The 144,179-nt window shown below is 39.7% G+C and overlaps 1 protein-coding gene across 1 annotated transcript; it reads left to right on the top strand.

Annotated features, from left to right (window-relative positions):
- Positions 1-28,604: 28,604 nt before the first annotated feature.
- LOC149473667 (protein NYNRIN-like) lies at positions 28,605-31,346 on the top strand. The gene has a single exon (XM_089674771.1). The coding sequence runs from the start codon at positions 28,605-28,607 to the stop codon at positions 31,344-31,346; it is 2,742 nt and encodes a 913-aa protein (XP_089530897.1).
- The last annotated feature ends 112,833 nt before the right edge of the window (positions 31,347-144,179 follow it).

Here is a 144,179-nt window from a genome sequence, read left to right as displayed (position 1 = left end):
TGTGGCATATGAGATTGAGAGATAATTTATTCAGTCTTGACAAACTCCCAGAATTTTTGTTGTCCATTTGCCAGCAAACATTAAAGTGTCTATTTATAAAAAAAATTGCTTTGTGAATGTCTTGAGATTCATGCAAGCGTAACAAATAGTACCCATAACCTTTGTAATATGTGTGAAATAGTTTGCTTGTTGTGTTTGACAGACCAGAGTAATATTTCCTAACAATGGATCATAAGAGATAGAGATAGAAATAGTTATAAGAACATCTGACCATGAGAGTTAACATTCACCAACAGAGAATATAGCCTATCACTATAGGCCAAGTACATTCAACCAACAGGGGAAATAATGAGGAAGATTCCTGTGCAAACTGCTGTCAAACAAACCTCCAGCTGCAGAGTGAAATAAAATATTTAACAGAGGTATTATTACCGCTCTTAAGTTTTACAGCTTCTGCCTGGTTGTTAGGGAGCAAGTACCCGCCCACTTCTTAACAACCAGTGATACATCCCCACTTGGCACATTTCAGCTGTCAGCCAGGGATTCCTGACTGACAGGTAAATGAAAACGAACAGCGGCGGTAGTGGGGAAAAAAATAATTCATACCAGGTCCTTTAGGTCTGGTATGAATTTTAAGGAGGACCGCATAAAAAAAGGCATGGGGTCCCCCTAAATTCAATACCAGACCGTTTAAGATGGATGGTATTGGCATTGTGATTGATGTTAATCTGCATGCTTGACAATGTGACTGACAGCGTATTTACATCTCTTTTTTTAAAGACTGTGTGCTTGTGGGGACAAGGTACAGTACTTTGCCAGTTAGTATGCCCTCCTTTGTTGAAGGCATGTGGCCTGGTATGGCTCAAAGAAGGCTTCATGGAGGGGGGTTGGAAACCTTTTTTGTTTTTTCTTCACAGGGCTTTCATGAGCTGTCACCTTCAGTAGTGGTAAGAATACCTCAAATTTTGTATATATTTTATTTCACACTGCAGCTGGAGCTTCACTGCCGTTTGCACAGTACTGTTTGCACAGGAATCATTATAGACTGTAAACTATGTTAAGGTTTCCCTCATTATTTCCCCTGCTGGTTAAATGTTCTTAGCCTATAGTGTTAGGCTATTTACTTTATTGATGAATGTTAACTCTCATGGTCGAATGTTCTTATGGCTATTTTTTTGATTATTATTATTATAATTCAGGATTTATATAGTGCCAATAGTTTGTGCAGCGCTTTACAACATGAGGGCAGTCCGTAAAGTTATGATACAATTTAATACATGATGAATCAGAGGGCCCTGCTCGTTACACTCTAAGAGGGAGTGTCAAGTTCTACAAAAGGGAATAGCTGTGGGGGATGAGCTGATGGAGAAAATAAAAATACAATTGTTAGATGGGGGCAGAATAGGCTTCTGTGAAGAGAAGGGTTTTCAGGGATCGTCTAAAAGCAAACAGAGTGGGAGATAGATTGGAATAAGGAATTCCATAGAATGGGAGAGGCTCAGAAAAACTCCTGGAGGCGAGCATGGGAGAAGGTGATGAGGGAGCTAGAGAGCTGGAGGTCTTGGGAATAACTATTAGCTTGGTATTTTGAGACTAGGTTAGTGATGTAGCTGAGTGCCAAGTTGTGAATGGCTTTGTAAGTTGTTGCTAGTACTAGGAGCTTTGTAGTGTCATTGGTTAGGAGTGGGTGTATTTTGCATAGGTTGAGGCAGCAAGATTTTGTGGATTTGGGGCTTGAAAGGTTAGTTCAGAGTCCAGGATTACACCTAGAACCTTGGCATGTGGGAACAGGTTGATAGTTATGCAATCGTATTGTGATACGTGAGGAGACTGAGTGAGCTTAGGAGTAGAGAGATAGATTTGGGTGTCATCAGCGAGATGGTACTAGAAGCCATGGGAGGTTAACAACTGACCCAGGGAGGAGGTGTAGGTTGAAAATAGGAGAGGTCCAAGAACAGAACCTTTGGGGACCCTGACAGAAAAAGGAAGAGGAGAGGAGGAAGAGGAGGAAATAGAACTTTATGCTAAAGGTGTGGTTGGATAAGTAGGATGAAAACCAGTCAAGAGTACAGTCACAGAGACAAAGGCGTGTTTTTTGAGGAGGAGGGGGTGGTACCCTGTATCAAAGGAAACAGAGAGGTCCTGGAGTAGAACTAAAGAATAGTGTCCATGGAATTTAGTCATTAGCAGATCATTTGTGAGTTTTAGGGGAGCAGTTTCTGTAGAGTGTTGAGAGCAAAATCCAGACTAAAGGAGATCAAGAAGGTTATTCTCAGTGAGGTGATTGCTCAGTCAGTTGTAGACTAGATGTTCAAGGAGTTTGGATTAAAAGGGGAGAAAGGAGATATCGTGTAGGTTGTTAAGCTTGGTCCAGTCCAGTGAGGGTGGGGGTGACTAGTGCATGTTTTAGAGAGTTTGGGAAGATGTCAGAAAAGGGGGAGAGATTGAAGATGTGAGTTAGAGTTAGATGTGAGGGAGAGAGCCAGAGGTTGACTGTAGCATGTGCAAGGGAACAAGGTCCAGGGGGCAGGTGGTTATGTGGACGTTAGAAAAAAGTTTAGCAACCTCGTCTATAGTGACAGGGCTTAATGAGGGAAGTAATGATTGTACCTGTGAACATGGAGTGTTAGGTGGGGAAGTATCTGTACAGCAGAGATCTCCTCATGAATTGTATCAATCTTATTTTTGAAGTGATTAGGTATCTCCTGGGCAGTGAGTAAGTTAGTGGGTGGAGGCAGTGAAAGATGAAGTAGAGAGTTGAAGGTAGAGAAGAGTTGACGGGGAGAGGATGAGAAGTTGTTAATGAGAGTGATAAAATATGTCTGCTTGGCAGTGAGGAGGCAGGAATTGCATTTTTGGAAGGCAGATATATATTGGTTGAAATCTTTCCGAGACTTAGTCTTACATCACAGGTGCTTAAGAACACCGCTATGTTTTTTCAGCCTTCTGGTGTCATCTGTTTGCCAAGGTTGCAGGGGTCGGGGCCTGATTCTAAGTGTATAGAGGAGGGCCATTGTGTCCATGGATGACAATGAAGTGTTGTAGACAGAAGCAGCAAGGTTGGGGCAAGACAGGGGTGTGATTTTCTCATAGAGGTGGTCAGTAGGTGGTCAGTAGCAGAGTAGAGAAGCGAAGGATTGAGGTGGCAAAAGTTTCAATGGGTAATTGTTAGGCGATTGGAGGGAGAGGTGAAAGAGAGGAAGAGAGTGAAGCTAATAAGGTAGTGATCAGAGAGAAGGAAAGGATTGTTGGAGGGGTTGCACAGAGTGCATTAGTGGGAGAAAACAAGGTCAAGGCTGTTGCTGTCAGAGTGAGTAGAAGCATGTATCCATTAGTTCAGCTCAAGGAAGGAGGTTAGACTGGGGGGTTTAGAGGTAGCAGGGGTGTTAGTATTAACAGGGATGTTAAAGTCACTGAGAATGTTTGTGGCCATTTCAAAAGAGACAAAGTAGGGTAGCCAGGCAGAGAAGTCATCAAGAAAGGCCAGTAAATCACAGCTATCCTTAGAAAAATGTGAGAGAAAACATGAATGCAATGTGCCTTAAATGAAGAAAGTGACAGAGAGGGAGGTGGGTGAAGCACCTAAAAGGTGCAATGTGGGGATAGAAGGATTCCCACTCCCCGTCCCTTCTGCCTTCTGGGTCTGGGGGAGTGAGTCCAGAGAAGTCCACCATGGGAGACAGCAGCAGGAGAAGCAGTGTCAGATTCACAAAGCCAGGTTTCAGTATTGGCAAGTAGATTAAATGAGTTAGCGATGAAGAGGTTGTGGAGAGAGGTGAGCTTGTTACAGACAGAGCGGGCATTCCAAAGGGTGCAAGAGAAGGGGAGTATGGTCTTGGGGAGAAGAGGAATGGAAACTTAATTGTTTGGATTGCGGCTGCTGCCAGAGAGTGCAAGGTGATTGGTGCTTTGGATACGGTTAAATCATGGAGGCCCAGGGTTTGGGGATATATCTCCAGAGGTTAGAAGAAGCAGAAAGATGAGGAAGATATTATGGGAGTGTGTCAGGAGTGGTAGAAAGAGCATATTACACAGCGGAAAGAGAACTGAAAGAGTAAACAAGGTCAGCTGCGGTCTGATGTTTTTCAAAGTATTTTCCTGCATACTATTGCTTTGTGCAACAGCTGAAGTGCAGAGCCTGAAGCAGGGGTGGACTGACAACTCATGGGGCCCCCGGGCAATAGCGGATCATGGGGCCCCTGTGTCCTTGCCCAAACTCAAAAAATCCTATGAAAAAGGTACCAGGGGCATCTCATGGGGCCCCCTACTGACCCCGGGCCTTTGGGCAGTGCCCGAGTTTCCAAATGGTCAGTCTGCCCCTGGCCTGAAGTGCTCCTACTTAAAGAATTAACCCTCACTAGCAGAACAAACTTTCCACATTAGAATCAAACTTGCAAGAGAGCAAAGATAAGATCAGGACATAATTTAGGTAAAAATAAAGGAGGAAATAAACATCACAATGTGGGCAGAGCTACAGATGGTTTAGCAGCAAGAATATACCAGAAAAACACACAAACACAAGAAAAAAAAATCAGTTTTCAGTTTTTCAGTTTGGGGTGAATATGAAGCAGCAGAAACATACCTGTAGAGGGACAGAGAAGAAATCTTCAGATGAGACATTCAGGTGAGGCAGAGTCTGAAGTGCTCCCACTTAAATAAATAACTCCCACTCATAGAAAGAATCCCAGCAGTAAATGTGCCCCCCCAGGAAATGTGTTTCCCCCACAAATGTGGTTTGGTTTTATACTGTTAGGGGTGAGGGTGTTTGCTTGCCAATTAACTAATCAGGAATTAATAAAGGATGCCTAGCTAGCAGAACAAACTGTCCACATCAAAATCAGTCTTGCATAAGGGCAGAGTTGTAAACATATGATCAGGACATAATTTAGGTAATTCACTAAAGGAGAAAATAAACATCACAATGTGATAGGGCTACATATGGTTAAAGTGGAGCTCCACCCAAAAGGGGAAGTTCCGCTTTAAGGCTTTGTCTCCTGCTCCTCATTAAGGATAGGCATCTTTGGGGAGCGGGTACCCAATTTTGACAAGCACTCGCACCCACTTTTGCTGCGATAGCCTAGGAGATCAAAAGAGGAGGTCCCCCCCCCACAGTGTTCTGCGACATGTGACAGCTCCCAGAAGACTGTGGGACCATTCACAATGCGCAGTGCTGCTCTTGCATGTGGTCACCCGGCTATAAAGCCACAAGCTGTCATAGCCAGGTGCCACACTTAAGATGCCGGCACTGGGGACACAAGATGGCGTGTGAACCTGGCTGCGGTGAGGACACCGCTGGCTCTTAGTTAAAGGGAGTCGCTGTTTTTTAAAAGTCATCAGCTATAGATTTTGTACCTGCTGACGTTTATTTTTTTCACCAGAGACTGGAGCTCCGCTTTAAGCTGCAAAAACATACCAGAGAAATGCACAAACACAAGGAAAGCAATCCGTTTCAGTTTTTCAGTTTTGGATGGATGTGATGCAGCAGGAACATACCTGTGGAGGCACAGAGAAGACATCTTCAGATGAAACATTCAGATGAAGCAGAGCCTGAAGTTCTCCCACTTAAATAAATAACCCCCACTTACAAAAAGAACCACAGCAGAAAATGTGCCCACCAGCAAATGTGTTTCCCCTATAAAGGTGGTTTAATTTTTAACTGTTAAGGGTGGGAATGGTTGCTTGCCAATTAACTATCCAGGAGTTAATAAAGGATGTCTGGCTAGCAGAACAAACTTTCCTCAGAATCAGACTTGCAAGAGGGCAAAGTTGTAAAGATAAGATTGGACATAATTTAGGTAAGACCCTAAAGTAAAAAATAAGCATCACAATGCGATCAGGGTTACAGTTGGTTAAACAGCAACAACATTCCTTTACATTGCAGGGCCCTCATATTCCTTCTGTACTGATATGTGTTGTAATTGTACTGTCTCCCTTATATTGTAAAGCGCTGCGCAAACTGTTGGCGCTATATAAATCCTGTATAACGATAATAAGAATAAGAATACCAAAGAAACACACAAACACAAGGAAAGCAATCCGTTTTCAATTTTGGGTGGATGTGAAGCAGCAGGAAATTCCCAGAGAAACACACAAACACAAGGAAAGCAATCAGTTTTCTGTTGTTAAGTTCACTTCTTCAGTTATGGGTGTATGTGAAGCAGCAGGAACCAGGGGCAGACTGACCATTTGGAAACTCAGGCACTGCCCGAGGGCCCGGGGTCAGTAGGGGGCCCCATGAGATGCCCCTGGTACCTTTTTCATAGGCTTTTTTGAGTTTGGGCAAGGACACAGGGGCCCCATGATCCCCTATTGCCCGCGGGCCCCATGAGTTGTCAGTCCTCCCCGCCAGGAACATATCAGAGAAACACACAAACACAAGGAAAACAATTGGTTATCAGTTTTTAAGTTCAGTTTTTCAGTTATGGGTGTATGTGAAGCAGCAAGAACATACCAGAGAAACATACAAACACAAGGAAAGCATTAATAATAAGGGGTGCTCAAATATCACCCCCTCATATAAATAGATAGGGGGTACATATTTGTCAATGACATCATAGGTATCCCCATGATGACATTGACCAAATATGGTCAAGTCCATATTTGGTTAATGATGTCATGGGGATACTCATGATGTCACTGACCACCCATTACTCATTCATAGGGTGGTGTGATATCTGGATGACCCTTACTGTTAAAGGGGGTTTTGCTGGGGAGACCCTGACTCTTTGTTTACATTTTAGTGGAGGAGACTGTTATTTGGCTTAGTGGAGTGACAGGAACAGGCAACTGTCAGTGGTTAGGCATTGAGTGGCATCAGGCATTGTGACTGATATAGATTTGGTATGCTAGAGGACATGATCATTGATGAATCCCCAGCATTTTTTTTATTTAGTGACTTGTCAAAAACTTTGTGTGTTGATTTAAACTTTACATTTCTTTTTTTGTGAATGAGTAGAGGTAGCATGTACCTCTTACTCTGTTACATTGAGGGGTGGTATCTGTGTGTCCACTTGTTGTTCAAGAGGGCTTCCAGATTCTAATAGGCCCCCACCCACAGATCCCCACAATCACCAGGCCATGGTTGTCAGGAAGAGGCTTGTCCTCTTCAACATGGATGGCAAGGTTCCCTATCATGTTGACAGCATGTGACCTGGTATGTGACCTGGTTTGGTTCCCCTTTCCCTGGCCTGTTGGGCTGCATGATCGTATAAGGGTCTGGTGTGGATTTTTGGGGGAGACTTCAAGTTTTTTTTACATTTTTGTGTGGGGTTCCCCCAAAAAATAGAATTTGGGTGGAACCTCAGCTTTTTTGTTTTTTTTAAGTGGGGCCTCCTTTAAAATTCATATCAGACTACAAAGGTGTGTTGTGGCTTATTGGGGAACCCTTTTTTGTGCAGGGGTCCCATGTAACATCTATATAAAACCCTTGTTTAGGGTTTGGCATTGATGAATTGAATTCCTGGGAGCTATCATTTTGCCAACAATTTAAACACACACAATATAGCTTGTATACATTGCACGGATGCCCCACTTCACAAGCAGGCTAAGGGCATGTTGTTTCAAGGAATGTGTCATTTTTATTTTTTCACTTTAAATGTGACAAAAACCACTGCTCCCCAATTAGAATTTAAAAAAGAAATGCTTTGTTACAGAGCAGTACCCAGCACCCCGTGTAATTTGTTTGACAATCTCTTGCCTATTAGCCTAGAAAATTAATTTGACTGATTTTTGACTCCCGTTAACTTCAATGGAGTTCAAATTCAACATATCAACTTTAGTATTGTTCACCAGTCCTGCCCCAAACTGAACCCATATATGTTCAGCTTATAACTAGCCCCTACATAGTGATATAGGGATCAGTTCAAGAAACCACAGCGCACAGTACTCTTAGAAGTGTCAAATATGAAAATTCTTCAGACGCCCATAGCAGCTGAACAGGGTAAAGTATCAAAGGGTGGGGGGCAGGTATTTATAAAAACTCTACTATTTCAGGTCCTACTTAGCTGCATTTTTTACACAACACCAAAGTAGCTTTAAAGTAAAGGTTTACTGAGGTAAATATGAAGGCTGCTAATCTCAATATCTTTCATATAAATAAATAAATGAATAAAATAAAATATAGATTGTAAAGGCAGAAAGTGAACTTTTTTCCAACTTCCCAGGGGCTACCCTGGAGTACTTAGTCTCAGCAAATCCAGGCCTACAATAATCCACCACTGAGCTTCTCTTCTTACATAAATCAAGACGTTTTCCCTACTTTAATAGCAATAAAACATTATATTTCACATTCATTTGTCCCCATTATCTTTTCCCCTTACTCCCCTTCCATTTTTATCCTTTATTATTTCTAATATGAGCCATCACACCATGCAATAAGGCCATTGCCATTAGGCCTATTTCATAAAGCTAACACACCTGGATAAATATTCTTATTTTTTTTTAAGTGAAAGCTATTTTCAGTTGAGTACAATGGCATTTTAAAATGAAAGTCACATGGCTGGAAATATAGGGGGTTGTTTACTAAAACTGGAGAATGCAAAATCTGGTGCAGCTCTGCATAGAAACCAATCAGCTTCCAGGATTTATTCCTAAAGCTTAATTGAACAAGCTGAAGTTAGAAGTTGGTTTGGTTGGCTACCATGCACAGCTATAGCAGATACTGAATGCTCCAGCTTTAGTAAATCCCCCCCATAGTGTCTTAGGTTTGTGTTAAAACATTGTGAATTTAACTAATTGCCTTTGTCTAGTGTTGTGTATGTTTACTCTGTTCTGCTTGTGTCATTAATGGTGTAATGCCAAAGAAAAAAAATTATTGAAAGTTAATTAGAAATATGCATATAAAGCCTGATGTGTATACGTTTCCTCCCTGAGCAAACATTTGTTAGTCCTACTGTAATACTAATTTCTCTAGTTCAAAATGTCCTTGACAAAAGCCTGAGCCTAATAATTGACATTTTCCTATTCCATGACTGGGACTTGTGAGATAAGTATTTAATGTGATGGGTGTATGGGCTGAGCATGTTTGCGTGCATGTGGTGTGCTGAACATATTGAAATGCAGGCTGCAGGCAGATGGCAACAGGGTGCATGGTGCATGGTGCATTCTTTTGACTATATTGGGGTCAATACTATGTCTGCTCAGTGTATTGAATGCTACAAAAGCTGGGGTGCATACTGTGTAGTGCTAACCATAATAAAGTGCATACTCCAAAGACATGCTGGTAGGAGAATTGGATCCTGTCTAAATTGGCCCTAGTATGTGTATGTATGAATGTGAGTTAGGGACATTAGATTGTACGCCCCTTGAGGGTTAGGGACTGATGTGAATGTACAATATATAAGTGAAGCGCTGCATAAATTAACGACGCTATATAAGTACCTGAAATAAAATAAATAAATACTGCAATCTGCCTGGTGTATTGGTTTGGAATCCTATGTGTAACACAATCCATGCTGTGTAGTGTTGAATGTATTGGAGGATAGCTTGTGGTGTTCTGAGTGTTGTGGGTGCAAGATGTGGTCTGTTGAGTGCATGGTTCAGTGTGTTTAGTTTATTATTGCGAACAGTGAGGACCTCTGAGTGTGTTTGAGTGTATTTGAGGTGTATATTATTGTGTTTCAATTGTAATGCATTGTAGCATATATAATTTGAAAATTATATGAGTTTGAAGTTTCCACCCTGGCTGTCTGTCTGAACAAGCTCATTCACAGCTCACATGAAGAATCTAGGCATCTGTTTAGGTAATTAATATTGTACACCAAGAAGATCCTGTTGGGGCACTCCTGATTTCTAATGGCCACTATAAACCAACATACTTAATAGCTAAAGTCCTCCAAACTTCATGTAGCCTTCAGATTAGCACAACAACAATGCATTAGAGAGCTTCATGGAATGGGTTTCCATGGCCAAGCAGCTGCATCCAAGCCTTACAGCACCAAGTGCAATACAATACTTTGGATGCAGTGGTGTAAAGCACTTGGTGACGTAAGGCTTGGATGCAGCTGCTTGGCCTTGGAAACCCATTCCATGAAGCTCTCGCACTGTTGTGCTAATCTGAAGGCCACACAAAGCTTGGAGGTCTTTAGCTATTGACTTTGCAGACAATTGGTGACTTTTGTGCACTGTCGCTTCAGCATGAGCCGACCCTGCTCTATCATTTTACGTGGCCTAGCACTTCGCAGCTGAGTTGCTGTTGTTCCCAGTTGCTTCCATTTTGTTGTAATACCACTAACAATTGACCGTGAAATATTTAGTAGCAAGGAAATTTAGTGCATGGACTTATTGCAGAGGTGGCAACCTATCACGGTACCATGCTTGAATAGTGTGTATATATATATATATATATATATATATATACTGTATACACTATATATACATTTTTCATCTTTTCCTTCTTAAAATGCCTATGGCAGTATTTTAACTGTTTCTCAGGTTCCTGTAAACACAGTTGTTAGAATAGAAATGAGAACATTTTAACTGCTAAAATAGTTTTCGAAAATGTATCTATAGTTTCCTCTGTAGCCACAGGACATATAAATATGGACATTAGAAAAAAAGGATGTCAAACAGAAAAATAAATTATTTAAGTTTTCTTGACCTTATAGGGCTGTGCAGTAAATCTCAAGAGTATCAGCAAAGTGTGTTACTTCTGCAGTTTTGTTTTTTGCTCTAAATTATTTACAGTCTACAATTTGTTTTGTTACTTAGAAGAAACCATTTTTTTTACTGATGAAATCTCCTCTTATGCTCCATAATGAAGGGGATCATTCAGAGATGCTTTCAGCAGGTCCCTAAGATGTTTTCCAGGAGAGTGCCCATGTGCCACAATCATACAGGAATTGTACAACAAAGTGAAAATCTGGGCTTGGATTTCTAAATAATATATGGACTGTTCTGCTGCAGTGTTCCTCAGTCAAACTGAGAATGACTCTAGCTGTATTAGACCTCTCTTCCAACATATAAATAGTGCAATTATTTGAAGATAAGTATCAGAGCAACACAAGATACTGTTTCTTCTTACTATACCGTCAGAAATGGTCATTTATACTGAAGGGGCGGGTTCATGTTAAGCTTGAATTTTAGATACTAGCCCAGCAATGGGCAAACTACGGCCCGCGGGCCGTATACGGCCCGGCGGACCTTTTAATCCGGCCCGCGGAGCTAGGCTCCCGCTAGGCTCCTCTCACAGTCCGCCCTGAAGATCGGTGTAGCATGAAAATCTGTCTCCTATGAGGATCTGTCCCCCTCGACGTATCTGCGCATGTGCCGGAGATCGCCGATCGGCTGCTAATGCCTGAAACTGGCACATGCGCAGATACGTCGAGGGGGACAGATCCTCATAGGAGACAGAGTTTCATGCTACACCGGAACGGCGCGGGAACACGGCGAGAGGAACGCGTGGAGCAAAGGTAAGTGAATTGACACAGGGGGGACTTGGGGACTTAATATGGGGGATAAATTAATATGGGGGATGAATTACTATATGGGGGATGAATTACTATGGGGGATGAATTACTATATGGGGGATGAATTACTATGGGGGATGAATTACTATATGGGGGATGAATTACTATGGGGGATGAATTACTATATGGGGGATGAATTACTATATGGGGGATGAATTACTATATGGGGAATGAATTACTATATGGGGGATGAATTACTATGGGGGATGAATTACTATATGGGGGATGAATTACTATATGGGGGATGAATTACTATATGGGGGATGAATTACTATGGGGGATGAATTACTATGGGGGATGAATTACTATATGGGGGATGAATTACTATGGGGGATGAATTACTATATGGGGGATGAATTACTATGGGGGATGAATTACTATATGGGGGATGAATTACTATATGGGGGATTAATTACTATGCTTACTATGGGGGAATATTACTATACTTACTATGGATGACACATACACATCATTCATCTACTCTTGGTCCGGCCCCCGGGTCCAATATATGAACCCATTATGTCGAGGGGGACAGATCCTCATAGGAGACAGAGTTTCATGCTACACCGGAACGGCGCGGGAACACGGCGAGAGGAACACGCGGAGCAAAGGTAAGTGAATTGACACAGGGGGGACTTGGGGACTTAATATGGGGGATGAATTAATATGGGGGATGAATTACTATATGGGGGATGAATTACTATGGGGGATGAATTACTATATGGGGGATGAATTACTATATGGGGGATGAATTACTATGGGGGATGAATTACTATATGGGGGGTGAATTACTATGGGGGATGAATTACTATATGGGGGATGAATTACTATGGGGGATGAATTACTATATGGGGATGAATTACTATGGGGGATGAATTACTATATGGGGGATGAATTACTATGGGGGATGAATTACTATATGGGGGATGAATTACTATATGGGGGATGAATTACTATGGGGGATGAATTACTATATGGGGGATGAATTACTATGGGGGATGAATTACTATGGGGGATGAATTACTATATGGGGGATGAATTACTATGGGGGATGAATTACTATATGGGGGATTATTTACTATGCTTACTATGGGGGAATATTACTATACTTACTATGGATGACACATACACATCATTCATCTACTCTTGGTCCGGCCCCCGGGTCCAATATATGAACCCATTGAGGCCCTCAAGTCATAAAGTTTGCCCACCCCTGTACTAGCCAGTATTATTTGAGGTTTATCCTACAGTGTTCTTGCAGTAACACATAAGGATATAATAGTAGTAAGCCTGTCCTATAGAAAGAGTGAGCTTCTCAGGTTTCCTTACTACTACAGTTAAGGTTCGTGCTTGGACCAAGGTTAAATGAAGACTGAAAATTGCATGTTCAGTGTTTAGCTGTTCAGTAGGACCAATCTAAGCATCCTATAATAGTTTGCAGTACATTTTGAACTGTGCTCAGGAGCAATATTGTGGACAATAACAGAGGCATAGATAAGGGAGTGTAGGGGTGTTCAAACTCCCCCAGAACACCCATCGACAGCTCCTGCACAGTAGCTAGGCTAGAAAGCCCAGGTTGCATATCTGTTTGCTTTGAGCCTGTAAATGAGTTGAAGGCTGATTCAATTGAGTACCTATCATAACATGCTCACTATGAAGAGACTAAGCCTCAGATAAGTACTCAATTAAGGTGGTCTACTTTCTATGTCTGGGGGGCGGGCATTATAAACAGAAGTTGTTATTGTACAGCCATAGTCAGATGGGGTACAGAAGAACAATGCAGTTGGACCTCGTTGGTGATTGTAACCCTCTGGCTGGAGGGGAACAGCACTACAGGGTGATGCCAGGTTGTGCTGGAGGCAGGCACTCCAACCTCTGTTGTTGCCATAGATCTGCATTGCCTCTTGGTTGGCTTTTACAACGTTTGTTTCTTGCTGGGTACTGTGCATGTATTCTGCTGTTGGTGACATTACAGCTTGCATATTGCTCTATACCTAGTACATTAATTGAATGGCATGGTTCAGATAGACTACTTAAACTGACCACTGGACTCTCTATGCTGGGCTGTATACAATATAATCATATAATATAACCTTTTTGTGATATAATAATAATAAAAAAGGTTATATTATATGATTATTGCACTTTCTAGGGAGAAAGTATGACTTTTTGAGGGGTTTGAAGTAGAGGAGGTTATATATTTATTTGTATACAATATACTCCTGACTACTGCACTGTTTATTCTATTTTGCACAACAGTTGCTGGTTGCTCAGTATTCACTATGCCATTCACTTATGGCATTGTAATTAAGGCATATTTTGTGGGTACTGTGGAATACGTTACCATGTACAGAATTAGAAGGCTCAAGTTTTAAACCCCTCCCATTGGGTGAAGTTTAAAACTTGCTGCAGCTTGCATATATAATTATTCTCTGAGTACCTTGGGTACACAAACCTGAATCCCCCTCCTCCTCACCCAAAAAAATTATGTATGGCTCTGACCAATAATGTGTTGTACCTTGCTATAAAGTCAACTCTCCCAGCAGCACCTTGTCAGTGTGTTTTGAAGTTAGTGAGGGGCAGATAATCGGGACTGCAGGGAGCGACAGAGCTATTGTACTGTGCTAGCATACTGCCAAAGATGTATATTTCCACTGATACATTGCAGTGAATTGCAGTATGAGGGACTACAGAAACTGGAGTGTTGCTGCCATCTGTATTCACTGTGAATATACCCAACAGTCCTATTACTTTTGTTTTTCCTCATTCATTGAACTTTTTTTCCATAAGGTATATTTTATTTTTGTATAATTTTGATAGTATCTTTTAAATTTTTTGTTGTCAGTGTCAGTAACAGCATGATTGTTGGTTACACAACAAAAACTGCCTTTTGTTAGCAACACATCACTGTATGCCATTGCATCCAGTATAGTCGATAGAGCACTGCAATGATAAGTGCAAGAAATCACCACGTTCAACTATTGCCATAGCTGTTAATGGACTAATGGACCTAGAGAATCACATATTACTATAATGTGCAGAAGGCCTAAAGTGATAGGCAGTGGTTGTTCACATGCAGCTGTTAGGAGAAGAGCAGTAGGGATGAGCTGAGAATTTGGTCCAAACATACAGGGCATCCAGAAAGTGTTCACAGCGCTTAACTTTTGCCACATTTTGTTATGTTACAGCCTTATTCCAAAATGGATTAAATTCATTTTTTTCCCTCAACATTCTACAAACAATACCCCATAATAACAACATGAAAGAAGTTTGTTTTGAAATCTTTGCAATTTATTAAAAATAAAAAATGAAAAAACCACATGTACATAAGTATTCACAGCCTTTGCTCAATACTTTGTTGAATCACCTTTAGCACCAATTACAGCCTTAAGTCATTTTGAGTATGATGCTACAAGCTTGGCACACCTATTTTTGGGCAATTTCTTCCATTCTTCTTTGCAGTACCGCTCAAGCTCCATCAGGTTGGATGGGGATCGTCGGTGCACAGCCATTTTCATCTCTCCAGAGATGTTCAATTGGGTTCAAGTGTGGGCTTTGGCTGGGTCACTCCAGAACATTATCAGAGTTGTCCCATAGCCGCTCCTTTGTTATGTGGGCTGTTTTCTTAGGGTAGTTGTCCTGTTGAAAGATGAACTGTCGCCCCAATCTAAGGTCCAGAGCACTCTGGAACAGATTTTCATCAAGGATGTCTCTGTACATTACTGCATTCATCTTTCCTTCAGTGCTGACTAGTCTCCCAGTTCCTGCCTCTTAAAACATCCCCACAGCATGATGCTGCCACCACCATGCTTCACTGCAAGGATGGTATTGACCAGGTGGTGATTGGTGCTTGGTTTCCTCCAGACATGATGCTTGGCATTCAGGCCAAAGAGTTCAATCTTTGATTCATCAGAGCAGAGAGTTTTGTTTCTCATTGTCTGAGAGTCTCACAGGTGCCTCTTGGCAAACTCCAGGTGGTCTGTCATTTGCATTTTACTGAGGAGTGGCTTCTGTCTGGCCAATCAACCATGCAGGCCTGATTGGTGGAGTGCTGCAGAGATGGTTGTTCTTCTGGAAGGTTCTCCTCTCTCCACAGAAAAACATTGGAGCTCTTTCAGAGTGACCATCATGCTTGATTACTTCCCTGGCTAAGGCCCTTCTACCTTGATCCCTCATTTTTGCCTCCAAAACTGTGATAAGTAGTCAGGGAATTAGATGTACTGGGAACGCCTCTATACATCTGGGTTTCACACATGTGTTATCCCCACACTCAGAATTGTAAGCATGCCCATGCTGTTTGTGAGGAATAACTTGTTGACAACAAAATGACGACTTTTTGGGAACATTTTTTTTAATGTCTTCATTTTCCAAAAAAAGTGACAAAAATTACAACTTCAAAAAATTCACCATGCTTCTTACTAATTACTTTGGACTGTCTACTTTCCAAAAAGGGGTCATTTGGGTGGTATTTGTACTGTCCTGGCAGTCTGAAATAATATACACCAATTTGAGTTATTTTACCCAAAGAAATGTAGCAAAATACATTTTGGCCTACATTTATGAAGAAATATTTTTTATTTGTTTGCAAATTTTTGAAAAAGAAATTAAGAAAAAAAAATCTCTTTTTTTATATAGCAAAAAATAAAAACCCAGTGGTGATAAAACAGCACAAAATAAAAGCTCAATACCTCAATACCAAATCACATTTTCAATCATTGTATGAAAGTATTATAAATATTGAGAGATATCATTAACATACAAAATACTTCATTTATTAATTAAAATGTCAAAAAAACACTCAAAACAAAACAAACCCCACTAAAAACCCTTAAACAATCATGTAGACCTATAGGATTCATATATCATATTTTAAATTTAACAAACGTTTATTGTAACTTCCTACTGAGAGCTCTCTGGAAAACAGGGACAGTAATAGATAGAGATAGGCAGAAGTTAGAAAGGTGGCCACAAAGAATATACATTTCCCAGCATGCTGGATAGCTATGTCAAAGTCCACCATAAACAGTATCTGGTTAGTGTTTGGGTCAAGTAAGGGTCAAAGTTCAAGGTCAGGGTCAGTATAATTGTGCACAGGATTTGTTTTTGTTTTAATTAGTATCAGTGTCAGTTAGTGTCCCTGTCATTGTATTTTAGGTAGGACAAAAAAGTTAAATGCACACTATTGTTTCTGGGCTGTACTATGGGTACAAACAACAGCTAACATACACAAATGTGGTATCTCTGCAATTGTCAGGAGCAGGAGAATCAATATATTTTGGGTTGTTCTTTGCTGGTAGGTTACGGTAGTAACAAGAAATATACATCTATATTTAAAAAAAATGTTTTTTTAACTATTTTGGGCCAGTTTTCCTTTGATAATAAAAAAAATCAGGAAATATCCATTTACCACCAAATGAAAGCCCAATTTGTCCTCATAAAAACAAGGTATAATCCACCTGGATGTAAAAAGTAGATGTGATTATATGTACAGTTTTACTAACACAGGTCAAAGTTGCAAAATTGCTTAGGCATTAGGATTTGTTTACCCTTAGGTGTGAAGGGGTTAAAGATGAAAGCTTAGCAGTTGAAATTAATATACTTTTGTAGCTAGCAAAAACATATATGCAGAAAGTCAGACATTAACAAGTCTGTACACTTTCACCCTCTTCCAGTCCAGGCCATTTTTCAGTTTTCAGCAGTGTCATATTTTGAATGACACTTACTCAGTCATGCAACATTGTACCCAAATAACATTTTTATCATTTTATTTTAAGACAGATAGAGCTTTTATTTTGTACAAAAAATTAAAATATATTTGATCCTTCTAGGTCACAAATTTATTTGTTATATATCTCTTTAGGTAGGGTAGGGAGCATACCACAGGCAGTAATTATAAAAAAGGAAATATGGATTTAGCTTAATACCTCTACCCAAATCACTTTTTCAACCATTGTATAAAAATAAAAAAACTATCGACAGATATCATTAACATACAAAATACTTCATTTATTAATTAAAATTACAAAGAAACACACTCAAAACAAAACAGACCCCACTAAAAACCCTTAAACAATCATATTCCAGGGCCAATATTTTAAATGTTGGTACATAATAAATTCCAATTTGATGGAAAATATTATTGTCACAAGGCACATCTATGGGCAACAAGTGTGCCCCCTCCTATGCCAACTTGTATCTTGGCAATTGGGAGTCCTGCCTGGGGGGGCATCATCTGTGTACCTGTCCATGATCTTGCCCTGGTACAGGTACATGAACGACGTCCTTATATTTTGGACCGGCACTGTGGAGGAGATAGAGGGTTTTGTTGAAAAACTTTCTACGAATCCATATAATCTTCAATTCACAAGTGACTGGCATAAATACAAGATTACATTCTTGGATTTATCCATAGAGATAACACAGCAGCAAACAATAAAGACAACTTTATATCGAAAACTAACAGCAACAAATAGTCTGCTGCATGCAAAGAGCTTTCATCCATGCTCTTTGGTCAAAGGTATTCCGGTAGGTTAATACCTGAAAGCCCAAAGGAATTGCACAGATTTAGTAGACTTCAAAATAGAGGCTAAGGAATTGCGGAACAGATTTTGCAAAAGAGGATATAAGGACAGATGATTCAACCTTGCTTACAAATGAGCTAGAGTGTAATCGGGAAGCCCTTTTGTTTGACCGGATAAAATCTGAGAGTACAGATGCAATTAACAGGACTAAACTATGTTTCCAATATACTGAATTGATAAGTGGGATTGAAGAAATGTGCGCCAGACATTAGTACTTATTATCAGAGGACCCATCAGTTGGAAAGATGGTCTCTGCTAAACCACAATTCATAAGTTGGAAGGCCCTGTCTTTAACCACTTGCCTACCAGGCACTTATACCCCCTTCCTTACCAGGCCAATTTTCAGCTTTCAGCGCTGCCGCACTTTGATTGACAATTGCGCGGTCATGCAACATTGTACCCATATGAAATTTTGATCATTTTTTTCTCACAAATAGAGCTTTCTTTTGGTGGTATTTAATCGCCATTGGGCGCTTTACTTTTTGCGCTATAAATTAAAAAAAGTGCAAAAAATTAAAAAAAAAAAAAAGTTTATTTGTTTCTTTTATAAAATTTTTCAAACAGGTATTTTTTCTCCTTCACTGATTTGCGTTGATGAGGCGGCACTGATGGGCACTGATAGGCGGCACTGATGGGCACTGATAGGCAGCACTAAAGGGCACTGATAGGCAGTACTAATGAGGTGGCACGGATAGGCGGCACTGATAGACAGCACTAATTAGGGATCACGGATAGGCGGCACTGATATGCAGCACTGATAGGCGGCACTGATAGGTGACACTGATGATGGGTACTGATAGACGGCACTGACTGGCATCACTTCTGGGCACTGACTGGCGGCACTGACTGGCACAACCCCTGGGCACTGACTGGTGGCACTGACTGGCAGCACTGCTGGGCTGCACTGGTGGGTGGCACTGGTGGGCAGCACTGGTGGGTGGGCACAGGTGGGTGGCACTGGTGGGCACAGGTGGGTGGCACTGGTGGGCACAGGTGGGTGGGCACAGGTGGGTGGCACTGCTGGGCACATGTAGGTGGCACTTCTGGGCACAGGTAGGTGGCACTGCAGAGTGGCACAGGTGGGTGCACTGCTGGGCACAGGTGGGGGCACTGCTGGGCACAGGTGGGGGCACTGCTGGGAATGGGTGGGCGGGGCTAGTGGGCGCACTGCTGGGCGGAACTTGCGGGTGGCACTGCTGGGCACCGATCATCAGGGCACTGATCATCAGTGCCCTGATGATCGGTGCCGATCCCCGCTCTGACAACTGCCGGTTCTCGGCAGTACTTTCCTAACGATCTGACAGCGTGAGGAAAGTGCAGCCGAGAACCGGCACTTGCATTTCCCTGTGATCAGCGTGTCATTGGACACCGCTGATCACGTGGTAAAAGGCCGGTGGGATCGGCCTTTCACCACATCACGTGATCAGCTGTGTCCGTAGGACACAGCGATCACGGAGATCGCCGGGTGCGCGCCCCCTGGGGTGCGCAGGAGAGCGCGTTCTGGGAGGACGTCATATGACGTCCACTCAGAACTGGCCGGCCGCGGTGAAGCCGTCATTCGGCTATGCGCGGTCGGCAAGAGGTTAAGAGACCTTCTGGTCCCTAGTGATATCACATGGAAACCTCCAATTCACCATAGAAGAATGGGCTTTGCAAAATGTGGCTGATGTGAATATTGTAGGTATATGGTTGAGGGTGACAGATTAGTCTTGTCCACTGGGAGGTGCCTCAGGTTTATTTATTTATTACAGGTACTTATATAGTGCCATCAATTTACACAGCACTTTACATATATATATTGTACATTCACATCAGTCCCTAACCCTCAAGGAGTGTACAATCTAAGGTCACTAACTCACATTCATATATACTAGGGCCAATTTGGACAGGAACCAACTACCCTACCAGCCTATCTTTGGAATGTGGAAGGAAACTGGAGTGCCTGGAGAAAACCCATGCAAGCACAGGGAGAACATGCAATCTCCAGGTATGTGGTGCCATGGTTGGGATTTGAACCAACAACCCTATTACTGACAGGTGGAAGTGCTAACCATTTAGCCACTGTGCTACCCCACCAAAGGGTCACTTGTGACATAATGGGAGTGTTCTATGTTATCACTTGCACCTGCTGATCCTTCTATGTTGGCAAGACCCTCCAATCAATACGCAGATGATTCCAGGACCATATTTATGATATTGAGACTTATCATCTTAGGGCCCCAATAGCACACCATGTGTGTTTGGAATATAATCGTGATCCATCATGCCTCAAATGTTGGGGTGGTGATTATGATAAACTTTTGCTACAGTATGAGACTTGGTGGATATGGGAGTTGGAGGTGGTTAAACCACCAGGTCTCAATGATTATCTAAGCTTTTCGTGTTTTTTTGCTATAATACAATATGAGATTTTTTTTGATAATTATGATTATGATTATTTTTCATGAATAAATGTGAAAAGCATTAAATATTGTTCCTGACAGATATCATTATAGCTGTTAATGTTTAATTTTAATTGGGCTGGTATGGGTTTTTTCTTTGGGGGTGTGGGATATTGGGGGGTATGGGAATGGGGTCTGGCAGGGTTGATAAGAATGTAGTGTTGATAGGTTCTTATAGTTATACAAATTTGTAGTTCCTATGTATTTGGGCAGCACAGTGGCTAAATGGTTAGCACTTCCACCTGGAAGTATAAGGGACATTAGTTAAAATTCCAGCCATGGCACCACCTGCCTGGAGTTTGCATGTTCTCTCTGTGTCTGCATGGGTTTCCTTCCAAAGACATGCTGGTAGGTCAATTGGATCCTGTCTAAATTGGCCCTAGTATGTGTGTTTTATGTATGAATGCAAGTTAGGGACCTTAGATTGTACACCCCTTGAGGATTAGGGACTGATGTGAATGTACAATATATGCAAAGCACTGCATATAATTGACAGTGCTATATTAGTACCATTAATAAATACATTTGCAGTTACAATTTTATCATTGTCATTTATCTGTTTAGGGAAAAATAAGAAGGGAGACATCTTATGTTAGGAAAAGGAACTGCATATACTATTATTCATTATAAAATGATATGCAAATTAATATATATGTTTAAACATGCAATCTTGCCTTAAACACCACCATTGTTTAAAATAATAGAATAGAATAAATATTTGTAGGTGTTTTGGTGCCTTGTGTTGTGGTTGGCCTTTGATCCATATATATGAATATAGGTGCTTTTTCTTTATGTTTTTTCATCTCCGACTTCCACTCCCCACCCTTTCCCTTTCCTGTTTCTTCAGCTCCTCTGTTTCCTGTTTGTGCTTCTAACACGCTGGTGGCCATTTTAGGACCATTTAAGAAGATGGCTCACAATTGTTTGTATTATGCCTCTGATGTAGCTGGGTGGGTCCGGCGAAACCGATCAGGCTGTGCAAGCCATGACAGGTCATATTGTTGGTGCTATATAAGTACTGTATAATATTAATAATAATATTATGACAAGTATCACTTTCATGGCATTTTGGGACATTATGTTCGCTTTGGCTGGATATGGTTAAGTATTAACCCCTTGACACACCGCACAACACGCTCCCAGCACAAAGACCGGGGTGTCACTGAGAGCCCCTGGTCCCGTTCTAACGATCGGGACCCAGGACTCCTGATTGTGGGTCACATGATCACTGTGATAGCCTCTGATTGGCTATTACAGTGATCAGTCACTCTACAGCCCTTGTTTTTTTTATCTATCTATGAATGGAGGAAAGAGATACATCGTATCTCTCTAACTGCTGGCATAGAGGGAAAAAAAATGTTTGTTAAAAAAAAAAAAAGATAAATAAATAAATACATGTTTAAAAATTAAATAAAAAATAAAGAAAAAATACCTAGATCAAGATTTGATCTAGTTCAGTGCCAAGATTAGTGTTTGGGTCAAGGTCAGGGTCAACGTTCAAGGTCAAAAGGTCAGAGTTTTTTTAATTGGTATTAGTGTCAGTTAGTGTCAGTGTGTTTTAGGTAAACAAAATACAAAATGCACACTATTGTTTCTGGTCTGTACTACGGGTACAAACAACAAATAACATACACATATATGGTATCGCTGTGATCGTCAAGAGCTGTAAAATTTATTTTGGGTTGTTCTTTGGTGGTAGGTTATGGTAGTAACAAAACACACACAGCAAAGTTAAAAAAAAGATTTTTTTTTATTTACTATTTTGGACCGGTTTTGCTTTGATAATAAAAAAAAGAAAATATCCATTACCATTTACCACCAAATGAAAGCCCAATTTGTCCTGAAAAAAACAAGGTATCATTCACCTGAATGTACAAAGCAGTTGTGATGATATGTACGGTTTTACTAACACATGTCAACTTTGCAAAATTGTGCTTAGGCATTAAGATTTGTTTTACCCTTAGGTGTGAAGGGCTTAAAAAGCCACGTTTGCTATTTTTTAAAAATATTTTTTATATGCCCATGTTTTACAGTTGGGCTAAAGGAATCAAGCTGATTTGTGACCTAGAAGGATCGAGTGTATTTAATTTTTTTTGTACAAAATAAAAGCTCTATCTGTCTTAAAATAAAATGATAAAAATGTTATTTGGGTACAATGTTGCATGACTGAGTAAGTGTCATTCAAAATATGACACTGCTGAAAACTGAAAAATGTCTTGGACTGGAAGAGAGTGAAAGTGTATAGACTTGTTAATGTCTGACTTTCTGCATATATGTTTTTGCTAGCTACAAAAGTATATTAATTTCAACTGCTATGCTTTCATCTTTAAACCCTTCACACCTAAGGGTAAAACAAATCCTAATGCCTAAGCAATTATGCAACTTTGACCTGTGTTAGTAAAACTATACATATAATCACATCTACTTTTTACATCCAGGTGGATTATACCTTGTTTTTTATGAGGACAAATTGGGCTTTCATTTGGTGTTAAATGGTTATGGATATCTCCTGATTTTTTTTTAATTAGGAATTAATTAGGAAAACTTGCCCAAAATAGTTAAAAAAACCTTTTTTTTAAATGTAGCTGTATATTTCTTGTTACTACCATAACCTACCAGCAAAGAACAACCCAAAATATATTCTCTGTTCCTGAAAATCGTAGTGATACCACATTTGTGTATGTTAGTTTTTGTTTGTACCTGTAGTACAGCCCAGAAACATAAAATGGTACTTTTTTTGTAAGCCACACTGACACTGATACTAATTAAAACAAAAAAATCCTGTCCAAATTATACTGACTCTGACCTTTGACCCTGACCTCAACTGTGACCCTTACTTGACCCAAACACTAACCCTGGCACTGACCTAGATCAAACCTTGATCTAGGTATTTTTTTATTTTCTTTTTAATTTTTATTCATTTTTTTTACACATTGTTGTTTTGTTTGTTTTTTTTCTGCAAGGAGAGAGATATACAATGTATCTCTCTCCTCCATTCAAAGAGAGAAAACATAGGGGCAGGCTTCACAGTGATTAACCATTAGCCGCCCGGCCAATGGCCGTTTGGCGGCTTCAAAAGTGTCTCTGCACTCCGGGTGCACGCCATTTGGCGTGCTCCCACACATGCGCAGTTTGCGCTAATGCAGAGCGGCGCAGCACTGTGATCTGTCACCGGCCGTGCACCTCGGACACGGCTGATGACCGATCCGAGTACCGGCTCACGTTGCTGGTACCATGTGACCTGCTGTGACCAATCACAGCAGGTCACATGACAGTTGTATACAATGGATGGCTTCATTCATGATGCCATCCATTGTATACTAGTGCCTAGCTGTGAATGGTCACAGCTAATCACATGCACATGTCATGTGATTAGCTGTGACCAAAATCACAGCTAAGCACAAAAAAAAAAAAAAAAAGCTGAATGAATCGATTTCATTCAGGTAAATGCTTGCTTACAGCAAAGTAATTCTTTGCTATAAGCAAATTGTGTAAAAAAAAAAAAATACTGATCACTTCCCCAAAGTAGTACAATGTTACTATGGTAACATTGTACTACTTTGGTCATAGTAAAATATGAAAAAAAAAATAAAAAAAAATAAAAAATGTAATAAAAAATAAAATATAATAAAAAAAAAATAATAAAAAAAAAATATATATATATATTTTTTTTCATACTGTCACCAGTCAGTGTCCCTGTTCACTGCCATGCCAGTTATATGAAGACGCTGTACTGCACTGGTGACAGTATGTAAAAAAAAAAATAGTGAAAATAATTTTTTTAATTTTTTCATTTTCCAAAAAATTATGACAAAAAAATACAACTTCAAAAAACTCGCCATGCCTCTTATGAAGTACATCGGACTGTCTACTCTGCAAAAAGGGGTCATTTGGGGATATCTGTACTATTCTGACATTCTTGGACCTCAAGAAATTAGATTGGCTGTCAGTACTTCAGGATTGATCAATTTTCATATATATCCCATAGTTTGTGAACTCTATAACTTTCCTACAAACTAAAAAATACATCCTAATTTGGGTTATTTTCACCAAAGACATGTAGCAGAATACATCTCGGCCTAAATTTATGAAGAACAATTATTTATTTGTAAACTTTTATAACAGAAACAAAGAAAAATGTGTTTTTTTTTCAAAATTTTTGGTCTTTTTTTGTTAATTTAGCAAAAAATAAAAACCCCAGCAGTGATTAAATACCACCAAAAGAAAGCTCTAGTTGTGTGAAGAAAATGATAAAATTTTAGTTTGGGTACAGTGTTGTATGACCGCGCAATTGTCATTCAAAGTGTGAGAGCGCTGAAACCTGAAAAATGGCCTGGGCAGGAAGGTGTAAAATTGCACGGTATTGAAACGGTTAATCACTATGATTGCCAGTCAAAGGCTAGCACAGCGATCAGGTGACCTAGAATTGGGAGTTCCGGGTTTCATTCGTTAGTACGGGAACCGGGGCTCTTGGTGAGACCTTGTGAATGTTCACAGCACAAAGAGAGATAAGCAAATATGCAGCCCCACGGCTAAAATCCCAGTGCGGTGTGGCTGCATATTTGTGTTATGTCAGCGTCAAAGGGTTAATATATGTGTAATGAAAGCAAAAAAAAAAACTGGAATTTTATTTTGAACATGAGCCTTATACAAAAATCAACCATTCGGTACTGTAAATGAACAATGTAGGGCACATTAACAAGAAAAAGATATTCTCTACTAAACACAGATTTTATTACCTGCTAATGAGCAGATCAATTAATTACTAGCATATGGTAGCATTTGCAGTTAATTGCAACCCTGAACCTTTCACAAATGTAAATACTGTTCTTTGATGAAAGCAGCTTTTTATGAAACTATCACAGAAATGTCACAAACAATATTCAACATTTTTGTTCCCAAACTAAGACATAATGCTGCTAAGAAATAAACCAGTAAATAAGCTATTTCATGCCATACTAGTTTATAAGATAACCATATAATATGTGTGATTAACATTAACAGAACAGCTCATTGTAGAACGAAAACAGGTTGTTGTTCCTTAAATAATTCACACATGCATATTAACAACTTCCAGTCCGGACACTTTTACCCCCTTCCTGCCAATTTTCAGCTTTCAGCGCTATCACACTTTGAATGAAAATTGCGCGGTCATGCAACATTGTACCCATATTAATTTTTAGCATTTTTTTGAGACAGATAAAGCTTTATTTTGGCTGTATTTATTCACCACTGAGATTTTTTTTTTTTGCTATATAAATGAAATAGTCCAAAAATTTTGAAAAAAAGTGTTTTTCTTATAATATATTTCATCATAAATCTTGGCCAAAATTTATTCAGTTATCTTTTTAGTAAAAAAAATAACCCAAATTCGTTTATAACCAAAAATTATAATTTATAAAAAATTTTTTTTACATTTTTATTTTATTTTTTTATTATTATTTATGCGTTTTTTTTTACATACTGTCACCCTAGCAGTACAGTGTCAACATGGTGACACTGTACTACTTGTGGGGGTGATGAAGATTTTTTTTTTTTTACACTGATTGCTTTTACACCCATAAAGGCTGTAAAAGCAATAATTTCTCCTTCTCTCTGGCTGCATTCTTGCAGCCATTGAGAACTACTGTGTGAGCTGTGATTGGTCACAGCTTGTCACATGGTACAAGGCTGTTGTGAATAGCCTTGTACCATGTGACCTCTGTGATCATTCACAGATTTCACATGTAGTAAGCAATGATGTCAGAAGTGACATCTTGCTTACTACTCTGCATGTGATCATTGATTGACCCGTAAGACGATCGGTGTTCTACTGTGTCCGTAAGACACAGCGGGCACCGGATTGCGGTGCTGCGCGCTCCCAGGGAGCACGCACAGTCCATAATGGCAGGTGCCGTTTATGAACGGCAACCCGCCCCTGGACTGCCACCGTCAGGCCGTTTATATACAGCGGCCGGACGGCAAGTGGTTAATCAATAGATGTCATATTGTCACGTGTTAAAAGGACTAATCATAACAATTCATAATTTTATATCTAATGTGCAATGAAGCTGTAGTGTCATCATGCAGAAAACTCAAAAGAACAGAAAAATCCAAATATGTGTTTTACTCCAGGATTTTCTGACAAAAATATGGCCTTGCATCTGAACAGGGTGCAAGCACACACCCCCACCTGCCGACTCTCTCTGTGATCGTACACAGCGGGAGTTTGTCAACAGGTTCTGGCCAATGATTCATGTTGATCAGCTGTGTCCAATCACAGCCCAGAGCCCTATGTTGACAGTCAATACAGGGCTCTGTACAGGGGGAATGATCTCTCTGTTTCTTCTGCCTGCAAAGTAGATATTTAGTAAAAAGTAGCACACATTGCACAAATTAACACTTGTTAGGCACACATTTAACCCTTTGATTACCCCGATATGGTAATCCCTTCCCAGCCAGTGTCATTAGTACAGTGACAGTATATAGTATTATCACTGATCACTGTATTATTGTCACTGGTGATGCCTGTGGCAGTAATAAGTTCCCACCCAGTGTCAGTTACTGTCAGATTGCCTGCCACACTATCACAGTCCCACTCTAAGTTGCTGATCACTACCGTTAGTAGTATAAAATATGGTATGTTATATACTGCAGGAGAAAACGTTGTTAGAGTCATCAGATATAAGTGTATATTCCAGCCTTATAGAGTTTTAAGAAGCTTTTTTATTCATACTAAATAAACATTTGAAAGAACAAGAACGTTTTGTCTTTAGTTACACTTTAAATTAATTTTTGCTGTGATATTTGAAACTCATTCATAACAGTTCTGTATACATTATGATCAGGTGATCGCTGTTGACTTATGAGGGGAATCCAATCCTCCATACAACCCCAATTGGAACAAAAGCTTACAAGGTAGGGGGAGGGGATTTAGGGGGAAGTTTGCTTATAGAGGCAGGGGAAGAGGAAACCCTCATAGCCATGCATCAGAAGGCAAGCAGATCAGTGAGACACAAAGAGCCCCTACTTATGCAGAATTACAGCAACAGTTACATGCATTGCAGGTATGCCCCAGAAAGGAAACACAAATAACACCCCAAAAAGAGGGGGAAAGCCTTCAATGTTGACAATTACAAGGCCCCAAAATTTTGGCACCTATTTCTCTGGATAGGTGCGGGCGCCCTCAAGTGTCAGCATTGATTAGGGGCTGTCAACGAACTATGGTTTTAGATACAGGGGCTGCCATTTCCATTCTGCATGACAAAGACCCATTAAAATCAACATGGTCTTCAGGAAAGCAGTTAAATCTCCAGAGCTTTGCGGGGCACACTGTCGAATCAGCTCTGTCTAAACCACTGACAATCCAAATTGGAGAGTTATTAGTAAAACAGCCACTTGCATTAATGTCTTTGCCAAATGAAACCAGCCTCCTGGGGTCAGACTTCTTAATTCCCAATGGATGTATGTTAGACTTGACCAATCTGTTACTATGGCAAGGGGTTCCAAACAATCATTCAAGCACCATAGTGATACCTGATTCACATACAATTGCAGCTATCAAGCGTAACGATTCCACATATGACATCTTACAGATCATAAAAGATCATCCAGACCATGATCTTCTGCAGCCCATGATAGAAAGGCAGCAGGGAGCTTTTGCAACACATAAGCATGACTGTGGAAAGGTAGACACAACAATACACATTAGTGGACCGGATGCAGCTCCACAAAAGCAATACCCCTTTCCACAGGAAGCTATCAGTCACATTCAGGAAACAATAGATTCACTTCTAGACCAAAGGGTCATCAGACCATGTGTATCCACAACAAATGCGCCAATATGGCCAATTCGCAAAAATTCTGACAATTCGTGGAGATTAACAATAGATTACCGCAAGTTAAACAGTGTTACCAACAATTGCGCCCCCACAGTTGCATCTGTCCCCGACGTCTTGAGCATGTTGAATCCAAATCACAAATATTTCACAGTGCTTGATATATCGAATGGTTTTTGGTCACTCCCCTTGTCAGAAGAATGTCAATATAAATTTGCATTTACGTTTTTGGGGAAACAATATACATTCACATGTCTTCCGCAAGGATTTCATAATTCTCCTTCTTTATTTCATGCAACCATGAGAGATATTTTAACTGATTTTTCTTCTCCAAAGAATCTTTTTCAGTACGTTGATGATTTGTTATTAGCCACGAGTGACAAAGAAGAACATTTGCGGCTATTGGAGGAACTACTGCGGATCCTAGAGAAGGCGGGACTGAAGTGTAATCCCATTAAGGCACAATTGTTAAAAGAATCTGTGTCTTTTCTGGGGATTACAGTAACCGCAAACGGTCGTAAGATAGCAACCGAGAAGGTAAAAACCATTCTACAATTACCTCTGCCTGTAAGCATCCCCACTCTGAGATCTTTTCTAGGATTGGTGAATTATTCAAGGGCTTTTATTCCTGAATTTGCTGAAAAGTCTACACCATTATATGATCTGTTGAAAAAGGATACCCAATGGCACTGGACTGAGCAACACACCAATGCAGTGCAGGAGCTCAAAGAAGCATTAGCGCAAGCACCAGCTTTAGCCAATCCAGATTACCAACTGCCCTTTCACATTGAGACTGCAATATCTGATACAGCCATGTCAGCTGTTATGTCACAGGAAATTCATGGGCAACAGAGACACATATCATATGCTTCTAAAATATTATCTCCTGTGGAGATGAAGTACTCTCTATGTGAAAAACACCTCCTTGTTACATTTTGGGCAGTGAAATACTTCACATACATCATAGGGCTCAACCCAGTCATCTTGCATACAACTCACACTCCTACTAAATTTTTACTAACAGACAGAGTGAAGGATGGCAATGTATCCAATGCTAGACTGGCCCATTGGGCTCTGTTGCTCCAAGATCGAGACATCACAGTAAAACACACAAATAATCCTTCCACCAGGGCCCATGGCCTTATTTACCAGGGAGTACCACATGAATGTGATATCACCCCACAGTCATATGCCCATCAATTCTTTAGACCCCTTGCATCAAAGGAAGAAGTCCCAGAAGATGTAGTCCAAATTTTCACAGATGGATCATGTTTTTATGTGGATGGTTCCCCACATGCAGGGTTTGGCATCTTCATTAGTGATCCAAAAGGAAATACACAAATATCCATATGTCGATCATGCCAAGTCAAATCAGCACAATTCGCTGAGATGGCTGCAATCGCGCATGCCCTAGAATTAATAAAAGGAGACAAAGAAATTGTCTTATACTCTGACTCAGCTTGGGTGTGCAATGCTCTCACAGAATTTCTGCCCTTTTGGCACACCCACCAGTACATGTCCTCAGATGGGTCTCCGCTTAAGCATGCATCCCTTTTGAGATACATTACCACATTGGTGCAAAAGCTGCCAGTCAAACCATGGGTATGTAAGGTAAAAGGACATTCCACTAGTGCCCCCTACTGGGAACAAAATGACGTGGCAGATTGCTTGGCCAAACAAGGAGCACAAAGGGGGGAGATCTGGGAAATTCCCTCCACTTTACAAGATCCAGCCTTGTGCCCCAGTGTTTGCGCCTTCACAAAATCCTGCATTGAAGTGCCTGATATTTCAGACATACAAAGGCAGGATGACAACATTAAAGAAATAATTCAGAAACTGAAACATGAGACTCAGGAACTATCTGAAGGGAATACTTTGGCAAAATGCATAAAAAGCCTCACACTGTCAGAAGACCAAAAAGTATTACTGCATCATGGAGAGGAAATAACTTGGGTGGTTCCGGAAAATTACAGAAATGAAATGATTTACTTAGTGCATGACCTGCCTACCGGGGGTCATCAAGGGTCAGGAAAAACATTGGAGAGACTCAAGAACATAGGATGGTGGCCTTCTATGATGACAGATGTGAAACAGTATTGTGACAGTTGTATTGTCTGTGCACAGGTTAATCCCGCACCAAGGAAGATCAATGCCCCTTTAAGAATACGATTGAAAGAAGGGCCCTGGAATGCCTTACAAATGGATTACATGGGACCCTTGCCAGTCACTTCCAAAAACAACAAATACGTTATGGTAGTCACAGATCTGTTCTCTAAATGGGTAGAGATCTTCCCAACCAAAAGTAACACTGCACAGAATACTGCTAAGATTTTGGTGGAACAGGTATTCAGTAGATGGGGGCTCCCGTCATCCATAGAGTCAGATCAGGGGTCCCACTTTACTGGAAAAGTGATGAAAGCGTGCCTAGAGATGTTGGGAGTGGAGCAAAAATTTCACATCCCATATCACCCAGAATCTTCAGGTCAGGTTGAAAGAGCCAATCGGCAGATTAAAACGATGCTAAAGAAATTTGTCCACATCAACAGTAAAAATTGGGATAATCTATTGCCTTTACTGGCCATGGCCATTCGAGCGACACCCTCATCCGCTACCCGGTTGACACCCTTTGAAGTGTTGACAGGCAGGCAGATGAGACTCCCAGAACATCTTTGGCTAGAAATGCATACCCCTACCATAGACAGACTTTCCGTGGATCAATACCTCTTAAAACTAGAAAAGGCGGTAAAGGAGATCCATGTGTTTGCAGCAGCACACATGGGTAAGATGCAAAAGAAAGCAAAGGCGTATTTTGACAAAGGGATTCGAGAATGTACTTGGGCAGTAGGAGATAGAGTCATGTTCTTAGAACTCCGTCCGCTGGACAACTGCTTAAGCCAAAAATGGAAAGGGCCATTTCCCATTATTGACAAATTAAGTCCTTCAGTGTATAAAATCAGAATAGATGAGGGCAAAAAGACAAGAGATAAATGGGTTCATGTGAACCAACTGAAGCTATTCCATGGAGTCAAGGACATCAACTAAAATGTTGCGTTTTCTTTCCTTTTAGAGCCATGAAGTCGATTTGGATTATTCTCATGCTGCTTCCATTCAGACTTACCAAGGAAGAGGAGAATGGACCACTTATTAGCGTAATCGTTGATGAAAATCCGGTCCACTGTCGAGAGGGGGAATCCGTGTTACTGCCAGTGGCAATTAAGGGGACTGAGGGGAAACAAGTGTCCTGGTGGAGTCCCATCAATAATCACCTAGTCTGGGTCAATGGCGTTGCTGGGAATGTTATGGACTACCGGGATAGGATAATGGGTTTTCCTAATGGTTCACTGTTGATTCGTGATACACGGTTAAGTGATGCTGGACAGTGGAAATACTCCTTTGTCATTTCAGTCCCTTTGTCCAGCAACACTCAACTATCCACTCTTCAATATGTCCCAGGAAAAGTTACCTTGTATGTGTCCCCAAAGGCCAAAACCCCTGCTTTTACAACCTTGACAAAAAGCTCAGCTGCAATCCCTTTTTCCGCAGAACTAACATCCTTGGACTGCCCATCACTGGAAGAGGGACCACCTAGTGGCCTAACTGCGACATCAATCCCCGGAACACTCTTTAATAATGTTAAGTTCATTCATGTGCCCGTTGTGCTTAATTTGTCCAAGTGGAACATGGCCGAATTCGGCTCATGTGCCCGGACAAATGTGTCACTATTTTATTCTTCCTTGCTGGTAGATTTGATTGCCTCCCATGCCAGCCGAACTCAGGATCCTTTTGCAGAACCAAATATCTCTCCCCAAAGGGGCATTTTCCGATCGAGAAAGTTAAATGGCTTGGACAGTCTAATTGGGTCCATCCCGGGACTTTTTGGATCGGGTATGTCAATTTGGAACCGAGCCGATTTAGCTGCGATTCGCAGACATATCGGTAATTTTGAACAGAAAGAGGGTCGGCAAGTGCTGAAACCAGTTCTGCAGGGTATTGAGGGGCTGGCAGAGGAAGAAAGGTTTACAGTTTATAATATGAATGACATTGCCCAGTTGTTTGAACGGACTCAGCAGAAAATCAATGAAATCATAACAATAAATAATCAAAGGGCCAGGGAGAACAATATGGGAAAAGAGGTAATATGCACTGCATATGGGAACTTTGTTTTAACGAAAGTCACCAATGTTATAAGAGACATCCAAGTTGGCAAAATCCCTGACATTTTAAGAGATAAAGATCTTACCCAATGGTACTGTACTCACACTAATATTAGTGGAGGAATGAATGTACATCCAGGAGATAGATGCAAACCTTTGCCCGTCTCCACAATTAGGAATCTAGGGTTAGTGACATCACACCCAAATAGAGGTCCATTGGATTGCCTGAAGAGCCAGTCACCGTGTGCCTACCGTGACCTCCTATATATATCCTTCACCATGTCGCTGCCAGTGTTCCATCCTCAAGATGACTACTTCGACAAGATGGCGTCGGTACACTCCCTTGGGTACCTCGAGAATGACGTGTACAAAGAAAGGTTGCACCTCCCCGAAATGTTCATTCACGTCCAAGAGGGATGGAAAGCACCTCACACTGCCTGCTGCACTGTCAAAGAGAATAGGTACCTATGTCGTTGTGATGTGTTTGAAATCGACACTCCGGTCTGTGGTCTGAGCAATGACCAAGATCCCACAACAGAAGAATCCAGGGAGCCTCATTTGCAAAACCCACGCCAAGCCAACCAAGAAACTAGTCCCAGTGAGATGGAAGCCAACTGCCCGGTGAAGTTGACGAAATGGAGAGCACCAAGAACAAAGGTCACCTACAACATGGATGGACTGTATTGTGTTGTTACCAATCATAAGACATTCCTCTATGGGGGTCAGTCATGTCCAATACCCTATCCAAACTTTTGCTTCGTTCCACACGAGTACACTATTATTGGGGAAACCGTAGTAACTCCAATACCACAGCTGAATAAAGATTATGTTGTAGATAGTGCCCCCGATGTCCCAGATCCTACACCATACATACCCTATTTTGATATTAAAATTGATAAACTGTCAGTAAACCTTCACAATCTACTTGCAAGGAAGGATACACATATAATACAAATTAGTAACAATATGGTAAAGACGGGAAAACAGTTAAATGAACTTTTACATGATGGGGATTTTAGCTTAGTTACCACTAGGACCTGGGTGGAGATAGGAATAAAAGGTCTCCTTGTGTTACAGGGTGGGTTACTGTTCATCATGATGGTTATGGTAATATATCTGAGTAGACTTTTAAGATGGCAGAGGGAGAAACTCAAATTGCTAATGGAGATTAGACATAAACAGTTACTTGAATAGCGTGAGTGTGGCCTAGCCTCACTGGCCACAAGGGGGGATCTGTTGACTTATGAGGGGTTTATGTATAATCGTCATCAGCAACTGTAAATAGATATTTTTCTAACTATATAACCAAGTTACAAAGCTGGAAATATCAGCTTGGTTTGATAGCGGTGTGTTGTACATAGACATTGAAACAAGTGATCAAGTTGTAGAGATAGCTTTGTATTGTATTGGAGGAATGTTTGGTGTGTAAACAGGTGCATGCCACAAGGAATGTTCTATTGTGTGAGAGGGGGCAACCACTAAATTAACTACCTTATCTCAGACTTTATGGGGCCCACATAATGATCTAGGCCAGGCCATTTAAATCTCTTTGTTTATATGAGGGCCACTTCAAAGTACCCTCTCTTTAGATATGCAATGGTGATGGCTATCTGGGGAATGCAGGTTTACCAGGCTATGACCTAAGGTTCCCTCCAAACTCTCAATATTGGAGGGAATTTTGATGAGAAAGCCTGGATCCAGACGCCTCGGTGCCATGACCTGGCATATGTAATTTTATCACTAAGAGGGGAGGCTCTGGAATGGGGCTGAGTTATGTAAGCGATATGGGATGGGGAAACTGTCCAATCCTGGATGAGATGTGTCAGATATGGAAGATGGATTGGATAGTTCTACCAATCAGGATGGCCCCATGCAAGTCTATGGGAGATAAGTGTATATCAGGGTAGGTTTGGAGGAAGACAGGAGAGAAGATACACCGATCCTGGGGGCCCCCATGCTACACCATTGGTAAATATCAGGACATTTCTCTGGCACTTATATGTATACATGATTGTTGTATGTGTTGTCTGTCTTGCTGTTTGTGGGTTTAGGGTATGAATAGTATATGCTTTAATTCATTGGGTGAATCATATACATTTTGTTTCTCTTTTTCTTATTGTTAAATAGATAGATTGTGGTATGTTAGTTTAGACCTCCCTACTATTCACCAATAAATTTTGGTTGTTGTGTTAAACCTTTCACTCTTGGTCAAAGAACTCTCATTAAGGTTAATCAAATCATATCAGAGAAATATTATATTTCATATTCCATAGATTTGGTCAACAATCGCATAGCGATCACGTGGTACCCCAGTCTCTCAAAGCTGCTGGCTGGGAACTGTAGTCCAATGTGTCAGTTATGGGGCAGCTCTCTGTGTGCCCCAGGGGCTGTGCCATTGCATATGTGCAAAGCAAAGTATATTTACATTGCTGAGTCTGGCTGTGGTGCCCACTAAAAGTAAAAGTACTGTGGGCAGTCCTAAAGTGGTTAAGGTCAAATCACTAAAGGAAATAAATAATAAATGTGTGCGTTAGATAGTGGTCCAGGCATGCGATATTGAAGGAATGTAAAAATGTTGCCAGTTAGGAGTAATCTGCACCTTTTTGGATCAGTCTATAATCAGTAATGCATAGAAATCCAAATATGAATAAAAATACAGAAACATTGGGGGTGATTTAGAAAAACCAATAAACTGCACTTTGTAGTGATGACCACATAGTAGATATCTTGGACTGTCTACTTTCCAAAAAGGGATCGTTTGGCGGTTATATGTACTGTCCTGGCAATTTAGGGCCTCAAGAAATGGAATAGGACGTCAGAATTGATCAATTTTCATATATATACTGTATATATGTATATACCATAATTTGCAGACTCTATAATGTCCACACAGACTAAATAACATTTGGGTTATTTTTACCAAAGAGATGTAGTAGAATACATTTTGGCTTAATTTATGAAGAAAGATTATTTATTTGCAAATTTCTATAACAAAAACTAAGAAAAACATATCTTTTCAAAATTGTTGTTATTGTTTTTCATTTATACAGCAAAAATTTTTAAAAACAGTGTTGATGAAACACCACCAAACGAAAGCTCTAATCGTGTGAAAATTATATAAATTTAATTTGGGTACAGTGTTGCATGACTACTCAATTGCCAGTTAAGGTAGCACAATGTTGAAAAGCAAAAAAATGGCCAGGTCATGAAGGGGGTAAAACCTTCAGAAGGTCAAGTGGTTAATGCCATTTTATGAAGTATTTATCAAGCATTTTTGGTTTTACACAAAGCAAGGTCCATAAAGACATGGATGAGTGAGTTTGGGGTGGAGGAACTTGACTGACCTGCACAGATTGCGAGCCAGGCCTTCTCGTCCAACATCAGTGCCTGACCTCACAAATGTGCTTATGGAAGAATGGTCAAACATTCCCATATACACACTCCTAAACCTTGTGGACAGCTTTCCCAGAAGAGTTGAAGCTGTTATAGCTGCAAAGGGTGGGTCAACTCAATATTGAACCCTACAGACTAAGACTGGGATGGCATTAAAGTCCATGTGCGTGTAAAGGCAGGCATCCCAATACTTTTGGCAATCTAGTGTATGTGTATATATATATATATTTATTTATTTCAGGTACTTATATAGCATCGTCAATTTACACAGCGCTTTACATATTGTACATTCACATCAGTCCCTAACCCTCAAGGGGTGTACAATCTAAGGTCCCTAACTCACATTCATACATACACATACTAGGGCCAATTTTAGACAGGATCCAATTTACCTACCAGCATGTCTTTGGAGTGTGGGAGGAAACTGGAGTACCCTGAGGAAGCCCACACAGGCACAGGGAGAACATACAAACTCCAGGCAAGTGGTGCCGTGGTTGGGATTCGAACCAACGACCCTAGTACTGCCAGGCAGAAGTGCTAACCATTTAGCCACATATGGCTTTTTTTCTCAGAGAATAGGTGCAGGAACTGCTCCCTTCTGAGTCACTTCTCGTCTCTGCCTAATGGAGAAGCCACATACTTGTAAAGGTCTATAGAGTTATAGTTTAAAAATTTTCTATATACTGTATATATATATATATATATATATATATATATATATATACTGTATATATATATACAGTGAGGAACAGAAGTATTTGAACACCTTGCAATTTTGCAAGTTCACCCACTTAGAAATCATGGAGGGGTCTGAAATTCACATTGGGATGTACATGGGATGCCCAAGGAACTGTAGAACTTGAGGACAACTTCTGAGCAACTTCTACAGTGAGGAACAGAAGTATTTGAACATCCTGCTATTTTGCAAGTTCTCCCACTTAGAAATCATGGAGGGGTCTGAAATTCACATTGTAGGTGCATTCCCACCCCGAGAGATAAAATTTTTAAAACAATTCAGGAAACGTAAGTATTTGAACACCTGAGAAAATCAGTGTTAATATTTGGTACAGAAGCCTTTGTTTGCAATTACAGAGGTCAAACATTTCCTGTAGTTCTTGACCAGGTTTGCACACACTGCAACAGGGATTTTGGCCCACTTCTCCACACAGATCTCTTCTAGATCTGTCAGGTTTCGGGGCTGTCGCTGAGCAACACGGAGTTTCAGCTCCCTCCAAAGATGTTCTATTGGATTTAGGTCTGGAGACTGGCTAGGCCACTCCAGAACCTTGATATGCTTCTTACGGAGCCACTCCTTGGTTATCCTGGCTGTGTGCTTTGGGTCGTTGTCATGTTGGAAGACCCGCCACGACCCATCTTCAATGCTCTGACTGAGGGAAGGAGGTTGTTGCTCAAAATTTCACAATAAATGGCCCCATTCATCCTCTCCTTAATACAGTGCAGTCATCCTGTCCCCTTTGCAGAAAAGCACCCCCAAAGCATGATGTTACCACCCCCATGCTTCACAGTAGGGATGGTGTTCTTGGGATGCAACTCGTCCTTCTTTTTCCTCCAAACACGACGAGTGAAGTTTAGACTAAAAAGTTCTACTTTGGTCTCACCTGACCACATGACTTTCTCCCATGCCTCCTCTGGGTCATCCGGATGGTCATTGGCAAACTTCAGACGGGCCTGGACATGTGATGACTTGAGCAGGGGAACCTTCCGTGCAATGCATGATTTGAAACCATGATGGCATAGTGTTCTACCAACAGTGACTGTCACAAACACTGATGGCGACCTCTAGTGGCCCACTGGCCGGAGTCCCCCAGGGCGCGGAGTCTAAGCCCAGGTCTGCTGGTTCACCAGAGCCCCTGATGGTGGGAATGGACTTGAAGCAACCCCTGAGTGACACCAACCGTGGTAAAGGCAACCGCCAATGGCGTGTAGCGGGTAGGAGCCAGATGTGAAGAGGTGTGACGTGGTCAGGCAAGCCGGGTAGGTAACAGCGAGGCAGATGGTACAGATCGGTAGACAAAGCGTAATTGGGTCACAAGCCGGGTTCGGTAACAGGAGGTCAGACAAAGGGAGCAGGCAGGGGATGGTCAGGGCGAGCCAAAGGTCAGGGCAGGAGAAGACAGCGGTATCAGGTCCAGGCAGGGTCAGCAACAAGGCAATCAGCATACAGGAAGAGCAGGAACACAGGAACAGGGAGAAGACCATCAGGCAACGTGTGTCTGTGCAGGGCTGGTTTAAGTAGCCCGCCCGACGCTGACAGGTGTGCCTGGGTGGGTCCTAGTGCCTGCCCAGCGCCATCATAGGTGACAGGCGCGCCTGGGTCCTAGTGCCCGCCTGGCTGCATGTCTTGTTGGACACCTACGCATGTGCAGACTCATGCATCACGGTGGTCCCTGACATTGCCCCCCCCCCTACGGGCAGCCTCCAGATGCCCAACTGACCTCTTCTTTGTGGGTGGTTACGGTGATACTGCTGGATTAATCTGGGAGCGTGGATGTTTTGGGCAGGTTCCCACGAATTTTCCTCCAAGCCATAGCCCTTCCATTTTATTAAGTATTGTACCCGGCCTCTCCTCCTTCTGTAATCCAAAATTGCCTCCACTTCAAATTCCTCCTCTCCATTAATGTCCAAGGCTACCGGAGGTCTTGACTTACGTTCTGGGAAGGGATCCAGAATTGCTGGTTTTAACAAGGATACATGGAATACTGGATGTATTCGAAAGGACTCAGGCAAAGCTAATTCAAAAGCCACCTCATTGATTTGCCGTTTTACCGAAAAAGGGCCTATAAATTTAGGTGCCAGCTTTTTTGAAGGGCAAGCCATCTTCAAGTTGGTAGTAGCTAACCAGACTTGGTTTCCTGGGCATATAGCCAATTCTCCCTTTCTCCTCCTATCAAATGCTCTTTTGTTATCCTCCTGGGCCTTAGTTACTGCTTCCTGTAGTAATTTGCTGTTAGAGGAAAATAATTTTACAATATCTTGCGCTGCTGGTACTGGGTTTTCCGGAATTAAATCCAGAAGAAAAGTGGGATGGAACCCATAATTGGCATAAAATGGTGATTGTTTCTTGGCGGAGTGCTTTGCATTATTGTAGGCAAACTCAGCTAGAGGTAGGAGTGCCAACCAGTCATCTTGGAGGAAGGATGTATAACACCTGAGGTATTGCTCCAACGTCTGATTGGTCCACTCCGTCTGCCCATTCGTCTGTGGATGATATGCCGAGGAAAATGATAACTTGATTTCCAGCATTTCACACAAGGCTCTCCAAAATTTTGACATGAACTGAACTCCACGATCAGATACTATATTTCTAGGTACCCCATACAATCTTACCACTTCTTTGATGAAAAGCTGTGCAGTCTCAGAAGCTGATGGTATATTTCTGAGTGGCAGAAAGTGGGCCATTTTAGATAAGCGGTCAACCACCATAAATATTGCTGTGTGGCCTTGCAAAGGTGGCAGCTCCACAATGAAATCCATGGACACCATCCTCCATGGTCTGTCAGGTACCGGTAAAGGTCAGAGTAGCCCCCAGGCTTTACTCTGTGTAGGTTTGCTCCTGTTGCAAATGGTGCAGGTCTTCACGTATGTTTCACAGTCTTTGACCATACTTGGCCACCAAAACATGTGCTGGGTCAGTTTCAAAGTCTTGCTGATTCCAAAATGCCCCGCCAGTGGATGGTCATGGCAGTAGCCCAAGACCAGAGTTCGAGCTCCCTCAGGGACCACAATCTGTTCCCCTTTCCATAACAACCCTTCTCGACTTTGTACTGGGATTCCAGATGGGTTGGGGGCCCCCATAGATGCGGCTTGTAGCTTGGACAGGAGCTCGGACTGTAGTAGCAGGAAGTTTCCTGCAGGCAAAATAGTATCAGGCTTCGAAATTTCTTTTGGGTCTTCAAACATTCGTGACAGAGCATCGGGTTCCGTGTTTTTGGAGCCTGGCCGATAAGTTATGTGGAAGGAGAACCTTGAGAAAAACAGTATCCATCGGGCTTGCCGTGGTCTGAGGCGCTTGGCCATTCTTAGGTACTCCAAGTTCTTGTGATCAGTGTAAATCAAAACTGGATGCCGGGCTCCCTCCAGCAGATTCCTCCATTCTTCTAGTGCGATTTTGATTGCTAGAAGTTCTCGATCCCCAATATCGTAATTCTTTTCTGCGGGGGAGAGTATCTGGAGAAGAAGGCTATTTGATTCATGAGGTCTTTGATGCTGTTTCTCTGTGACAGGATAGCCCCTACTGTGCATTCTGATGTGTCTACCTCCAGAATGTAAGGTAGAGATGTTTCCGGGTGACTCAATGAATAATTTTTTCAAGGTCTCGAAGGCCGCCTGTGCTTCTGGAGTCCAATGGAAGCGTAACCCCGATTTAGTAAGCTGAGTGATGGGGGAGACCAAGCCCGAGAAATTCTTAATGAATTTTCTGTAAAAGTTTGCGAATCCCACGAATCGTTGAACTCCCTTCTTGTCTGTGGGAACTGGCCACTCCAGGATTGCGGAGACATTCTGGGAATCCATGGCAACCCCTGAGGTAGAGATGATCAATCCCAAGAATGGATTCTATCTTGCTCGAAGCAGCATTTCTCTGCCTTGGCATACAGGCCGTGCTGCCAAAGCCGCTCCAGCACATTTTTGACATGGTCTCGATGAGTCTCCAAGGACGGGGAGAAGATTAGGATATCGTCAAGGTAGATGATCACGAAGATATAAAAATAGTCCTTGAAGATGTAATTTACAAAGTGTTGCAAAGTTGCTGGGGCATTGCACAATCAGAAAGGCATCACCAGGTACTCGAAATGCCCAAATCAGGTACGAAAGGCCGTCTTTCACTCATCTCCCTCACGAATACGGACCAAATCGTAGGCACCGTGAAGATCCAACTTAGTAAAAATAGAAGCCGCCTTTAACCTTTGAAACAACTCAGGAACCAGAGGAAGAGGAGAACAATTCTTCACAGTAACCTTGTTTAATTCCCGGTAGTCTACACAGGGCCTCAGCGAGTGATCTTTCTTCTCTACAAAGAAGATCCCGCCTCCTGCCGGTGACGTGGACGGGTGGATAAACTCCTTCTTGAGACTCTCCTCAATGTAATCCTTCAGAGCCCCCAACTCTTGTTCTGACAGAGGGAAAATCTGGCCAAAAGGAATCTCTGATCCTGGGAGGAGGTCTATTGGGCAGTCATATGCCCGATGTGGGGGAAGGATGTCTGCTCCTCGTGGGCTGAACACATCAAGATAGGAGTGGTAAGCCGGTGGAATTTTTTGGATCAATTCTTTGTCCATGGTCACACAGCATAGGGACTGGGTGACTCCGGGCGTCTTGAGGCAACAGTATTTTTGGCAGTAAAAGACCTAAACTGAATTTCACCAGTCTTCCAATCAATGTGAGGGTCATGGGCTCGCAGCCAGGGAAGTCCTAAGATTACTGGAAATAGGGGTGACACGATGGCGTCCAAACGAATGAACTCCTGGTGGTGCCCAGCTATTGTAGTGTGGATTGGAGGGGTCTCTTGGTTTACCAACCTGGACTTTATCCAAGACCCATCTGCCAAAAAGATATTCAGGCCTTGCTCCTTGGTCTGCAATGGAATCCGTTGCTGTGCTGCAAAACCAAGATCGACAAAGCAGCTACAGGCCCCCGAATCAATTATGGTTATCGCTGATATGACTCTTCCGGGAAGTTGGAACGAGACAGGCACAGCTAGATGAGTTAAGTTGTTTAGACAGGCAGGAGATACAGCAGATGCAAGAGATGGACATTTACTCATCTTTTCAGGGCATGTATGGACTATATGATCAGCTGCTCCACAGTACAGACATAACCTGTTCAGTCGGTGCCTCTGACGTTCCTCAAAAGACAGAGAGGGCCGCATTAGACCGATCTGCATTGGTTCTGGACCTTCAGCCCCTTCCTGACCTGGATTTCACATTGGGGAAGCAGAGTGAAGCGGAACTCGGGGTAACACCCATGTGGGCCTAGCCACTTGATTAGCCCTTTCTTGTCGGCGTTCCCGAAGCCTACAATCAATTTGGATGGCTGTGTGGATCAATTCCTCCAGGGTGTCTGGAATGCCAACTCTGGCCAGCTCATCTTTGAGTGGTTCAGACAGGCCCAGATGGAATTGGTGGTGCAGTGCTGCGTCGTTCCACTGCGTGTCCCCACTCCAGCGCCTGAATTCAGCCGCATAATCCTCCGCTGCCTGGAGGCCTTGTTGCAGGGAATGCAGGGTCGCCTCAGCAGAGGCAGCTCGCTGTGGATCATCGTAGAGGAGTTCCATAGCCTTGAAAAAGGATGACACAGAATATAAACTGGGATGATGATCATCTAGTAACCGATGGGCCAAGCCTTGGGGTTCTTCCTGTAATAACGAGATGATGAACCCCACTCTTACGGACTCTGGGAAAAAGGTTTGGGGTTGGAGGTCGAAGTACAGCAAGCAGGAGTTCCGGAAGGCACGGAACTTCTTCCGATCCCCATTAAAAAGCTCTGGCGTAGGTACCCGTGGTTCAGGTGGAGGAATGGTGAGTACTGCTCTGGCGGGGAATTCCCCGGATTCCTGGGTCGCAGATGGACCTGCCGTGGTTGCGGATGTGGCTGTTGGTCCGGTAAGCGTCTGGATCCTCCCCTCCAGCTGCGTGTATCCCTTTTGCAGGGTTTTCACCGCCTGGGTGAGTGCCGGCAGATGCTGGCATATTTCGTCCAGCGGGGGAAGGACCTCTTCCTGACTCAGTCATGGCCTGATGGTTCTGTCACGAACACTGATGGCGACCTCCAGTGGCCCACTGGTCGGAGTCCCCCAGGGCGTGGAGTCTAAGCCCAGGTCTGCTGGAGCCCCTGATGGTGGGGATGGACTTGAAGCAGACCAGGACCAGGTCACGACCCCTGAGTGACACTAACCATGGTAAAGGCAACCGCCAATGGCGTGTAGCGGGTAGGAGCCAGATGTGAAGAGGTGTGACGTGGTCAGGCAAGCCGGGTAGGTAACAGCGAGGCAGACGGTACAGATCGGTAGACAAAGCATAATTGGGTCGGGTTCGTTAACAGGAGGTGAGACAAAGGGAGCAGGCAGAGGATGGTCAGGGCGAGCCAAAGGTCAGGGCAGGAGAAGACAGTGGTATCAAGTCCAGGCAGGGTCATCTACAAGGCAATCAGCATACAGGAAGAGCAGGAACACAGGAACAGGGAGAAGACCATCAGGCAACTTGTGTCTGTGCAGGGCTGGTTTAAGTAGCCTGTCCGGCGCTGACAGGCGCGCCTGGGTCCTAGTGCCTGCCCAGCACCGTCATAGGTGACATGCGCGCCTGGCTCCTAGTGCCTGCCTGCCTGCATGTCTTGTCGGACACCTAAGCATGTGCAGACTCATGCGTCACGGTGGTCCCTGACAGTGACCTTTGAAACTGTGGTCCCAGCTCTCTTCATGTCATTGACCAGCTCCACCCTTGTAGTTCTGGGCTGATTCCTCACCTTTCTTATCATCAGTGATACCCCACGAGGTGAGATCTTGCATGGAGCTCCAGTCCGAGGGACACTGACAGTCGTCTTTAGCCTCTTCCATTTTCTAACGATTGCTCCAACAGTTAATCTATTTTCACCAAGCTGCTTGGAAATTGTCCCGTAGCATTTCCAGCCTTGTGGAGGTCCATAATTTTGTCTCTGGTGTCTTTTGACAGCTCTTTGGTCTTGCCCATAGTAGTAGTTGGCGTCTGACTGACTGTGGGGTGGACAGGTGTCTTTAAAGAGCTCAGACAGGTGCTATTAAGTTAGATTGAGTGGAGTAGAGGTGGACCTTTTAAAGGCACAGTAACAGGTCTTTGAGAGCCAGAATTCTTGCTGTTTCTTAGGTGTTCAAATACTTATGTTCAGCAGTGCAAAACAAATAAATTCTTTAAAAATCATACAATATGATTTCCTAAATTTTTTTTTAATTCTGTCTCTCAGAGTGGGAATGCACCTACAATGTGAATTTCAGACCCCTCCATGATTTCTAAGTGGGAGAACTTGTGAATGTGAATTTCAGACCCCTCCATGATTTCTAAGTGGGAGAACTTGCAAAATTGCAGGGTGTTAAAATACTTCTGTTCCTCACTGTACATATTTACACATCATTAGTCTAAAAAAAACTGTCGCATGACGCTAAAAATAGGTATCAGTAATTGGTATGGGTGAATACTTAAAAAAAGTATCAGTACTCAAAAAAAGTATCAGTACTCATACTCAGTCCTAAAAAACTGGTATTGGTGCATCCCTAGATCCACCCCCTTAGCTACCTCCTAGTATCACTCCTTTTAGAGAATACAAAATCAAGTATCAGTTTGTGATGCTATGTAATTTGTATGGAATCTGTTAATGATAAAAAGAAAAGCAGTAAAGTATATCCCCTGCATCCAGCAGCAATATCAACACACACACACCAACAATAGATTTTCCCAGCAACAAAGGACCCCTACAATAAAAGACCACCCCAAGAACAATGGACCCTCAGCAGCAACAACAGATCTCCCAGTATCCAGCCATTAATAGGCTCTCCAGTAGCCAGCAACAAAACACACCTCCCTATAAAGTAGATCCTTTCTGGCAACAGTAGATCCCCCACTAGCAACAATAGACCTCCCCAGCAACAATAGGCTACCACACAAAAAGGGTTCCCTTCCAGCAACAACAGATCTCCCAGTCTCAGCCGATAAGTAGTCTGCCTTTTCTGTGTTGATTTATGATGAAGTTAAGTTATTGGATTTGATTGGTGTTAGGACCATAGACATTCACCAGTGTATATGTAGAATCATTGATTTTGCAGATCAATATGTGATAGTGACCTTGTGGGTCCGCCGTTGCCGAAAAAAATTGGAACTTCAGGGAGTCTCTTATGGTTGTAATGACACTGTTTTTCTTTTTAGGGTTCATTGCCATATATACTGTGGAGAACTGAGGAATGTTGAATTTAGGGATTTTGGATGAGGCAAAGTGGGTCTCCTGTAGGAATACGATGTCAGGTTGAATGGTACTGGATTCTCTTGAAAGCAAGGGCAATTTGAAGGGGGAGTTGAGACCTCAGACATTTAGTGAAGATATAGTAATCATTTTGTTGGTTGTAGATGGTTTGAATTCTGTAGCTGTGGTGATTCAGATGTTGTGGAGAGAAGTGGTTTTCGGCATGGCGGAGGTGATTGACTGCCGGGTGTGTGACTTTGTGAGCCTGGATTTGTTTTTGTCTATTGAGTGTTCAATTGTGTGGAGAGGATTGTTGAGAGGGGCAGTTCTAGCGACTGATGACTGGTAGTTTGGGGTAAGAACAAGGGTAAAAACAGGGGTAAAAAAGACTTGCAAACAACCAAGTAACATGTGTGACAGTATCTGCTACTGTGTAAAGTGGAGGCATGAGAAAGCATGACTCTTTCGAGAGCTCATGCTTGAGACGAACTTGAATGATCAGTATGTTCGATCAGGGGCCGATTGCCAGCTTGTGTGTTAGAGAGTGGTGCCCCGGGAATTGGGCGTGAAGGTAATATGCTTGAGTGGAGGCTATGACCATTCTGCTCCCATCTGTTGCTGCCGGTTGGATGCTGGTTGATGGGAATCTGCTGGTATAATGCTCCACGATTTCAATAGTTCGATGCCTGCTTCTAGGGATTTGATAGTTAAAACTCTGCCTTGGTATTTGACATTTAGTTTCGTAGGGAAGCCCCATTGATATGCGATATTGTGATTCCGTAATGCTTTGGTTATGCTGATGAGCTTCTTACGGTTGGAGAGTTTGGCTTTGGACAGGTCTGCGAACAATTTGATGTTTGCTTGGGCTAGAGGAATGGAGGTCGAATTTCTGGCTGCAATCATTATTTTTTCCTTCACGTGGTAAAAATGTATGCGTGCCAATATGTCTCTGGGGACCATCGCAGGTAGAAATTACGGTTTGGGGATTCAATGTGCTCGATCTATAGCCAATTCTACGTCAGTGAGGGTGGGGATGAGATTTTTCATATAGTGTTGTAAATATGGGACTATGGCGTCTGTGGTGATGGACTCTGGGATCCCACGTAATTTCACCTGGAGCGATCTTCTAGGTCTGCCAGTTTGAGCTTGATTTGTTCGATGTCTGTCGCATGGTCCATGTGTGCATCTATAAGATCGTTATGTGTGGTACACATTTCCCCTAGTTTGTTCTCGATATGGCAGATGCGTTTTTCTTGATTTTGGACCTTATTTGAAATTTGGGATAATGAAGCTGTCAGGTCATTATGTAGTGTTTGTCGCAGGGAAAGGAGCATGTTTTTCATGGAAATCTCCATGATAGGTTGGTCAGAAGCAGGATAGGATTTGATTAAAGATGGAGCATTAGCAAATAGGATAGTAGTTGAGAGAGAAGGTTGATGTCTGTCAGGGGGTGATCCTGTGTCCAGCCTGTGTCTGGATTTTGCCGGGCTGCAGGATGTAGGAGACAGGGGGGAGAGGACTCACTAGGATCTCCTGGGTAAAGCGATCCCTTCAGCCTGGGGTCTGCATGGTATGCAGCCTGGTGGTCTGTGTTCTTTCCTTGCTGCTGTTGCTGGGCAGACGAGCCACTCTGCAGGGGGCCAGCGCCATCTTGGCTGCAGGGAGCGAGTGCCTGGAAGAAGCTGGTCATTTTAGATGGATGACCCGGCACTTTCCTCCTGCAGGTCATAGCCCGTTGGGGTTAATGGCTCTGATGAGCTGTTTATTTTTCCCTGGGGCCGTAGTGTGCCGAAGTCAGGCTGGCGGGCGGACGGAGCTCTCTTCAGTGAGCGTCCATCCCCGGAGCCGGGCGCGCATGCATCCTCTATATTTTATTTTAATTTCTGAAAAAAGAGATAAAAAACACAGTACATATTAGAACAAATGATAGGTAAATTCACCAGACAGATGAAAAAAAAATAAAATATATATATATATATATATATATATATATATATAATATCCATATGCTATATTATATACAAATTACTGTGAATATAAACATAAAAGCAGACCCATGTACCCTTGATGGACTGAGAAACACTGCCTAAAAATCAAAGCTATAGGGTGGTAATATAAGAGGAAAGTTTATGATATCAAAATAGTATCACTACCCCTTTAAATAATTCAATCAACCACATTGGCCAAACATCTTTGTCAAACAGTGCTTTAATACATCAAGATGTGGCCCTAAGCATGCTGAAGCCAACACACAAATCTATAAAGCAACAATATACAGTATCTAGTTATAAGAGTTAATTAACCATTTGCTGACCACCTCATTGCAGATATACTGCTACAGGGTGGCCGCACTTCATGGCCACAAGCGTGTGCATGCGCCACCAGTTCACTGCTTCTGCTGTGATATGTAGCAGCAGAAGCCGGTCAGCGGGTGCTGGCCATTGGATGCAGCCAATTGTCTAGGAGACTGACAGAACTCAGCTCTGCCTATGTAAATAAGGGAGACCTGCGTCCTGTCAGTGGCAATGTGCTGGATTTTATTTCCCTGCAGAGCAGGGAATAGAATCCAGCACATTACCTAGTGAAAACAGAACACACAGTACATACTGTATTACACTTAGCTAAGCACACAGTTAAACCCTTGATTACCCTAGATGGTTAACCCCTTCCCAGCCAGTGTCATTAATTTAGTGTCAGTGCATATTCAGACAAAGTTCCAGTTAGTGTCAGTTCGTGTCCGATTGTCCGCCGCAGTATTGCAGTCTCTCCATAGTTTGTAGACACTATAACCTTTGCGCAAGCCGATCAATATATGGCTATTGGGATTTTTTTTTACCTAATATATCTAGCAGAATACAGTTGTGTTCAAAATAATAGCTGTGTGATGAAAAAAGTGAATAAGGCTCAAAATCCTTCTACTAGCTTTTATTTCCATACACACAAATGCATTGGTAACACTACATATTCTATTCCAAATCAAAACATGAAGAAAAATATATCAAATTTGTGTTGTTATTAGACTGTTCAAAAAAATAGCAGTGTTTGTATTCTTCTTTACAAACTCAAACATTCACTATATAAACTGAAAAATGTTTGAAGATTTTGCTTTCCTTTGAATCACTTAATTAATATTTAGTTGTATAAGCACTGTTTCTGAGAACTGCTGTACATCTGTGTTGCATGGAGTCAACCAACTTCTGGCACCTGTGAACAGGTATTCCAGCCCAGGATGATTGGGCTACATTGCACAGTTCTTCTCTATTTCTTGGTTTTGCCTCAGAAACTGCATTTTTGAAATACTACAGATACAGCAATTAATTGCCTCAGAAGAACAAAATGTGTGGAGAATAGCTTTGTTGTAAAATATACAGTATGTAGTTTTATGTTGTGCATTATGTGTCACCCCACAAGTTTTCTATTGGATTAAGATCCGGGGATTGGGCTGGCCACTCCATAACGTCAATCTTGTTGGTCTGGAACCAAGATGTTGCACGTTTACTGGTGTGTTTGGGGTCGTTGTCTTATTGGAACACCCATTTCAAGGGCATTTCCTCTTCAGCATAAGGCAGCATGACCTCTTCAAGTATTCTGATGTATTCAAGCTGATCCATGATCCCTGGTATGCGATAAATAGGCACAACACCGTAGTATGAGAAACATCCCCATATCATGATGCTTGTGCAACCATGCTTCACTGTCTTCACAGTGTACTGTGGCTTGAATTCAGTGTTTGGGGGTCGTCTGACAAACTGTCTCCAGCCACTAGACCCAAAAAGAACAATCTTAGTCAGCCACAAAATGTTGCGCCATTTCTCTTTAGGCCAGTCAATGTGCTCTTTGGCAAATTGTAACCTCTTCAGCACGTCTTTTTTTCAGCAGTGAGACTTTGCGGGGGCTTCTTGCAGATAGCTTGGCTTCACATAGGTGTCTTCTGATTGTAACAGTACTCACAGGTAACTTTACACCTTCTTTGATCTTCCTGGAGCTGATTGTTGGCTGAGTCCTTGCCATTTTGGCTATTCTTCTATCCATTCTTATGGTAGTTTTTCGCTTTCTTCCATGTCTTTCAGGTTTTGGTTGCCATTGTAAAGCATTTGCGATCATTTTAGCTGAGCAGCCTATCATTTTCTGCACTTCTTTATATGTTTTCCCCTCTCCAATCAACGTTTTAATCAAGGTACGCTGTTCTTCTGAACAATGTCTGGAACGACCCATTTTTCTCAGAATTTCAGAGAGAAATGCACTGTAACCAGCATGTACAACATTTGCTGCCTTCCTTCCTTAAATAAGGGAAATAATTGCCACCTGTTTTTCAAAGAATGAATGACCTCACTAATAGAACTCCACACTGCTATTATTTTGAACATGCCCCTTTCAATTAGTGATTCAATTACACAGAATCAGCAGCATGCATGTCATGATTGTTGGGTCTGTTGGATTTCTATTACTCTACTACACCTGCTAGTAAATTATTTACCATGTAGAAATATCATTTCTACCAAAAACAGTGATTGATCAGGTTAGCAATGTCTGACTGCTATTATTTGAACACAACTGTACATATTGGCCTAAATTTATGAAGCAATTTTATTTTTATTTTTTTTATATTGGATATATTTATATTTAATAGCAAAAAGTAGAAAATATTGTTTTTTTTTTTAAATTAAATTTTTTTTTGTTTGTTTATAGCTAAATTAAAAAAGAAAAACCAGAGATGATCAAATAACACCAAAAGAAAGCTCTGTTTGTGGGAAAAAGATAACATAAATTTCATTTCTGTACACAGCATAGCATGGCAGCACAATTGTCAGTTAAAATAACGCAGTGCCTTATCGCAAAAAAATGGCCTGGTCAGAAAGGGGGTAAGTCTTCCAGAGGTCAGGTGGTTAAACCAGCCAAGAAAAGGAGGCAGGTGAGTGGGGATAAAAAATCAATGGTGTTTGAATATTTATAAACCACATATAAATATATCCATATACTCTACCTGAAATTGTAGCATGTTAGTGGGGGGGTCAGAACAAAAGGAAAGCTCTAGGCCCAAATGGCCCTCCACACTGCAACAAAAACACTACCTCTAGAGTTGGTTCCTTTGTATTACAGATATGGAAAGGGTATTCACTCTAAAAATAAATCATAATATATCTTCAGTAAGAAACCTTGCTAAATATTAACCATAATCATATACCAAGCACTGTTATAGCAGTACAATAAAACGTAATTCAATATTGTCCATAGTTACAGCCAATTACCTGCACATGTGTCACTCAGCATTGCTATAGCAATCCAACCAACTGCCAAGAGATCCAGGATGCAACTGTGCAACCAACATTGCTATAAAAACAATACCCCACAGGTCCTGGCACTTAGCTTAGTCAATCAGGCCACTTAGGCTATTACCACCTAAAAATAGGTTACACTGTTCAACAGGTAAAAAGTTTTGGGCATAAAATTAGCTAATCTTACATAATTTTGGGGTGCTGAAAACGAAAATGACCCTAAAAAATGGTGATTGGCTCTAGTTTCCATGATATATTCACCCATCTAATGACGTAAGCCATTCAAAATTATGATGCAACTTCAACTGCATATTGCGCAATTGATACTGGTGACCAATAGAAAATTGCATGTATACTGAGATGATGCAATATTAGCCTTTAATTGCATCACTTCACTGCATAAAAGCTGCAGTATCTGTAGCTGATTGTAGTTCGACAGCGTCTTTACATTTCGTTTTATGCTTATATAGGCTACTCAGTAATGCCTCGAACTTGTGTGAATAAAGCAGATCATTTCTGCTATATCTGCGGTGAAATAACTTTTATCTCACAAAAAAGGAGGATAACAGGAATGATTAAGAAAGTCTACAACTTGTATTTTGGCTGCAAGATAGGAGACCAGGACAAGAGCTGGGCACCACATATATGCTGCAATTCTTGTGGGACGGCACTGGAGCAATGGTTGAATGGAAAAAAGGCATCTATGCCCTTCGCTGTGCCAATGATTTGGAGAGAGCCAACAGATCATGTTAGTAATTGTTACTTTTGTATGGTGCCTCCAACAAAAAGGCTAAATAAGAAGAAAAAGTTATCTGTGCACTATCCAAATATTCCATCGGCAATACGTCCAGTTCCTCATGGAGAGGGGCTACCAATTCCTAAAGCACCAGAATCCTTCGTGGTTGAGTCAAGTGAGGAAGAACCTGAAGCGTGTAGTCACGTGCAGTTGTAAGAGATAGCCCTTTCCTCGAATACAAGAGAAAAGCCAAGAGAAGCAAAACCGACACAAACTGAAGACAAAACTAGTGAGAATCCTAAGTATTAAAATGATTCAACTTAGCTTATGGCTATAATTTTTCTTGGTAATCCTATGCAATATATTATGCCATTTAGGCTTTGTTATGTAGTCAATATCACTTGCTTTATATTTGTGGAAAGACATCTATCTATATAATTATTGTGCATTATGTAGTCATTACGCCTATAGTAGAAAACTTTCCGTTTACAGAAAAACTAGAGCCAATTGACAAATTTCATTGTTATATTTGAACTCAGAATGTGAAATTCATTAAGAAATGGATCCTTTTGTTTCCAAAACTGGCAAAAAATAAAAATTTGTTGAACAGTGTTATCAGTAGTTCATGAACTTGTGAAAAGAGAGGGCTCTCTTCTGCCTCTCTGCATCCTCCGCCGTCCTCTGAATCGCCAGATCAGTGATGCAGTGACATAATTTCCATTCTGGTGAGAATGGTGCCAGCACACGTAGAAGCCTCAGGGTTGCTAAGCAACCTCACCAGCACTGCTTAGCACAAAGGGGGAAAAAGATTAGATGGGAACATTTGATAGCCCAATATCCCCAAAGGCTATGGAAGAATGAGGAGATGGCATGTCCAGCAGAGGCAGTGTGACGCTAACAGATTCCCCTATTGTGTGAATCCTCACATGCAGGAGCTACATGTGCCAGATGTGCAATACTACCCCCTAGAGCCCAACAGGAAAAAAACCCAAAGAATAAAATGTGCTATCAAGAATAACAAAATTATCAAAAAATATATAAACATGTAATATAATAGATAAGATGAATGGGGGGGAGAGATGAGAGACTCAGAAATCCCACCTTTTCTCCAATGTCAAAACACTTTTCTAAAAAAAAAATCAATGAATCCAACATCATATTGAGTGCTTTACAATAATCTATGAAAAAAATGACATACCATGGGGAGGTAAAACCCTACAGAAAGGCTTTCTAACTAATTTTTTCATTTAAACATAGGGAAAAGTTTGGTTTAACAGTATGAATCCATTTGATTTCTTTTTGCAACAAAATTTTTGTAACTTTTTTGTTTTTATATTCTCTGCCATTTTTATATAATATATGTATGTTTATATATATATGTCTTTATCACTTAGAAATTTATTTTGCATCATATCCCCCTGAAGACGATTCTTAATGAATTATTTATATCTGAGGAGAATATACCTCTCTCTCTATTAGAATGATGCAGTACCAACTGTTAATTGTCAGATGAATTTACATACCATTTGTTCTAATATCTATGGTTTTTTTATGTTTTTTTAAGAAATTAAAATTAAAAGGTTTTCCTTTTTTGTGGTTTTAATGACATTGGTGCCTGTAAAGTCCTATTCTTTTTGCTCCAATCTCTAGAAAGAAAAGCAGCCCTCATTGTGCAAGATATTATCATACAAGTCAAACTTATTAAGCAGCAGGGTTAAAATCACACTCACAGCATAAGTGCACCTCTCCTAGTGCACAGATAAATGATTCCCTTTTCCCATGAGTTTCCCCCTTAAGGAGAAGCTTCAGCTTCAGATACATACCAAAATAGGCAACTTCCAGTTCTGCCAAATGTGATGGTGTCATCTGTCCACACTCTGACAGATTTCATCATCCAATTATGAATGTTTCAAAGGGAAATGGTCACGATGCTCTCCACATTGCTTTTACCCTGCCCTATATTTAACAATGCTAAGCAAACATAACCATTTTGTTGTATACTGACTGTATGAGACACTTAGGGGTTTATTTACTAAAGCTGGAGAGTCCAAAATCAGACTCCCTTCTACATAGAAACCAATCAGCTTCTAACCTCAGCTTGTTTAATGAAGCTTTGGCAATGAAACCTGGAAGCTGATTGGTTTCTATGCAGAAGTGAGTCTGATTTTGCACTCTCCAGCTTTAGTAAATAAACCCCTTAAAGTCCAGTGTAAAGCCATATTGGAGATATCTCTTATTACCTGCAGGCACCATAATGAGGAACAAGGAAACAGAAACTAAAATAGCATTTTAAACAACCAGTATCTATTTTATTGCATCAGGCCCACTTACCACTAGAGGTCAAAGTGGAGGCCATATTGTAGACCAACCAAACCTCAGCTAGCTGCAAACAGAGAAAAAAATGTATGCAAAAATTTAAAACGAAACCAGATTTTTATTTGCCAAATTACGGATTAGCTATTTACAGTCTAAGTCCCACTATATACCATACCTTTGGGTAAGAGATAAAATATAGTGTATAAGTAATATAAAAAATATATATTATTGGGACCTACTGTACTTCTTTAATCAGCTTGAGCCTTGAATCCAATGCCGCTGTTTAAAAACATCCCCAATAACAATAAAACAAAACAACACCAAATAAATATTTAAATATAAATTTATATTAAAATCCTACAGTATATTGCTGCATATCTTCTATTCAAACACTAATATTAAAAACAGAACATATGCGCTAAAGTGCTCACCTGTGCACAATTTCTACAGCATATATTAGACATTCCTCTCAAAACTTTTGCCACAATGTAAGGGCTTCTATACCATCTGAAGAGTATCTTTTGAGATAATTCCCTAAAATTTGCACATTTAGTTTGGGAGTAGTTAAGTTGTATGGCTTTCATCCATTGATCATCGGTAATTGATAATGTCAACTCAACTTCCCATTTACTAAGTTGAGTAACTTTTGCAAATGATAATTTACTCTGTAGTAAGTTATAAAAGAGTGTAATTTCTTTCTTTGAGGGAGTTGTAGTAGTCCAAAAGGACCATGCAGAATCTGGGATCGATATGGACCTGTTCTTGGTTGTATTCAGGATACTTATTACTCTAGCATAGGCTATAAACTCATTATTGGGCAGATAGTGTTTTTTGCAAAGATCCATGAATGAAATCAAATGATCTTGAGGTCCCATATCATCTATATTTATTAAGCCAAATTTCCTCCCGTGACTTAGGTGCAAATCTGTAATTAAAATGGAGAGTGAAATTAATGGTATAGGAATCTGAGAGCATGATACTGAGTTGTCTTTTTGTGCAAGGAAATATTCCCAAGCTCGCAGTGCAGCTGATATTGTCAGATGCTGTCTAAATTCTGAGGTTTTTGTTAGTGCTTTTGAGAGCAAAAGTGCTCCCAGGGGGCCTTTCTTCACCCTATCTTGTTCTATTACACACCAGTGTTTTGAATCTGATAGAATGATCCACTGTTTAAGTTGGTCCAGTATGGCAGCCATATGATAATCTTTCACATCAGGAACTCCCGTACCTCCCAATCGTCTATGTTTAATCAGAACCGCATGTGGGCATATAGCTTTGCTCCCAGTCCAGAGAAATCCAGCCAACATGCTCTGCATTATTTTATAGAATTTGTGGAGGATTAGGATAGGCAGTGCTCTAAAGAAATATAAAACCTTAGGAAGGAGAATCATCTTATAGACTGTCAATCTGCCCCAACCAGGATAGGAAAAAACTGTTTAAGTCTTTCTACATCCTTTGATATGGATCTCAAAAGGGGTTCAAAGTTAGATTTGTATAAATGTGAGAAAGGGTTAGTTAGAGTTATACCTAAATATTTAAGGGATCCTTCAGACCGTGTAAATGGTAGTTTGTTTGCAATACTTTTTTCATTGCATCCGTTATAGCTATGCCTAGTATACTTGACTTAGAACCGTTAATCTTATAATATGACATGGCATTAAACAATTGCAGTGTACCATGTACAGCAGGTAGAGAGAGAGCCAGGGAAGAGTATAATGCTGAAATAGCTGAGTGAAATGTACCCTCAATAACAAATCTTATTAAGACTTGAGACAGGTATCCCCAATGAATTCTGTCAAATACCTTTTCAGCATCTAACAATAACAGAATTGAAGGACTCCTAGAAAATTCTGCTGCATGAATAAGATTTACTACTCTTCGCGTTGCATCTGGTGCTGGTCTACCTGCTATGAAACCTACTTGGTCTTGCTTTATCAATCCTGGCAAAAAATGTGCTAGTCTGTTAGCTATGAGTTTTGCATATATTTTTAAATCTACATTCAGTAGAGATATTGGTCTGAAATTTGGAGCACAATCCGGCTCTTTCCCAGGCTTAGGAAAAGTTATTATTGTCACTTCAAGCATTTCAGATGGAAAGGAAGCTTTGGAAGCAGCAGATGTAAATGATGTAAATACCTTCAGCATATTTGGTGTTAAAATATTTGAGTACACTTTATAATACTCAGCTGAATATCTGTCCGGACCTGGAGATATGTTAAGTGGTAGTGATGTAATAGTTCTCTCTATTTTCTCCTTTGTGAAAAGCACATTTAGAAATTCTAAATCAGAGGAATGAGTTTAGGCAGGGATATGCAGTTTAAGAATTCCAAAATGTGATCCTCAGTTGGTTGTTTCGTGTTGGGGTTATCATTTAAGATGTATAGAGAGCTATAATAGTTGCTGAAAACATCAGCAATTTCTTTTAGATTATATAATTTGGCACCAGTACTGGGATGACATATGAATGGTATGCGTTTAATTATTTACTTTAACTTGGTTGGCTAGTAGTTTACTTGCTTTATTACCGTGTGCGTAATGATTTGTTTTCATAATTCTCATGTTATGTGTATGTTGTGCTATCAAGAAATTATGTAGCTCATGTCTAGCTTGATGTAATTTGTTGCTGATAGACATAGAAGGTGAATCTTTATTCTTACGCTCAGTCAGATATTTCAGCTAAAACTTTTTCTATCTGCTGCTTCCACTGTCTCCATATTACTGCCCCTTTCTTAAGAAGGACCCCTCTGATGATTTTTTGTGAGCATTCCATAAAGTATAAGGATCTATTCCAGAAGTATTATTAATTACGAAGAATTATTGGATTGAGTTCCTAATTTCTGTAGAAATCTCTGGATGCCTAAAAAGATATGTCTCATTCTTCCATCTGTTGGCTCGGGTGAAAGAACCATGAGCTCCCACCGTAATTGAGATTGGAGCATGATCTGACCAAGTAATGGAATTGATTTATGAGCTGGAAATTTTTTGAAGCAGAAATTTATCTGACAGGAACATATCGATTCGTGAATAGGTAAGCTGTATTCGAGAGAAGAATGAAAAATCCTTTTCCGTAGAATGGTGACAATGCCAGACATCAAACAAACTTGTCGACTTGACAAAATTAGATAGTGTTATTCTGTGTTGATTATGGCCAGAAGACTTAGAGCTATCCAATAAATGGTCAGAAACCATGTTAAAGTCTCCACACATGATCACATGGCCTTTTCTCATAGATGTGGACTTTTTCCACAGCTTCTTAAGGAAAGAGAGTTGTCTTGTGTCTGGTGCGTATAAGTTGATCAGGGTATACGTTACATTGTTTATTTCTCATATCAATATAACGTATCACCCTTCTTCATAGCAGGTAGATGAGACATGTTTGAAAGATAGCGTATCTTTAACCACTTTCTGTCCGGCCATTGTATATAAACGGCCGGACGGTGGCATGCGCAGGGGCAGGTGGCCGTTTATTAACAGCCTCCCCACCCCCTGCTTGTGTGCGCTCCCTGGGAGCATGCAGCACCGCGATCCGGTGCTCGCTGTGTTGTACGGGACATCTGTGCGAGGTCTCGATCACTGATTGGCCAATCAGTGAGCACATGAAGAGTAGTAAGCAAGATGTCACTTCTTACTGTGAATGATTACAGAGGTCACATGATACAAGGCTATTCACAACAGCCTTGTACCATGTGACAAGCTGTGACCATTCACAGCTCACACAGTATTTCTCAATGGCTGCAAGAATGCAGCCAGAGAGAAGGAGAAATTATTGCTTTTACAGCCTTTATGGGTGTAAAAGCAATCAGTGTAAAAAAAAAAAAAAAAAACTTCATAACCCCCTACAAGTAGTACAGTGTCACCATGGTGACACTATACTGCTAGGGTGACAGTATGTAAAAAAAAAAAAGAAACATAAATAATAATATATATAAAAATGTAAAAAAAATTATAATTTTTGGTTATAAACTAATTTGTTTTTGTTTTTTTACTAAAAAGATAACTGAATACATTTTGGCCAAGATGTATGAAGAAAGATTATTTATTTTCAAACTTTTATAAGAAATACATGTTTTCAAAAATTTTTGGACATTTTCATTTATATAGCAAAAAAAATTAAAATCCCAGTGGTGAGTAAATACCACCAAAATAAAGCTTTATCTGTCTCAAACAAATGCTAAAAAATTCATATGGATACAGTGTTGCATGACTGCGCAATTGTCATTCAAAGTGTGATAGCGCTGAAAGCTGAAAATTGGCCTGGACAGGAAGGGGGTAAAAGTGTCCGGACTTGAAGTGGTTAATAAAGATGGCTATGCCACTTTTTTTGAGGGAGCATTGGCGAAAAAAGCATGAGAAAATTGACTGTTCAGAAGTTAGGCAGTGAGTGAGTCTCCTGTAGGCATAGGATATTGCATGTTTATTTAAGAGCCTCTGGCCACAGCATATGCCTCTGTTGCGGACTGTTTAGGTCATTCACGTTGAGCGATGTGATCTTGAAAGACATATTTTTTTAGCAGTGAGGTGCCTGATAGGAGATTAGCCAGTAAATGAAAACAACCTGAATACAGATCCCGACTCAATGTGTTGGTCTTCAGTTACCCACAGTGATAAAAAACATTAACATAAAAATGTGTTGAAAAAGAAAACAGAACTCAGTGGAGCCAATTGCGCCACTTAAAAAATTGTTGATTTCTTGTGGAAATCTAAGTGTAGATCTAAGCTCGCTATGTAGTGGAGGGAAGTATAAACTCTTAAGCTTGCCACTCATAGCTACCAGAGCTAAGATGTAGCTAATGTGAACAAATTACAGGACTTGTAATGTATGTGCCCAGGCCTCATTCAGAGGATTGAAGGAGAGAAGCTGGACGGCTTTGGTCTTTTTCACCATTTTGGGCTATAATATTCCACTCCGAGCAGGCGCAAACCTTCATCCATTGCAGATACAACAAATTCTCATTCCCCCTTGGTTATTATCAAATTGGCAGGGTAAATCCACCTATATGGAATGTGATGGTTTCTGAGGGGTGTGGTTATTGTGATCAGGTTGCATCTGCATTGCAGCATGTAGACCGAGAGATCAGGAAGGTGAGTTGATTTCTTTGTGAGTGACATCAACTTTTCTTTTACATGAAAATAGTGGAGTCTTGCAATAGTGTCTCTAGGAAGCTTTGCTGAAATGTGTTTAGGTTTAGGAAGTCTGTGAATATGGTCTATGATCAATTCTTCCAAGAGCGGATCAGGAAGTGACTGCTTCAAAATATTTGTAAAAAAAATATTCAGTTCATACGGTTTGACCATTTCTGGGATTCCATGTATTATAATATTGTTCCTTCTGGAATGATCCTCCAGGTCTGCTACCTTTGCTTTGATGATTGATCATTATGTGCAACCACCATTTCGTTAAATGTATCAGCAAAATCCCCCAACTTGTTCTCTATATGAATGACTCTATCGCTTACTTAAGATACATCAGCTTTAAATTGCTATATCAGCTGTAGCATGTCCATATGTATATTGCTTCTTAAGGAAACCAGCATGTATTTTAATACAGTGTCAATAACAGGCTAATTGCTTGTTGGAAAAGCAGCTATGGCATCTTTCAATTCTAGTGTGTCATCCAGGGAGTTGCACGTGTCACTCACCTCATCTGAATAAAGAGCTTTTTGTACCAATTTTAACCTTGTATTCACAGGGCTATTAGCGCTGGATGAAGCCTGGGAACCCCCATGATATGTATGAGAGTGCTGATTTACAGGCCTACCTTCCCCTTCTTGCTCTCCCTCCATGGATGATCTGCTTGAGTGGGAGCCAGGAGAGCTGCCGGCACCATCTTGGCTGCTGTGATGGCCCAGAGGACGGAGGAAATCCGACAGTTTACCCAGTTTGCCCAGCTCCTTTCTTTTCCTCGTCATGTTGCCCAGGTGTGCCTGTCCTCAAGCATGAAAAATCAGCAGTCAATTTGGCTCTTGTACTGAGGAGGAACTTATAAATATCAATAAGCGATCCTTAGCCACTAGCCCAGATGGTTTTTCCTCTGACTATTACAAACAATATGCAGCCCTTCTAACACCTTGATTATCATCTTTATTCAATCACATCTTACAGGGAGGATTTTTCCCAGAGGAGATGCTATTGGCCAACATGTCTCTGATCCCAAAATCTAATAAGAATCAATCCTTACTTACTAATTATCGTCCGTTTTTCTGTCATAAACATTGATCTTAAAATTGTCAGTAGACTGCTGTCCAACAGATTAGCATCAGTGATATCTACTCTAATTTCCCCATAGCAATCAAAATTCATATCAAACCTTTAAATTACGGACAATATAAGATTAGCTGCCAATGTCACCCAAGATGCCAATTTGAAATCACGCCCTGTTCTCATCAGTTTAGACATTCACAAAGTGCTTGATATCGTTATATGGGAATGCTTAGTTGCCATTTTACAATGCTATGGCTTCCAAAGGGAATCTTTCATGCCTTTAAGGCCATATATACTAATCTCCAAACTAGAATACAAATACAAGGATGCAATTCTACATTTTTCAAAGTTGGCAAGGGGACCCAACAAGGGTGCATCCTTTGCCCTTTATTGTTTGCATTTGCAGTAGCGCCCCTTGCGGCAGCCATTCTTAGACACCCAGATATTTCAGGTTACTCTACATCCACCTCTCAGTATAAACTCAGCATGTATGCTGATGATATGCTATTATTTATCACTCGACCCTCTATTTCTCTTCCAAACCTTCTTGTCAGCACCTGTGGTAGTGAACTCTTGTTGATACTCAACTTGGGGTTTCCCAGGGAGCGGAGTTTAAGCCCCAGCCTGCTTCTTCACCAGAGCCCCTGATGGTGGGGATGAACTTGCAGCAAGCTGGGACCAGGTCTCGGCCCCCAGGTATGCCCAGTTGAGGTTGAGGAGACCGCTTGTGTTAGCTGAGTATAATGGGAGGAGACAAACGGAAATCGATAGGCTAGCCGAGGTCAGGACAGACGGAAAACAAGCAAGGTCAGAGAACGAAGCCAGTGGTCAGTACACAAGTAGTCAATGTAGGATTCAGGCAGTAGCAACACACAGGAGCTCTGACAACTAGGAAGTTGCTCAGGCAAAGTGGCCTAGTCTGAGCATGTCTTATATAGACAGGCAAACAAGGAGGTGGGCCAGGAAGTGATGGAAGGGAAGGAAATAAAACCCAGAGGACAGCAGATGACGCCCATAGATGAGCACAGACAAACACATGAGAAGGGATCAGGAACAGGACTGCAGCAAGGAGGTAAGAACACAAACAAGAAACTGCAGGATAACTTGTGACACTTCTACAGACTCAAAACTACAAGAATTTCCACTCTCTCAGGTCTTACAGTAAATATTTCTAAATCTATAGGGATGCCTATCAATATATTTGACTCACAATTCTATGTATTACGACAGGGCTTGAAATTTCCACTCGCCTGCTTGCCAATGGCGAGTGGAAATTATGGTGGGGGTGAGTGTGTCCCCCAGGGCCATCTTGCTGAGCAGGCTCAGAGCTCAGGCCCGATCTGTCATTGGCACTGGGAGCCATCAGACTGCTCAATAGCTGAGCGCAGTGAAAGCAAAGCAAGGAGTGTGTGCTGTTTTCTCTGCCTCCCCCTAGAGTGCAGTACCTGGATCTGTGAGTGAAGAGTGAACAACGAAGTACTGCAACTTTTTATGGGGGTGTGTGTGTGTGCGTGTGTGTACGTGTGTGTGTTTGTGTGTGTCTGTGTATGCATGTACAATTTTACATGTGTCTGTGTGTATCTGTACATGTGTCTGCATGTAGGTACATGTATGTGTGTACATGTGTCTGTGTGTGTGTACATGTGTCTCTGAGCGTGTGTGTAAATGTTTCTGTGTGTGTGTGTGTATGTACATGTCTGTGTGTGTGTACAGGTGTCTCTGTTTGTGTGTGTTTGTTGGTGGCGAGTAACTCTAAGGCCTGGCTAGTAGCTCAGGACTTGAAATTTTAAGCCCTGTATTACGACACTCTTACTTTTCAATGGTCCATTGAAATCATTCGCATGTAGGGATTGTCTTACAATGGTTTTGCAGTCTTTATTTCTGAAAAAATACACACATTTGATTTCTAAACTCAAACAAACATTTAAACTCTGGAAATCATACCACATCCCCTTTTTAGGTAGAATTGCAGCAGTAAAGATGACCTTCCTTCTAAAAGTAGTATATCTTTTTTGGGCCATTCCCTTTAAGATCACTAAATCTTTTGTCCTTTCATTCCAATGGGATATTAACAACTATATTTTGGTGGATTCCCCCCAATATTTTCCAACACAGTGTTATAGGATTCATCTCACAAAGGAAGTCTGGGAGAACCGAATCTGTGGCATTACTACCTGGCATCCAGATTTTTTCAATTAGCTCAGTGGCATATTTATAAATCTAAAGTGCTGTGGGTAAAATTCGAGTCATACTCCATATCTTCACACTTCCTTTCAGGCCTCCTATGGTCCAGGGGAACCTCATATGCAGATTTGAAGCCTGTCTTTCCATTTCTGGCACTGTTATAAGGATACATTTTTATTGTCCTCTCAGTCTTCTCCACAAGCAGCTCTTTTGGGGGACCCTGCATTCCCCCGGGTTTTTCCAGTACACATAGTTTTGCTTGGTGGATTGACTCTTGTTTACTTTTCCTTAACAAGCTATTGAAGAATTCCACATTCATCCCATTTCAGTTTCTTCAAAACACCTATGGAATTCCAAACAAGGAGATATTTTGTTATCTTCAAATTAAACATTTTTATTGCTCTCACTACAAGATGGATGATATTGCACACCCAACCCTATATGAACAAATATGTCTCAAATCACCTAGAGGAAGGCAAAGGCCTTATCTCAGAGATATAGGCACATCTCTGTAGCCTTAGTTCCCTGGATAAACATATATATATATATATATATATATATATATATAGGAATCTAAATGTTCCGTAGACTTCACTAATGTGAAGTGGGAAGAATGTGTAGGCAACTTAAGGGAATGTACTAGGTTGCTCAATATTCATGAATCGGCCATTAAACTATTTACAAGATGGTATTTAACTCCAGTCGAGCTGCACTCTTTATTCCCTACAGTTAAACAACAAATAACCTGCGCTCCTGTATGTTATACAATTTGTGACCAAAATAATTAGGACAACAAAACAAATAAGTTTGTTTTGAAAAAATGCTGCTGCTCAAAAGTGAATTACACTAACACATAATAATTACTAATAAATATAGCTCATTAAAAAAAAAGTCCATAATATTAAGTGCTTCGTCCTTAGGTGCTCCAATATAATATCATATGCTCAGAAGGAAAAATCCAAAATGAATGTCCCGTGCCGTGAAACAAAATTTCCAGCATGTAGTGCTCAGTGATCCTTGCCCTGTGCGCCCCGCACTTACCAGATATGGTGGACTCCTAGCATTATGGGCTTAAGAGTCAAAAGTGATTATTTCTGGTGGAATGTGCTCACAGATTTTTCCAGAATTCATTAGAGTGCCGGACCCATGGTTGTAATATAAAAGGTGCAATCCATCAATACATTCCGTTTAACAACATGCGGAAAATAAAGGGAAGCAAAAGGAACACTGATAGTGTAATATTGTCATGCCATTTATTTAGCTATGAATAACAGTATATATTACACTCACATTCCATAAATAATAAAATAGCCTTGTAGGTGTAATCTTTGAGTAGCCTCAAACAAAAGTAATACAGCAGCATCAAGATGGCTCCGGACTGCCGCTGATTCTCGTGCGCTCCACTCACCGGTGAGTTGGACAGGAAACAATTCAAATCTATTTCTACATTTAACCCTTTGGGGACTAAAGTATCTAATATTTTCATCCATCTAGTTTTCTTCTGTGATATTGATTTTTTAAACACTTGCCTGCAGGGCACTTATACCCCCTTCCTGCCCAGGCCAGTTTTCAGCTTTCAGCGCTGTCGCACTTTGAATGACAATTGTGCGGTCATCGAACGCTGTACCCATATGAAATTTTTATCATTTTTTTGAGACAGACAGAGCTTTCTTTTAGTGGTATTTAATCACCTCTGGGTTTTTTATTATTTGCTAAACAAACCAAAAACAACTGAAAATTTTAAAAATATATATTTTTTCTAAGTTTCTGTTATAACATTTTGAAAATAAAAGATGTTTCTCCTTCACTGACGTGCACCAATGAGGCTGCACTGATGGGCACTGATAGGTGGCACTTATGTGCACTGATGAGGAGGCACTGGTAGGTGGCACTGATGGGCATTGACAAACATCACTGATGGGCACTGAAAGACAGTACTGATATATGGCACTGGTAGATGGCACTGCTAGGTGGCACTGATTTGGCACTGATAGGTGGCACTGACTGGCACTGTTAGGTGGTGCTGACTGGCACTGTTAGGCGGCACTTATAGACAGCACTGAAGTGCACTGATAGACGGCACTGATTGGAAGCATTGATAGGTGGCACTGACTGGCATTGATAGGCGGCATTGACTGCCAGTGACAGATGGTACTGAAAGGCAGCTCAGATGGGCACTGATATGTGGCTTAGATGTGCGCTGGTAGGCACTGATATGTGGCATTGATGTGTCACTGATCGGCACTGGCAGGTAGCATTGATAAGCACTGACAGGTGGCATTCTTGGACACTGACAGGTGGTACTGATGGGGCTACACTGATTATTAGCGCACACTGATCATTAGTGCCATGATGATCAGTGTACATGTCCCCTCTGAGTAATGCTGATTACCAGCTCTCCTTTCCTCACGAGTTGTCAGCTCGTGAGGAGAGAAATGCTGATAACCGGCATTTCCTTATTTACATGCAATCAGCTGTGATTGGACACAGCTGATCACAAGACAGAGCCAATGTCTTTGGCTCTTTTCATTGATCGGTGATCCGCTGTGTCCCAGGGACACAGCACACCACCGATCGCCGTGCTGCACGTCCCTGGGGGCGTGCACGCGCGGTTAGAGTGGGAGGACATCATATGATGTCCTCCCAGAACGAGAGAACCACCTTGCGCCTTTCATTTCCTTATATGGCGGGCGGGAGGCAGTTAAATCACCCCCTCTCCAGAAGGACTCCACATTATCAATCCCACCGAATTTCTAAAGTGTAGGATCCTTATTATGAAACTTTCTAAAATGATATGATAAACTATGATGTCGAAATCCCTTTTTGATGTTTTTAATATGTTCACTCAAACGCACTCCAAGTTTCCTTGTTCACCCCACATATTGCAATTTCCAAGGACACTCTAAAAGGTAAATCACATGGGTGCTTGCACATGTAATAAATTTCTTGATTTTAAAAAGTTTTCCCTTTGAGTGAGTTCTCCTTGTTCTACTAATTACTGTTCTACATGCTAAATACCTTCCATTCTTTTGTAGGATAAGATCCTCAAAGGAAATTTGCCTAAGGCACCACAATTCATGTATACAAAACCACCTACATTGAGAAACAAATTAGCCAAAAATGTGATATGGACCCACCCCCCCAAAAAAGGTACTTTTTTAGATCAAGTAGGTTTTTTCAGCTGTGGAAGGTGTTAACTGATAATTGTATATAAATTATGAAAAAGAAAAAAAGGGTGAAACAGTACCAAACACAGTAACTCTACACAGGGAAATATAATATTGTTACATTAACTAACTCACCAAAATTCAAGGTGCGGATCACAGTACCAAAAATGCATAAGAAAAAACTGTATGGAGGGAATCCCCCATGGAGAAAGAAGGTACTTTCATGTGACCTAGGTAGTTTTAAATTAAAAAAAAAACTTTATTTATTCACATATAACACATATCCACAAGCATGTACAAAAATTTAAAATAGTCTCCACCCATCACCATCATTAAAATATGACAATATTGACACTTAAAACTAGGAAAGTCTGGGTTAGATGTGTAAGGATGCCAATCCCCAAGATGGTATATCACCAAGCTCACATTCACCACCACAAGAAGTCATCCCATATAACCTGGTAAGGGAGATCACAAGATCACATGCACAGGCTGGGCCAATCACAGCCCATCTGTGTCATGTGAATAGCCATGGCCAATCACAGCTAATCACAACAAAAATACCTGAATAAAGTGATTTCATTCAGTTAAATGCTTGTGTAAAAAAATAATAATTAAAAATTAAAAAATAATTTAAATATACAATAAAAATTGAAAAAAATTATCAAATTATTTTTTTTCGTATTGTCACCAGTCAGTGTCCCTAACAACCGCCACACCAGTTATGTGATGATGCTGTACCACACTGTTGACAGTATTTAAAAAACAATTTGTGAAAATAAATGTTTTAATTTCTTAATTTTCCAAAAAAAATGACAAAAAAATTACAACTTCAAAAAACTTGCCATGCCTCTTATGAAATATGTTGGACTATCTTCTTTGCAAAAATGGGTCATTTGGGGGATACCTTTACTTTTCTGACATTTTTGGGCCTCAAGAAATTAGATTGGCTGTCAGTACTTCATGACTGATCAATTTTCAGATCTATACCATAATTTGTGAACTCTATAACTTTCCCACAGACTAAATAATAAATACTGATTTTGGTTATTTTCACCAAAGAAATGTAGCAGAACACATATTGTCCTAAATTTATGTCAGTACTTCATGATTGATCAATTTTCAGATCTGTGCCATAGTTTGTGAACTCTATAACTTTCCCACAGACTAAATAATAAATACTGATTTGGATTATTTTCACCAAAGAAATGTAGCAGAACACATATTGGCCTAAATTTATGAAGAACAATTATTTATTTGCAAACTTTTATAACAGAAACAATGAAAAACATGTTTGTTTTTTTAAAATATTTGGTCTTTTTTTGTTAATTTAGCAAAGAATAAAAACCCCAGTGGTGATTAAATACCACCAAAAAAAATATCTAGTTGTGTGAACAAAATGATAAAAATTTAGTTTGGGTACAGTGTTGCATGAGCACGCAATTGCCATTCAAAGTGTGAGCATGCTTTAACATGAAAATTGGCCTGGGCAAGAAGGGGGTAAAAGTGCTCTGTATTGAAGTGATTAAATATAGGCACCACATTGGCCTTACATCAATCCAGTAGCACTATGCCAGTTATTAAAGAGTCCCTAAAAATTAGAACCAATGTCTTTGAAATTACAGAGCTCAATTCTTTAAGGAACCGTGGGTGTATGCCATCCAGTCCAGGTGCTTTATACACCTTTCTTCTGTCTAAATATTTCTGTATCATATCAATTGTGAGCCAATGTGGATCATCTAGACTGGTGTCAATACCATGCCCATTATAGACAAGAGCTCCCCCATGCTCCTTTGTATACACAGAGCTGAAGAAGGTATTTAATAAATTTGCCTTCTCTTTGTCCCCAGTCACCCACTCTAGATTATTTTGTAAAGGGCCTACATGCTCGGACTGGACCTTTTTACTATTAATATATTTGAAGAATTGTGGGGGTTTGTCCAGCTATCTTTTGCAATCTGTCGTTCGTTTTCAATTTTTGTAGCCTTTATTTCCTTTTTGAATACTCAATATTTAAATTTTGAAAAAAAATGTATTTTTTGTAATGTTTAAACGATGATAGCATTCCTTCATTTTTATATTTATAAAAAGCTCTTTTCTTATTACCTATGGCTTTTTTAACTGTGGCCGTAAGCCACATAAGTTTGATTTTTACCCTTTTAAACTTGTTGCCCATGGGAATATATTTTGCAGTGTGTTCACGTAGTCTTTTGAAGAACTCCCATTTCTGTGTTGTGTTCATCGATGCCAATATTCCCTCCCAGTCTAAGTCTTGGAGAGCAGCTTTCAGCCTTGGAACATTAGCTCTCTTAAAGTTGAGCATTTTTATTTTCCCATATGTGCTTGATGTTTACAGCTAACAATAAATTAAATCATGTTATGGTCACTGCTACAGAGATGTTCTTTTATATGGACATTCATAATAAGCTCTGCATGGTTTGAGATTACCAAGTCCAGCAGAGCATCATTAGTTGGATCCTTTATGAACTGTACCATAAAATTCTCCTGTAGTAGGTTTATACATTTTGCCCTTTAACTGTTCCTGCAGTATCGTTACTCAGTCAATTTCTGCGTAGTTAAAATCCCCCATTATTATCACTGTCCCATCTCTTGCAGCTATTTTGATCTGTTCAAGGAGCTGAATCTCCACCTCCTCATTAACACTGGAAGGCCTAAAACAAACTCCAACGATTACCTTTGTAGTACGCACCCCCATGTGCAGTTCCACCCATAATGCTTCAGCCTCAGCACACTCTCCATCAACTATGTCCTCTTTCACACTCACTCTGAGATCATTTCTCACATAGAGACAGACACCACCACCTTTCCTTTTTAGCCTGTCTCTCCGAAAGAGAACGTAGCCAGGAATATTAATGGCCCAGTCATGTGAAGAATGAAGCCAAGATTCTACAATACCAATTAAATCATAATTCTCTTCATGCACCAAAGCTTCTAACTCACCTGATTTGGTTGGCAGACTCCTGGCATTGGTGAACAAACACTTTAATTCATTGACACCTTGTGCACTCATATTTTTTTATATTTTTTATTTTCATACAAATGGTACAAATTCTAATGGCTGTTTGTAACATGGGAAACTTCTTATCATCTGCCATAGCCCTCACCCCATCTTTCCCCATTCCACCCACCAATAAGCACTGACCCCTTTCTGACAGGAGGAGGGGCAGTGTGACAGAAGAGAGGGGCATTGTGACAGGAGAGGGGGGCAGTGTAACAGAAGAGTAGGGCACTGTGATGGGGGGCAGGATTGAGCAGTGGGACAGTAGGACAACAGTGTGACAGGTGGGGGGTAGTGGGACAGGAGGGGGCAGTGTGGCAGGGCAGTGGCACAGAAGAGGGGCAGTGGGACATCAGGGGGGTGGCAAAATAAGAGGGCAGTGGTACAGGAGGGTGGCAGTGTGATGGTGGGTCATGGGACAAGAGGGGGGCAGTGGGGCAGAAGAAAGGCAGTAGTACAGGAAGGGGGTCAGTGTAACGGGAGGGGGGCAGTGGGACAGGAGGTGGCAATGTGATGGGGGAAATGGGACAGGAGGGGGCATTGGAATAGAAGTGGGGCAGTGTAATGGGGACAGTGGGACAGGCGGGTGGCCAGTGGGATAGGAAGGAGGCAGTGTGACAGGAGGGGGCATTATGACAGGAGAGGGGGGCAGTGTAACAGAAGAGTAGGGAAGTGTGACAGGAACGGGGCACTGTGATGGGGGGCAGTGTGACAGGAGCAGGGGGGCATTGTGATGGGAGGAGGAAGTGTAACAGTAGGGGGGGCAGTGCTATGGGTGGGGGCTGTGGGAGAGGAGGGGGCAGCAGAAGAGGTGGGGGCAGCAGGACAGGAGGAGGTCAGTGTGACTGGAGGAGGCAGTGGGACATGAGGGGGGCAGTGGGACAGGAGGGGGGTAGTAGGACAGGAGGGGGGCAGTAGAATGGAGGGGTCAGTGTGATGAAGGGCAGTGGTACAGGAGAGGGCAGTGGGATAGAAGGGGGGCAGTGTGACAGGAGGGGGGGGGGCAATGTGACAGGAGACAGTGGGAAAGGAGGTTGGCAGTTTGACAGGGTGGCAGTACGACAGGAGGGGACCAGTGTGATTGGGGTGGTGGAACAGGAGAGGGCAGTGGGACAGGAGGGGGCAGTGTGACAGGAGGGGGGCAGTATGAGAGAGGGGCAATGTGACAGTAGGATATATGGACACACAATGTTGGCTCTATGCTAGGCACTGTCCCTCAGGAGTGGCTTAGGGACAGGGAGCGATTCTCTTACCAGTCAGAAGCAGACCGAGGCAAGAAGCAGGAGCTGGAGTCGGGGGAGGAGCTTGGAGACAGGGCTGGTGGCCCTAGTTGACTGCTTGTCTCTTAATAATGTCAGATATTGCTCATGGCTGCCGGAATCACTTAGCATTAGGCTGGATAGAAGGGGCAGGGGGGGCAACATAAAGAAGAAGCGAGCTCCTTCATTTTTCTCCTGGCTCCTGCAGGACTTTCAGTGTCTGCAGTAACCAGGAGGAGATTGCTTCTTATATATGCCACCCTGTCACCCCCCCCCCAACCAGGTTTAGACAACTGTGACAGGGGAACCGCATGGGCCCCCTGCAGCATGGGGTCGGGCCACAATTGCGACCCCTGCGACTCCTATAGTTACGCCACTGGTAACATGCAATAAAATACATTTTTTTGGGGGGGTGGAGGGTTAACTCCAATTTACACTTAACTTTTGTTGTTAGCCATTTAAAACTTACTGTGGGGGAAAGGGTTAATCACTTTTTCTTGTCTTATGCTACTTTTAATGATTCTGATATATCAGCATTTAATTTCTCCCTCACAGCTAAAGAACTTTGATCTAATCAATACTGAATGTTTATTCTAGCCACTGTTTATTCAAATCTTTAATAGGTCATGACAACCTGAACCGATCTCTCTAACATTAAGCTAGCTACAAGTATTGAACTTTGATTTTTGCAAAATCCAGAAATTAGCTTAGTTTGTTACATATTAACAACTATTAGAATGAGATCATTTTATGGAATATTCCTAGCTAATAATGCTTTGATTGGTTGAACTGATATTGGTTGTAATATTCTGATTGTATGGAGGGACATCCCTCCCTTAGAAACTGTTTGTATTTAATCCCATCACATGCTGCCATTAAATGAGCACACTTAGAGCCTACCTGTCTTCTGGTCTTTATTGTGTTCCCAGAATTCTGAGGAGTCTCCCAGATCATCCGATGGGCAAATTAACCCCTTCCTAGCACTTACTGTATGTCAACTTGGTAGATATGCGTGGATAAAGTCTTTACACTGTTTTGCAAATCATGAAACACTTTTTTTCCTTTTTGTACATGCATGTACATTTTATATGCATTTTGTATAAATACACAATACTCAAAAATATAATGTAATATGTTATTGAGAAAAGCATATAAGCATTTCTTAATCCCTGCAAATATTTTTGAATAATTCATTGGGTGGATTTACTAAAAGTGGAGCATGCAAAATCTGGTGCAGCTATGCATAGAAACCAATCAACTTGTCAAAGTTTAATTGAACAAGCTGAAGTTAGAAGCTGATTGGCTACCATGTACAACTGCACCAGATTTTGCACTATCCATTTTTATTAAATCTCCCCCTTTATCTATTACATACACAAAACCTAATGATACAGGTATTAAAAAAAATGCCTATTTGCCAATGAACAATAGGTTACCCATAAGGGATCAGGAATTACAGCAAAGCAGGCTATGAGAACAAAATCAATTGTTTCATCCAAAGTCTTGCCCAAGGAAACTCTGCATACTGCCTATTTTTCAGCTGACAATAATATTGAGTTTCAAGCTTCATTGACTTGAAAGTAGCCTTAAATTGATATCTGATTGCTTTTATGCCCTCATAGTAGACAGGCAATAAATCAGGTGCACGATTCAGCCTTCATTACATCTACTGTGATGTCCACAAAATCTATTAAAACATTTAACTGAAGTGTAGAAAATACACAAATGTATGTACACCAAACTTAACCACTAAGCAGTAAGAAGCACAATACCAGTAGTAAAAATATTGTATAATCTACTACAAGAAGGTTAGCAATGAAATTGTTTATGATACAGGTATGTACAGCTAAATAATTAATTATGAAAACAAGTCAATGTTTGAAATGTTAATAAATAATATATTTGAATTATATCCAACTACATTTTGTATCTCTTGTTCCACATTAAATTTGGGTTACAGTGTTGTCCATTGTTTTTTTTCATGCAATACCCATTGTACTGATAATGCATACGTCTTTACAAGAAAGTCCCTATAAAGCAGTAGTTAGATTCATTGGATAGAGTAGATTCACAATCTTGATGTAACCTGATGGAAAATCATTATTACATAGTGAGTTAATATACCATTTCTTGTTATATTAGGTTTGTGAGGTTTGTGTCATGCCCTAGCTATCACAGTATGTGCAGATGTTAGAAAATGCCAGAGAAGACTTTTTATTTTGTTCATAGGATCTTGGCAACATGGACAGCAAAGTAATAGGAGAGTTATTAATTCTGTCTCCAACTAAGCCATAGTAAAGGAATAATATTTTGTCCCAGAAAAGGATTATGAGAGGGTAAGGGCTACAGATATGCACATGGTGCCCAGGACCTGTAAACATCTCAAGCAAGTGTTTAAAATAGATGGGTATGTTTTGTGTAGGGTAGTTGGGCATCAATACCATCTGGTTAAGATCTTGTAATTGTGCTCCTTCGCTCTAGAAGATATGGACGTTTTGTAGGCAAAAGTCAGTATCTCATCCCAATCTAACTCATTGGGAAGATTAAGTTCCTGTTGCCATTTGGCCATAAATCATGGAGCATGTGGCAGAGAGGCCCTAAGGAAGACTTGGTATATTTAAAACAAGGTGAGTTTCAGCCTGGTGGACTGTGAGTCAGTTTGTGAGTGGTCTAGTTAAGGCGGTCATGGGTACGTTAGCATCGATAATGTCGAAGTTGTGAATACTCCAAACAGGGTGATGACAGGTGGCCAACAACTGTGATAAAGGAGGCAAGGAACCCTTCTGTAGGGTATGGCAAATTAACGTCTCAGTCCCACTCATTTTAATATGCAAAAACACAAACTTATCTCTAATATATATACATATAATAATAATTACAACAATTACTAGAAATACAAATTTAAAAAGCAGTAGACACGGGAAGGAGCAAACATGAAAAAAACATCTGCAAAATGCTAAATTTCAATTTCTTAAATTTCCAAATTTCTTATACCTTGCCAAACCTAACATTTCTACCATCACTATAGTCATATAAACAAAGCCTTCCACAGACCATGGTACACACATCCTCACACTTACCACTTTCTCCATAAAATTCGAAATATTGTTTTCAGCCAAAAAACTCTCTTTCGCCTAGTTCACAGACAACCATAACACCCTCATTGCCTTTTCACTTAAATTACAGTATATAACCCATGCATCATCATCTCATATGTCACAACATAAACTCCAGTCAATCCTTTAATACATTTTCTGCCACACTTTTCTCGTAAAACCACACCCCAAAATATGCATTATATTTTCAAAACCTCTACACTCATCTTATGGACATGCTTCACTTTCAATTAACCATTACCTCTCTGAAAGGCTCTTGTAGGTAAACAACTCTACTGCCTGTTTACCACATCATACACTATGTATATTCCCCCACAGACTCTCATTCTGTATCTTACTAATCTCCATATTCTCTGTCTTATCTTTAATTTTCATCACTTTCATAAGGCTGGTAAACATAGGCCAAATGTTGTCGGGTTCAACATAAACCAGCTGACATTTGGTCCTTGTGTACAGCAGCCTGTCCAATAGAAGCTGGTCTAAGGACTGACTTTTATTGAACAGGCATGATGGAAAACCAGCATCCAATCAGTACCTGCAGCCAATGGCTGTGAGTGCTGATCAATGTGTTCTGGTGGGGAGTAGTCTCCCTGTTGGAACACAATAGCTCAGTGGGGGAGATCGCTGAACTAACATCATTTAGTTAGTATGGTGACCTCTCAATCTTCTTTTCATTAAGCCTACTGGGTTGAATGAAAAACAAATCTCTGTGTACCTAGAATTATTCTCACACCATATCTCCTTATTCACATTACCTGGATTATACCTCCTCCTAAAAATCTTTCCATAATCATCTTTTACTACTTTCTCTCGCTTTAGTTTTTCCATGTTGGAAGGCTAACAAAAAAAAATGAAAACACATTTTTCCAATTTTTAAAACACCTTATCTGTTTTAGGTAACACAGTATAATAAAAATGTTTACTTTTAGAGATAATGATCAGAGATAATGATCTTAAAAATTCCAAATCTCAAATGTCTCTGCTCACTTTCAGGTACTTCAATCCCCTCACAAGTGTGTCCTTCTCCAACATTTGAAACAGAGGTTCAGCCAATAAAAACAAACACTACAGTGAAGAGAGGACACCCTTTCCCCACAGGTGACCTGATTCACATCTCTATCAACCATCTATTAGCTTTCACTTAACTCAACATTCCCTTATACATATTCTCAATCCACTGGATCATTTTATCTGGCACCTTTCCAACACCTTAAAGTGATGTGAAAAGTTTGCTCTGCTATCCAGGCATCCTTTATTAACTCCTGATTGATTAACTGCCAAGAAAGCACACCCATTCCTAACAGTATAAAGCTAAACCATGTTTATAATGTAAGCAGAAAGCTGGGGGTGCACAATTGTGGGGTTCTTTCTGTAAGTGAGGGTTATTTAAGTGGAAGAACTTCAGGCTCTTCACTTCAGCAATTGCATGAAGTGAAAATACACAGAGAACTACTTTGAAAAACACCAAACAGGGTGGCGCTTGTGAGCAGCGCTTGAAGATGGCCACTTGGCGATTATGGTCCTCCACCACCGGGCACATCTGCGATCACCCTGCCTCCTGGAGAGCCCATCCTGTCCTCTGCCCTCACCCTCTGCTGCCCCACTGCCAGAGATCTGGGGCCTCCCATGCCTCCATAACTAGATCGATGGACCCCTCCGGTCCCACGGCCTACCTGCCGGCACTCCCACCAGAATCCCCGGCCACAATTTTGGAGGCTTCCCCACCACTCCTTTCAGGTGACCTGGATGCTCCCTCTGACCTGGAGAGCCTGCCTGATATCCCTCCAGACCCTCCACAGCCCACCTTGAGGGATGCAGACCTCCTGGCCAGGTTTTAAAACAATGCTGCAGCAAGACTTCACTGGAAAATGTATATTGTATAGGGCACGCTTGTTAGAGCCCAACCTCTGTAGCTGTAGGATAAAGGTGCCAGATGGATATTAGTGATGGATAGATGGGAGCAGTAACACTGAGGCAGCTTTTCTTAGAGTGGAAGCAAGGCTCTAATGCAGTAAAAATGAAAAAGAGAGGAAGGCGGCTCTAAATGCAGTATAGACAATTTATTAGTGAACAATAGATGAATTGCACTTACAAGATAAAAAGTTAAAAAGACTCATCATGTGGTGTGTTAAGATCCAGGTGGGACATCCAGCCGTCCAGCAGCAGCTCAGTCTATAGGATCAGGAAGTATGAACTAGGATGTGTCTGTGTATCAAAATGAGGCTTGAAGAGCAGAGTTGGATGTCGGAGGTGAAGGGGGCGGTAATGCGCTTTGAACCATGGTCAGTAGGCTCCTTCTTCAGACCTAATCCCCAATAAAACACTGACGATTTTACAGTGTGAAGGGAATGGGAGAGGCAAATAGTTCCAGGGTCCTAAGGACCCTGTTTTCCTACATTGTACAGGAATTAATACAGATATAAAAACAGATATTAAAACACACGAGAGAATAGCTCTAATGCTTTGGGTTAAAAAGTATACAAGTGTGTATGTATACATATAATAACATATATCTAAAAAAAGGCATATTAGATAGAAGGGAAATGGAAAATGACAATAACTATGAAAATAAATTAGAATAGAACAATGGAGGTGAAAATAAACACTAATAATAATGAATAAATCAATAAGATAATGAAAAAGATAGATTATTGTACCATAGATAAAAAATGAATAAAAATAAATAATAATAAAAGCTACAAATCCTTCATAGATGTCCTGGCACACCCATTTCTAAAGGCCTTCAATTCGCTAGATACACCAGGTCAATCCATGCTCTATCTCTCTGAAGCTCACATTACATTGATACCAAAAGAAAATAAATACCAGACATCGCCAGCAAACTATCGCCCGATTTCCTTACTGAACGTTGACCTTAAGATTTTTGCAAAGATTCTGGCCAATCGTCTACTGAGCATTATTGACACTATTATTTCCACTGATCAAGTGGGATTCGTCCCTGGCAGAGAGGCTAGAGACAACACAATCAGGGCTATAAACATACACCATTGGCTGATACAGAAGAAACAATCTGGCTTCTCCCTCTCTCTAGATGCGCAGAAGGCCTTTGACAGACTGGCATGGGACTATATGGAGGCTGTTTTATCTGGCCTCGGGCTTCCTCCCCGCTTTTTGAACTTCATCATGTCCCTATACACGACACCAACGGCTAAAGTGAGAGTAAACGGTCTCCTCTCAGACGTCTTTTCAATACGCAATGGAACAAGACAAGGATGCCCATTATCCCCCCTCCTATTTATCATCACACTCGAACTGTTTCTGCAATGCATGAAACAAAATGACAGCACAAAATCACTGCGTTCGCTGACGACATCTTACTTTTCTTAACAGACCCACATATTACATCGCCTAACCTACTGCATGACTTCAAGCTGTTTCAGTACCTAGCTAATTTTAAAATCAACTTCAACAAATCTCAAGCCCTAAATATTTCCCTACCACAAGATACGCTTCATCAGGCAAAACTTAATTTTCCCTTTACCTGGCAGTCCGAAGCCATTAGGTATCTAGGAATCCAACTACCAGCCCATCTTGCATATCTCTATGCCCAGAACTTCTTACCCATCCTCCGCAGTATCACTAAAGACCTGCAGACCTGGGATAAACCATTGTTCTCTTGGTACGGCAGAGCAGCGATTATTAAGATGAATGTGCTTCCTAGAATTCTATACCTACTGCAAACAATTCCAATTAAACTGCCCAATTCCTTTTTTAAGTCTTATAAAACCTTATGCACCTTGTTCCTATGGTGTAACAAACGCCCAAGAATCAGTTTTGACCAACTCACTATGCCCAAAGCCAGTGGAGGTATTGGGCTACCGGACATTGCCCGCTACTATAGAGCATGCTAAATGGCTAGAATAGTAGATTGGTCCACGAATCATAGTCGAAAAGCGTGGGTAAACTTGGAGGCAGCTTTCTCGAAGACTCCCCTTGCCTCGTCTCCCTGGCTGAAAAGTGAACACCTCCCTATTGAATTCATGGGACACCCTCTTATAGGCTCCACGTTAGCCTGTTACCACTAGATAATTAAGAAATCGGACTTTTCTTCTACTTTCATCCATTACTATGAACCCGGACTTCCCACCGGGTTTGTCACATGCATTTCTTGCAGGATCCAGCCACCCAAACAATCTGAGTATGCACCAACTCTTTAAAGATGGGACATTTCTCTCTAGAGACATCATTTTAAACAAGTGGCCACTCCTGACCTTGACGCCATGTATGTATAGACAACTACACCATTTTGTTCATAGTTCTTTGCACATAAACAATTATACTAGACATCTTACCCCATTCGAAAAACTCTGTTCTACAGACTCTCCCAAGAGACATGTTATATCCCATCTTTACTCTTGTCTTGAAAACACTATTGAGGTTCAGTCTAGGAAAGCCTGTATAGCCTGGAGCTCTGACCTACAACTCCAACTAACGCTGGAAGACTGGGATCACATTTACGCACTTATTCACAAGGGCTCCATATGTGTTTCCACACAGGAAAGCAACTTCAAACTATACTCTAGATGGTACAGAGTTCCAGCCCTGCTTCACCAATTCGATCCCAATGCCTCAGACTCTTGTTGGAAATGTCACCTGGCTAAGGGCACACTCATGCACATTTGGTGGGACTGTCCACTGCTGCAGCCTTTTTGGGGGAGAGTTCAATCCACAATTGCATGCGTGACCACGTATAGCCTGGAGCTCACCCCTGCACAATTTCTACTGCATCACTTCTCATTCCCATTCCAGACATACCGTAAATCACTCGCCATGCATATGGTTAACAGTGTGTCCCAGTCCACTGGCGCTCAACAAATATTCCCACTATCCATGAATGGTTTGCGAGGATCAGTAGAATTGAAGAAATGGAGGAATTGATCTCTGTTGCCAAGAAACATCCCGAGAGATTCACGGGAACTTGGGCCTGTTGGAGGCACTTTAAAACCACCCCTACCTACCACCTACTAATGCAGCAATGATTGACCAGACATATCCTGCAACTGGGGATTGTCCTGTTTTCTGCGATACCTCTCGATATATGCCTAGATATACCTTAGTCTTGCACCAAGGCTTACTCCCTCAGAACCGCATATTACCCGGTTGACTGTCTTGATACGCTCCAAGTCTTCAGCTATAAGTAGGTGTTTTTACCGTGGCTCATTTCACATGTTGTGAGCCACATATCCGCAAACATACACCCCTCCTTTCTGTTTTACCTCACCCTAAGCCCTTCCCTCCCAACCCATCCCCCCCCCTTTTTTTTTCTTTTTCTCCCCTCTTCCTTTCTATATACCTACCTTTATCACCTCTTTATTCTACTTACTAACTAACCTTCTCTCTACCTGATCTTTATCTCCCATCTATATTCTACTCCTATCTTCGTTTTTATACCATAACCGATACTGGACGTTGTCCTTCAAACAGACGTACTACGCCCCATATCACTCACACATCCAATTCTTAGACACGTGAAATAGATCTAAAGCTTTAGCATGTGCTGTTCATATTCAATATCACACACTTCACACTCCCCTGACAGAAAATCCTGCTCAAAGGTCAAAAGACAATATATCTCTCTTCGCTTTTTTTTATATGCAGTACATTTCCTGAACTATAATGTTCACAATGACACAATGTTTTACATTATGTTTTGTATTGTCTGTTATGCTTTGACCCATCCGCGACACGGGAAGCGCCACACAGTGATATGTCTGACTTTGGATCCACGTCTGTACATGTATTGCTATGTTGACTTCCTTCTAATAAAAATCTTTTTTTAAAAAAAATAAAATAATAAAAGCAAAATTAGAAAAGCGCATTTTGGATAAATGGGCTTGCTATAATAGTATGTGGATTTGGCGTATCTCCTTATTATCCCTCTGTGGTGTACTAAAAGGGATCATAGTTAAATGAGAAAAGAATAAGGAAGAGATATACCTAAATTTGTTGGAGGAAAGGACTACTATTGATAAAGTACAAACAGCTGTATAAGAGTATTATGTTGATATCTATAACCACCGTTTGGAAGGAAGCAAATGTCTCTATAAAATGGAGCTTATTTGAAGCTCTTCATTTAGGCCACCGAGGTATAATATGTTCAAGGTGTAGATCCTGACAGAGATGCAAAAAGTGCTGGATTTTCCATGGCATTAAAAAAAATGTCTGGGTACGCTATGCTGATCTTTTCCATCCTCTATAAGGCGACGGTGCTCGCCAAAACATTTACGAAGGGTACGTGTGGTTCTACCCACATTCAGACCACAAGGACAAATTAGACAATAGACCACGTATTCAGAAGAGCATGTGTAAAATTCCCTAATCTGATATGGTATCCTTTTGTCCATGATGAATAAATTGGCATGTCTTACATAAGGGTTTTTTGCACTGATACATACCAACAATAAGGGAAAGGGTGAGAGGAACTGTGTTCTTTATCTTAGTTTTAAATTAGCTAGGTGCTATTTTCCCTTTTAAGCTGGGAGCTTTCCTGTACGAAAACTTGGGTTGTTGTGGTAAAAGTGATTTGAAGTAAGGATCTTGGTGTAAAATTGGTCAGTGTTTGCGTATAGTATATCACATTTACTTTTGATAACTATGGAATTGAGTAACAAATCTAATCCATGCTGGCATATTGTCAGTAGGATGTTGAGGCAGTCAGAAAGTAAAAGCTGGGTAAATTCCAAAATATATACCATAGTTTTTAGACGCTATATCTTTCACACAAAACAATTAATATACACGTATTGGGATTTTTTTTTTTTTACCAAAGACATGCAGCAGAATACAGTTTGACCTAAATTTATAACTAAATTTATTTTTACGTTTATTGGATATTATTTATAACAGAAAGTAGAAAATATTGTTTTTTCAAAATTTCCGTTTTGTTTTTTTTTTTTCCGTTTATATCACCAAAAATAAAAAACCCCCAGAAATCTCTATTTGTGGGAAAAAAGGACATACTTTTTTGGGGTAAAGTATTGTATGACTACGCAATTACCAGTTGAGATAGAGCACTGCCGAGTAGCTGAAGTGGTTAATAAGTGAAATATGAATAAATTAATCAGCCTCGGGTAACCACCAATCCATGGGTTCAATCACTGGGACCATTCTTCCTGTGCCTGCAGCTGCTGCTGTCCTCTATATGCAGACTAATTTCAATGGATCCGCCAAATGGTATTATTTCAGCAGCTTAGGTTCTTAATGTTTATTAGCACTTATATTTCAGCACTTAATTCAGTAGCTAATTAGTCTTAGTTCAGTAGCTTCGTTTTTCAGTCAGCAAATTGACTTCTTATCGTCCTTTAGTACTTCTTCCAGTAGTTAATCATTTTTATTTCTGCAGTTTTAGTATCTACTTCAGTAGTTAAATTGTTTTATATTTTTTTTGGGGGGGGGGGCTAGTTTTATTTCAGCAGCTTGATCTCTTAGTGTGCTTTAGCAATAGTGATAAATAGTACTAAATAAAATAATAAATAGTAATGCATTTAGCAGCTTGATTTTTCGTTACTTGTTTGCACATTTTCTTTTTGATGTAATTTTTTTTTGTTCAAATTGTTTATTGAACCCGACCCATCTCCACCCAGCAGCTGACCGTCTGTATGACAATATCCTCCCTCTGTCATGCCCTGACCTGGCCACTACTGCATACAACGAATCACTGTCAGCTGCCCTTGACTCCCTGGCACTCCTAACCCCACGTAGCATTAGACCCCGACCGCTTCAACCCTGGTAAAATGACAACACGAAATGCCTCAAACAACGCAGCGCTTATGGCGGAAAACCAGATCCCCTTGTGCGTTCTCCCTCTATAAAGCCGCCTACCTCGCCTACACCACCTCCCTCCACGCCGCCAAGCAAACCTATTTCATAACCCTTATCAACACTCTCTCCACCTGTCCTCGCCGGCTCTTCTCCACTTTCAAATCCCTGCTCTCTCCCCCCCCACCTCCACCCAGCACCTCACTCACCGACCACGAGATTGCCAATCACTTCCAAAACAAGATTGACACAATCCGTAAGGACATTGTCAACCCACAATCCACCTCTCCTCCCAGCCTCCCGCCCTCCTTCAACCCCTCAACCCTCCCCTCCCCCGACCTCATAGCCGCACTACCCCCCACTATACCTAATGCCCCGCAGACCATCATCTCCCCAACACTCCGCTCCTTCAGCCCAACTAGCCCTGAGGAGGTCTCTAAGGTCTTCACTGAAGCCCGCCTCACCACCTGCCCCCTGTACCCCATCCCCTCACAGCTCCTCCAGTCACCCCCCCCCCTCCATCATTCGCTCCCTTACCCACATCTTCAATTTCTCCCTCTCCACTGGCACCTTCCCCTCTAAAGCACGCACACATCGCCCCCATACTCAAAAAACCCTCCCTTGACCCCACTAACCTTAACAACCTTAGACCCATCTCCTTGTTGCCCTTCACTTCCAAGCTCCTTGAGCGCCTGGCCTACAATCGCCTAAGCGCCCACCTCACTGATAAGAACCTCCTTGACCCCCTACAGTCTGGCTTCCGTCCCCTGCACTCCACCGAAACCGCCCTACTTAAAATCACCAACAACCTGCTAACCACCAAAGCCAATGGCCACTATTCTATCCTCCTGCTCCTCAACCTCTCCGCGGCCTTCGACACTGTTGACCACCCTCTCCTCCTTGCCAAACTGCACTCCCTTGGCATCAAGGACGCTGCTCTCTCCTGGTTCTCCTCCTACCTTTCCCAACGCTCCTTCAGCATCACCTACAACACTGCCACCTCCCCCTCCCTCCCCCTCTCTGTCGGGGTCCCCCAAGGCTCTGTCCTCGGGCCCCTCCTCTTCTCCATCTATATCTCCTCCCTTGGTAAACTTATTCACTCCCACGGCTTCAATTACCACCTCTATGCCGACGACACCCAAATTTACCTCTCCACCCCCCACCTCACCCCCTCACTCTCTGCCTGCATCGCCCACCTCCTAAACGACATATCAGACTTGATGTCGCTCCATTTCCTCAAACTTAACCTATCCAAAACCGAGCTCCTGGTCTTCCCCCCACCCCGTGCCCCCCCCCCATCCTCTCCATCACTACTAACAACGCCACCATCTCTCCCACCCCACACACCAAAGTCCTGGGTGTCACCCTGGACTTCCACCTCTCCTTCCTACCCCACATCCAACTGCTATCTAGATCTTGCAGGCTCCACCTCCACAACATCTCCAAGATACGCATGTTCCTCACCTCAGACACCACCAAACAACTCGTACGCTCCCTCATCATCTCACGCCTGGACTATTGCAATTCCCTTCTCACTGGCCTACCCAAACGAATGCTATCCTCACTCCAGTCAATCCTAAACTCAGCGGCTAGACTCATCCACCTCACCAACCACTCCACATCTGCCTCCCCCCTCTGCCAATCCCTTCATTGGCTCCCGATTGCCCAACTCATCAAATTCAAACTGCTAACTCTGACCTACAAAGCCATCCACAATGCCGCCCCAAACTACATAACTGACCTGATACCCAAATACTACCCTACCCGTGCCCTCCGCTCCTCACAGGACCTCCTACTCTCTAGCTCCCTGGTCTCCTCCTCCCACGCCCGATTGCAGGACTTCTCCAGGACTTACCCCATCCTCTGGAACTCCCTACCCCAATCCATCAGACTGTCACCTACCCTCCTCACCTTCAGGCGCACCCTGAAAACCCTCCTCTTTGGGGAAGCCTACCCCAACCTCACCTAACACCTGACCTCACCTAACAACTAACCTCCTCCACTCCTCCCACCACTCCATCACCCACAGTATTTTATACTGATACCTGAGAAGGTATCAGTATAAAGAGGTAATGTAATACTGTAACAGTAAAAAGAAATGCACAACCTCATATGTGTGAACAAAGGGTCAGCAAACCAATGAGCGGGCAAGAATGCAATGTTCATATAGGCCGCTTAACAAGCTAAACTAAAGTGCCTATGATAGGCGTAGTGGTTAAATTAAACATACAAGTTTCATGTCTTATAACAACACTTCTAGGAAAATGAAAAGACAAAGGAGAAGAGAAAAATATTTTAGAGTGGAGTTGAGAGGGGGTATAGGGGGAGAGGAGAGTAAGGGAGTATGGGAAGGATGCCGCTGTGCCAGCCCATGGTCAGAATTGTGAATAAGCCAAATTGCCATATAAATAGGATCACCCATAAAAATGCATGGTAACAAGAAGGTGTCAACAATTCGGGGGGGGGGGGGGAATGGTGCACCCAGGGTTGCCACATTTTAATGTAATATACAACTCAATTAAGCAAGACTGCATTTAGTTTAACATGAACCATGGCCTTGGTGACCCTATTTTTGTTTTCAACATTATTAATATAGGCAGTCTTCCAGGCTCTCGCAATGATCTGCTCAGCTGCAGTCATCACTTGAAGGAATAGTTTGTGTTCCACCCGTGTTAAGTTAAGGGGTCACAAATTTTGTAGGGCTGTGAGAGGATCTGGGACTAGTTCAATAGCCATTAGGGTACAGCTGATCTTGTATATGTCAGCCCAGAAACGTTACATTATGTGGGGTGGACCACAATATATGGAAGTGAGTGCCAATAAAGAGATAAAGCCGGGAGCATGGGGGTCTCTTTTACAAGCTCAAAGAACTAGAAGAAGGTTAGGAGATGTAAAGCAGAGAACGGGGTTGGGAAAGGTGTAAAAAAATGTTTAATTTGTAGGTAGTGGAATATTTCCAAGTTTGGTAGAGCGTACATTTCCTGAAGAGAAGGAAAAGTTTGGAAGGCCAAGTTAGTGGTCAGGTGGTAAAGTCGAAGTAGACCCACTGAATGCTAGGCCTGTAACGAGGAGGGGGAGGAAACAACAGGGTAGAAAGATGGATTCTTGAAAAAAGATTGCAACAGATTGTGGGAAAATTGTAGCACAAAGGGAGTCCTAAGTTTATCCAATAAAGAGAGGGATTGGAAAGGCTTTTACGATCCGAGGGGCGGAGTCATAGAAGGTTCACAACAGAGAGAGGATCACAGTATATTGCTTCAAGACTGACCCAGAGGGGAGTTCTGTGGGTCACATGATATTTGGGTAGGAGTGATAGCTATGCAGCTTGGTAGTATTTGATGATTAGGGGAAGACCTAGTCCATCTAGAAGTTTTGAAAGTAGAATTGTACGGCTGGGGAGGCAAGGTTTTGTATTTCCCCAAATATAAGTAGATATCTGACAGTGGAGGATGCGAAGATAATGAGCTGGGACAGGTATAGGTAACATCAGAAATAAGTATAATATTTTTTGGAATATTGTCATTTTCACTGCATGGATCCTACCAATCCAGGAAATCAGGAGAGAGGACCATTGAGAGAGAAGGGAAGTAAGGCATGTGAGCATAGGGGATAGTTAAGCCTATACATGTCAGCTATGGTGCGAGGAAGTTGGATACTTAAGTAGGAGAGGCTTTGGGGGGCCCATGGGAATGGAAAAGTCACCCGCAGGTGTTGTTCCAATGAGGGTTGCAGGGACATATTGAGGGCCTGGGATTTATGTGGGTTGATTACTAGGCCAGAGATCATGGAAAATCATCCTAATGTATGGAGGGTGGGTAGGGATGTCAGTGGGGAGGTTAGAAAGAGGAGGACATCATCAGTGAAGAGACAAAGATTGCGCTGTGAGCCCCCCAACTCAACTCCCTGGATATCAGGGTAGGAGCAAATTAGTTGAGCCAATGGATCGATGGCCAAGGCAAACAGGAGTGGGTATAGTGGACATCCCTGCCTGGTGCCTCTGCCTATGGGAAACATGTCAGAGCAGTAACCAGCATAGCGGATATAGGCCTGAGGGTTATGGTAAAGGGACATGACCCAGTGGAGGGAGAGTGGACCAAACCCCCAGCATTGAAGAATATAGTGGAGATCTGGCCAGGATACTGTTTAAAATGCCTTATGGAAATCTAGGGACAGAAGACACATTAGGATGCTTTCTAACCTCCCCGTTGACATCCCCACGCTACGCGTTTCATCATTCAACGTCCTCCAGCAGCTGTAGGATGTGCATCACCAATACCATACAATTTTTTGCCCCAAATCATTACAGTACAAACAATGTAACCATCCAATTTACAATTGAATACATAAAGAGATTTTTCTTGGGCTTTGTTAGAACCTTATTCCAATATACTAAAATAGCAAAGCTCTCCTTATTCATATTCATATTCGTTCTTCTCTTAAAGAGATAGTCACCATTAAAGGGTAACTCTACACTACTATGTCTGTTTATCAAAAATCTGTCAGAAAACAATTCAAGTCGAACTCAATATTCAACCCCTTGGGTTGTAATGTATCCAATTCATATACCCAATGAGTTTCTCTCTTTGAAACTTCTTTTAACATATCTGTACTTCTCCAACGATGTTAAAATTTTACCAATCCCATGAAAGGTCAATAAACTTGGATCCTTATTATGTCTCAATTTAAAGTGTCTATGTTATTAATATGTTCACCTATTCTTGTTTTTAATTGTCTAATAGTCCTTCCCCCGTATTGAAAATGGCATGGGCACTCTAACACATACACTACACGTGAAGAATCACATGAAATGAGAGATTTGATATCATATTCTTTATTTGTGGACATAGATGTAAAATTCTTCCTTTTTTTAAATCATTTTTTGTTATTATGCATGCCTTACTTCTGTTGCATTTATGCAATCGTTCCAACCCCGGGAACATATTCATAGACTTTGGTGGATTAGCAACATTATGTATCACCTTTGTTCTCAAAGATCAGTTTTTCCTATATATAAACGTGGGATGTTCAGGGATGATATTTTTTAGAATATCATCTTTTTGTAAAATGGGATAATATTTTAAAAACAAATTTCAACATCTTTATATTGTGCATTATAATCAGTTGCAACACCCACTCTGTCCAAACTTCTTGTATTCTTACTTTTATCCGTTAATAAATATTCTTTATTTTTTATAAGGTTATTATCTCTTTCTTTTTTCCAAAAATGATCTGTTGTATCCTTTTTCCACAAATCTCTTAATCAATAAATCAGTTTGATCCTTAAAATATGAATCTTCATCACAATTCCTCCTTATTCGTGTGAACTGACTTTTAGGAGTGTTATATATCCACCTTAGATGATGACAACTTGAGGTGGGTATAAAGCTGTTTCTCTCTATATTCTTAAAAAGTTTTAGTCTTTATGATGCCATCTTGTTTAAACAGGATAAGATCCAGAAAATTAACCTGTCTTGTATAACTGACTGTTGTAAATTTTAAACCATATAGATCATTATTTATTTCACTAATGAATACATTAAGCTCATGTTGTGTGCCCCTCTAAAAAAATTACAATATTGTCAATGTATCTTTTATATAGTGCCATCTCTGGCCATTTATCATAAATATTTTCTTCCTCCTATTTTGCCATTACCAAATTTGCCACGCTGGCAGCATACTTAGTTCCCATTGCAACTCTTTTACATTGTTGGAAAAAGGAGTTATTGTACCAGAAAAAAATTATTGGCCATAGCAAACTCCAACAATTCCACAATAAACTCTCTCTGTTCTTTTTTCAACTCAGTTTTTTTCTTTTAATGCCCATTTTACAGCTTCTACACCATCCCTCTGATCTATACTAGTATATATTGACCCCACATCAACTGTTACTAATAAGCAATCTTCAAGAACTTTTTGGGATTTCAATGATTTTATCAATTCTCCACTATCTTTTAGGAAAGCTCTATTCTTCATTACTATATCTTGTAAAAAGAAGTCTATATATTCACCAATCCTTACAAACAGAGAATTAATGCCACTTACAATTGGCCTACCTGTGTGTCTTACTTTTCCTTTGTGCATTTTTGGTAAATAATATATTGTAGGTATTCTAGGATTCTTAGGGATCATATACAGTATATGGTGGGATTGTCCTAAAATACAGGAATTTTGGCAAGGAATAATACAAGAAATACAGGAGATAATGGGGATTAGTAATTTAAGGATCATTGGGTCTGTTTATTTCATAATTCTGATTTCTCAGTGAAACAGTATAAGAACATGATGACATTTTATTTATTAAATGCAGCTAAATGATTGATTCCTAAATTCTAGCAGATGCAGGAAACTCCAAAAATAAAAGATTGGATAACTAGAGTGGAGTTTATATACAGGATGGAGAAACCATACCATATTGATTGAGATAAAATAAAAAAAATTAAGAAAACTTTTGATAGATGGAAGGACTTCAAAACATCCAAGAGATATTCAGAACTGATCAGAGTGTAAAGGAGGGGAAGAGGCAAGGATAGGAATGATGGTTCTTTTAGTCTTCGGTAGGTAGGGAAGGAGAGTGGAGTGATGAAGAAAGATGTTAGGAGTAAATATAGGAACAGGAAGAAAAAGTAAATAGTAGGAGGTGACTGGTTGGGGGGGGGGGTAGTTGTTGGGAGGGGAAGGGATTATGTAAAATTTGTTCTGGAAATTGTGTGATTGCAGTGTTTTGAAAATTTGTTCTATTTATAATGAAAAATTAATAAAAATATAATAAACAAAAGGATTGTTGATCTAAGAGAGCATTATAGGAATTTGTAAGCATGGAAACTAAGAGATCTGCAAATCACTTATAATAGGTAGCCATAAGGCCATCGGGGCCTGGTCATTTGTGAGCTTTTTTATGTAATTTTAACATATGTTTACATATATATATATACTTTTTTTAAATGATAGATATGTATATTATTTGTATTTTTTAACATTTGGAATTCAACCACGACCAGTACATGTAACAGATTTATTGTTATTATGTAATGTTCTAGAATTTTTGGTATATAACCTAATGTACAGTATATCTAGACATCATTTTTCATCAGCCCTGACAAAGGGGGAGTGGTGTTGTCTCAGAAACATGACTCTTTTACTAATAATTAAAATTATCAGGATCTTCATCCTGTTTTTGGACTGGCACTTTTCTCTGTATTTCTGTTGTTTGAGCTACTGTTGGGTACCCATTGAGAGAAGTCTTGCTGTGTTGGAGCCAGAGCTATTGTGCTTGTTTGAGTATGCTGTTCTGAGTTCAAAAGTATCTGTGTCAGGGCGCATGCATGGCATCCCAAGATGGCGGACGTGTGAAGGGTGAGCTCTGTCAATCATCGAACTGCAATGGCCTCTTGACATCCTTCTGCAGCAGCCGCAGCTATGGGAGTGCTTTCACCCATGTCAGGACATACCCAGGCACACCCATGGGCAAAATTGGGTGATGGAAGCCACCCATAAACGGCATTCATAAACGGCACCCTCCATTTCTAGCTCCCTGGGAGTGCGCAGCACCGCGATCCGGTGCCCGCTGTGTCCTCCGGACACAGTGAAACACCGATCGTCGGACGGGACTTCTGTACGAGGTCCCGATCATGTGATCACTGATTGGCCAATCAGTGATCACATGCAAAGTAGTAAGCAAAATGTCACTTGTGACAACATTGCTTACTACGTGTGAAATCTGTGAATGATCACAGAGGTCACATGGTACAAGGCTATTCACAACAGCCTTGTACCATGTGACAAGCTGTGACCAATCACAGCTCACTCAGTAGTTCTCAATGGCTGCAAGAATGCAGACAGAGAGAAAGAGACATGATTGCTTTTACATCCTATATGGGTGTAAAAGCAATCACAGTAAAAAAAAACCATGGTGACACTGTACTGCTAGGGTGACAGTATTTAAAAAAAAAACAAACACATAAATAATAATATAAAAAAATAAAATAAAAATGTAAAAAAAATGTTTACAAATTATAATTTTTGGTTATAAACTAATTTGGCTCATTTTTTTTTTTTTTACTAAAAAGATAACGGAATACATTTCGGCCAAGAATTATGATGAAAGATTATTTATTTGCAAAATTTTATAAGAAAAACACTTTTTTTCAAACTTTTTGGACATTTTCATTTACATAGCAAAAAAAATAAAAATCCCAGCAGTGAATAAATACCACCAAAATAAAGCTTTATCTGTCTCAAAAAATGGTAAAAAATTCATATGGGCACAGTTTTGCATAACCGTCCAATTGTCATTCATCTATAAGTGCCAGTCAGTGCTGCCTATCAGTGCCGCCTGTCAGTGCCTCCTCATCAATGCTGCCTATCACTGCAGCCTATCAGTGCCCATCAGTGCAGCCTCATTAGCACACATCAGTGAAGGAGAAAAATTACTTATTTACAAAATGTTATCACCGAAACTAAGAAAAAACGTTGTTTTTCAAAATGTTCAGTCTTTTTTAGTTTTTTTAGCAAAAAAACCCAGTGGCAATTAAATACCACCAAAATAAAGCTCTATCTATCTCAAAAAAATGATAAAAAATGTCTTTGGGTACAGTGTTGCATGACCGCTCAATTGTGATTCTAAGTGCGACTGTGCTGAAAGGTGAAAATTGGCCTGGGAGGGAAGAGGGTAAAAGTGCCCAGTAGGCAAGTCCACCACAATGATAATAAAGCATTAACCACTTGCCCTCCTGAGGAATTACCCCCCCCCCCTTCCTGACCAGGCCATTATTTGCATTACGGTGCTGCGTTGCTTTAACTGACAATTGTGCGGTAATTTTTTCCCATGAATTGATCTTTCTTTTGGTGGTATTTGATTGCCTGTGCATTTTTTATTTTTTTGTGGTATACAAAATAAGACAGACAATTTTGAAAAAAAACAATGTTTTTTATTTTTTTTGCTATTAAAAAATTTAAATTTCATCATAAATTTAGGCCAAAATGTATTCTGTTACATGTATTTGCTAAAAAAAATCCCAATACATGTAAATTAATTTGTTTATGTGAAAGTTATAGCATTTACATATGGCGGTATAGATACTGGAATTTTTATTTTCTTTCTACTAATAATGATCAGTGACTTATAGCGGGACTGCGGGACTGTGGAGGGCATTCTGACACTGGGTGGAACTGACTTGGTGTCACTGACATCCCTCAGTGACACCAATACAGTGATCAGTGCTAAAAAAAAAGCACTGACACTGTACTAATGGCACTGGGCAGGAAGAGATTAACATGAGGGGTGATCAAAGGGTTAACTGTGTGTTGTGAGTGTTTTACTAGAGGGCAGTGTGTTGGTGCTTCACTGTAAGGACACTGCTCTGGATGGCTGTGCACAGCACAGCTATCCAGAGCAGTGTGCATGAGCAGACAGGGAGGAGGACTGTTAGTAAACAAAGCAGCCCTCCTCCCCATTGGAGATCCTCGGTAATCATCGGGCACCAGCGGGTAATCACCGGGTCTTGGTGATTAACAACCGTGGCCATGAATGGTGGCACGGTTAGGGCACATGCAGCTCACACCCCCTACCCCCTACCCATCAATACAAAATCACATCTATGTACGTGATTTTGTGCACCCCTGCCGCCCTGTAGCAATATATCTGCTATAGGGAGGCGGGGATGTGGTTAATCCTAAGACTTTCATTGGGGTGCATTCATTTTTGCAACATGGTCTTGAATTAACTTGTTAGAAAAAATACTTACTTGTGTGTGCAAATTAACAAATCTTGTCTGCAATCAATGGCCTGCGTTTGTGGGAGTATTTTGTAGTATAGTGTCCCATAGAAAATGTTGATTCTGAAAGGAAAGTTTTTCTGACAAATCTGTTGGGGTGTTATTCTGAGCACTGTATATATATATATATATATATATATATATATATATATATATATATATATATCTATATCTCAGGCATGTTTGATAAGGTGATGGTATAACTATATATGCATGGCATTTACTCTATTTCACAGTGCCTTGGTTAGAAATAAAGAAGAGTGACAGCAAGATCTACACCAATTTTTTAAATATGTTTTAAAAACTTTTTTTGCAAGAGTATAGATACAGTATATGTTTATCCAATTATATCTGAATCCACCTACTGTTGACTGACTCGTTACCTCTTTTTTTCCTCCAGACTGTACATATAAAATTCCTGAAGTCTCTACTGATATGTTTTATCCCTCAGACCTTTTTTTTTGCCTGTCTCTGGACCCATTCTATGTTATCAATATGATGTGAGGTCTCCAGAACTGGACACGCCATTCTAAAAGATGTTGAACTAAATATTTATATATGGAAATCAGAACCTCCTTCCTTCTGCTGCTGACCCCTCTAGTAATGGATCCTAGAATTCTATTTTCTTTTTCCATTGAAGTTCTCACCAACACTGTACCCCCAATATTTTACTCTATAAAGGGATTCTTTTCCCTAGGTTCATTATTTAACATTTGGAAACACTGAACTGCAGTTTCCACTGTTTTGACCAATCTTCCACCAATGCCAAATCATGTTCCATGTTACAGACACCTTCAAGAATATGAACCCTATGCGCACCTTTGTTTCAGCACAAAAAAAAATACCTTACCCAGCAAACTTTTTAGTTAGATCACTTACAAATATATTAAATAGAACAGGACATAGTACAGAGCATTGTAGTATACCACTAGTGTTTGGTCTCTGTTCTGAATGAACCTCAATTACAACCATGTTCTTGGCCTTATCCTTTAGCCAACTGCATATGATCTGAACTACTGAAGTCCCAGCTTGTACAGTTTTAGTAGTAGTAGTTTTTAGATTAGTCTCACATGATGCGACTTCAGTAAAGCCATGTGGCTTTGGGTCCAGCAAGTTTTGTGTTTTTAAGTAATCTGTCATTCCATTAACTATAGATCATAAACTCACTGGCCTGCAGTTGCCAGCTTCTGCCTTGGTACCTCAATGCTTTTGGGACCTCTCACAATTATTTTTAATACAGTACTGTTGGATATTTTGGAGATATGCAACATCTATGACTTCCTGTGGTGGCTGTTGTTTTTATGGGGTGGGGGGGATTTTTACTACAATGACTTTCAGTTCCATTCATTTACTAGCCATGATTCCAGGGATAGAGTTTTATCACTGGTCAGATATACCCACATGGTAATATTTAGGCAATGACACTAACCAAGTATGACTGTGGGGTTCCTCTTTAAAATTCATACCAATTTTGAAATTTAGAATTCATACCAGTCTGGTATCAAATTTGTGGATGACCCCACATTGTGCGGGGTCCCTCTTGACACCCATACCAGACCAACATAAAAAATAAGGGTCTGATATGTATTTTTAGTGGGAACCCCCACACCTTTTTTTGGTTGGAGGATCATTCTCCATTAACATCTATAACAGACCCTTATCTAGGATAAAGGTCTGGTATAGAAGAAGGGAATCCTCAACCATTTGTTTACATAGTGAAGGACAGCAGCTGAGGCTCTTATTTGCTGGCAATTTAAATCGCAGTTTTTATATTGTTAATGGTTTGCTGTAATAACCATATCATATTTTGTAGTGTAGTAGGCTGTATGCATCGACCAGATTAGCTACTTTACAGGCATGTTAAGTGCACCCCAGGCTTTTTTTTTAATGTTTGCATTTTAATTTTGAATGGAGTTTTTTTTTTTTTATTTGGTACATTTCCCACAAGGCAGTGCCCTGCTCCCCCCCCCCCCCCCCCCCTGATCCCAGAAATCTTCATTTCATCCCTACTCACAAACAAGACTCCACAATGTCTGGGTATCCAGTGATATGGTCCACCACTTTTGCTGCTCACCTCCAGTCAGAATGTATGGTGGTTTATCATATTGCTGGTTCTATGCTCATCTGCTCACATGACCACTGTCTAGCCAGTTGAATTAAAATTTGGCGTTAATGGAAATATATCACCCACAACTTTGCAACAGTAGCCACTATTTTTTAATGCATACTTGGCATTTTATGACACACTCTGGTAAGACTGGGGACTCTGCTTACTTCATTTCACTTCCAAACATACATTACCATGCTTCTTCTTCCCCCAATATGTATGTGTCTCCAATAACTAGGAAGATACATTAAAAGATGCAGGAACAGTTGCTTGCAAGGTCTAGCACTAGGACTGGATCTTGATGTTTTCATTTAACAGCTGAGAACTCCAATGTTTTGAGGCTACTGGAGCACATAGAAAATGTATAAGATACTCAGTATGCCTACCTTTACCTTATGATAATGGCCTTAGTTTTTGCTAAATATGACTGTTGTGATTTAAAACAATCCATAAGTATAATAAAATAACCTTTCTCAGTGACTATTTCAAGGCATTGAAATAGGATTGGAATCCTTCCTACTGGACTTATTGGTGTTTGCTTTTGGGTGGATTTTTGATTTGGACTTGAATTGGACTATTTTTATTTTATTTTATATTATATATATTATATTTTGAGTATAGTTTAATTTATTTTATATTTTATTTATAAGTACTTTTGGGAATGTTTGATTAGATAATAGATTAGTCACTGAGAATTTATTTATTAGTTCTACTTTCTAGGGAGAAAGTGTTACTTTCTAGTGGGGGATTCACATATTGGAGGTGTATTTGATTTCATTAATCCATAGGTATATCTGGATAGCTTTGTTAATTCACCTTCCTCAATATCTTAAATACAGTAATCCATTACAACACCCAGATCACTCATTATTACTGGGACCCACACTCCTACCCTTGCTACACTACTCGGCACAATCCTGGATAAGACTGCTTGCCCTTTTACTTCCTTCTCTTCTAACTCTCAGTCTGTATTAGGTATTTGTCTAAACCCATACTCCATCTGTTTTTCCCCATGCCTATACCTTGATGACATCTCAAATCATCACACGTCATGATTTCAAGTAAAGCCATTCACTTTAAATAACATATAATGCAATTCAGGAAGTAATGCAAGATTAAACACAATTATTCACAAGTATGAAAACTTTTTATATTTATGAGTCTGAAGCTTTATAAGCAATATTTTTAAAACTTTAGTAATTTAGTTCAACTCTATGTTTCAATTTTAGTTCTTTTATGATTGATTTTTATGATAGATTAATTAGACTATATTTTCTGTATTTTCACAGAAACTCCATTATTGTGCCCAGGTGCATATTGTTACAAGAACAATCAAGCTGACATCAATATCAAGCAGCAAAATTTATTTTTTTATTATACAGTACAAAGCTCATTATTATTTTTGAGTGGTGAGACTGTCATTGAGACATTACATCAAACAATAGACCAATATGCATGTGACTTTACATTTTTTTCAACCTAATTCTAACCATCTCCTTTTAGCTGTAATTCAAACAGACAACTTGTTTGAAATAATCAACCTCATACAAACACATATTTCTACTGTATATGGTAAAGTACTGTACAGTTTGTGTCCCACTAGCTTTCTGTACAAAATGTAGTAGTTTAATTTAAACATTTGCGATTCATTTTGTTACAAATCAAAATTAGGATAACATTGTCATGATTCTGTTATTCGGATGTATCTCCGAATCACTATAGTAACGCATTTCAATGAATCTGAAATAAACTATAATGAAAACAACAAATTGATTTGTATTAAATTGTTTAATTTGGATGACATGATGCGATAGTTTGGGCTTTTTGTTAATGTTTAAAACATCCAGAATAACGTAACGACATAATGAATGATCTGAATAGATTCAGAGCCATTTGTTTTTATACTAGTGAGTCTAGCATGAATATTCTAATAAGATTCTTCTTGTATTGGGGTTGAACTTGAGAGACCATTAGTTTGATTTGTATGTGCGTGGCCCAACAAACAAAGTCATTTGGGAATGAGAAAATAAATTAAACCTAATAACATAGCAAATGAATACGTATTAATTTGCATTCATTTCTTTTATTCGGAATAGGGTGGTGCAGTATATTCTTGGATAATCAGCCAATTTTTTTTTTTTGCATTAACATTTTTCATTATTATTTAAATAGCACTACATATGAAATGGAAACATATTTCAATGAATAAAACAAGGTATAAAAGTGAAATAAGATAATTGCTAATTATTGTGTTTGAATTTGATGAGGGTGGATCCATCAGAATCTCCGAATCATAAATCATCCAAATGAATCTGAAATTAATTTTCTTCCATTCATTACTTTCAGGTGAATGTGACTCCAGTCAATATTGCCCAATCAGTTCATTCCATTTTTCTTTGTGGGTTGGACTAGCAGGGATGACTCAGAGTGCATAAGTAATCTCCCAAAATAACGACTTTAACATTAAAACAAATATAGCCAATCTTTCTAAATAACAAAAGAATAACGCAATTAACAAAAGTCAGAATCAGTTCAGAACAACGAATATACTATAATACTATATTACAATAATATACGTGGCTCAAAAAAATTAAAGGAACGCTTTTTAGTCCGAGTATAGCATCAAGTCATTTAAACTCATGGGATATTGATCTGGTCAGTTAAGTAGCAGAGCGGGTTGTTAATCAGTTTCAGCTGCTTTGGTGTTAATTAAATTAATAACAGGTGCACTAGATGGACAACAATGAGACAACCCCCTAAACTGGAATGGTTTTACAGGTAGAGGCCACTGACATTTTTTCTGTACTCATATTTTCTTACTGTTTTTCACTAGTTTTGAGGTTGCACAGGCAACTCCTCCAAGATGGCACATCAATATGTGCCATTGCCAGAAGGTTTGCTGTGTCTCCCAGAACAGTCTCAAGAGCATGGAGGAGATTCCAAGGGACAAGCAGTTACTCTAGAAGAGCTGGACAAGGCCGTAGGAGGTCCTAAACTCATCAGCAGCTGGTATCTGCTTCTTTGTGCAAGGAAGAACAGGATGAGCACTGCCAGATCCCTACAAAATGATCTCCAGCAGGCCACTGGTGTGAATGTCTCTGACCAAACAATCAGAAACAGACTTCATGAGGGTGGCCTGAGGGCCTGACATCCTCTAGTGGGCCCTGTGCTCACTGCCCAGGACCATAGAGCTTGATTGGCATTTGCCACTGAACACCAGAATTGGCAGGTCACAGATGAGAGCAGGTTTATCCTGAGCACATGTGTCAGACGTGTAAGGGTCTGGAGAAGCCATGGAGAACATTATGCTGCCTGTAACATTGTTCAGAATGACTGTTTTGGTGGTGGGTCAGTGATGGTCTGGGGAGGCATATTCATGAAGGGATGCACAGACCTCTACAGGCTAGACAATGGCACCATGACTGACATTAGGTTTCGGAATTAAATCCTTGGACCCATTGTGAGACCTTATGCTGGTGCAGTGAGTCCTGGGTTCCTCTTGGTGCACAACAATGCCCGGCCTCATGTGGCGAGAGTATGCAGGCAGCTCCTGGAGGATGAAGGATTTGATATCATTGAATGACCCCCATGCTTGCCTGACCTAAATCCAATAGAACACCTCTGGGATATAATTTGTCAGTCCATCTGACACTGCCAGGTTGCATCTCAGTCTGTCCAGGAGCTCAGTGATGCCCTAGTCTGGATCTAGGAGGAAATACCCCAGTACACCTTCCGTTGTCTCATTAGGAGCATGCCCCGACATTGTCAGGCATGCATTCAAGCACGTGATGGGGCATACAAGCTAATGAGTACCATTTTGAGTTGCTGCAATGAAATTTCAGCAAAATGGACTGGCCTGCTGCATAATTTTTTCACTTAGATTTTTGGGGTGTCTTTGAATTCAATCCTCTGTAGGTTGATAATTTTCATTTCCATCGAATGATGGGGCATCCTTACATTCCTAACACATTACCCAGTCCTTATCAGTATAGATATCCAGCATGATGTTTTTCCCCATAGAGTTCTAATGTATTTTCAAAGCGTTCCTTTAATTTTTTTGAGCAGTGTATATACTCTCCCGAAATAATGAAAATGTTGCGAAAACAATGAATTCTAACATAATGAACAAAATAATTTACTTAATAAATGAAACCAAAATAACATTTCTGTCTTGGTCATGTCTAGTTTGATTACTTTCTAAATTGGGGTTCTTTCTGAGGGCATATTTAAGTGCTAAGTTGCAAAAAGGTTTTACAATGAATCCTGTTATTTCTAAATTTTCTTATCCAGATTAAGTTTTCTAAAACATAATGCTTTGTGTGGCCTTTGAACCATGACCAGCAGGCTTAGAAGGATCTATAATGGGGGCTTTTGGACAAACCAGGCCTATCATGATGAAAGGCAGGCATAAAACAGTCATAGTATTAGTGTGTACTTGTGAAGGGAGAGCTGACAAACTGGGGACAAGAAACAATTAGCAAACTGTTTTCATGTTGTGAATTGCAGCAGGGGTACTTGTTTGCCCCCACTCTTTTTCAAGCCTGTAAACAATGTTCATGCCTTTAAATCTGAGCTTCAAGTAGCTATTAAAGTTCACCATTTAAGTTACCGTATTTTTCGCTCCATAAGACGCACCTGACCATAAGACGCACCTAGGTTTTAGAGGAAGAAAACAGGAAAAAAAATTCTGAACTAATGGACTGCAGACATAGTACAGGAGATGACCAGAGACTGCGGACACAGTACAGGAGATGACCAGAGACTGCAAACACAGTTCAGGGGATGACCAGAGACTGCGGCCACAGTACAGGAGATGACCAGAGACTGTGGACACAGTACAGGAGATGACCAGAGACTGCGGACACAGTGCAGGAGATGACCAGAGACTGCGGACACAGTACAGGAGATGACCAGAGACTGCGGACACAGTGCAGGGGATGACCAGAGACTGCGGACACAGTACAGGAGATGACCAGAGACTGCGGACACAGTACAGGGGATGACCAGAGACTGCGGACACAGTACAGGGATGACCAGAGACTGCGGACACAGTACAGGAGATGACCAGAGACTGCGGACACAGTACAGGGATGACCAGAGACTGCGGACACAGTACAGGGATGACCAGAGACTGTGGACACAGTACAGGAGATGACCAGAGACTGCGGACACAGTACAGGAGATGACCAGAGACTGCGGACACAGTGCAGGGGATGACCAGAGACTGTGGACACAGTACAGGAGGTGACCAGAGACTGCGGACACAGTGCAGGGGATGACCAGAGACTGCGGACACAGTACAGGAGATGACCAGAGACTGCAGACACAGTACAGGGATGACCAGAGACTGCGGACACAGTACAGGGATGACCAGAGACTGCGGACAGCACAGGGATGACCAGAGACTGCGGACAGCACAGGGATGACCAGAGACTGCGGACAGCACAGGGATCTGTTCCTCTATCCAGCCGCGCGCTGTCTTCCCGGCTTCTGTAAAGGCGCTCGGCAGGACAGCCGGGTGCCCAGTGCGCATGAGCACTTGCGCTTTGTGATTGGTCCGGCGGCTTCTGGGATCTGTCATGTGTCCCAGGTGCCGCCTTACCATTCACAAAAAGCACCGCTTCCTGCGCATGCGCACTTGGCACCCGGCTGTCATGCCCACACTACAGAAGCCGGGAAGACAGCGCGCGGCTGGATAGAGGAACGGGTAAGATGAAAGAACAACTCCACGGAAGTGGGAGCGGGTATCTGTCAAATTCAGGTACCCGCTCCCTCCCCTCCCCAAAGGTCAGCAGTCATCTCTATAAGGTCCCGCTGTAGAGCTGAGCGGCCGGCCCGGTATTCTGACACGGTGGCAGTGGAAATACCGGACCGGCCGCTCCATATTCGCTCCATAAGACGCACTGACATTTCCCCCCCTTTTTTGGGGGGAAAAAAGTGCGTCTTATGGTGCGAAAAATACGGTAGTTAAGTATTAATTAAAACCAGAAAATCAATGCACTTTTTTTAAACAAAGTTTCTATAAATTCATACATATGTACAGTATATATATTATCTACCTATATTCTCCTGCACAGAAGCTCTGAGTAAGGGAGGGGCAACATAGGCAGTCCATCAGGATCTACAGTACTTCATAGCGCTGTCAATCTAACACTGACAGCTATCATGTTAGTTAATTGATGGAGTTAGTTAATGGAGAGCTTGATATCCATGACCTGGCTATGCTATGTGGCCGGGGTATCTAAAGAATAGGGCTTTCTGAACAGAATTACAGCTCTGGTTTTTAGATGTTTGCTTTTTGCCTATTTATCTTAGAAATCTGGATTCCCAGAAGATCCAAAGCATACTCTAATGCAGTCTGTATTCATGATCAAATGTATTATTTTAAATCTAAGCAGTGTGAGTACCTCAATCTGACTTGATATCAGCCTCTTGCAGTCCATTTACGGAAGAGTTCAGACTAGAAGAGGAAGAAGCAGCACATGTAGCCAGTCAGTTCATGTGCTGATATAGAGAATGTTGATAGGGAGATAAATAAGAACGAGATTGAGATAGGCTAACCACTACTCTGTTACTGCCCAGTCAAAGGCTGGGGGTGGGTACATGACAGCTTGGAAAAAGTGTATTTCAACCCAAAAGAACGAGGGTTAGTGGAGGATAAAAAGTACTGTGGGGAACAGCTCTGGAATGAAGGTGAGTATTGTAGCAAAATCTACTTTTTTGTTTAATCTTTTAATAGGCTAATATTTATTTATTTATGTTTTTTTTTTTTTTACTGGATTTATACTTTAAGGAATGTGTGGAATATTAAGTTCATGTCACAAAATAAAATATCAATCGAAAGCTAAAAAAATTATGTTTTTCTAGAGTGCACAACAATAATATTTTTTCCTGTAGCAAACTTTGAACGTGATTGTTCACAGTTTTAACCTGAAAGTCCACAAATGCACAATAAAGGCCATTGTACTGATAACACTATATGAATGCTTTCATATTTTTAAAAAGGAAATAATAAGGAAAGAGTTTCCTATAGGAATGTATGAATCACCATTTGGACTTCCATTATACATACTTGCTGTAATTTTCATAACTTCCCTTATTTATCTGATTTAATTTATTTCTGGCAAACAGTTTTTAGAACGATCTAACAGTATGTCAGAAAATCATCATCGGAATGTTGGGTGAATAGCTGAAAGTACAAAAGCAGAGAATCTACAGTCTTTTCTGGGGTATGAGCTTTTCCACAAAACAATTTAAATGAATAAAGTGGGGAAAAATATCAGACCTGCTAAAAAATATCTTCAGGAATTTATTGCATGTGTCAATGAAAGGCAGACTCTCTGTTTCAGGCTCTGCTAGGATGAAAATATTTTTTTTGTTAGATTGCTAAGCTAAACTATAAAACAACAAAAGGGAATAATAAATGTCAAAATCCATTACCTGACTGTACATCTTTTTAAAGTGGTTATAACATGATGTAAACCTAGATTAAATTGAATAACATAATGGTTACTACAGCAGAATTACAAGGAGAATTAATGCAACAATGCAGTGGTTAAAAAAAAAAAAATAATTAAAAAAAAAAAAAAAAAAAAATATATATATATATATATATATAAAAATGTTTATTTACATATATATATATATATATATATATATATATAGATATAGATATACAGTCATGGCCGAAATTGTTGGCACCCTTGATATTTTTCCTGAAAATCAAGTATTTCACACAAAAAAGGTATTGCATTAACACATGTTTTGCTATACACATGTTTATTCCCTTTGTATGTATTGGAACAAATATAAAACAGAGGCAGAAAAGCAAATATGACATAATGTCACACAAAACCCCAAAAATGGGCTGGACAAAAGTATTGGCACCCTTAACTTAATATTTGGTTGCACACCCTTTGGAAAACATAACTGAAATCAGTCGCTTCCTATAACCATCAATAAGCTTCTGACACCTCTCACCCGGAATTTTGGACCACTCTTCCTTTGCAAACAGCTCCAGGTCTCTCTTATTGGAAGGACACCTTTTCCCAACAGCAATTTTAAGATCTCTCCACAGGTGTTCAATGGGATTTAGATCTGGGCTCATTGCTGGCCACTTCAGAACTCTCCAGCGCTTCTTTGCCATCCATTTCTGAGTGCTTTTTGACGTATGTTTGGGGTCATTGTCCTGCTGGAAGACCCAGGATCTTGGACGCAAACCCAGCTTTCTGACACTGGGCCCTACAGTGCGACCCAAAATCCTTTGGTAATCCTCAGATTTCATGATGCCTTGCACACAGTCAAGGCACCCAGTGCCAGAGGCAGCAAAACAACCCCAAAACATCATTGAACCTCCACCATATTTTACCGTAGGTACTGTGTTTTGTTCTTTGTAGGCCTCATTCCGTTTTCGGTAAACAGTAGAATGATGTGCTTTACCAAAAAGCTCTATCTTGGTCTCATCTGTCCACAAGACGTTTTCCCAGAAGGCTTTTGGCTTACTCAAGTACATTTTGGCAAACTGTAGTCTTGCTTTTTTATGTCTCTGTGTCAGCAGTGGGGTCCTCCTGGGTCTCCTGCCATAGCGTTTCATTTCATTTAAATGTCGACGGATAGTTCGCGCTGACACTGATGCTCCCTGAGCCTGCAGGACAGCTTGAATGTCTTTGGAACATGTTTGGGGCTGCTTATCCACCATCCGGACTATTCTGCGTTGCAATCTTTCATCAATTTTCCTCATCCGTCCACGACCAGGGAGATTAGCTACAGTGCCATGGGTTGCAAACTTCTTGATAATGTTGCGCACTGTGGACAAAGGCAAATCTAGTTCTCTGGAGATGGACTTGTAACCTTGAGATTGTTGATATTTTGCCACAATTTTGGTTCTCAGGTCCTCAGACAGTTCTCGTCTCCTCTTTCTGTTGTCCATGCTTAGTGTGGCACAGACAGACACACAATGCAAAGGTTAAGTGAACGTCTCTCCTTTTTATCTGCTTTCAGGTGTGATTTCTATATTGCCCACACCTGTTACTTGCCCCAGGTGAGTTTACAGGAGCATCACATGCTTGTAACATTCTTATTTATCCGCAGTTGTGAAAGGGTGCCAATACTTTTGTCCAGCCCATTTTTGGAGGTTTGTGTGACATTATGTCGAATTTGCTTTCTTTCCTCCCTTTTTTTGTTTTGTCCCAATACACACAAAGGGAATAAACATGTGTATAGCAAAACATGTGTTAATGCAATACGTTTCGTGAGAAATACATGATTTCCTGGAGAAATATCAAGGGTGCCAACAATTTCGGCCATGACTGTATAGATATATATATATATGCTTTCGAATTAAGTTCAATTTCTAAACAATCACACAATCTCCAATACTATATATTGGGTCTGATTTACCAAAGTCTATGAGCTTGATTTACTGAAAATCTTTGCACAAAAAATTATAAGAATATTAACTTCAGTTATGTAATCATGTAAAAAGTGAATTTCCTGTCCCCTCAGCTGCACCTAATTAGGTGTTAAAGTGTACAAAAATGTGTCAACGTATACAAGAATTTCATTTTCACATATATGAATGCCTGAAGTGAATATTAACATGCTTAACATGACAGATACCCAAATTAATCCTCACAATATTCACTATTTATGCACATACCACAGCACATCCTGTATATAATGAATTTACTAAGAAGCATGTTTTACTATAAATTGTATGCTCAAACTTCAAACCCATGCAGAGTAAAAATGTTATTTACACTAATGTTTTGAGGTCTATCTAACCACTTCCATACAGGACACTTTTACCCCCTTCCTGCCCAGACCAATTTTCAGCTTTTAGTGCTCTCACACTTTGAATGACAATTGTGCAGTCATGCAATTCTGTACCCAAACTAAGTTTTTATAATTTTGATCATGCAACTAGAGCTTTCTTTTGGTGGTTTTTAATCACCATTTAGTTTTTGCTAAATTAACCAAAACAGACTGAAAATTTTGAAAAAAAACACGTTTTTCTTTCTGTTCTAAAACGTCTGTTATAAAATCTGGCAAATAAAAAATTGTTCTTTATGAATTTAGGCCAAGATGTATTTTGCTACATTTCTTTGATGAAAATAACTCAAATCAGTATTTATTCTTTAGGCTGTAGGAAAGGTATAGAATTCACAAACTATGGTATATATCTGAAAATGTATTAAATTCTGAAGTACTGATGGCCAATCTAATTTCTTGAGTCCCAAAAATGTCAGCACAGTACAGATTTCCCCCAAATGACAAATGGAAAATAAAGAAATTAAAAACATGTTTTTCACATTTTTTTTCCATACCGTCACCAATGCAGTACAGCATCATTGTAAAACTGGTGTGGTGGTGATCAGGGATACTGACTAGTGACAGTACGAAAAAAAAAATCGATATTTTCTTTTTCATAATACACTGTGACCAGAGTAGAATAATGTTACCATAGTAGCATTTTACTATTTTGGAGAAGTGATCAATATTTTTTTTTACACCCTATGATTTCTTATAGCAAAGAATTTCTTTGCTATAAGGAAGCATTTAACTGAAGGAAATCGATTCATTAAGGTTCTTTTGTTGTGATTAGCTGTGATTGGCCATGCCTAATCATGTGACACAGATGGGTTGTGATTGGCCCAGTGTGTACATGTAATTATTGTGACAAATCAAAGCAAGTGACACAATTGTACACAATGAATGGCATGAAAGGAGGCCATTTATTTTTACATTTGTCATGTGACTTGCTGTGATTGGTCACATAGAACTGGCAACGGGCCAGTAAACAGGTCTGTCATCGGCTGTGTCCAAGGAACACAGCCAGTGACAGATCTCACTACAGCCCGGCCCTGAGAGCACATTATATGACGCCCACCTGGATCAACGAGAGTCCTGCCTGACCATCATTATGCTATTGGCTGGGCAGGAACAGGTTAAAAAATGTTAGGGATGTTATTTTCACACATCTCATGATTGAAGAAAATTAAGTTCTGCTTTAAAGATATTGAATTAGATTTAAAATGTGACAAGCATAATGTATTTCTTGAATGGGGAAAACGGAAATGTATTCTTGTTTAAATGCCCAATTAATATCCAATAATTTATTAATAAATAGGTTTATTAGAAATTGCAGAGATGCTCGCAAAATTGGAAAGCTCCATAAAGAGTGATATGGCAGTATTACATAAGGATATGGGACACATTCTGTCAAGAGTAGAAGAATCAGAAAGAAATTTGGAGAAACAAGTTCAGATAATTAACAAATTAGAAGGGCAAATAGAAGAAATGAAAAGAGAACAGAGAGCGCTCTCATATAAATTAGAGGATAAGGAAAACTGAGCATAGAAACTATCTGAGGGTTTACCAGAGGTTTCTCAAGGAGAAGATCTACTGGAAAAGATGAAGAAATTATTTAATCCAACAACAGGGGAAGCAGAGACTGAACAGCTAAAAATAGACAGAGTGCATAGGATAAGGAGTTCCCAAAGAGTAACATCAAGTACCCCAAGAGACGCGATAGTGTGTTTCCATCAGTACGAAGACAAAGAAAACATCTGGAAGAAGCTGCGAGGGCTTTCAGAAATACAATTTGGAGAAATAAAGCTGAAATTTTTCACAGATGTTGCTCCAGAGACACTTGCAAGAATACTCCTAAAACCACTACTAGACCAGATGAAAGAGAAGCAAGTCCATTAGAGTTGGGGTTTCCCTGCATGCTTGATCGGGTGGAAGGATGGCAAATCTGAAATATTGAGATTCCCAGAAGATATGAGAGACTTTTGTGATAAACTAGAACTACAGTCTGTGAACATTAAAGAGTGGTCCGAGGGGTTGAAGGAGAATGTAGTACTAGGAAAAGAGAAATGGCAGCAAGTATCTAAAAAGAGATAGTAACAGGAAAAGGATGGGGAAGGTGGTCATGGGGCGGAGGGGGGCGAGGGGAGAGGAGGGAGTGTGATGCTGAATTTTCGGACATGCGTTTATGTCCTCCCCCCCTTTTTTTTCAATTTCTCCCCCTCTGTGTGAAATTTCCCTCATCCACTTCCTCAACATCCTGGAGTAAAAAAATAAACCTCGGACAGGGTGTAGGGTTGAGGGTAGCTGTGGGTGTAGACTTATGCAGGGTTGTCATGAGGCCAATCAAGCTGTCAAATTTCAGACCCAGAATGAGATACCAGGGTCTGTTTGGGAGTGTGTGTTTGGAGCCCCATCCCAGGATAGGAATGGAAGGTGATAATAATCACAACTCTTTCCAAGGCAAAAAATAGGCCAGTGGGGTTTTAAAGAAGGGAACTTTGGGGGGAGGGGAGGGGAGAGAAGGAAAGGGGAGGGGAGGGGAGGGGGGGATATTAGCAGTAGGTCTTCTGGTCCTAAAAAAGATACATTTAAACCCAATCACATAGATGAGAATATATAAAGAGGAAAGAATAAATAGGATAAATTTTATGACATATAATATAAATGGTCTGAACACAGCAAAAAGGTATAAGATCTTAAGAGAAATATATCAACGCTCTAACATAGTGGTGTTTCTTCAAGGGACACATATGACCCAAGATACAAATGTGAAACTGCACTCTAAATATTTTCCAACATGGTACTATGCAGATTCACCAATAAGACAGGCAAAAGAGTAGCAGTAGTTTGGGAGGAATATAAGATTTACGGTTATGGTGGAGGAACGTATGGTGGACCCTGAGGGTTGGTTTTTACTCCTGAGAAGAAACCTGCAGGGTATGGAATATTTATTTATTATCCTAATAAGAATCCAATGGTATACCTGGAAGGGATACTAAGAAAACTTATAGACTTTAAGAAGGGATGTCTGATCATGAAAGGAGACTTCAATTTTTGTCTGAACCCAGAGATGGATGCAACATCAGGTGTCCGAGGAGGAGGGGTAGGAGTCTAAAGTACTTTAAAAAGCTCTTGCATCAATGTCAATTGATGGATGCTTGGAGAGTGCAACATCCTAGAGAAAGGGACTATACCTTCTTCTCCTCAGCACATAAGATGTATTTGCGATTGGCTTATATAGTGATTGAACATAGACTTTTGGAGTCTCTGGAGAAAGCAAACATAGAAGTGATGTGTACAGTATGTCACACCATGCTCCTGTCACAGTGAGACTACAGATTGGAAGTGAGCAGAATAAAAAAAATAAAAAGAATATGTGGTGATTAAATGAGATGCTCTTACAAGATCAGGGAACAGAAAAAAGATTAAAAGAGGAAATTGAACAATATTTAGATTAAATGAGAATGAGGAAGTGTCTGTGGTGACAGTGTGGGAAGCACATAAGCCCTGCATTAGGGGACTCTTGATATTGATTGGGGCAGAAAAAAAAAGAATAAGGGAAGAAAATTAGGACAATAACGGAAGAATTATATAAGATGGAACAAGTGCATAAAAAGAAAATAGATGAAGATACACAGCATGAGATAACTAAGAAGAGAGAGAGGAGCTAAAAGACCTTATGGAACAAGAAAACAGGAAGATTTTTAATTGGGTCTCGAAAGACAGATATCAGTGGGGGAACTAACCAGGGAAATATTTAATGAGAAAGTTAAGGGAGGAGAAAACGAATGGTTTGCTCAACCACTGGTATCGCTGAGGCATTCCAGAAATATTACAGTAGCCTATATGGAGCAAAACATATGAACCAAAAATAAACAGATGAAGAAAAAAAGGAGAAAAGGCAAATATATTTAAATGATGCTGGCTTACCCAAATTGGACGAAGCTAGATTAACAGCTCTAGAAAGTTTAATCTTGCAAGAGGAAATAAGCTTGACATTAAAGAGCACAGCAACTGGCAAGAGCCCAGGGCCAGATGGCTTTACAGTGCGATATTGTAGGAAATTTAGAGTACAACTAGTTTCCAAAATGTGTACATATATGAACGCATTGGGAAATGAAACAAAGATGAGGGAGGAGTGATTAAAAGCATATATCACATTTATACCAATGGAGGGGAAAGACAGATCTCCGTATACCCATTATAGACCTATATCTTTGTTAAATGTTAATACAAAATTATATGCAAAGGTATTTGCAACTAGGCTGAAAGAACTAGGCAACAAACGATTATTTCAAGCAGCTAGCATCAAAGAATGAACCCTTATATCCTCAAATGTGACTAAAATAAATAAATAATGCAGCACTTAATTATTGAAAGTGACAATGTATATAGGTGAAGTGCAAATTGAGTGCTAAAGTGACCACAGAACATATAGTGTATCATCAAATGTTGACGAGATAATTAGTGACTGGAAATTCCAATAGTGACAATGGTGACAATAGTTTCAAGCAAATATTTGCAGTGATACACTTATAAATAATGATGAATAAATATAAGTCCAAAGTATTCCGTAAAATCTCCGTGCACGTGACTCCGTGATAAGGGTTTGCTGTATGATTGCACTCACCAGAAGCGCAATGATTTTGCACATAGAATCATATCCAATATATCCCCGGCGAACATCTGGGCTCAGGAAAGGAACTCCGCTGGCTCCCTAACAGCATACAGGGAAAAGCTCCAGGCCTCACTCACTGGACCCTCACAGCACACTGGGACAGCTCTACTTGCACCTCTCCACCAAGGATAAAAGTTGCCAAAAAGGATAAGTTCCACCTTAAAATTAAATGGCTCACAAATACAAGTCACAATGGGAGTACTGATAGTGTAGTATTTTATTAAAAGAGAAGAAGCATCCACATGGATACATCAGTATTGGCAGCACACTTACAAAGATGGCCGCTGGCCTTCCATGCGGCCTCGGCAGCGTGACGTCAGTACGGCAAGGCTCCTCGCTGACACGTTTCGTGCGCATGCATGTTGTCAAAGGGCCGATGTCATTGCCTTATATAGTCCCGAGATTTAATTCGTCCACATTGGAGAGGTAACCATAAATGACGGGCACTGTCTATACTTGAAACAAAATGGATATTTGAAATACAAACCCTGTCACATGGGCATAACATTGACATTGATATAAATTGTTTCATAGATAGCAGCTGAATACATAGGAACCAACATGCGTTCACATGTGTTTTTTTGATTTAGGACTCACATCTTTTATGCCGAATGCATGTGTATATATATATATATATATATATATACTGTATATATGTGTGTGTGTGTGTGTGTGTGTGTGTGTGTTTTCTGCTCTGTTTTCCCCCTTTTTTGGTCTATTATGATACAAACTACTACCAGATACCTAGGGCCCAACATTTATCATATATTTTTATGCATTATTCATTTGCCAATTACAGATGGGCATACATCATCTATTCTATTTTATATGAAATTGTTGTCCCGTTTTTTACAATTTTATTTTTTAATTTGATTTTCCATATTCAGCATGATGGATTTGATAATAAGCACACATTTTAATAATAATACAACTTTATTTAGATTCATATAATCATATTAATAATACGTTTGGATATTTTATATTTTTTACAATAATTATATAATTTTTATATTTTATATTTGTAGTTATAGTTAATGTACTATTTTATTTAATATTTTTAACGGCAGATCATTCAGTACTGCTGGGATCTAAATACATTTTTTAGAAACCCTCTTTTATATGAATTCAGGCCATGAATAATACATTTTTATAAATCCTCTTTTATATAGATTTTTTCCATGAATAATTAATTTTGTATATATACTAATACATTTATATAACGTGAAATCTTTTTAAATTATAAACCAGGTCTTTGCTGACACCTGTAGTTCCCCAGGGCCATGACAAATTGGCGACCGCGGTGTCCTCAGGGTTTTTTAACCCTAAGCTAAATATGATCCTTAATTTAAATATGATCCTTCATTGGTCTTATTTCATTTACATACTCTTAGAGGTCCCGCTAATATGTACTATAATAATAATCGTAATTTTTCTGACATCTGTAGTTCCTTAGTACTTTAACAAAATGGGAACCGCGGTGTCCGTTTTTTTTCCTAAAGTATAACATTACCCTTTATTGTTTTTATATAGTATATACATTTTTGAGACCCCTTTGATATGTATTATCATTACAATCTTTGGTCTTGTTGAGAAATATTAATTAGGTCCCAGCAGACATCGATGTGATCCGCTGGTCTTCTTCAAAATGGCACCAATCCACGCATGCGCTCGGGGCTATATAAGGCAATGACGTTGGCAGTAGGCAGATCCCTTTGACAATGTGCATGCGTATGAAACACGTTAGGGAGGTGCCTTGCCGTACTGAGGTCACGCCACCGAGGCCGCATGGAAGGCCATCTTTGTAAATGTGCTGCCAATACTGATGTATCCTTGTGGATGTTTCTTCTCTTATAATAAAATACTACACTATCAGTACTCCTGTTGTGGCTTGTATTTTTGAGCCATTTCATTTTAAGGTGGAACTTATCCTTTTGTCAACTTTGTTCCTTGGTGGAGAGGTACAAGTGGAGCTGTCCCTGTGTGCTGTGAGTGTCCAGTGAGTGAGGCCTGGAGCTTTTCCCTGCATGCTGCTAGTGAGCCAGCGGAGTTCCTTTCCTGAGCCCAGATGTTCGCCGGGGATATATTGGATATGATTCTATGTGCAAAATCATTGCGTTTCTAGTGAGTGCACTCATACAGCAAACCCTTATCACGGAGTCACGTGCATGGAGATTTTACGGAATACTTTGGACTTATATTTATTCATCATTAATTATAAGTGTATCACTGCAAATATTTGCTTGAAACTATTGTCACCATTGGAATTTCCAGTCACTAAGTATCTCGTAAACATTTGACGATACACTATATGTTCTGTGGTCACTTTAGCGCTTCACCTATATACATTGTCACTATCAATAATTAAGCGCTACGTTATTTATTTATTTTAGGCTGAAAGAAATTATGCAGGACTGGATACACTTAGATCAAGTAGAGAAGGAAAGGATAACGGATAACTGGGTAGAGAAGGAAAGTATAACGGTTTAAGATCATTGCTCCTCCTACAAAAAAGTAAAGAAGGTAAGGTCAATCGATCGATGCCAAAAAGGCCTTCGATAGAGTTGATTGGGGATTTATGATAGAGACATTGGAGACCCTCGGAATTTGGCCCAAAATGTTAAAATGGATTAAAGAGTTATATAGAGGCCCATCAGTTGCTGTTAAGGTTAATAGCTCACTGTCAAAGTTTTTTAGAATGTATAATGGAACAATACAGGGATGCCCACTTTCTCCCCTTCTGTTCATGGTATCGTTGGAACCGGTGTTGGCTACGGTGAGAAGGAGTGCAGATATTAGTGGAATGTGGGTAGGAGATGTGGAGCATAAAGTTGCAGCCTACGCAGCTGACATGTTGTTTTATATAAAAAACCCTAGAATAACATTACCTAATTTAACGAAAATATTAAAAGATTACAGAGAGTTATCTAATTTGAAAATTAATCCATCAAAATCAGAGATACTAAATATCAATGTCTCAAAAAAAGAGAAACTAATTCTTCAAAAAGAATTCCCTTTTTGTGAATAAAATTAACCCCGTCTTTAAAAAATCTATACCAGGCAAATTATATCCCACTAATAAATGAAATAAAGGATGAACTGAGGATTATTTCAGGAGGCAGGGTGTCCTGGATAGGCCGTATTATTATGATAAAGATGATCATAGTACCAAAAGTCTTGTATAAATTTAATATGCTCCCAATACAACTACCAAATTCTTTTTTTGTGATCCTTAAAAACATGATACTCAGATATACTGTATATGGGCCAATAAAAAACCAAGAGTTAAATATGAAATTCTGAGCAATAATAAACTAAGAGGGGGGCTAAATATGATTTATGGAGATATTATATTTCAGTGTTATTATCACAAATAGGAGATTGGATATATAATACACAGGGTAAAAATGGAGAATATATTAAGATAGCACAATTAGATGATTGGATTATTTGGATACCACATGAGTTTTGCACATTGGAGGAAGGCACTAGTATTTTGACACTGAAGGTTTTGAGGATATGGGATTTATTACATAAACAAATGGAATGGAAGTATAATTCACCTATGATTCCATTGATGGAAAAAAAAAATGTCCCACCAGGGAATTAAAGTATTTCAGGAAAATGGATAAAAAATAATAATACACGTTTGAAAGATATTGTAAATAATGGGGAATTATGTCCTTTTCAAAATTTAAAAAATAAGAAAGAACCATTTTCATTATTAGATGAGTGGCGGTATTATCAATTGAGACATTTTGTTGCAAAGCTCCCACAACCATTAAGGACAGAGGAGGATATGTATCCTTTAGAGCATATGTTTAGTTTAAATAAAATACAAAAACATGCTACCTCAAGAATCTATAGGATCCTTACAGAAATATCTGGATCCGATTCTCAAGGGTTCATAGATAAGTGCTAAAAGAAGCTTGGAACAAAATGGAATGAGCAACAAAAAAATAAAATGTTTAGATTAACACATGGGGTGGTGAATATGAACACAGTCAAAATTTATTATAAATGTCTTGTAAGATGGTACATTACAGCTATTATAGCACATAAGCAAAGATCAGAGGTATCACTTATGTTTTGGCGAGGGTGTGGGAATAAGGGGAGACAATGGCACACATTTGGAGATTTGAGTTGATGAATGTAAGAAGAAAGTATATCGTATGACATTTTGTTATAAAGTGAATTTTGTATTAATTAAAAATTAATAAAGTTCTGCTTCCCATTTCAAGATGTAAGAACGTTTTTTCATTAATAATAAAGTCAGTTAACCTTGCATAAAAAAAAGGAAATGCCTTTTCTCTGAATCTATTAAGGCTGTAAGAAATTCCCAAATTTTGTGGGGATTCTAAATCTGCAATTAATATGTGCTTTGCTAAATGTAGTCATCTAGGATATTATGTTTTTATCCACAATAGAACTTGGGGGTGGCAGATGTGATAGAAAATGATAACCTTGTTGTATCCACTTATCAACTGATATTTCAGGGATAAAATGTGCATACACTTGTAGAGGAATATCCACAGTTTTTTAAAACTTAATTTTTATTAAGTATTACAGACCAATGGTCTAGGAGATTACAAAATAAGCAGAAATAAAGAAATCAGCATAGATATACATCAAAATAATAATGAACAGAAAACAGCATTAGCAATCTTGAGATATAATAGAATGCTGAGCAGGCCATATGAAGGATTACTGTGTAGTGTATTAAGCATTGACAGGAGATATAAAATAAAACATAGTTATGTGGTAGTATTTAGTTAAGGGAAGGTTTGTGAGCAGGCCAACGGACATCAAGGCATGGATTCAGATCTCTGTTGCACTTATATAATTGACTCATCACTAGGAAGATTCATATCAGGTTATCAAAGTATGACTTATAGGCCCTGATTTACTAAGAATTGAGTCTACCAGCAGACACTGAACATTCAGGCAGACTCAATTAAATCAATCAAGACCTGTCAGTCTTCTGAAAGGCGTCTAGCAAACTCATTGAAAAGCGTCTACTTTGTAGACTCTTTCCTGTTAGAAAAAGTGGAATCGCATCTGGCACATTTTTAGGTGCAATACCGGATATGTTCGCTAGGCGCACAACCACGGGCTTTGTCCCGCTGGCGTTTTTGTGTTTGCATATGAGAATACTTATAATTTAAAGTAAAAGTACACCTATATATTTTTTTTTTGGGTTGCTGTTTCTCCAAAATGATCAGACAACTAATGCATTTCCTAATGAATGTCATACATTCTATTTTCAAATGTCAAACATTTTCACACTTATATCTCAAATAATTGGGAATGTCTAGTTCTAATTTCCCAATATAATGATATATCTCCCTTCTCTTTAATCATGTAGCTATTCTATGTTAAAGTAATAGTGCAGCGCTATAAATGCATGTTATCAATCATAAAGGCATGTAAAATAAACAAAGTGTGAATAATTGCAATAATGATGTAGACTGGTAAATGGTGCTAAAAAAAGTTCATGTTACATTCCTGAATAATGGAATGTCATTCGTGTGAGAATGGCACGTGTGGTTTATGCGTGACAGACAGTAGTGAAGACGGTTTGTCCGTGATGGACAGTATGGTGGATGCTCCTCAATGGCTGTGGCTTGGCATGAGCAATAGGGCTCCGCTCAATGCATTTCGTGTACCAACACGCACTCAGGGGCACACCAATAAGACGTGTTGGTACACGAAATGCATTGGATGGATCCCTATTGTTGATGTCACGCCGCCGCCATTGAGAAGCATCTGCCATCTTGGTACTCACTTTGCTGTTATTTTTATTACTCCACATGGATATTTTAAATTGTTACTCGTGACCATTATAATGAAGTACTACACTATTAAGCACCTTTCTGGCTCGAGTGGCTGAGCTAATTCCTCCCCAGGACCATTTTGGCACCCACCCTGATGGATGGAGTTGGATGACTAACCCATAGCTGCCAGCATACTGCTGCACCCCCAGATGTGTGATGGGTATAACCCATGTGCATTAACACTTTTGTACTGGTGAGTGTACACCCGTCCCAAGGGTGGATTACCTTTCACAAGTCCATGCACTACTGTCCGTCACAGATAAACCACACGTGCCATTCATAGGCACTCTCTGAGTTGGTACTCTCACACAAATGACATTCCATTATTCAGGAATTATTATATGAACATTTTTTAGCACCATTTACCAGTTTACATCATTATTGCAATTATTTGCACTTTTTTTATTTTACATGCGTTGATGATTGATAACATGCATTTATAGCGCTGCACTATTACTGTAACATATTTCTATTCTGGGACTGTTGCCAATAACATGAGTGCTAGCTGCTACCTTCATATCTATACCTAGATTTATATTTATCTTGTGTAATACCATTTTAGTAGTCTATATAATTTTACCAACGCTCGCTTTATCATTATTTTTAAACAATATAACTATTCTACATTGCAGCTCAAACTCTGTCTCCTACAGTGGCTTAGTGGTTAGAACTCAGAACTTACAGCAAGTGAGTCATGAGTTGTAATCCCAGTCATGGCTGCATCTCAGTGTGCATGCTTTCTCTGCATGGGTGTGTTTCTGCCAACACTCCAAAGACATGCTGTTAGGTTAATTGGGCCTAGTATATGTGAAAAAACAGCCATTTAAAAAAAAACAACGAAAAATCGGTCGTTCAATCGGTCGATGTTACCACCAACAGCAAAAAAATCAGCCAATTTTCGTCCCGTCTATGGCTGGCATTTTTACATCTGTCCCTTGCAGAGAGCTCCGCTATTATATTTTACATGAAAAGTATTGCGGTTGCAACATTGTATCCATTTTGGATACAGATGTTTTTATTTGGATACAAATAGATACATTATTGCAACCGCAAGACTGTTCATGTAAAATATAATAGCGGACTGGAATTCTTCTTTGCGTTTTTTACGCTTCTCAAGCGCCTATGAAAATTCTGCACATGGCAGCACACAGTGCTGTTCACACTGAAGCGTTAGCATTGCATCACGGCAAAACTGGCGCCTCATGTTGAGTCAGGAGGAGTTGAAGCCTCCCATTCAAGTCTATGGTGCCGCTCCTCAAATGCCTGGCAGACGTTTGCGGTGTGGTTGCAAGGCATTTTCGGAGCGTCAATACCATTTAACTTCATTACATGCATTTTTGGTGCAGTTTTAACGCTTGGTAAATGCTTATCACATGCCTCAAAACCGCACATAGGGCATTTGGGGAGCATTTGAGGAGCGTTAAAAACGCTTCCCAAACGCCTGTCAAACACTATAGGGGCGTTTGGCAAGAGTTAGAAATAAAGTCAAGTGTGAACGAGCGCTTAAACCTCTCTCCTTATACAACTTGACTCCCTCCCCCAACCCCCCTGTTATCAGTTGTTCCATCTGCAAATCTATGTATCCCCGCCCCACTCTTTTTATTTAACTATTGTGTCTCATTTCCTATTACCTACAGCTCAGATCTTGCATTATTATATGATTCCTGATTCTATCTCACCACTAGTCTGATTGAATTCACAATCCCTGGTCAGTCCCCTTACCCATAGTAACCCATAGTCCCTGACCCATAGTAACCTTTAGGGCTAGTTCACACTACATGTGTTTCAGTTGCTTTTTTTGCATCCAAAACGCACAAAAAGAAGGTTATATGGTTGTCAATGTCATAGTTCACATCAGCGCTTGCAGTTCCAGCGCATTGCAGGTGCTGCCAAAAAAGTCAAACAGGCTGCATTGTTTATGCATAGAACTGTACTGGAACGCGGTAAAACACCCTGGAACACACTAAAATGCACATGTCCCTAATTAAATTTTAGAAAAAGAGAGGGGAAAAAAATTAACTGGAATGCATAAAAAAATGCACTGGAACATGTCAAAAACGCATCCAAACTGCTCTGGAACACTCTAAACATGCATCAAAAAGGTGCATGCAAAAACGCATTTGGAACACATCTAGACTGTTTCTATAGTGTGAACTGGCCCTTAGGACTTAACATAAAAATAGTGCAGCGCTAAAGGTAGTGATAGTAACCATTCATGGTTCCATACCTCTGAAGATGTGCGTGCGCACGTAACGCGTAAGGAGGAGCCTGGACGTCGAGACGCTACGCCGCCGGAGCCACGTGGAGGCCCGGCGGCCATTATTCAGAGTGTCAGGGTTAGTTTGTCTTGCTGACACATCTTTATGATACCTGCCTACTTTGAATTGGATGCTATATTTTTTAATAAAGCTGCTTTTTATAACCTACTACACTATGGGTGTCCTTCCCTAAACTCCCCTGAGGAGCTTTTGCTTGCAGAATCCTGATCTTGGAATCCTACACCTAATTGGGAAGAGGAGGATCTGTTGCTGCATCCACAGAGGAGGGATCCACCATTCCTGTAACTGGACCAGCTTTATTCCCTTCTGGATTGAGGATCCATGAGCTCTAGATGCACACTGCGTTTATGTGTCTTGCTTCTGGTGAGTGCGTTTTTCAGCCGTTTCCACACGGATCACCAATTTTGAATCCTCACTTCTCACTGGACACGTTCTTATGACCAAGACTTTAAAGTGGACTCATACCTGTTTTACTATCACTACCTTTAGCGCTGCACTATTTTTATGTTATTCTATTTTAAGTACATATTGGTTGCTTAGAGTGCTTAGCCGCTTTCAGGACTAGCGCTCACTGTTGTTCTCCCTATTTGATGGCCCTTAGGACTTGTTCACACCATTTGTGGTGCAGAAACGCATGCAAGAGCACGCATTGTCCAGCACAGCAAAGAAATGCAATGCCCTCTGCAGATGCGCGCAGGTACCATGATGAAAACTTAATTGCACCTCCACATGTCTAGTAAACACAGATGCATTCACAGCCACCAAAACGCATGGCACCACACTACTGTGCGGTTAGGTGCAACACACTTTTACAATAACATGCCTGCAGTATTTTTGCATGTTCCCACACGTTAGACAGCCCATTGAAATTAATGAGCTGAGGAAAAAAAGGTAAAAAATGCCTCATTCACACAGGTCCTCTGTCCTGTACAGCATGAATGAGGGGGTTGTTCATGTGGCTGGAGCCACCTGTTACACTATGGGGACACAGCAGCTATATGAACACAGGTTGTCATCTGACAGGTGTGAAGGCGTGGGGAAGTGGCCCTGAACGCTCACTGTCTGTGTTCAGGGCTGTACACCTGCACCCATATGCTTGTCAAATTATGACCTGCAGCATTTCTATTGTGTAACATAGGTTGTCTGCAAACGGTGATAGCCACAAAAACAAACCACTGATTCCCACTCTACAGGCCACAGCACCAATGTGAATGAGCCCCAAGACCTCAATTACACACACAGCTTTATTTATGAACTCAGTACAGTTTTATCATTTAGATTTCACAGGAATTTGGTTGGGATTATGTCAATTAATAATGTTTTTAGTGTATTTTTACCATAAATATAATTTGGATATTTTCTCTGGCGGTGGGGGGCTGTCAGGTATGCTGTATGGGGCCCCATGATATCTAACAGTGGCCCTGGGTGTATGCTTGTGTCTGTGCCACCTGTATAGTTAGGAAGAACCTTGAACCTCTGCTATGTACCTCAATGGATCTAGGAATTGGACATGTTTTCAACTGAAAATACAATTATTAGTAATGTTTCCCCGGCAAATGAGGATCAGCTCCTTGGTGGAGAACAGCGATCTCGCCATGTCCAGATGTGGTCTGGAATTCCACAAAAGAACAATTGACAAAACTAAAAAATAGATTTGCAAATTACCATGAAACTCTCCTAACTACACTCCCATCCACTAATACTCCCCATTACCACTTCCGGGTGTGTGCAAACGTCCTTCCGCAAACATCATGGCCTATTTCCGGTATGACAGCTGCTCTAGCACCTCCTCCAACAGCCATCTTGGCGTTTATTTGTGCACCATAGCAATTTTACATGCGGCTCCATTGTGTATATGACATTCGCAAATATATGTTTGCAGTTCTATTGTGGATTTGGCATTGGTGAATGTATGCTTGCAGCTATACTGTGTATACGACATTGGCGAATATATATTTGCCGGTAAAGGCCCAAAGTCAACAATTTGGGGGGCCCAATTTATTACTGTTAAGAGGATTGTAGAAAAAGAATAGCTAGCTGGACATTGAACACGACCTATTCATTGGTACATAACATGGTCCTGTGGTGCAATAGGGGGCTTTTGGTTTGTTAGTTTGGACATACTTGCATATGTGCGCTCTAACAAGGAAGATTTGGGCATATTATATAGCTAGCAAAAATAAGTGTTAGGGGTGCTAGTACATTTATTCATTTCAGATGCTTATATAGTGCTGTCAATTTACGCAGTGCTTTACATATATATGTGGTAAATTCACATCAGTCCCTAACCCTCAAGGGGCATACTAAGGTCCCTAACATACATTCATACATATACTAGGGCAGTGGTTCTTAACCTTGTTGGAGGTACTGAACCCCACCAGTTTCATATGCGCATTCACCGAACCCTTCTTAATTGGAAAAATAAAATATGATTTTTAAAATTCAAAACATAGGTATATATTTAGGTATATATTTATACATAGGTGCACAAAATGAACAAAACCGTTAAGAACAAAGAACAAAACCATTAAAACATGATTTTCACACAAAAACAAAAACATAATAATGAATATTTACTGCACGAATCATATGAGTCGGGTGTGGGTCTTCACCTCCGCCGAACCCGCGAGACTGACTCACCGAAACCCCTGGGGTTCGATCGAACCCAGGTTAAGAACCACTGTACTAGGGCCAGTTTTGACAGGATCCAATTAACCTACCAGCATGTCTTTAGAGTGTGGGAGGAAACCAGAGTACCCGGAGGAAACACAGGCACAGGGAGAACATGCAAGCTTCAGGCAGGAGGTGCCATGGTTGGGATTCAAACCAACAACCCTAGTACGGCCAGGTGGAAGTGCTAACCATTTAGCCACTGTGCTACATTCAACTAGAACATTAAATAATCCCCCCAAAAAATACATAGTCCAAATGTTTATTGATCAAATACACAGTCCATATTTATTTGGAAAACAACAAGTAGGTACATTCAATATCTTGGTGAAAAAAGAAAAAAAAAAAAAAAGCAGGATTGATGTTGCTAAAATAGAACGGTCCTGCTCATAAGAGCTTACAATCTAAAAGATTATACTTATAATGAACTGTGCTTTCACAGGTTACAGCAGGAAACAAACGGTTAATATGAATCACTTAGGTTTATCCACAAAACAAGCTGCAGATCAAAATATCAATATAAAAATACATACATGCCAAAATAAAACACCTCCCACCTCCCCAAATCCCCCACACATACATTTCTCATCATGTTTGTCTGAAAACTGCATTTCATTCTAAATAAAGCAAACTTGGAAGAGCAGAGCAATTGACGTGTTAGGATTACAATGCAAAGATAATAAACACACAATCATTGTAAAATAACACACAAACACACCTTAGAAGGAAGAACATGCAAAACATTTACAGCCCACATCAAAACAGCGTGAGTGTGGCCTGGGGCAAATCACCACAATATCTCTTCCTCTCCAAACCACTACAGAGAAGGACTTGCAGAAAATAATGTGGCCTGTACAAGCCAAAATCACCCACTACTGCATCTCTTTATACAAGGTAGGCCACACCCACCACTGTCATTCATTTGGTCAGAGAAAGTGTTTGCACCTGATTAATTCTCTTCCACCTGTGTTAATCCTTGGTATACAGGCCCCACAAATCAGAGTCAGAAAGAAAGCCACAGTGAAGTGTACCTGTGCAGCATACAACAGAACATTGAAGAGGGATGTAAAAGGGAACCCTATTGGCAATATTTCTTGGCCCTATGGGCACAATTCACTCCAGATTATCGCATGAGTTAAGGCAGTCACATGACCACATCTCGCATGCAATACTGAAAATGTCAATTCACTTTTGCTAGTATGCAGCATTTCCCATAAATCGGAAAAACACTCAAACATAATCAAAATATAATCAAACATAAAAAGGCCTTACACCCCGGTCACATCAAAGCCGATTTAGAAATTGTGCGACGTACAGTGAAGATGCTGATTTCCTTGCGATTTGCAAGACATCTGACACAGATATCTATGCAAATTGCCACAAAAGTAGTACATGTACTATTTTAGAAACCAGTGTCGGAAATGCACCCATGTGACTGCTCTAATAGCAGACAATAGGGTGCGACTTGGCATACAATTTGCAAGTCGCATGCCATGCAAATCGCATGCCAAGTCGCATCCAGGGTGACCAATTTCAGGTGCGATTTAGGAATTGAAATTATACCTGATATCGGTTCTAATGATTGTGGATGTGAGTGTCTTAACGTAAGCGATTTGCTGCAGCACAATTTCAAAAGTAGTTCTTGTCTAACTTGTCAATGCAAAACACAATTGAAAACGCAATAACTCATTGGTAAATCTACAGAAATTACGGTGAAATTGCCAAAAAGTACGAATGAAAATCCATTGAAAATAATGCCTCGGTTTACACAATTGTTAATAATTTTTTTTCGCAATACAAAGTGTATGTCGGCGCTGATTTTCAAATGAAAATGCCAGCCTTTTTTTTTTCTTCACTATAGTTCACAAGCTTAGAAGTCACTTATCCCAAAGTTAGAGAAAACTTTGTATCTTTTAATAAACTCAAAGTTTCCTTTAGGGATATAAATTCCAAGAAAACTTTCTCTTTTAGCTGGGGGAAGTGACAGGTGAATTTCTGAGCTATAGTGAAGGAAAAAAAAGGGAGAATTACATTTAAAAATCAGCACCATAATAAATAAAAAACGGTCTGGAGTTCCCCCTCCCATCCACACCAAGCCCTTTGGGTCTGGCATGGCTATTAAGGGGTAACTCCACGATGAAATTAAAGAAAAAACTGCGTGGGGTTTCCCCTAAAATCCATACCAGACTCTTATCTGAGCATGCAGCCCGGCAGGCCTGCATTAATGTTTCAGCTGTCAGGGGGGTTCCCCACTGACAGCTGAATTTTAAATAATTTCCATCAATTAAATAAATAATAAAAAAAACTGCGTGGGGCCCCCCCTCCCATCCATACCAAGCCCTTTGGGTCTGGTATGGGTATTAAGGGGTAACTCCACGCCAAAATTTAAAAAACAATGGCGTGGAGTCCCCCCTAAAATCCATACCAGACCGTTATCCGAGCACGCAGCCCGGCAGGTCAGGAAAGGAGGGGGGGAATGAGCGAGCGCCCCCCCTCCTGAACCATACCAGGCCACATGCCCCCCCATGTTGAGGGCATGTGGCCTGGTATGGTTCAGGAGGGGGGCTCTCGCTCGTCCCCCCCTTTCCTGACCTGCCGGGCTGCATGCTCGGATAAGGGTCTGGTATGGATTTTGAGGGGGACTCCATGCTGTTTTTTTTTTTAATTTTGGTGTGGAGTTACCCCTTAATATCCATACCAGACCTGAAGGGCTTGGTATGGATGAGAGGGGGGACCCGACGCTGTTTTTTTTTTTTTTTTTTTAATTGCAGACCTTTATTTTTACATTCAGCTGTCAAAATAAATATTATCTAGACCTTCAAAATAAGTAAAATCATTACAGAAATAATTATAAAGGATAAGAAACAATAATAGAATCAATAGAACTAAGGAAATCAAATTAGAATACATAAAGATATGCCTAGTGCTGTTTGTTAAACACAGTAGACGCGACCGAGTGTCAGCTGTCAGAGGACTCCACACAGAGATTTACTTTTGAACAGCAGCTAAAAATCAAGCGCCCACAGAGGACATCTAAAATGTGTTCTGCACATGCGCATTTATATTGGACAAATACATTGCACAAGCGTCTAGTTCTTCACTGTCGACTTGCTTAAAAAAAAACCTTTTTAACACATTTTAAATTTTTGGGGAAATGGCAGATATTGTTTAAAGTGAAGTCATGATATTTGGCAAAGCAAATTTCAATGTGAACATGTTTCTGCAGTGATTTTTCATGGTGTTAGACGTGCCTCTTAGCAAGTCTGCTTTTTGAGTCTGATTCCTGATCTGTGTCTCGTTAGTAAATTCGATTTGGCGTCTACTTGTTGACGCTTCTCTTTAGTAAATCTCTTAGCGGGGTAAAAGTAGACAGCCGCTAGTAAAAATTAGACGTTCGCCCACGGAAATGTGCCTAGGCACAATAGTAAATCAGGGCCCTAGTGTCTTGCTGCCAAGGTTGCCAGTTGACAAAGAATTTTGATAGTTTTCAAGTATTCATTTTCAAGTATTCAAGTTGGTAGTTTTTATTTAATATAGCAAGAACTTCCTGTGAAGTAGAGTGTTAGGTATTCCCCCTTTCCTGGATTCCTTATATTCTTATTTCTTATATTTTCTTTGTGCTGCGCAGTGTCTGGGTGTGGCACGGGCTCAATCGCGATCGGGCAATCAAAGTAACCAACACTCAAGTAGGATACAGGAAGATTGCAAAGTTTATTAAAACTACAAACCCAAATTATCCAATAAGTAAGTAAACCTAACTTATCCAATAGCAAAGCGTACTTTTCACTTTTACCCAGATACCAGACAAAGTTCAACTTTCCATAAACAGTTAAACCTCAGTCTGTACATTCTGCCTTTTTGGCTGTGTCCCCAGATCTCTAATCTGAGTACCAATCTATATTTTTTAAGATATTTTGCAAACATCTGCAGTCTAGCGTTCTTCCTGTTACAATTGCGGTTGTACCTGTTACATACACATACTAAAATTTTCCATATAAGCTTGAAAATAATGCTGACATTTCTTATTTCATTTACTTAAGACATCATTATTTCATCTACTTAAAACATCACTCTGACTCTTATAACAATGCAAGCATAATGAATACAAAATGGTATACCTGAATCAATAGCCCTAGCTCACATTTCCCCACAATCCCCTCTTTGATTATATTGAACCTTTGTTCAACATGATCACTCAGAATACCACACCTCCTCTTTGGATTGTCCAAACAAAGCAAGCCTGGAGCCGTCTGTTGGAGAGGTGGAGTCTGGGCTCTTGTGCTTAACTGCTAGCTTCATAGTCTTACCCACCCCCCATATAGCAAATTTTATCACACAGTATATAGATATGAGAAGCACTATAATCATAAGGATTACAATTCCTGCTTTCTTAAAGAAACTAAAAATACCACTGAAGAAATCTCCAAACCACCCTCCAATCGAGTCAAAAGGATTCCAGGAATTTGGCAAATTATGAAGTTCCCCTGTTAGTCTCTCTCTCTCCTCTGGCCATTAATGATATCATAATAATCTGGAACTTCTATATCCGTAGTTTCCTTAGTAAAATTGTTGAAATAGATACAGCAGATTTGTTTATTGTTAGTTTGATCACAAATACCAGTTACTGCCATCATAAGCCTGACAAAAGTACACCATCCTCTGGATGCTGTGTCGTCTGGGAATGGGATAGTGGTGTGGCACCAGAGGCCGCAACAGACCATCCACCCTTTTGGCATGTGAGGTGCGGGTAGTCCTGATGATTTTTCCTGCCCAGAACAAAGACCTATTAGACATATCCATTGGGCTATATGAACTGGGGATGTAATATTATCATTCCATGGTTATATTATCATTCCATGAGAAAAGAGACTTCCATTTTCTAGCAAATGCTTGGTGTATTGCTATGAATATGTGGGTAATGATAGTGTGTAATTTGAAAGGCCAGACATGGGTATCCATGCCAAGAAGTACCACTTGTGGAGTTGGAGAGAAGGGAAAACTTCTTAAGGAAGCAATGAAGGTTGTCATATCATTCCAGACATCTTTTAACTTATTGCAACTCCACCATTTGTGGTATAGGGAGCCCTATTGTCCACAGCGTCGGAGAAACTGTGGGTTATATATGAGCAAGTTTTGTTGAGGTTAAATACCAGTTATGAAAAATTTTTTGTACAGTTTCCCAGTGATATGCAGTGGGAGGTTTTGAGAGTTCAAACAAATGGCCACTTTCCCAATCTATAACTTTACAGCAAGGAGCACATGGAAGGGCAGCGCATGTGAAACAATAGGGTGTGCACTGGAAACCTAGGCTGCCATTGTTCTATATTCTGGGTGCCCAGTGCACCCTTGTACCGTTAAGGAGGGGTGGGCTCCCCCAGACTCACCTGCCCTCAGTCTATCCATTATGATACATGTGCTTCTACTATGGAGGCTCTCAAAATTTATAGAGTTAGGAACTGCAGAATACTAGGGTGCCATGAAGGGGCTCTGCAGCTTACGCATGTATTTGCAAATGTGTGCTAACAAAACCCCTGTTTTAACTGCAAACTGTTAGACAGGACAATTCAGTTTGTTCTTAAGCTGGTCGGGAAGTTGACCTGGGGCTTTTTCTCTTTAATTTTTTGACATACATCACCCTTCCACGTGCTCATTGCTGTGAAGGCCAATTATAGATTGAGCCAATGGCCATTTGTTTGTACTGTTGATATACTGGTGAGGGGGTGCACTGGACACCTTGGCTGCCATTGTGCTATTTGCTAGGTGTCCAGTGTTCACCTGTACCTTTAAGGAGGGGTACTATGGAGGCTTTCAAAATTTTTAGAGTTAGGAACTGCAGAATATTGGGGTGCCATGAAGGGGCTCTACAGCTTACACATGTATTTGCAAATGTGTGCTAACAAAACCCCTGTTTTTAACGCAAACTGTTTGACAGGACAATTTGGTTTGTTAGCAAGCTGGTCGGTAAGTTGAGCTGGGAATTTTTCTCTTCTATTGTTTGACAGGTTTTGAGAGTTGCCAGAATAGCTGTATGCCAGTGCTCAGTAGAAAACATTTGTTTGGTCCATTGTTCCCAGTGTCGCACAGAGGAATTTTTAACATGAAGAAGTGAGGTGTTTAGGAGCCTGTAGATGTAGGCGATGCCTTTAGTGTTCGGTCTTGGGAGATCGTAAAAATGAATTAAGTTCAGTAGTGTGGAACAATACAAATTTTGAAAGTGAGACAGTGCTGAGCGAAGTTGGAGGTATCTATATAGGTGTTTGGGGTTGAGATTAAATTTCAAGAATATCTACAGTTTTAACCTCTTAAGTAGCTTTTTTTTTTAATTAGTAAATATCTCCACACTAGGAGTGAGCTGGTGATAGAATACAATGGAGGGGTAATTTTCTTTGGCTGAGGAAAATATGCTATTATTAATGCAAAAAGATCTTGTACCTTTGTAACCTCCTTTTCCAAAGAGCCCCACAATTTGTCTTCTGATGATAAGAACCAATATTTCAGTTGATCTAAAAGTGAATAATAATAATAAGCTTCTATGTCTGGTAGACTCATACCTCCTTTTGATTTCAGTGTAACAAGTAAAGTGAAGGCAATTCTGTTTTTTTTCCCTTGCCAAATAAATCGTGTAGTCTTTAAATTGAGTTGTAAATAGAATTTTGGTGGAATTGGAACGGCCAGGGATCTAAATTGATAAAGAAGTTTTGCTAAAATTTGCATTTTAAAAGCTGCAATCCTTCCAATCCATGAAAGTTGTATTTTACTAATATATTGCATATCTTTAACTATGTGATTCATTGTACTGATGGAATTGACTTCATATAATTTGTTAGTTGGATACATAAGGTGTATCCCTAAGTAAGAGATATAAGGATCATCCCAGTTGTAGGGGTATTTTTTTTAAGATCTTAGAGTGGAGGCATGGATCCCCATGGGTAAAACATAACATTTGTATTGGTTGGTTTTGTTATAAGATACTCTACCAAATAGCTCAATATATTTCTGAAGATTTGAAAGGGAAACCATTGGGTCTGATAATGACATAATGTCATATGTGAACAAATCAATTTTATGTTTTTTATACCTTTTATCATAGGGCTAGATCTTATCAATTCTGCGAAGGGTTTGATAACTAGTGAAAATATCATTGGAGATAATGGATATCCTTGACGAGTCCCATTCATCAGATTAAAGCTTTTGGAAAACATACCTGATATAAACATTTTTGCTGAAGGTTGTGTGTACAGCGACATTATTGCTGAGTGTAGGAAGCCCGTCAAACCAAAATGGTGTAGGGTATGAGAAATATATTCCCAATGTACTCGATCAAATAATTTCTCTGCATCCAGGGCAACGAGCAGAGAAGGCATTTTATTGATCTCCACATACTGAATCAAATTTCCTGAGGATTATGGGCAATCTTACCTGATTTGTGGTGTGATATTTTAGTAACTTTTAACAATGAAAACCAGCGCAAACCCACATGATCAATTACATTACTCAGTGTAAAAAAACATTAATGTGCTAATAAAAATTATGTTGATACAAAAATATATATATAAAATTATGAGTCCAGTGAAAAAACAAAGTGACAAAAAATCAGAAAAATCCCAGAAAGTATATATATATAAATAATTAAAGTCCCGTGACAAAATTAATCAAATTAATTTATAATATATTTTCCATATGATTCTTCCGTGTTACGGATCCCTTCACCATCCACCAGTGCAGAAATCAACATTAACCGCACTCACCAGATAATGGTGAGTCACACGCCTTTCAGGATTGTTAAGGGCTCCTGGACCCCCTTTACTTTCTCTGAGACCTCCAAGTGCTGTTTCCTCTCATGTCTAGGTACCTCTTCTGCTTACTCCTCTCACCGAATCCCCCAAAGGAAAATCAGGAAGAAGAAAAGACCATAGCGTGATACCGCAGTAACTTCTCCTCAAATTAATCTCTCCAGACCACTCACATTCTTTTGCGGGATATAGCCCGCTTTTTATTCAAAACAACAGCGATTCTCTTCAAAATTGATCCACTTTTCATGTACACCGATTATATAAGGATTATATAAGGACCCCACAGTTTAGTGTGCAGCAGGATGGCAGACCTCAGCTACAGACTCTTCTCCTTAGACTAAGATGGCCCCTTGGAACGCACCGCTCGGCGTGCGCTCCACTCACCGGAAATGACGTCAGACGACGGACCAGGCAACCGGAAGTGCGTCAACGCGTTTCGCCCCACCCACAGGGCGTTATCAAGACGCTCATTACCACTTCCTAGCCGCTTATAAAGCTTTGGGAGATCCCTCCCACTAATTCCTCTGGCACAAAAACCTGGATACAAGCATATCAATCACCACCATCCATCTGCACACCCATGTGGGATCCCTGTACATCGGAGGCCATTTCAAAAAATACATTACTTAAAAAATACATTGCTTCAAAAACATACTTTACTTAGAAAATATTCTTTAATATAAAAATAAATATAAAAATAAAAATAAATAAAAATAAAAATAAAAATAAAATAAAAATAAAAATAAAAATAAAAATAAAAAATAAATAAATAAATAAATCAATAAATAAATAAAATAAAATAAAAAATATATAAAATAAAATAAAATAAAAATAAAAATAAAAATAAAATTAAAAATAAAAATAAAAATAAAATAAAAATAAAAATAAAATAAAATAAAATAAGAAAAGAATAAAAATAAAAATAAAAATAAAAATAATTAAATTTAATCATGAACACGCACTACGGACATATAACTGAATATTACCAATTCGACAAGAAACAATTTATATCAATATCTGCATTCAACCCATTAGGATGCAATGTACCCATTTGGTAAATCCACTTCGTTTCATTTTGGGACACATTTATTACCATATTGCCTCCCCTCCATGGGACTTCTACTCTATCTATCCCACAAAATTTCAACGATGCCGGATCTCTATTATGATATCTTCTAAAATGGTATGATAAACTATGATGTTTGAACCCCTTCTTTATGTTCCTAATGTGTTCTCCCAATCTGGTGGCAAGTTTCCCAGTTGTTCTCCCTATATACTGGAGCTTGCAGGGGCACTCCAGCAAATAGGTCACATGCGTACTATCACATGATATGAATTTATTGATCTTATGGGATCCTCCATTATAACAGGATTGAAAAACCTTTATTTGCTTCTTTTTATCCCCTTTCAGGGTTCTACAAACCAAACACCTCCCACATTTGAAAAAACCAACCCTATCCAAGAAGGTAACCAATTTTTTAGGTACATCTGGAACATTTTTAACAAGTCTAGACCTTAAAGTAGTTGGTTTTTTATATATAAACAAGGGCTTACTAGGTAACACTTTCTCAAGCGTTTCATCCCTCATCAAAATAGGCCAATATTTTTTGATTATGTTTTCAACTAATTTGTAATGCTTAGAATATCCTGTGATAAAAGCCACATCCCCCAACTTGTTTTTACTTGCTTTTTTCTTAAGAAGTTCATCTCTACTAATCTTATTAACCTGTTCTAATGACATAGCCAAATTTTCTTCTCTATATCCTTTCTCCCTAAACTTTTGCAGTAACACTTCAGCCTGTTCCAAAAAAACCTTCATCATCACAATTACGTTTGATCCTAATAAGCTGACTCTTAGGAATGGATTTTAGCCAATTTTCATGGTGACAACTAAAACTTGGGATATATCCATTCCTGTCTACTTGCTTGAAATATGTCTTAGTGTAAAACCTGTCATCTTTCTTGTAAATTGTCAGATCCAAAAAATCAACTGCCACCTCACTAATATTTTTAGTAAATGATATGTTATAAGAATTAATCCCCATTTTTTGGATAAACTCCTCCAGTGTCTCTCTTGTACCTCTCCAGATTATAAAGATGTCATCGATAAATCTTCTATACACCAGCAACTCTGTGGTTTGTTTCTTAAAAATAGCTTCACTTTCCCACCTACTCATGAATAAGTTAGCCACCGATGGTGCATACTTGGCCCCCATGGCCACGCCTCTTGCCTGCCTATAATATTTCCCAGAGTACCAAAAGTAATTATGTGACATAGCTAAATTTAGACTATTAAGTAAAAATTCAGTTTGTTGTGGTTTTAAACCTGCCTTAGCCTCCAAGGCCCATCTAACAGATCCTAATGCATCCGTATGCCTTATGTTAGTGTACAGGGAATTGACATCCACATTCGCCATCACACATTTCCCCTCTTCCCTAATTCCCTTAATCAGATTCATCAAATCTCCACTATCCCTCAGGTACGCTGGAAACACTGGAACTAGAGGCTGTAGAAATTTATCCACATATTCACCCAATCTACAAAACAATGAATCTACCCCACTAACAATGGGTCTCCCAGGGGGTTTTTTAAGATCTTTGTGAATTTTTGGTAACTGGTAGATCACAGGTGTTATTGGAGCAGAGGGTACCAGATATTTAGTCTCTTTTTTGTTAAGTATACCTTTTCTACCCCCTTCTTTGACATGTTTTACTAACAAACTCTTATATTTATTGATAGGGTTACCCCTTAACAACTCATATGTTTCAACATCATCTACCAATCTACTTAGTTCTGTATAATAATCCACCTTATTTAGTACTACCAGGCCACCACCCTTGTCGGCTGGCCTTATAACAATATTTTTATTTTCCTCCAGCCTTTTTATACCAATATCTAAATCTTGTTTCTTCCTCATAAAGGGAATGGCTAAATCCTCCAGATCATGTTCCACCATTTTTTTAAACGTTTCTACACAGCAATTGTTGGAAATTTTCGGATTAAACACCGATTTATTCCTCAACTGTGTATGCAGAAAATAATCATCTCCTTTTGCACTATTATACTCAAAATTAGTTTTATTCGCCCAATACTTCTTTAAATTTATTTTCCTTACAAACTTATGTATATCAATATAGGTTTCCAGTTTATTCAGTTTTTTGTCCGGTGCGTATTTCAATCCTAATGCTAAAACTTTTAACTCTTCTTCATTTAAAACAGAATCACTCAAATTAAAGATCCCTTGATTTAAGTTGACCTCTTTCTTTTTCCTTGTCCCCCCTCTGCATCCCCTCCTTTTTGCCAGTAGGGTTCTTGTTGGTTCATAGGAGGTCTCCACCCTCCTCCTCCCCTCCTCGGTGGATAAAAAGGTCCACCTCTTCCCCTCATCTGAAAAGACCCTCTTCCTCCTCCCCCTCTCCACGGGGGTCCCCCATACCCCCCCCTCTGAAAATCCTCCCTCATTGGAGGGTAACCATATTCCTGAGGTGCTAGATTGCCCCAATTGTTAAATGGCTCAAACCTATTATATACTGGCACATTATATTTTGGTGTCCCATTTTGTCCCTTATTTTTTATGGGGGATTTTCTTTTATCCTGAGGGGATTTATTTTTGACCATAGGTGATTTCCCTGTCGTCCTCTCATTTCCTGTTCCTGGTGAGGAGCTCCTAGATTCACTATTATTAATTGTAACATCTTCCTGCCACTTATAAACATTATTATTTTTATAATCCTGCATATCCCGATAGTATTTCTTAATTTTCTTTTTCTGTGTATCTTCATCCACTTTTTTAACATATTCCTGAATTTGTTTAACCTTATCTCCAAACTCACTAGAAGTATTGAAAGGTGTCATTTTATCTTTTAATTCTTGGATTTTATCATCCAACAATTTAAGTTTCCTTTTCCTTCTCTGTACAATAAGTTCCATTAATTTCATTTCCACATTATTAAAGAAAGAAAACCATTCCTCATCCAATTCTTTACTTGTCAAACCATCATTGGGTCCCACCTCCCACCTTAACCTTCTAGGCGTGATCCCCTCTTTAATATATTTTTCTAGAGTGACTACATCCCACCATGCTCTAATCTGTTTATCCAATGAATTCTTAAGGTGCCTAAAATCTTTAGTTAAATCCATATGCTCATAATTCTGTGAAAAAACATCCTCTATATTAACTCTTTTCTGAGATGCAAAATTAAAAATATCCATAGCTGCTAAGTTTCAAAGATGTGATAACACCTCAAATATGTAAAAAAACAAAACCTCAGCGCTCAGGACTTCCTATTTACCATATAAAACCCCGTGAGATGCTGCTGTGCACAGGTACAAAAGACCAAAAACTTTTAACAATGAAAACCAGCGCAAACCCACATGATCAATTACATTACTCAGTGTAAAAAAACATTAATGTGCTAATAAAAATTATGTTGATACAAAAATATATATATAAAATTATGAGTCCAGTGAAAAAACAAAGTGACAAAAAATCAGAAAAATCCCAGAAAGTATATATATATAAATAATTAAAGTCCCGTGACAAAATTAATCAAATTAATTTATAATATATTTTCCATATGATTCTTCCGTGTTACGGATCCCTTCACCATCCACCAGTGCAGAAATCAACATTAACCGCACTCACCAGATAATGGTGAGTCACACGCCTTTCAGGATTGTTAAGGGCTCCTGGACCCCCTTTACTTTCTCTGAGACCTCCAAGTGCTGTTTCCTCTCATGTCTAGGTACCTCTTCTGCTTACTCCTCTCACCGAATCCCCCAAAGGAAAATCAGGAAGAAGAAAAGACCATAGCGTGATACCGCAGTAACTTCTCCTCAAATTAATCTCTCCAGACCACTCACATTCTTTTGCGGGATATAGCCCGCTTTTTATTCAAAACAACAGCGATTCTCTTCAAAATTGATCCACTTTTCATGTACACCGATTATATAAGGATTATATAAGGACCCCACAGTTTAGTGTGCAGCAGGATGGCAGACCTCAGCTACAGACTCTTCTCCTTAGACTAAGATGGCCCCTTGGAACGCACCGCTCGGCGTGCGCTCCACTCACCGGAAATGACGTCAGACGACGGACCAGGCAACCGGAAGTGCGTCAACGCGTTTCGCCCCACCCACAGGGCGTTATCAAGACGCTCATTACCACTTCCTAGCCGCTTATAAAGCTTTGGGAGATCCCTCCCACTAATTCCTCTGGCACAAAAACCTGGATACAAGCATATCAATCACCACCATCCATCTGCACACCCATGTGGGATCCCTGTACATCGGAGGCCATTTCAAAAAATACATTACTTAAAAAATACATTGCTTCAAAAACATACTTTACTTAGAAAATATTCTTTAATATAAAAATAAATATAAAAATAAAAATAAATAAAAATAAAAATAAAAATAAAATAAAAATAAAAATAAAAATAAAAATAAAAATAAAAATAAAAAATAAATAAATAAATAAATCAATAAATAAATAAAATAAAATAAAAAATATATAAAATAAAATAAAATAAAAATAAAAATAAAAATAAAATTAAAAATAAAAATAAAAATAAAATAAAAATAAAAATAAAAATAAAATAAAATAAAATAAGAAAAGAATAAAAATAAAAATAAAAATAATTAAATTTAATCATGAACACGCACTACGGACATATAACTGAATATTACCAATTCGACAAGAAACAATTTATATCAATATCTGCATTCAACCCATTAGGATGCAATGTACCCATTTGGTAAATCCACTTCGTTTCATTTTGGGACACATTTATTACCATATTGCCTCCCCTCCATGGGACTTCTACTCTATCTATCCCACAAAATTTCAACGATGCCGGATCTCTATTATGATATCTTCTAAAATGGTATGATAAACTATGATGTTTGAACCCCTTCTTTATGTTCCTAATGTGTTCTCCCAATCTGGTGGCAAGTTTCCTAGTTGTTCTCCCTATATACTGGAGCTTGCAGGGGCACTCCAGCAAATAGGTCACATGCGTACTATCACATGATATGAATTTATTGATCTTATGGGATCCTCCATTATAACAGGATTGAAAAACCTTTATTTGCTTCTTTTTATCCCCTTTCAGGGTTCTACAAACCAAACACCTCCCACATTTGAAAAAACCAACCCTATCCAAGAAGGTAACCAATTTTTTAGGTACATCTGGAACATTTTTAACAAGTCTAGACCTTAAAGTAGTTGGTTTTTTATATATAAACAAGGGCTTACTAGGTAACACTTTCTCAAGCGTTTCATCCCTCATCAAAATAGGCCAATATTTTTTGATTATGTTATGTTGATTTCTGCACTGGTGGATGGTGAAGGGATCCGTAACACGGAAGAATCATATGGAAAATATATTATAAATTAATTTGATTAATTTTGTCACGGGACTTTAATTATTTATATATATATACTTTCTGGGATTTTTCTGATTTTTTGTCACTTTGTTTTTTCACTGGACTCATAATTTTATATATATATTTTTGTATCAACATAATTTTTATTAGCACATTAATGTTTTTTTACACTGAGTAATGTAATTGATCATGTGGGTTTGCGCTGGTTTTCATTGTTAAAAGTTTTTGGTCTTTTGTACCTGTGCACAGCAGCATCTCACGGGGTTTTATATGGTAAATAGGAAGTCCTGAGCGCTGAGGTTTTGTTTTTTTACATATTTGAGGTGTTATCACATCTTTGAAACTTAGCAGCTATGGATATTTTTAATTTTGCATCTCAGAAAAGAGTTAATATAGAGGATGTTTTTTCACAGAATTATGAGCATATGGATTTAACTAAAGATTTTAGGCACCTTAAGAATTCATTGGATAAACAGATTAGAGCATGGTGGGATGTAGTCACTCTAGAAAAATATATTAAAGAGGGGATCACGCCTAGAAGGTTAAGGTGGGAGGTGGGACCCAATGATGGTTTGACAAGTAAAGAATTGGATGAGGAATGGTTTTCTTTCTTTAATAATGTGGAAATGAAATTAATGGAACTTATTGTACAGAGAAGGAAAAGGAAACTTAAATTGTTGGATGATAAAATCCAAGAATTAAAAGATAAAATGACACCTTTCAATACTTCTAGTGAGTTTGGAGATAAGGTTAAACAAATTCAGGAATATGTTAAAAAAGTGGATGAAGATACACAGAAAAAGAAAATTAAGAAATACTATCGGGATATGCAGGATTATAAAAATAATAATGTTTATAAGTGGCAGGAAGATGTTACAATTAATAATAGTGAATCTAGGAGCTCCTCACCAGGAACAGGAAATGAGAGGACGACAGGGAAATCACCTATGGTCAAAAATAAATCCCCTCAGGATAAAAGAAAATCCCCCATAAAAAATAAGGGACAAAATGGGACACCAAAATATAATGTGCCAGTATATAATAGGTTTGAGCCATTTAACAATTGGGGCAATCTAGCACCTCAGGAATATGGTTACCCTCCAATGAGGGAGGATTTTCAGAGGGGGGGGTATGGGGGACCCCCGTGGAGAGGGGGAGGAGGAAGAGGGTCTTTTCAGATGAGGGGAAGAGGTGGACCTTTTTATCCACCGAGGAGGGGAGGAGGAGGGTGGAGACCTCCTATGAACCAACAAGAACCCTACTGGCAAAAAGGAGGGGATGCAGAGGGGGGACAAGGAAAAAGAAAGAGGTCAACTTAAATCAAGGGATCTTTAATTTGAGTGATTCTGTTTTAAATGAAGAAGAGTTAAAAGTTTTAGCATTAGGATTGAAATACGCACCGGACAAAAAACTGAATAAACTGGAAACCTATATTGATATACATAAGTTTGTAAGGAAAATAAATTTAAAGAAGTATTGGGCGAATAAAACTAATTTTGAGTATAATAGTGCAAAAGGAGATGATTATTTTCTGCATACACAGTTGAGGAATAAATCGGTGTTTAATCCGAAAATTTCCAACAATTGCTGTGTAGAAACGTTTAAAAAAATGGTGGAACATGATCTGGAGGATTTAGCCATTCCCTTTATGAGGAAGAAACAAGATTTAGATATTGGTATAAAAAGGCTGGAGGAAAATAAAAATATTGTTATAAGGCCAGCCGACAAGGGTGGTGGCCTGGTAGTACTAAATAAGGTGGATTATTATACAGAACTAAGTAGATTGGTAGATGATGTTGAAACATATGAGTTGTTAAGGGGTAACCCTATCAATAAATATAAGAGTTTGTTAGTAAAACATGTCAAAGAAGGGGGTAGAAAAGGTATACTTAACAAAAAAGAGACTAAATATCTGGTACCCTCTGCTCCAATAACACCTGTGATCTACCAGTTACCAAAAATTCACAAAGATCTTAAAAAACCCCCTGGGAGACCCATTGTTAGTGGGGTAGATTCATTGTTTTGTAGATTGGGTGAATATGTGGATAAATTTCTACAGCCTCTAGTTCCAGTGTTTCCAGCGTACCTGAGGGATAGTGGAGATTTGATGAATCTGATTAAGGGAATTAGGGAAGAGGGGAAATGTGTGATGGCGAGTGTGGATGTCAATTCCCTGTACACTAACATAAGGCATACGGATGCATTAGGATCTGTTAGATGGGCCTTGGAGGCTAAGGCAGGTTTAAAACCACAACAAACTGAATTTTTACTTAATAGTCTAAATTTAGCTATGTCACATAATTACTTTTGGTACTCTGGGAAATATTATAGGCAGGCAAGAGGCGTGGCCATGGGGGCCAAGTATGCACCATCGGTGGCTAACTTATTCATGAGTAGGTGGGAAAGTGAAGCTATTTTTAAGAAACAAACCACAGAGTTGCTGGTGTATAGAAGATTTATCGATGACATCTTTATAATCTGGAGAGGTACAAGAGAGACACTGGAGGAGTTTATCCAAAAAATGGGGATTAATTCTTATAACATATCATTTACTAAAAATATTAGTGAGGTGGCAGTTGATTTTTTGGATCTGACAATTTACAAGAAAGATGACAGGTTTTACACTAAGACATATTTCAAGCAAGTAGACAGGAATGGATATATCCCAAGTTTTAGTTGTCACCATGAAAATTGGCTAAAATCCATTCCTAAGAGTCAGCTTATTAGGATCAAACGTAATTGTGATGATGAAGGTTTTTTTGGAACAGGCTGAAGTGTTACTGCAAAAGTTTAGGGAGAAAGGATATAGAGAAGAAAATTTGGCTATGTCATTAGAACAGGTTAATAAGATTAGTAGAGATGAACTTCTTAAGAAAAAAGCAAGTAAAAACAAGTTGGGGGATGTGGCTTTTATCACAGGATATTCTAAGCATTACAAATTAGTTGAAAACATAATCAAAAAATATTGGCCTATTTTGATGAGGGATGAAACGCTTGAGAAAGTGTTACCTAGTAAGCCCTTGTTTATATATAAAAAACCAACTACTTTAAGGTCTAGACTTGTTAAAAATGTTCCAGATGTACCTAAAAAATTGGTTACCTTCTTGGATAGGGTTGGTTTTTTCAAATGTGGGAGGTGTTTGGTTTGTAGAACCCTGAAAGGGGATAAAAAGAAGCAAATAAAGGTTTTTCAATCCTGTTATAATGGAGGATCCCATAAGATCAATAAATTCATATCATGTGATAGTACGCATGTGACCTATTTGCTGGAGTGCCCCTGCAAGCTCCAGTATATAGGGAGAACAACTGGGAAACTTGCCACCAGATTGGGAGAACACATTAGGAACATAAAGAAGGGGTTCAAACATCATAGTTTATCATACCATTTTAGAAGATATCATAATAGAGATCCGGCATCGTTGAAATTTTGTGGGATAGATAGAGTAGAAGTCCCATGGAGGGGAGGCAATATGGTAATAAATGTGTCCCAAAATGAAACGAAGTGGATTTACCAAATGGGTACATTGCATCCTAATGGGTTGAATGCAGATATTGATATAAATTGTTTCTTGTCGAATTGGTAATATTCAGTTATATGTCCGTAGTGCGTGTTCATGATTAAATTTAATTATTTTTATTTTTATTTTTATTTTTATTCTTTTCTTATTTTATTTTATTTTATTTTTATTTTTATTTTTATTTTATTTTTATTTTTATTTTTAATTTTATTTTTATTTTTATTTTTATTTTATTTTATTTTATATATTTTTTATTTTATTTTATTTATTTATTGATTTATTTATTTATTTATTTTTTATTTTTATTTTTATTTTTATTTTTATTTTATTTTTATTTTTATTTTTATTTATTTTTATTTTTATATTTATTTTTATATTAAAGAATATTTTCTAAGTAAAGTATGTTTTTGAAGCAATGTATTTTTTAAGTAATGTATTTTTTGAAATGGCCTCCGATGTACAGGGATCCCACATGGGTGTGCAGATGGATGGTGGTGATTGATATGCTTGTATCCAGGTTTTTGTGCCAGAGGAATTAGTGGGAGGGATCTCCCAAAGCTTTATAAGCGGCTAGGAAGTGGTAATGAGCGTCTTGATAACGCCCTGTGGGTGGGGCGAAACGCGTTGACGCACTTCCGGTTGCCTGGTCCGTCGTCTGACGTCATTTCCGGTGAGTGGAGCGCACGCCGAGCGGTGCGTTCCAAGGGGCCATCTTAGTCTAAGGAGAAGAGTCTGTAGCTGAGGTCTGCCATCCTGCTGCACACTAAACTGTGGGGTCCTTATATAATCCTTATATAATCGGTGTACATGAAAAGTGGATCAATTTTGAAGAGAATCGCTGTTGTTTTGAATAAAAAGCGGGCTATATCCCGCAAAAGAATGTGAGTGGTCTGGAGAGATTAATTTGAGGAGAAGTTACTGCGGTATCACGCTATGGTCTTTTCTTCTTCCTGATTTTCCTTTGGGGGATTCGGTGAGAGGAGTAAGCAGAAGAGGTACCTAGACATGAGAGGAAACAGCACTTGGAGGTCTCAGAGAAAGTAATGGGGGTCCAGGAGCCCTTAACAATCCTGAAAGGCGTGTGACTCACCATTATCTGGTGAGTGCGGTTAATGTTGATTTCTGCACTGGTGGATGGTGAAGGGATCCGTAACACGGAAGAATCATATGGAAAATATATTATAAATTAATTTGATTAATTTTGTCACGGGACTTTAATTATTTATATATATATACTTTCTGGGATTTTTCTGATTTTTTGTCACTTTGTTTTTTCACTGGACTCATAATTTTATATATATATTTTTGTATCAACATAATTTTTATTAGCACATTAATGTTTTTTTACACTGAGTAATGTAATTGATCATGTGGGTTTGCGCTGGTTTTCATTGTTAAAAGTTTTTGGTCTTTTGTACCTGTGCACAGCAGCATCTCACGGGGTTTTATATGGTAAATAGGAAGTCCTGAGCGCTGAGGTTTTGTTTTTTTACATATTTGAGGTGTTATCACATCTTTGAAACTTAGCAGCTATGGATATTTTTAATTTTGCATCTCAGAAAAGAGTTAATATAGAGGATGTTTTTTCACAGAATTATGAGCATATGGATTTAACTAAAGATTTTAGGCACCTTAAGAATTCATTGGATAAACAGATTAGAGCATGGTGGGATGTAGTCACTCTAGAAAAATATATTAAAGAGGGGATCACGCCTAGAAGGTTAAGGTGGGAGGTGGGACCCAATGATGGTTTGACAAGTAAAGAATTGGATGAGGAATGGTTTTCTTTCTTTAATAATGTGGAAATGAAATTAATGGAACTTATTGTACAGAGAAGGAAAAGGAAACTTAAATTGTTGGATGATAAAATCCAAGAATTAAAAGATAAAATGACACCTTTCAATACTTCTAGTGAGTTTGGAGATAAGGTTAAACAAATTCAGGAATATGTTAAAAAAGTGGATGAAGATACACAGAAAAAGAAAATTAAGAAATACTATCGGGATATGCAGGATTATAAAAATAATAATGTTTATAAGTGGCAGGAAGATGTTACAATTAATAATAGTGAATCTAGGAGCTCCTCACCAGGAACAGGAAATGAGAGGACGACAGGGAAATCACCTATGGTCAAAAATAAATCCCCTCAGGATAAAAGAAAATCCCCCATAAAAAATAAGGGACAAAATGGGACACCAAAATATAATGTGCCAGTATATAATAGGTTTGAGCCATTTAACAATTGGGGCAATCTAGCACCTCAGGAATATGGTTACCCTCCAATGAGGGAGGATTTTCAGAGGGGGGGGTATGGGGGACCCCCGTGGAGAGGGGGAGGAGGAAGAGGGTCTTTTCAGATGAGGGGAAGAGGTGGACCTTTTTATCCACCGAGGAGGGGAGGAGGAGGGTGGAGACCTCCTATGAACCAACAAGAACCCTACTGGCAAAAAGGAGGGGATGCAGAGGGGGGACAAGGAAAAAGAAAGAGGTCAACTTAAATCAAGGGATCTTTAATTTGAGTGATTCTGTTTTAAATGAAGAAGAGTTAAAAGTTTTAGCATTAGGATTGAAATACGCACCGGACAAAAAACTGAATAAACTGGAAACCTATATTGATATACATAAGTTTGTAAGGAAAATAAATTTAAAGAAGTATTGGGCGAATAAAACTAATTTTGAGTATAATAGTGCAAAAGGAGATGATTATTTTCTGCATACACAGTTGAGGAATAAATCGGTGTTTAATCCGAAAATTTCCAACAATTGCTGTGTAGAAACGTTTAAAAAAATGGTGGAACATGATCTGGAGGATTTAGCCATTCCCTTTATGAGGAAGAAACAAGATTTAGATATTGGTATAAAAAGGCTGGAGGAAAATAAAAATATTGTTATAAGGCCAGCCGACAAGGGTGGTGGCCTGGTAGTACTAAATAAGGTGGATTATTATACAGAACTAAGTAGATTGGTAGATGATGTTGAAACATATGAGTTGTTAAGGGGTAACCCTATCAATAAATATAAGAGTTTGTTAGTAAAACATGTCAAAGAAGGGGGTAGAAAAGGTATACTTAACAAAAAAGAGACTAAATATCTGGTACCCTCTGCTCCAATAACACCTGTGATCTACCAGTTACCAAAAATTCACAAAGATCTTAAAAAACCCCCTGGGAGACCCATTGTTAGTGGGGTAGATTCATTGTTTTGTAGATTGGGTGAATATGTGGATAAATTTCTACAGCCTCTAGTTCCAGTGTTTCCAGCGTACCTGAGGGATAGTGGAGATTTGATGAATCTGATTAAGGGAATTAGGGAAGAGGGGAAATGTGTGATGGCGAGTGTGGATGTCAATTCCCTGTACACTAACATAAGGCATACGGATGCATTAGGATCTGTTAGATGGGCCTTGGAGGCTAAGGCAGGTTTAAAACCACAACAAACTGAATTTTTACTTAATAGTCTAAATTTAGCTATGTCACATAATTACTTTTGGTACTCTGGGAAATATTATAGGCAGGCAAGAGGCGTGGCCATGGGGGCCAAGTATGCACCATCGGTGGCTAACTTATTCATGAGTAGGTGGGAAAGTGAAGCTATTTTTAAGAAACAAACCACAGAGTTGCTGGTGTATAGAAGATTTATCGATGACATCTTTATAATCTGGAGAGGTACAAGAGAGACACTGGAGGAGTTTATCCAAAAAATGGGGATTAATTCTTATAACATATCATTTACTAAAAATATTAGTGAGGTGGCAGTTGATTTTTTGGATCTGACAATTTACAAGAAAGATGACAGGTTTTACACTAAGACATATTTCAAGCAAGTAGACAGGAATGGATATATCCCAAGTTTTAGTTGTCACCATGAAAATTGGCTAAAATCCATTCCTAAGAGTCAGCTTATTAGGATCAAACGTAATTGTGATGATGAAGGTTTTTTTGGAACAGGCTGAAGTGTTACTGCAAAAGTTTAGGGAGAAAGGATATAGAGAAGAAAATTTGGCTATGTCATTAGAACAGGTTAATAAGATTAGTAGAGATGAACTTCTTAAGAAAAAAGCAAGTAAAAACAAGTTGGGGGATGTGGCTTTTATCACAGGATATTCTAAGCATTACAAATTAGTTGAAAACATAATCAAAAAATATTGGCCTATTTTGATGAGGGATGAAACGCTTGAGAAAGTGTTACCTAGTAAGCCCTTGTTTATATATAAAAAACCAACTACTTTAAGGTCTAGACTTGTTAAAAATGTTCCAGATGTACCTAAAAAATTGGTTACCTTCTTGGATAGGGTTGGTTTTTTCAAATGTGGGAGGTGTTTGGTTTGTAGAACCCTGAAAGGGGATAAAAAGAAGCAAATAAAGGTTTTTCAATCCTGTTATAATGGAGGATCCCATAAGATCAATAAATTCATATCATGTGATAGTACGCATGTGACCTATTTGCTGGAGTGCCCCTGCAAGCTCCAGTATATAGGGAGAACAACTGGGAAACTTGCCACCAGATTGGGAGAACACATTAGGAACATAAAGAAGGGGTTCAAACATCATAGTTTATCATACCATTTTAGAAGATATCATAATAGAGATCCGGCATCGTTGAAATTTTGTGGGATAGATAGAGTAGAAGTCCCATGGAGGGGAGGCAATATGGTAATAAATGTGTCCCAAAATGAAACGAAGTGGATTTACCAAATGGGTACATTGCATCCTAATGGGTTGAATGCAGATATTGATATAAATTGTTTCTTGTCGAATTGGTAATATTCAGTTATATGTCCGTAGTGCGTGTTCATGATTAAATTTAATTATTTTTATTTTTATTTTTATTCTTTTCTTATTTTATTTTATTTTATTTTTATTTTTATTTTTATTTTTATTTTATTTTTATTTTTAATTTTATTTTTATTTTTATTTTTATTTTATTTTATTTTATATATTTTTTATTTTATTTTATTTATTTATTGATTTATTTATTTATTTATTTTTTATTTTTATTTTTATTTTTATTTTTATTTTATTTTTATTTTTATTTTTATTTATTTTTATTTTTATATTTATTTTTATATTAAAGAATATTTTCTAAGTAAAGTATGTTTTTGAAGCAATGTATTTTTTAAGTAATGTATTTTTTGAAATGGCCTCCGATGTACAGGGATCCCACATGGGTGTGCAGATGGATGGTGGTGATTGATATGCTTGTATCCAGGTTTTTGTGCCAGAGGAATTAGTGGGAGGGATCTCCCAAAGCTTTATAAGCGGCTAGGAAGTGGTAATGAGCGTCTTGATAACGCCCTGTGGGTGGGGCGAAACGCGTTGACGCACTTCCGGTTGCCTGGTCCGTCGTCTGACGTCATTTCCGGTGAGTGGAGCGCACGCCGAGCGGTGCGTTCCAAGGGGCCATCTTAGTCTAAGGAGAAGAGTCTGTAGCTGAGGTCTGCCATCCTGCTGCACACTAAACTGTGGGGTCCTTATATAATCCTTATATAATCGGTGTACATGAAAAGTGGATCAATTTTGAAGAGAATCGCTGTTGTTTTGAATAAAAAGCGGGCTATATCCCGCAAAAGAATGTGAGTGGTCTGGAGAGATTAATTTGAGGAGAAGTTACTGCGGTATCACGCTATGGTCTTTTCTTCTTCCTGATTTTCCTTTGGGGGATTCGGTGAGAGGAGTAAGCAGAAGAGGTACCTAGACATGAGAGGAAACAGCACTTGGAGGTCTCAGAGAAAGTAATGGGGGTCCAGGAGCCCTTAACAATCCTGAAAGGCGTGTGACTCACCATTATCTGGTGAGTGCGGTTAATGTTGATTTCTGCACTGGTGGATGGTGAAGGGATCCGTAACACGGAAGAATCATATGGAAAATATATTATAAATTAATTTGATTAATTTTGTCACGGGACTTTAATTATTTATATATATATACTTTCTGGGATTTTTCTGATTTTTTGTCACTTTGTTTTTTCACTGGACTCATAATTTTATATATATATTTTTGTATCAACATAATTTTTATTAGCACATTAATGTTTTTTTACACTGAGTAATGTAATTGATCATGTGGGTTTGCGCTGGTTTTCATTGTTAAAAGTTTTTGGTCTTTTGTACCTGTGCACAGCAGCATCTCACGGGGTTTTATATGGTAAATAGGAAGTCCTGAGCGCTGAGGTTTTGTTTTTTTACATATTTGAGGTGTTATCACATCTTTGAAACTTAGCAGCTATGGATATTTTTAATTTTGCATCTCAGAAAAGAGTTAATATAGAGGATGTTTTTTCACAGAATTATGAGCATATGGATTTAACTAAAGATTTTAGGCACCTTAAGAATTCATTGGATAAACAGATTAGAGCATGGTGGGATGTAGTCACTCTAGAAAAATATATTAAAGAGGGGATCACGCCTAGAAGGTTAAGGTGGGAGGTGGGACCCAATGATGGTTTGACAAGTAAAGAATTGGATGAGGAATGGTTTTCTTTCTTTAATAATGTGGAAATGAAATTAATGGAACTTATTGTACAGAGAAGGAAAAGGAAACTTAAATTGTTGGATGATAAAATCCAAGAATTAAAAGATAAAATGACACCTTTCAATACTTCTAGTGAGTTTGGAGATAAGGTTAAACAAATTCAGGAATATGTTAAAAAAGTGGATGAAGATACACAGAAAAAGAAAATTAAGAAATACTATCGGGATATGCAGGATTATAAAAATAATAATGTTTATAAGTGGCAGGAAGATGTTACAATTAATAATAGTGAATCTAGGAGCTCCTCACCAGGAACAGGAAATGAGAGGACGACAGGGAAATCACCTATGGTCAAAAATAAATCCCCTCAGGATAAAAGAAAATCCCCCATAAAAAATAAGGGACAAAATGGGACACCAAAATATAATGTGCCAGTATATAATAGGTTTGAGCCATTTAACAATTGGGGCAATCTAGCACCTCAGGAATATGGTTACCCTCCAATGAGGGAGGATTTTCAGAGGGGGGGGTATGGGGGACCCCCGTGGAGAGGGGGAGGAGGAAGAGGGTCTTTTCAGATGAGGGGAAGAGGTGGACCTTTTTATCCACCGAGGAGGGGAGGAGGAGGGTGGAGACCTCCTATGAACCAACAAGAACCCTACTGGCAAAAAGGAGGGGATGCAGAGGGGGGACAAGGAAAAAGAAAGAGGTCAACTTAAATCAAGGGATCTTTAATTTGAGTGATTCTGTTTTAAATGAAGAAGAGTTAAAAGTTTTAGCATTAGGATTGAAATACGCACCGGACAAAAAACTGAATAAACTGGAAACCTATATTGATATACATAAGTTTGTAAGGAAAATAAATTTAAAGAAGTATTGGGCGAATAAAACTAATTTTGAGTATAATAGTGCAAAAGGAGATGATTATTTTCTGCATACACAGTTGAGGAATAAATCGGTGTTTAATCCGAAAATTTCCAACAATTGCTGTGTAGAAACGTTTAAAAAAATGGTGGAACATGATCTGGAGGATTTAGCCATTCCCTTTATGAGGAAGAAACAAGATTTAGATATTGGTATAAAAAGGCTGGAGGAAAATAAAAATATTGTTATAAGGCCAGCCGACAAGGGTGGTGGCCTGGTAGTACTAAATAAGGTGGATTATTATACAGAACTAAGTAGATTGGTAGATGATGTTGAAACATATGAGTTGTTAAGGGGTAACCCTATCAATAAATATAAGAGTTTGTTAGTAAAACATGTCAAAGAAGGGGGTAGAAAAGGTATACTTAACAAAAAAGAGACTAAATATCTGGTACCCTCTGCTCCAATAACACCTGTGATCTACCAGTTACCAAAAATTCACAAAGATCTTAAAAAACCCCCTGGGAGACCCATTGTTAGTGGGGTAGATTCATTGTTTTGTAGATTGGGTGAATATGTGGATAAATTTCTACAGCCTCTAGTTCCAGTGTTTCCAGCGTACCTGAGGGATAGTGGAGATTTGATGAATCTGATTAAGGGAATTAGGGAAGAGGGGAAATGTGTGATGGCGAGTGTGGATGTCAATTCCCTGTACACTAACATAAGGCATACGGATGCATTAGGATCTGTTAGATGGGCCTTGGAGGCTAAGGCAGGTTTAAAACCACAACAAACTGAATTTTTACTTAATAGTCTAAATTTAGCTATGTCACATAATTACTTTTGGTACTCTGGGAAATATTATAGGCAGGCAAGAGGCGTGGCCATGGGGGCCAAGTATGCACCATCGGTGGCTAACTTATTCATGAGTAGGTGGGAAAGTGAAGCTATTTTTAAGAAACAAACCACAGAGTTGCTGGTGTATAGAAGATTTATCGATGACATCTTTATAATCTGGAGAGGTACAAGAGAGACACTGGAGGAGTTTATCCAAAAAATGGGGATTAATTCTTATAACATATCATTTACTAAAAATATTAGTGAGGTGGCAGTTGATTTTTTGGATCTGACAATTTACAAGAAAGATGACAGGTTTTACACTAAGACATATTTCAAGCAAGTAGACAGGAATGGATATATCCCAAGTTTTAGTTGTCACCATGAAAATTGGCTAAAATCCATTCCTAAGAGTCAGCTTATTAGGATCAAACGTAATTGTGATGATGAAGGTTTTTTTGGAACAGGCTGAAGTGTTACTGCAAAAGTTTAGGGAGAAAGGATATAGAGAAGAAAATTTGGCTATGTCATTAGAACAGGTTAATAAGATTAGTAGAGATGAACTTCTTAAGAAAAAAGCAAGTAAAAACAAGTTGGGGGATGTGGCTTTTATCACAGGATATTCTAAGCATTACAAATTAGTTGAAAACATAATCAAAAAATATTGGCCTATTTTGATGAGGGATGAAACGCTTGAGAAAGTGTTACCTAGTAAGCCCTTGTTTATATATAAAAAACCAACTACTTTAAGGTCTAGACTTGTTAAAAATGTTCCAGATGTACCTAAAAAATTGGTTACCTTCTTGGATAGGGTTGGTTTTTTCAAATGTGGGAGGTGTTTGGTTTGTAGAACCCTGAAAGGGGATAAAAAGAAGCAAATAAAGGTTTTTCAATCCTGTTATAATGGAGGATCCCATAAGATCAATAAATTCATATCATGTGATAGTACGCATGTGACCTATTTGCTGGAGTGCCCCTGCAAGCTCCAGTATATAGGGAGAACAACTAGGAAACTTGCCACCAGATTGGGAGAACACATTAGGAACATAAAGAAGGGGTTCAAACATCATAGTTTATCATACCATTTTAGAAGATATCATAATAGAGATCCGGCATCGTTGAAATTTTGTGGGATAGATAGAGTAGAAGTCCCATGGAGGGGAGGCAATATGGTAATAAATGTGTCCCAAAATGAAACGAAGTGGATTTACCAAATGGGTACATTGCATCCTAATGGGTTGAATGCAGATATTGATATAAATTGTTTCTTGTCGAATTGGTAATATTCAGTTATATGTCCGTAGTGCGTGTTCATGA

Source organism: Staurois parvus, unplaced genomic scaffold (assembly GCF_062004578.1).
Source record: "Staurois parvus isolate SC_StPar_1 unplaced genomic scaffold, SC_StPar_1.0 ptg000012l, whole genome shotgun sequence".
NCBI lineage: Eukaryota > Metazoa > Chordata > Amphibia > Anura > Ranidae > Staurois > Staurois parvus.
The sequence above is the reverse complement of the archived record's forward strand: the minus strand, read 5'-3'. Positions and strand labels throughout refer to the sequence as shown.

Bases quoted from the DNA above. Each gene is read 5' to 3' on its own strand.
- LOC149473667 (XM_089674771.1), top strand. From the start codon at position 28,605: ATGAGAGATATTTTAACTGATTTTTCTTCTCCAAAGAATCTTTTTCAG.